The sequence below is a fragment of the Physella acuta genome, unplaced genomic scaffold, assembly GCF_028476545.2.
Source record: "Physella acuta isolate Inbredline_101_S28 unplaced genomic scaffold, ASM2847654v3 ptg000052l, whole genome shotgun sequence".
Classification (NCBI taxonomy): domain Eukaryota; kingdom Metazoa; phylum Mollusca; class Gastropoda; family Physidae; genus Physella; species Physella acuta.
The window spans coordinates 41,127-185,305 of NW_026731572.1; the positions used below are offsets into that span (position 1 = coordinate 41,127).

General features: G+C 35.4%; 8 protein-coding genes across 13 annotated transcripts in view; 5 read left to right on the forward strand and 3 right to left on the reverse strand.

Annotated features, from left to right (window-relative positions):
* LOC131946581 (uncharacterized) overlaps positions 1–2,854 on the forward strand; it is a 4,303-nt gene extending 1,449 nt beyond the window's left edge. The window contains exons 2-4 of the mRNA XM_059307449.1: positions 1,099–1,210; positions 1,530–1,678; positions 2,453–2,854. Coding sequence (XP_059163432.1) covers positions 1,099–1,210; positions 1,530–1,678; positions 2,453–2,658 — 467 coding nt within the window. The 3' untranslated portion in view covers positions 2,659–2,854. The remainder of the gene's footprint in view (positions 1–1,098; positions 1,211–1,529; positions 1,679–2,452) is intronic.
* A 9,316-nt stretch (positions 2,855–12,170) lies between these two features.
* Positions 12,171–21,808, forward strand: LOC131946447 (AKT-interacting protein-like). Of its 2 annotated transcripts, XM_059307221.1 has the most exons (11): positions 12,171–12,243; positions 14,688–14,827; positions 15,551–15,750; positions 15,977–16,041; positions 16,233–16,333; positions 16,465–16,553; positions 17,648–17,746; positions 18,020–18,127; positions 18,411–18,474; positions 19,316–19,336; positions 21,187–21,808. In XM_059307221.1, the coding sequence occupies exons 2-11, from the start codon at positions 14,798–14,800 to the stop codon at positions 21,292–21,294; spliced, it is 885 nt and encodes a 294-aa protein (XP_059163204.1). In that variant the 5' UTR covers positions 12,171–12,243; positions 14,688–14,797; the 3' UTR covers positions 21,295–21,808. The 2 variants fall into 2 exon arrangements, with proteins under 2 accessions (XP_059163204.1, XP_059163211.1); XM_059307228.1 differs by lacking the exon at positions 19,316–19,336.
* Positions 21,809–28,956: 7,148 nt separating this feature from the next.
* On the reverse strand, positions 28,957–73,318 carry LOC131946588 (core-binding factor subunit beta). Its single transcript, XM_059307462.1, has 7 exons — positions 73,181–73,318; positions 72,860–72,946; positions 66,931–67,050; positions 62,289–62,405; positions 59,858–59,977; positions 50,549–50,757; positions 28,957–29,672 (listed from the first exon to the last, which is right to left on the reverse strand). Exons 1-7 carry the CDS (start codon positions 73,316–73,318, stop codon positions 29,498–29,500), a joined length of 966 nt encoding a protein of 321 aa, XP_059163445.1. The 3' UTR covers positions 28,957–29,497.
* Positions 73,319–75,399: 2,081 nt separating this feature from the next.
* On the forward strand, positions 75,400–107,219 carry LOC131946480 (phagosome assembly factor 1). The gene is made up of 15 exons (XM_059307262.1): positions 75,400–75,594; positions 78,689–78,771; positions 79,996–80,079; positions 96,241–96,284; positions 96,523–96,602; positions 96,819–96,898; positions 97,600–97,703; positions 97,797–97,909; positions 98,542–98,618; positions 99,129–99,269; positions 99,897–99,979; positions 100,859–100,970; positions 102,713–102,844; positions 103,191–103,303; positions 104,100–107,219. The coding sequence occupies exons 1-14, from the start codon at positions 75,531–75,533 to the stop codon at positions 103,266–103,268; spliced, it is 1,275 nt and encodes a 424-aa protein (XP_059163245.1). The 5' UTR covers positions 75,400–75,530; the 3' UTR covers positions 103,269–103,303; positions 104,100–107,219.
* On the forward strand, positions 85,839–89,066 carry LOC131946461 (uncharacterized). The gene is made up of 2 exons (XM_059307236.1): positions 85,839–86,982; positions 87,105–89,066. Exons 1-2 carry the CDS (start codon positions 86,278–86,280, stop codon positions 88,806–88,808), a joined length of 2,409 nt encoding a protein of 802 aa, XP_059163219.1. The 5' UTR covers positions 85,839–86,277; the 3' UTR covers positions 88,809–89,066.
* A 1,440-nt stretch (positions 107,220–108,659) lies between the features above and the next one.
* Positions 108,660–121,573, reverse strand: LOC131946473 (katanin p80 WD40 repeat-containing subunit B1). Its single transcript, XM_059307248.1, has 20 exons — positions 121,357–121,573; positions 120,715–120,845; positions 119,456–119,573; positions 119,172–119,272; positions 118,935–118,976; positions 118,654–118,737; positions 118,050–118,165; positions 117,849–117,920; positions 117,530–117,680; positions 116,891–116,944; positions 116,246–116,307; positions 116,075–116,137; positions 115,598–115,752; positions 114,703–114,753; positions 113,641–113,774; positions 113,083–113,226; positions 112,822–112,898; positions 112,121–112,195; positions 111,479–111,595; positions 108,660–111,104 (listed from the first exon to the last, which is right to left on the reverse strand). The coding sequence occupies exons 1-20, from the start codon at positions 121,385–121,387 to the stop codon at positions 110,966–110,968; spliced, it is 1,917 nt and encodes a 638-aa protein (XP_059163231.1). The 5' UTR covers positions 121,388–121,573; the 3' UTR covers positions 108,660–110,965.
* Positions 121,574–121,689: 116 nt separating this feature from the next.
* LOC131946552 (UPF0598 protein CG30010) lies at positions 121,690–123,305 on the forward strand. The gene is made up of 3 exons (XM_059307405.1): positions 121,690–121,920; positions 122,464–122,512; positions 122,638–123,305. The coding sequence occupies exons 1-3, from the start codon at positions 121,807–121,809 to the stop codon at positions 123,096–123,098; spliced, it is 624 nt and encodes a 207-aa protein (XP_059163388.1). The 5' UTR covers positions 121,690–121,806; the 3' UTR covers positions 123,099–123,305.
* Positions 123,306–134,478: 11,173 nt separating this feature from the next.
* The window catches only part of LOC131946482 (GDP-D-glycero-alpha-D-manno-heptose dehydrogenase), an 18,421-nt gene continuing 8,720 nt past the window's right edge, over positions 134,479–144,179 (reverse strand). The window contains exons 1-3 of one of the 5 annotated variants that reach the window (XM_059307295.1): positions 138,971–138,994; positions 138,323–138,507; positions 134,479–138,071 (exon numbers count right to left, since the gene is read on the reverse strand). In XM_059307295.1, the coding sequence (XP_059163278.1) occupies positions 137,217–138,071; positions 138,323–138,463 (996 nt within the window). In that variant the 5' untranslated portion in view covers positions 138,464–138,507; positions 138,971–138,994 and the 3' untranslated portion in view covers positions 134,479–137,216. Of the gene's footprint in view, positions 138,072–138,322; positions 138,508–138,661; positions 138,716–138,862; positions 138,921–138,943; positions 138,995–144,179 lie in introns of those variants that run through there. The other 4 variants (XM_059307277.1, XM_059307304.1, XM_059307313.1 and 1 more) reach the window with 4 other exon arrangements.

Here is a 144,179-nt window from a genome sequence, read left to right on the forward strand (position 1 = left end):
AAAACTCGACTCACTCTCAAACTGTCCGTGACTTGCAACCGATCAGCTCACTTGTCATTGGTTCCTACCTTAACCTATTTCAACAACTTGACCAATCAGATTTCACATTCCTCCTTTCATTAACCTATTTATAAATTTGCCTAAACGTGCGTCAACACAAACGCATTTTTTTTTTTTGCATATACGGTGATCGAGGTTGTCACTTCCTTTGTGTATACAGTAAAAAATACTGACCGTCTCATGTTTACCATCATGCAAGGCTTTCTATAATAAACCGGGAGGGATCTCCTCTAAACTTTCTCGAATATTCTTATATATATAAAAAAAGGGGATAAGAACTCGGGCTAAAGACATGATTTTTAATCCATTTTAATTCTTAGTTTTTAAAATAGAATAAAATCTCGAAGAAAAAAGAATTGCACACCAAGTGAACGCCAAATAAAATGTGCATTATAGTGCGCAATATTATTAGTACTTTATAAATTTACATTAGTTTTTTGAGAAATCGGAAACAGCGTAAATTACTACTTCCGGTCAACGGAAATTACTCAAAATTTGATAGAAGGTAAAGAATTATATCTTTTACTTACATGTGAAATTTCATTTATCTATCTGAAATAGTAATCAAGTTATAGGCTTTTGAAAAATTCAAAGTAGAATAAGTACAACTTCCGGTTATCGGAAATCGCTCAAAAGTTGATACGGATCTACGATTTTGATAAAATACTTCTATATGAAATTTCCTCAACCTAGCTATAACGGTACTCAAGTTATCTTGTTTACACACACACACACACATACATACATACATACATACATACATACATACATACAGACATACATACATACATACATACATACATACATACATACATACATACATACATACATACATATATACATACATACATACATACATACATACAGACATACGGACAAGATTGCAAAATTATGTTTTTCCGACTCAGGGAGGTGTAACACGTCGAGATTTGCAAAAATCTCGATTTTTTTTTTTTTTTTTTTTTTTTGCACGATTACAAGACTTTCTCTATTCTTCGTTTATACGAGGAAGTAAAAACAATACGTTTTCTTCTGCAGCTGTATCTGGTGAGTACTGCACCTACCACCCCACCTTCAGCACGAGTATCACTGAGTACTGCTACTGGGGCTGTTGTTATTCATACATCTACCCGTGCTGTGACACGCCTTAGTAAGTTGTTTTGTTGTTTGTTTTATTTCATCATTAAAAAGTTATTCACATGCAGGGGCGGAGCTACCTAAGCGCCAGATCCTGTGTTGCGGGGGAGGCCCAAGCCGTCTAGAGGCCCAAATTCGACTAAAAAAATGTATTTAATTTTTGTATTTTTTTTTCTTTTGTATAAGTTATTCGTATGAACAAATTTTATGAAGAAAAAAATGTATGAAAAAATAAACTAGGTTTCCTCACCGTTCCGTTATTTTAAATGTGTGATTGTTGTGACGCTACAGTTAGGGTTTAGAGTTTAAGATTCTTACATTGTTTCCCTCAGCTATGCCGACACGCCCTTTATAGCCGGCATGACGGTGGGCGCCGTATGTCTATTGGTGGGGATAATCGGAGCATGCGTCAGGAGCCGGAGACGTGTTCAGACGACCGTTCAGTACACGGCACCTGGCAACCAGCAAGTCTTCTCAACCAGTAAGTTGAGTGCCACAATAGTCCCCCAGCAGGACCACGACACTCCCTCAGCAGCGCCCCAACAGTCCCCCAGCAGCACCCCAACAGTCCCCCTGCAGCGCCCCAACAGTCCCCCTGCAGCGCCCCAACAGTCCCCCTGCAGCGCCCTAACAGTCCCCCAGCAGCGCCCCAACAGTCCCCCAGCAGCGCCCCAACAGTCCCCCAGCAGCGCCCCAACAGTCCCCCAGCAGCGCCCCAACAGTCCTCCAGCAAGGCCCCACAATGTTTCTCATCAGCACCCCAATATTCCACCAACAGCATCCCCAATGTTCCCCAACTTCGCCCTAACTGTCCGATGAATACAACTAGCCGATCTCTAGAATTTTCACCAAGCAATGTAGTTCTGCATCCAGGTGCTTTAAAAATGTTTGTTAATACTGAATGATGTAGCGCCCCTAGAAACTATAGATGTAAAATATTCCACATTTAAGTTTTTTAAAAAATAATTATAATATTTATTTGAGTTACAACAACCTTGCTAGTATTACTTCAATCCTGACTAACACATTGACTGCATATTTTTAACGAAATTCCTTTTTTAAGTCTCAGTTTTTATTTTATCTTGCAATCCAGTCTGTTTGTTTATTTTTATGCATTGATACTAAAAAGCATTTGTTTGTATAACTTCTACGACAACAATTTGTTTTAAAATCTGGGTAAAGAATTTAAGGAACCAGATAAATTTTTCGAATTGTTGTTGAAATTGAAAAAAAATATATATATTTAATTTTTCAGCCATGGCATCGCAGGTGAATTCAGGTGTTGCTAACACAGGCTACGTGAACCCATCCGCTGTCAACACAGGCTACGGGAACACATCCGCTGTCAACACAGGCTACGGGAACACATCCGCTGTCAACACAGGCTACATGGGCCCACCCGCCTACAGCACAAACTACTCTACTGCTTTCTCCAACAGTGGCTACACCCACACAGCCTAACAGCCCCAGCATAAGAGCCTACACGCTCAATTCAAGACAACATATAAGAATGTACACAATCTTGTAAAGACAACATTTACCAGTTTTAAATACTAAAGAACAAAACGAATAAATAAAATATTACATAAATGTGACAAAACATTAAATACTCCGTAATTTTGTTTTCTTTTTTCTTTTATTTTTATTTTCTTTTTTATTCTAATTTTTTTTGTGTTTTGTATTTATTTATTTTTATTTTTTATTTTTTCATTTTTTTTTTTTAAATTTAATTTTTTTCTTTTTGAGCAAGTAAATGTTACTACAACATGCCTACTTCAATTTTTTTTTCGGTGTTTGCCTCTATGATTTTTTAAAAAATCAGAACATATAATTTTATATTTATTCTTTTATTTGGTGATATATCAAACATTCCCATATAACATCTGTATTATCTAGTAAACTGTAGAGGTAAGTAGGCAACTTGATAAGCGTCCATGTTTTTACTGAATTCAGCAAGTGTTATTTTTAAAAAATAACAAATAAAATGTAACATATAAACGCTTTTTGCATTTATTTATTTATTTTAATTATGCTTTATTTTCAAGTTTGAAACTTTGTTTTATTAATTTGATCTATTCCCCAATTTCTGCAAAGTCATGCTGGAACAAAACGAATATTTTACAAATTAACATTTTGTGAGCAGTAACGCTAGTAAATTATTTAATAACAATGGTATTGTAGTTCCTTAAAGATTTCTTTTTAAAAATTCGCATCTGCATTCCAAGAAAAGTAGCTGTTTGCATATATATATATATATATATATATATATATATATATATATATATATATATATATATATTATGTGTATGAAAAACGTAAGATGGGATAGGGTTGTAGGACCGAAATTTCCCATGTTTGTACACATAATAATTGTGAAGTAGTCCAAGTTCAAAACTTTATTTCGTGTCTTTTAGGCCTCATACGATTCAACTTGTATCTTAAATCAACAAAACTCTTCCTGGACCAGTTATTAAAACCCACATCTGTTGCACAGTGAACTTGGTATTTGCCCACCCCTGAACTGTTTTAAATGGGGCTCTTTTAGACTAGACCCACTGAACGTAGGAACCTACCAGTGGCGTAGCCAGGATCGTCTCAATGGGGGGTTCCAATTTTTACCCGGGGACAAACTTTCGATTTGCACCCCCCCCCACCCCCCTCAGACTTTTGATTTGCACCCCCCCCCCCTCTCAAACTTTCGATTTGCACCCCCCCTCAAACTTTATATATATACCGAGGGGTCTATGGGAGGGTATGACCCCCGCTAACCCCCCCCCCCTGCCTACGCCACTGGAACCTACACTCGCATTTTTGACAGCAATGACAAGTTATTTGTAAGGTTTTTTTATGATAAGCACAAAAATTGCTATAGATACTCGTTATACTTAAATCACACGACAAATTTAAATGATAGGGGTGGGCTTGTTTTAGAAGTAAAATACGTAAATGTGATGACAAAAATAACTATATTTAAAAGTAAAAAAGTAAAGATTCCTTTTTAGACCTAACGATTTGTTGGGCAGATGAAGTAGAGTTCGTGTTTCTTGGCCTCGACTTCTGAATGGATAAAGTGGTCATTACTATGCCAATCGCCTTTACATTCCCTAACATGAGTTGGATACCCTTCAGAGCTCGGTGGTCTCAGGGACGTTCAACTGACTTCAGCCCCGATTTGAACTCTAGATTTGGTTAGCAGTCTAGAGTTCTACCTCTAGACCACTCAGTCCCCATAACTGTATTTAGAAGCTAGGAAATAGCCATGGGTCAAGCATTTGAGAGCAGAAACAAGAAGTAATAACCTATCAAATATCGTGGCCAATCAGAAACTACAACACATCTAGTCTAGACTCCAACCCTGCCAATACGCTCCAACTCAACTGACCCCTACCAATACACTCCAGAACAACTAACCCCTACTAATACACTCCAACTAAACTGACCCCTACCAATACACTCCACCTCAACTGACCCCTACCAATAGCTCCCACTCAACTAACCCCTAGCAATATCTATCTCCACCTACTCGCTACACGTTCGAATGACCAACCGCCTTAACGCTTCACTGATCAGGTAAATGTGTGCTGAATAGTAAGAGAATTCAACAAACAAATAAAATAAGGATTCAACATTACAACACTATCAGGCTATAATGCACACAACCACGCCACGATGAAACTGAAACAAAACTTGCTCTGAAAATATTTCAAACAGAAGAGGAGCAGTACCAGACAGAGGCGTGAATTGTAAAAAGTACTAAAAAATATAAATTAATGCTAAGTTTATGCTGACATGGAAGGACATATATGTTGACATATAGATGAAGTCGAATGTAAATTGTTATTGCAACAGTTTCTGCAACTCCAACAGACAAATAATTGTGATTTTTTCATACATATTTGAAGTTCGATATGTCTTACCAACTGTCACCCCTCAATCCTTTAATGTGACATGGCTTCAAAATGTACACACAAACAATAATAGTGATCGGGGGTGGATTGGCCCGCCGGTCTACCGGAAAAAATTCCGGAAAAAATTCCGGTAGACCCCAAGAAAATTTTTTCGATGGGCTTTAGGAAAGGTGCAGTAATAATCCTATTCGTGTTTTGGCTTTTAAATAATAATTTGATTATTTCTCCATATTAAAATTTCCATTACTTCTTACCATTGCGTAAAATTCAGGTTTTGGTGGAGAAAAATAATGCACATAGAAAATTTTAATCTGGGGTTGCGGTCCTTTGAAAATGTCCCTGGCCTATTGGACACCACGAGTCCACCATTGTTAGAGATAGAACCCGGCTGGATGTGCTTTGTGTTTAACTTATCGTTCTTGGTACCACGTCTCCGCCCCTCCGGAGTTATTAAGTTGTACTTAAAAATGTATCTGTTCTAATTAGTTGCTAATTGTAATGAAAAAAAGCAGTGTCTTGACAGCATATTTTGCAGCTTTTCGCCTTGGTGTCGTTACAATTGGTGTCATTCTCACTTAATGGTGTCACCTCACTAAATGGAGTCACCCCCATTAAATGTCACCTCACAAAATGGTGTCATTGTACTAAATAGTGTTGCCTCACAAAATGGCGTCACCCTTCTTATGATGCCACTCCCACCACGTAATGTCACCCCAACCACTAAATGGTAACATCCGGTACGGCCCAAATCCCCCCCCCCCCCCGGGTGATGTGACGCAACTGGAAAAGCCAGCTTCTGTGTGTCTCCTGTATATATTGGAGGTACCAAAGACGTGTCTACCGCGGTTCCAAGCAAACAAAAATTGCAAACTTCCCTCTTCCGTCTGTTTACTAGTGTACATAATACGAGACAAGTAAACTTTATGTAGGATTTAGGCTAGATTTTTTTTTTCTTTTAATAAATTGTGGGAATTTTAGTTGAACGTTTGCATAAGATTTTTTTATGTTGTATCTAAAAATAGCATTTGAAAGGATGGAAAATGAGCATATATATTTGAGAGCTAACGCAACTAACCTTGATCGGGGTCTTAGTGCTTGTTGTGTAAGGATTTGGTTTGACAACATAATCACCCCGACAGTGTTACTGGTACTCTATCTTTATTGTTTTTCAATCAATTAAATTTATTAAATTAAACCAAAAAAATAACAAAAATATCATTTTCAAGATAAACACATAGTATTAACTTGTTTTAAATTGTAGACAATATAGTACAGCTTGTAGAAATTGGATTACATTGAATATACAAATGTGTAAATATGTTTGTGCTTGTCATCAAAAGCCAGCTTTAAAAAAAAACTCTTTTGAAATACTATCAGCTAAAATGATTTATTAGACTAAGTAAATTTCTTTTATTTTTCAATATGTGGTTGCGGCGGTCTTTAATTTTAGCATTAATATTTTTTAAAATATTAATCTTCAATAGTTGTTTTTTTAAAACCCGTTTTTCCTATCTTATTTTTTTAAATCACGCATTTATCTTTTTTTTCAGATCTGCAACAAAATGGCAGCGTTCAATGAAATGTGTTGGAACACTTTTCTCTTGATCATGTTCGCTGGGGTATCTACACGTACGTAGAAAACAACAAACGTTCTAGTAGAAACTATAAGACATTAAATCGTTGGAACATGAATGAGACGTGTTGACCACCGCGGGATGTAAAGTAAAATTCCCATATTGGACCTGGCGGCCCACGGGGCAGGTGAAGTAGAGTTTACCTGTTTCTGTGACCCCGGCCATTGAAGCCATAATGTGGTCAATGTGGATTATACAGTCAAATGCTTGATCTAGATCTTACAGTTGTTGTGACTATACGTCTCTTACATAATTTAATAACATGGTCTCTTACATCAAGCATAACACTCTCTTACATCAAGTATATAAATGCCTCTTAGATCGTGTATAACACTGTCTCTTACAGCTGTATATAGTAAGGTGTGTGAATACTACCCCAGGTACTACTTTACGGTCGAGACTGAGACTGAGGACTGCTACTGGGGCTGTTGCTACTCGTACAGTTACCCTTGCTGTAGTGAACCATAGTAAGTTCATAGGTCAACTTCGTAGGTCAACTTCATAGGTCAACTTATGCATTTTATTTTTACTTTTTCAGAAAAAAAAAGAAAACAAACACACACACACACACACACACATATATATATATATATATATATATATATATATATATATATATATATATATATATATATATATATATATATATATATATATATATATATCACAAAACATGACATCTCAAAGCGTCCTGTTATATAACATTTTCCATAAACCAACACCTCTGATATAGCTCTCTAACCCAATGATGAACCACCCTTTTCCACCTTCGTGTTATTCAATGCGTGCATGATCTCTTTCTCTTTATATTAGATTTTAATTTATATATTGTTGGGACACGGTGGTCGAGTGATAGAGTATAAGATAAAACAAAAGTCTCGAGTTCAATTCCTGGCCTCGATAACCTCTCATTCCCATAGTGGTATCCCATAGGACTGTGTTACTCCATAGGATAGTGCTATCCCATTAGACAGTCTTATCCCATAGGATAGTGCTATCCCATTAGACAGTCTTATCCCATAGGATAGTGCTATCTCATTAGACAGTGTTATCCCATAGAATAGTGTTATCCCATAGGATAGTGTTACTACATAGAGAAGTCAATATATATATATATATATATATATATATATATATATATATATATATATATATATATATATATATATATATATATATATATATATATATATATGTTAGTGCAAAATACACATATATTAACCTAATTTTTAAAAAAATAACCATTTTGAAATGGAATTTTTTTACAAATGTGTTTATTTTATTCACACAGTTATGCCGGCACTGGATTTAAAGTAGGCATTGCCGTGGCTTGTGTGGTGATAGCTGTCGTTGTCATTGGTGTGTTGATCAGGTACAGGGGGCGTGTCCTAGCCACCATCCGGCAGGTAGCACCAGCCATGGCCCAACAGGTGGCCCAGCAGGTAGCACAGCAGGTGGTCGAGCAGGTGGTGGTCTCAACAGGTAGGTAGAGAGAGAGATGACATTTGAAGAAATACGTTCATGACGTTTGAAATAACACATTGATGACATTTGAAGAAATACCTGGGTGACATTTCAGTGAATACATTCATAACATTTGAATACGATGATGACATTTGAAAATATGAATTGATGACATTTAAAGAAATACATGGGTGCTATTTAGAAGCATAAATTGATGACATTTGAATATATACATTGATGAAATTTAAAGAAATACATTGATAATTTATGAACTCGAAAGTCTCAAGAGGGGGGAGGGCACTGGACACAGTGCTGACCACACTATCTCTACCAGTGGCGGATTAAGGGGGGTGCTGAGGGGGCTGCAGCCAGGGGCCCCCGATTTTTAGGGGCCCCCAAATTTCCTTTTTCAATTATAGTTAATTTCCCTTTAAAGTGATATTTTGGGGTTTTTTGTTTTTTGTTTTACTATAAAAGCCAATGTTTTAATAATTGAATCACAAGTTTATTTCACTTTTTTTTAATCAAAATATTAAACTCGAGCACACATTTAGTATAAATACCTGCCCAGACAGGGTTTGCTTATAACAATAAATTTGGTTGATTTTAGAGTTAAAAACACAAACAGCGGTCGAATTCTGACACATAAATGACATGTATCTGGTGTAAATACTGTATGATTTAAACTTTTAAAAACATTTATAGGCCTTTACTTTTAGTGAACGTTAATATCGGGTTTACAGGCCAGGGATGACGTTCTTTAAATGGACGCCAGTGGAAATTCAACTTTTTGTGGGCCTCATAAATGGATGACACCTAAGAGCTTATACCGTCCTTACTGTTTTTAGTTGGGCCTAGTGTAACCTCTGTATGTTATTAATAATTTCCTACATAGAGTGGATTGAAATTCTCTTTTTTCTCTTCGCGTCTGCAAGCAAATACGTGCCAACAGTCTTTATCGTCTGATCTATAACGACATAATATTCTCATGGACATTTATATTTGTTCAATGTTAGTCTGCATTTCCAGCTTTCTCATGCCCAATATAAATTCTTGAATGACAGTTCAATAACTATCGTGACACGGATATACCGGCTCAGGAGTTTGACTCCCATTAGCCTCTCACCAGGCTTTACTTCCCCCCAACAACAGATGCGGGACATCGTCCTACCGTCTGGTACCCGGCTAGTTGATGGTCAGAGGTCTAAAACTTCTACAGGCCTAAAGTAAACAGTCATATATTTAGTACTACTGACGTAGCGGATGGATCTCGCCTCTCTGTGTTTTGTTAGTATATGTGTCGTGGTAGTGGGTGGGGGCAACATATAATCATGCTAAAAATGAGTACATATTGGTTAGATGTTAGGGGATCGGCGTGGTCGAGTAGGTAAAGCTCGTGGATGCTTAACCGAAATGTCTGGAGTTCAAACCATCGGGCAGATGAGGCTCGTTAGCTGGGGATAGCCACTCTTTTAGGAGAGACAACTCCAAAATCAAACATCTGCTGTAGTTTGTTCTTGGTTGGACAAAGGCTATGGAAACAAATTAAAAAAGAAAAGCGGGCTAAAATCGGAGTCAATGGTCTCAATGGCGCCTAACCAGTTGACACGTATACCTAATTGTGATGGAGGGGATCCCTTCCAACACAACAATTAAGAGCGAAGAAGAAGAGAAGAAGAAGAAGGTTTGTATCCAATTTACCGCTCATTGAACACAATTGACAGCTTTTTTTTAAATTAGCAGTTTTCTAAATATATAAGTTATAAATAATCCATTAATATCTTGAATCGTATGCTGATTAGGATATATATATATATATATATATATATATATATATATATATATATATATATATATATATATATATATATATATATATATATATATATATCAGGGGCCCTCACAATGTTTCAGCCCGGGGCTCCGCCCAAGCTTAATCCGCCCCAGATCTCTACATATACCGAGGTCACAGAAACAGGTGAAGCTTCATTTACCCCATTGACTGCCTGGCTCGAATGGGTCCCATATGCCAAATTGGGCGGTATAAATTGTAAAAATAAAAATAATAAATAAAGCGTAGCATGAAAATAAAAATGGTTTGAAAATAATTATTTTCAGATTAGCCCTGACGCTGCTAACGCTGGCAACATGCTTAAACTACAGCCCAAAATACGTATACGTTGGTTTGAAACAGAAGATAGATCTGTATAATAATTGTTTTATAAATACTCGAGAGGGGGAAAATGGAATAAAATGTTGGATTAAACTGTATTTTTTTTATTTTTTAAATGTTTGCTATTGTTGTATCTTACTTTACAGCTTATAAATAAATGAATTATGTATTGTTTTTATGCCAATGTAATATTTTTAAAAATTAAACCAAAAAATATTGTTGTCATTTTTTGTCTTATTGGTAAATATTTGAACAGTGTACGCTATACTTTAAATGTTTGCTATTGATGTGCTTTACTTGACAGTTTATAAATATATAAAATATTTGTTGTTTTCATACCATTGTCAATTTTAATTGATTTAATTATTACTTTCATGTGTATAATTTTATTTATAAATATCCGTACAATGTACGTTTCTAATCGAGATGAATATGAATGAAAGAACTGGTGAAGGACGCCCGTCGAATTTTTAAGGGTTTTTGCTAGTAATTTGTTCAAAGCTTTGAAAAATTAATAAAATCTGTAATTATAAATGCTTTTTGTACTGTTTTAAATTTATTTTTAAGTATTTTAAGACCAGCTTCGTCTTCTGCTTTCTGTGACTTTTTTTTATCCGAAGAAACTAACTTAATTTCATCTTTAGAGGAATACTGGGATATATCATTTCCATTTCGGTTATCGCTTTTGTGTGTTATATTTCTACGATAGCCGCTTAGCTTTTTTATGCTACCACAAAACTGTTGTTGATTATATGTAGTCATATGAATAAAGTGAATAATTAAAGAGTACCTCATTAGGCTATATTTAAATATTTTAAGATATATATATATATATATATATATATATATATATATAAATATATATATATATATATATATATATATATATATATATATATATATATATATATATATATATATATATATATATATATATATATATATATATAGCCTATACTTTTTTATTTGGTGGTGGGGGGGGGGGTGTGACACCATGAGGCTCCGCACCGGGTGACACCCGACCTAGCGACACCACTGACCACTAGAGCACATCGTTCGTACTTTTTAGAAATTCAGTCAAAGCCAGTACGTACAATAAGCCCGAGCAGAGACAGTTTAAGAAGAATCGTCATTATAATTTAAGGGGTAGGCTCAAGAATAAATAAAAAAACTTCTTACTTAATTATGTGTGTATCTAAGTTAAAGTACTTAAAGGAAAATGTGTCCATGCACCAAGGACTCCTCTGAAAGTATGGTTGCTATGGTTGAAAAATACAGCCTTTTGTGGAGGTCCCAATTAGTGTTTCTTACAGACTTTTTCCTTGGGGGTGGGGGGGGGGCGGCACTGATTATTTGGGGAGGGGGGCGGCCAACATTTTCGGGGGGGGGGGTAAAAATATGTTTTCTATTTTACTAACTCTAATAGAGTCCGCTGGCTCTAGAAATATTTTTTTTTCATATTTTCAAAATTTGGTATGGTGAAATTCCATTAAATAAATAACTCCTGATTAGATTGATCAATAGCGACCTTTCGCCTTTAAATTTAAAAAAATAACGTAGTCCTCCTTGCCTGGGCTTCTTCTTTATGACCATCATTTGACATATTTAAAAAAATATACTCTAGATCTATATCCGTTTATAAATTTACAAAGTTTGAAAATATTTTAGAAAAATAAATATTGTCAGGAAATATTTGCCAAAATAAAAAAAAATTAAAAATAATTTCATTCTTCGGTCTCTGAGCTCAAGGTAGTCCCCCTTTGTAAAGTGTGTAAAAGGGATTTTAATTATCTCCCCAGAGCAAGAGGTATTAAAGATGGCAGCTTTGATGATTGTTTACAAAATGATGTATTCGTTCATTTGTTAAGTAATGATGATTTCTGTCATTTTTATTGTATTCATTAAAAAGGCTGCAACTTAAGGAGCAGTGCCTAAGGTGTAATAGGTTGACCGCTATCATCACACCCGACTCCTGCATTCAAGCTTGTGTCATGGGAAAACTAGATCTCTAGATCTAGTCTAGATCTAGATTAGATCTAGAATTCTAGATCTAGAATTCTAGATCTAGATCTAGAATCTAGACTAGATCTAGATTCCTAGATCTAGATCTAGAAATCTAGATCTCTAGAATCTAGGTCTATATCTAGATTTCTAGACTAGATCTAGATCTAGCTAGAGATCTAGGAGATCTAGATTCTAGATCTAGACTTCTTCAGTCGGTAATCTATCGTTTTGGGTACGTAACATCGCCCGCGATTTGTAATGTGAAAAACAGGTGACTCCTTAAATTTTAATAATTATTTCACATTTTGAGGAGGATTTATGTATTAAAAAATTCAAAAATGTTTCCTTGATTCATTTATGTACCTGTTTTTAAACAATTGAATTAAAACTTTTCCGTAATAAATGAAGACTAGCGATGTTTCCAACAGATGCAACCATGCTCATTTACTATAGCAGCCATCTTGTCTAAGTTTAATTTTTATAAGCTTTTAGCGCCAGATTCAGGGGGAAGCCACTCTATTTTACAAATGGCTGCTGTTTATATAGCAAATCTTGCTCTCAGACACTGCTGTTTAAAGTTAATTTCTGGCCTATATCGATATATTTAGCCATTGATTTAGGTTTATTATTCATTTATCTATAATATTTGACACAAAAGTATGACAATATACTTCTATTAAAGCCTTGAAAATGAGGTAACGTTTTCGTACATAAATAGCCACGGGCGATTTTACGTACCCAAAACGATAGATTACCCTTCAGTCTTGTCTTAGAACTTCTCAGTTTCTCGCTTTAGTTAGTTTTTACTTTACTAGCCGAGACTAGTAATGTGAAAAAAAGGTGACTCATTAAATTTTAGTAATTATTTCACATTTTTAGGAGGATTTATGTTTTGAAAGTTACAAAAATGTTTCAAAGTTTCATTAATGTAGATGTTTTTATACAATTGTATTCGGCTAAAACTTTTCAGTAATAAATAAAGAAGCGATGTTTTCATCAGATGCAAACAAACACATTTACTTTAGCAGCCATCTTGTTTAAGTTTCTATTTGGTAAAATTATAGTTAGAGATTAAGGGGAAGCCACTCTATTTTACAGATGGACGCTGTTTATATAGCAAATCTTGCTAGCAAACACTGCTGTTTAAAGTTAATTTCTCATCTAAATTGATATGGCTGCGGCTATTCGTACTTAACTACAAATAGCCCTATGAAGGCTATTCGTACTCTGACCAATCAGCGTGAGGCATTTTTTCTGTGATTCTTGAATTCCCTTTTTCATCATTCACATGCAGTATAGATCTAGAACTAATTATTTTTTAGATTTCCCTAACCCTCACCATTTAAAAAAAAAAAGAAAAAAATAGAAATAAAAACTCTGAGCCTAAGGGAATTGAACCCACGCCTCGAAAACAAACTAGCAAATGCACAACCACTTCGACCACCAGAACAGTTACGATGAGACCCAAAATCTGAATGTCATACACAAACTAATAAAAATAATCATGCACGCATGCGCAGGACAATGAATTTAAAAATAAATTTGATTGGTCGGCTAAAAATAGCGAAGTACGAATAGCCTTCTAAGGGCTATTTGTAGTAAAGTACCAATAGACACTCTCATTGATATATTTAGCCATTGATTTTGGTTTATTATTTAGTTATCTGTAATATTTGACACAAATATATCGCAATATACCTCTATTAAAGCCTTAACAATAATGAAACTTTTGCGCATATTACTAGCCTCGAACGATTTTACGCACCTAAAACAATAGATTACCAGATCTACTTCTACTTACTTACATTACTTACCTAATACTTACTTCTTAGATTTCAGTTTTTAGTTGGTTAAAGTTTTAGAATATTTTTTGTAAAGCTTTAAAAAAAATTGTTTGGTAAAACTGATGTTTTACCAGGGCTTCCAGAATGGGTCACAACACCTCTAAGAGGCCCAATCTGTGTAATAACATTGTAGACTATAGAGATTTTCTTAAATTTTGTGAAAGTTGACCTGGACAAATCATTAGAATAGATTTGATCAGGGAAATCTTTGCTGACCATGTTAAATATTGCAACAGCAAAAATTTGACATAATGGTAGAGGGTTTTATTATATATATATAATTCTAGTAAGCCTTTTTAAAAAATAAAACTGTAGATTGTATTATTATAAAATTATTATATTAAATATACATAACATCCAAATATTCAATATATATGGGGTTCTTTTTTACTATGATACTTATGAACTTTTATGTCTCTCTTTATATATAATCTATCTTAATTTTTTTTTAACTTTGTTGAAGAAATATGCCAGGATCCACTGAATCAGCTACCAGTTGTTTATTTTTCTTGTTACGGAAAACTTTTCTTGATTTTCACAACCAGTCTTATCTCAATCCTTGCGACTTGGAGAATGTCAGCAGTGTCTGATCCATTAACGCAGGTAAGATTGAGAATTGTTGCGTTATTTGTCAACATGGGTAAGTTTTAGTCTTCTTGTATAGCCCTACAGTTACAAACCACTTTTACATCATGATGGGTATGTGATGTACTGTACTTGATTGCTAACAACTGGAAAGTTGTGTTATAGCTTAGGTTAGTAGGATGTACCTAGATTCACTTAATCGCCATGGTCACCCAACTTGAGTTGAATAAAAGTACTTGTCACATTCTTATTTTACTGCAGAAACAAATAAATTTTACTTTATATGCAATGTTAGAGACCAGGTTTTATTAAGGTATTTACTACAGCGCTGCCATGCTCATCTATATATAATTCTCTTCTGGGAGACGCTAGAAAACAAGCTGTAAACGCGCTCCCTACCATCCCCACCCCTACATGGTCTTAGTGAGCTGTGGTTCACGCTATGTTTACCTTCGTGGAGTCGGGTTTAGTGACGGCTATTAGGGTCAGATAATTTAGTTTGAAACTATTTTAAACGTTGGGGAAGGGGGGGGGGTTATGGTCCTTAACGAGCTACTTATAGTGTTTTAAAGAAATATTTTCAGTGTCAGCGTTGCTACTGTCGAATTCACAAATTATGAATTACTGAAAAGTAGAAAAAACAACAACTAAATAGCTGCGTATGTTATGTCGCGGGCCGGCTCGTAAAAATTAACATGTCAATTTAGCATGTTTTGATTGAAGATGTTATGTCTCTAACAGAGCCCAGAAAATGTGTCTGTCTCCCCTGCTATCCCCTCCCGTTTAAGTGGTGACGGCAGGCAACTCCCCAGCATTCCAAACTCAGTGCCATTCACAGCAGGCTCACAAAGTGCCAACAGGAACAGCAATCACGTGTTGAACAACAGGGGGAGCAATGGTTATGGGCCTTTTTTACAGGAGTATTCACTCATGGCTGAATAGTAAGAGTTGTGTGTTTGTAGTGAAAGAATCTTCTACAACCTATATATTACAAGTTATTTCATATTGACACATTAATTTTTTTTCTATAATAGCTGCTCAGTCTTATTTATTCATGTCATTTTAACTATTAATTTATATTTGAAATTCTAATATTTTTTCAAGTGGAACTGATCAGTTTTTTCAATGGATAAAATAGCACTTTAATTGTATTATGTTTTTCTGCAGCAATCTGTTACAACAGAAAAAGATTCAAGGTGTCTATGTAATGCCATGTGCAAAAACTCCCTTAAGTAAGTTCAAGATGTTGGTGATGCTAAATTATCAGTTGTGTTATTTAGGAAACATTTTAATGTATTTTTTTAAAAGTCAAACCCAGATAATTTTCTCAACATGTAGAAAATGCATTATTGATTATCAAGCTCACTGAATAAATTGTTATCATTATTAAGCATACTAAATTTGTTCAACTTTTTTTTTTCAGTTTGGAGTGGCTTAATATTCATACGACAAGGTTTATATCTTGGAGGCGCGTTTAGGTTTTCTCTCACCATTCCAGATAATTACCCTGATGGAGACTGTCCTGTAAGAATTTCTTGGTCATATCATAGTCAAGTTACTTTTGAAATTTTTTTCAATACATGTTTACAATTTGAATTTTAGATGGTTAAAATGTGGGATTTTATTGTATTCATTGTTTATTTTTCCCTTTGCAGACATTTGTCTTTGAGTTCCCTATATTCCATCCATTGGTTGATCCAGCCACAGGAGAGCTGGATATTAAAAGAGCTTTCCCAAGATGGAGGTAATTTCATCATTTTTTGTTATTTACAACAACGAACGATGCTTCATTTTAATCCACTTTTCCTTATTCAAGTCCAAGTCATGAACGGGTTTGTAGGGCACCTGTCAAAAGTAAAAGATGTTGAGCATTTTGCCAACTAAATCTTTTTTAAATACTAGTCACATAAGTCAGGACAGGATTTTGATTATCGATTTATAACTAAACTTAGAGTTGGCTGTAAATCTTTCAATTCTCGTCTAATGTTTTTTCAACATAAGTTGTCTGCCTTTCTACCTTGGAACTAAATAGATTAAAAAGTAAATAAACCGGGAGTGATCTCCCCTAAACTTTCTCGAATATTCTTATATAAAATAACAGGGGATGGAAACTCGGGCTATAGACATGATTTTTAATCCATTTTAAATACTTAAAGTTTTAAAAATAGAATAAAATCTCGTAGACAAATTAATTGCACACCAAGTGAACGCAAATAAAAAAAGCGCATAATAGTGCGCAATATTATTAGTACTTTTAAAATTTACATTAGTTTTTTGAGAAATCGGAAGTAGCGTAAATTACTACTTCCAGTCAACGGAAATTACTCAAAATTTAACAGAAGGTAGAGAATTAGATCTTTTACTTACATGTGAAATTTCATTTATCTATCTGAAATAGTACTCAAGTTATAGGCTTTTAAAAAATTCAAAGTAGGAAAAGTACCACTTCCGGTTATCGGAAATCGCTCAAAAGTTGATACGGATCTACGATTTTGATAAAATACTTATATATGAAATTTCATCAACCTAGCTGTAACGGTACTCAAGTTATCGTGTTTACACACGGACAGACACACACACAGACACACACACACACAGACATACGGACAAGATTGCAAAATTATGTTTTTCCGTATCAGTGAGGTGTAAAACGTCGAGATTTGTAAAAATCTCGATTTTTTTTTTTTTGCACGATTACAATACTTTCTCTATACTACGTATATACGAGAAAGTAAAAAGGTGCAGTTACCACAATTAGTTTGTTTATAGTGTTCAGTGATATAATTACCTAGATGATTGTCTTGTTAAACTAACACCACCTGTCCCTTCTGTCCGTAGAAGAAATATAAATCACCTCTGGGAAATTGTGCAGTATGCCAAGAAAGTTTTCTACAAAATAGAGACCAAATCAGCATCAAATCTTGATGCAGCTGTTTTGTAAGTAATTATTAAAATTGAATGGGACTGGGTTGTTATTCAGCAATGATGTATTTTTTACCATTGTAAACTTGTGGTTATATCACATATTAAATTCAGAAAAAATAAAATTACTATTATCCTTGTGGAGGAAACTTAAGTTTTAAAAAAATAGAAATTTAAATTATACAATCATCCAGTTGAAATGGACAAATAATGTAAGAGCTTTAAATAATCTTATTTTAATTAAAGTAGATTAAATGAAATAATGTAAAAAAAAAAATTTCCCCACAGATATGAACAAGATAGAGATGTGTTCAACAGTCGAGTGGCCGAATCCTTAAAGCTGTCTAAAGACAGGCTGTATCAGCCTCCTAACCTAGATGACCCCTATGCACTCAGGTAGTATTACTGGCTGTTTCTTTTATTAGCAATGTGCAGGTTTAGCAAGTTTACAATAATATTTAGGGATGTGGTTGTGTTTAATGAGTCCATCCAGATCTGGTGGGTGCCTAACTCATGTTAGGGGAAGTAAAGGTGGCTGGGAAAAGTGCTGACCACACCTACCCTTCATATCCCGAGATCAAGAAACATACCAGCTCTGTTTCATCTGCCCAAGGGATCTAACAAGGAGACTTTACATTCAGCACAGAATGCCTTCAACATTTTGTTTTATTTTCCGCAGGTTCAGTCCGTGGAATGAAGCCATCCACCCAGATACCAAGAGACAGATGATTCAGTCATCACAGGTGAGAAAAAATACATTTTCAATTTTTTTTTTATCTGTTATTTTTTTTTAGTTTAGTTCAAAACACTTGAAGAAATTTTTTTTATCTCATTTTTATTTTATTTTGGGACAAGTGTTTTTTTGGCTTATTATTTAGTCCTGTGTACAAAGTTAGAACAGAAATCCCTTGTTGTTTTTAGTTATGTTTTTTGTCAGTTATTATCAGCACGGTGTAATCTGATATTTCTCATTGTGAATGTGTTGTGGGGTTTTTTTTAGATTATTTTGATTGGTGAAGTAGTTTTAATCAGCTAGTGCATACTTTGCTGCATGATGTGTGTCTATGTTCTGATTTATATTTTGTAATATGTTAGATTAATTACAAGCATGGAAATGTGAAGTGGAATATTTATTTAACCTTGGCAGAAGAGGGGTAGTGTTTTTTTCCTGTTTATTTTACTAAACCATATGCATTAGAAAGAATGCTATATTTATCTATAACTGAGTGTAATAAGTAGAAATTTCAATATGCCAAAACTCATTTCCAGTTATTGTATTTCTTAATTTGGTATGAGTTGTAATTCAGGTTTCAGTTTTTATTTTTTAATTGTTATTCTTTTTTTCTTTGCACAAATTAAAAAAATACCTCTAGAGCTTTATTTCTGATCTTTATTTTTATTACTTAGCCTTTCCCAATAGTAATATTTAGGCAACAAAAAAATTAACAAGGGGAAGCAATCCGGTAAACGTAATTTACATGTTTAAAGTCTATTGCCTCCCTTAGACCAATAAAATTGATATTGGTTAGAAACATTATTTTAAAGGTTTTTTCCATAATCTTTGCATTTTCATTTTAACCATAGAAACATATACATGGTCTAAAGGTAAGTAATGGTATAGATTTTTTTCAGACTTAAAAGTCCTTCTATTGGACTTAATACCCACCTATCCCCAGTGTTGCTGTATGTAGTTTCAAAGCATGGCATGTGCTGTTAATATTTGCTTGTTTTTAATCACTGCTTTGCTTTCATTCAGTTTGCTAGTGTATAATAAATAGCTTATCGCATGTCTGCTTTTAACATTTTATACTCTACTCAATGTTGTTTTAGTTCTATTTGAACATGACTACTTAAATTATGAAAATGTGTCAGTGTTGCCCCTTAAGTTTACCATAAAATTATTATGGCTATGGTTCACAGCCAATTAGCTAGCATGTCTTAATTGCATATAAATTTAGAATTCTAATCAATTCAGAAATTATAAACCACTGACCCCACTTGTTAGTTATAGAATGAGTAAATCGGAGGCACCATTAGTAATATGATGCTGTCAGTATGGTATTGTAAATCTAGAACAGTTGAATGGATCAAATAACACAACAATATATCATTATGAGAGGTAGTAAAAAAAACATAGTTACCCTTTTTAACCTTACAGCCCATTGGGCAGGTGAAGTTGAGTTCACCTGTTTCAGCGACCATGAAGTGAAATTGTGGTCAGCACTATGTCATCAGTTTTATGCTTTACCACCTAACCACGCCATGCCTAAATTATGTAAAGTGCTTGTGAAATAAAGTGTTTCAACAAAAACAGAATTGTCTCTACCTAGTCTATTCTGTCCCCATGTAAAGTTTTCTTTCAGCTCTGTTGGCATACATAGAGGTTGAACCCTTTTGGTTTATGTGTTCAGTGCAACAGCTTTTATTTCCCCCAAATCAGGCTAGGTACTCACACTGAAGCTGGGTGGACTCTGACTTAAGACAGAGAAACTAAAGCCTTTGATAGATTGCAGTGTTAGGATGTTATTCTAAAATTAAGCAACAACACATCAGTGATGGGTGGATAACACCAGCTTTACAGTCACAGCAGTACTTGATTTATGCCCTGGTGTAAGGCAGCTGAGCTAGTCTGCCCTGTTACAGATTGGAACTATTTATAATCACAGCCGGACTTGATGACAATGATATAAACTTAAAATATTTATCATGAAAATGACAATGAGTTGTAATTTACTAACAAGAGATGTATAGAGATATACTAACATCACTAGAATATTTAGAACTCATTGAGGGCTGATGTTTTACACTCTAGTCAATGCTCATATTTTACACTGCAATGACATAAGATCTTTACATTTTCAAGGCCATTTTAAAATAAGGCTGTTTAATTAACTTGAAAAGTTCATTGAAAAATCAACTACTGCAATATTTTTGCATCTTATCCCAATAATGGCTTTTGTTTAAAATGCTTAAATTTGTGACAAACTTTTCAAGAGCCAAGTTAATTTCTTTTATTATAACATAATTATATATTTTAGTCCTTTACACTACTTTCTAAATCTGCCAGCATTAAATTAATTCATACTCTTCTAATAACTGTTGAAAGTGGGTCCTCATATTGATATTGAATACATATATTTTTTGCTGTAGGTTTCAAAAAATAAAAATTAAATTACAATTAGATGGTCATTTTGGGACTAAATTAGTTTTTAAAAAAAAATTTCAGTTAGTGGAATCACTTAAATTCAACTTAAATCGTTATCTACTTCTACTTGTTTACAAACTTTGATTTTTGCACATAGTATTTCTGATAGTTAAAAATACTATAAACTGAGTACTGTCCCTTGTATCAGTAAAGATGAATTGAAGGCTGTGTATGAACAGAATTGGAATTGATCCAACAAAATTTTAAATCTTTTAATAGACATTCATCCATTCTTTGTTATTATTTCCAGAAGCAGTCCAACGATGCCGGATCAGCCAATCCATCGGATCTTGGATTAACATGGATAGAGTCTGGACAAACCAAAGTTTTTACCCGTGACGAGTCAGGCAATGCATAGCGTTGTTGTAGGTGTGGTTAATTATTTCTTGCCGTCAGTTGTGAACTATTTTACCTACTAGATACATCATTCTCAGTGTAAAAATATCCTCCTTTAAACAGCAGGTTAATTTATCTACTACCTACAGGGATTGTCAGTTGTTAGTTTATATCTGGGGCATTTTTTTACCTACTAGCTACATCATTGTCAGTGGAAAAAAATCCTCTTTTAAACTGGGGGTGAATTTGTTTATGTACTACCTACAGGGATTGTCATCAGTTGTTAGTTAATATCTGTGGCCTACAACTGTTTGAGAGGCTTTTGTCCATCAATTGCTACCCATTCTGTTTTAATTAGTATTTGAGAAGTTTAAAATATCATTAAGACAAAAGAGTTATTTCTTAAGCAAATTACTCAGGTAATAATTCTGATGTATTCATCTCTTATATGGTCATTAGAGCTCTGTTAAAACTCTGTAACATAGTTGATCTGGGTGTGTTTAGATGAGGGCTGGTCATTTGAGTGCTGTTACAACTTTAGTAATGTAACATTAGGTGATCTGGGTGCATATAGACAGGGCTATTTGAGTGCTGTTACAACTCTGATAATGTAACATAGTTGATCTGGGTGTGTTTAGATGAGGGCCAGTCATTTGAGTGCTGTTACAACTCTGGTACTTTAACATTAGGTTATCTGGGTGCATTTAGACAGGGCTAGTCATGCAGGCTGTGATCAAACATAATTAGCAGTCAGCCAGGTGTCACCTGAGTTCAAAGGAGAACCAATGTTTTATAAACAAATGGCCATGTGGCTCCACGCATGTTTGCTAGTAAATACATTAGTCACATTTTTTTAAGTTAGAAAATTAATGATGCTGTCATCAGAACTAATTAGGTCGCTGAACTTAACATGATTCCACCTTAATTAATGGTTGTTCACGTACGTAACCCCGGTCCCTGTGTCATGTGAGTCGTCCACATTCAGATCCTGATTTTGTTTTGTCCATCTTATGTCTGTATGTAGGTATACAAATTGGTGGGTCTGTATGTAGGTATACAAATTGGTGGGTCTGTATGTAGGTATACAAATTGGTGGGTCTGTATGTAGGTATACAAATTGGTGGGTCTGTATGTAGGTATACAAATAGGTGGGTCTGTATGTAGGTATACAAATTGGTGGGTCTGTATGTAGGTATACAAATAGGTGGGTCTGTATGTAGGTATACAAATTGGTGGGTCTGTATGTAGGTATACAAATTGGTGGGTCTGTATGTAGGTATACAAATAGGTGGGTCTGTATGTAGGTATACAAATAGGTGGGTCTGTATGTAGGTATACAAATTGGTGGGTCTGTATGTAGGTATACAAATTGGTGGGTCTGTAGGTATACAAATTGGTGGGTCTGTATGTAGGTATACAAATTGGTGGGTCTGTATGTAGGTATACAAATTGGTGGGTCTGTATGTAGGTATACAAATTGGTGGGTCTGTATGTAGGTATACAAATAGGTGGGTCTGTATGTAGGTATACAAATAGGTGGGTCTGTATGTAGGTATACAAATTGGTGGGTCTGTATGTAGGTATACAAATTGGTGGGTCTGTAGGTATACAAATTGGTGGGTCTGTATGTAGGTATACAAATAGGTGGGTCTGTATGTAGGTATACAAATTGGTGGGTCTGTATGTAGGTATACAAATTGGTGGGTCTGTATGTAGGTATACAAATTGGTAGGTCTGTATGTAGGTATACAAATTGGTGGGTCTGTATGTAGGTATACAAATTGGTGGGTCTGTATGTAGGTATACAAATTGGTGGGTCTGTATGTAGGTATACAAATTGGTGGGTCTGTATGTAGGTATACAAATTGGTGGGTCTGTATGTAGGTATACAAATTGGTGGGTCTGTATGTAGGTATACAAATTGGTGGGTCTGTATGTAGGTATACAAATTGGTGGGTCTGTATGTAGGTATACAAATTGGTGGGTCTGTATGTAGGTATACAAATTGGTGGGTCTGTATGTAGGTATACAAATTGGTGGGTTCATGACCAGGGCTAAAAGGCTATCTGGTTAGCCATGTTGTGACTTTAATTAAATTCATAATAAATTACCAACTGTCTTATGAAATATAGATTAATTTTAGTCCTGTAGTTTTAACTCTTACTTGATTATCAACTTTTTAATAATAGTGATCTCCCTTGCAAAGCACCTTTTGGTTTCTATGCCAGTAGCTAGAGTGATGTATTTATTATATTAAGGAGCTACAGTGTACAATTGAAAGCTATTTTGGTGTACAGATATATATCAAGTTTGACACAACATGCAAATTGATTCAGTACCCACACAAAAATACACTGGTTCCAGATTTTAATGCTATAGTTATATTTTCTTGTGTTATTAACAAAAGAAAACAAAGTATGTTATGGATTTTTCTTCTGTTTACAATATACTTTAATGGTGTATACATACTTTAGTAATTTGGCATGGTGAATAGAGTTTGATATAAATAATTTTTTTGTCATTTTAGTCATATATAAGGCCTGGTGTGTGTTTTTGCTTAGTGCACAATCACCCTGATGCTAGCACTGCTATAAGCCAATGACCATTTCTGTATGTTTTCTTGTTCAGCACAGGTAGCAAACCTCCTAAGTGGCTTCTTTGTATTTTCTACTATCTTTGGCAAGTAACACTGACCAATTACCTGGCCTGTAGTTATATATTCTGACCTCTGACAGCACATGTGATTGACATTAAATATTTTACTAAGACAAGTGACACACAGTTACATGTCACAATGCATAATTTGATGTTGTGGGGTATAAATGGTGGGTCTATCAGCTTTGAGATCAATTGAAATTCTGAATGAATCTGCTGTACTTTCAGTTTTGTACCTATAAACTTTGGCGACCTAAGGTGGTCAGTTATTTTTCATAATCTATTTACATTTATCTATGGGCAGACTCACTTACCTTCGCCCCTCAGAATTAAATAACATATACATATTTATCTGTATGCAGGTACAGATATTTAAGTATATACAAGGTCATTGTGCCACTTGGGCAAATCACCTTCCCAGTGTTATATATAATACATTTGTGACCCTCGCCTTTAAGATGGAATGAAATGCTTTGCATCTTGAAATGTTTTGTTCTATAGCAGAAAATTATTATAAATAAATTAAATCCCAACGTATATATGCATACATTTGCGATGCAAGTTTTTAAAACAAATCTAACTTATAAGTCTCCTAATTTTCCTTTAAAAGTTATTATTTAATCTGCTTAGTGTAAAGAGGCCAGATTATAATATCAGAACTTTTCAGTTGCACGTATTCTAAGCTATTATTCTTAAAATCAGCGTTAAAGTTGTTTGAGACCAGCAGAAGAAAAATCAAATAAACAATTTTTGAGGGTCACTATGTATAGTAGATCAGTGGAGACCGCTATGTACAGTATATCCGTGGAGACCGCTATGTACAGTATGTATGTGAATGCCACTGTGTATGGTGTATGTGTGGTGATGGGACATGGTACCATGTTATTTTGTTCATTGACCCCTCAAAAGTGCCTTGATTCTTATATGCATATGTAACCTCAGCTAGACTTGACAGATTCCAACAACACTTATGCAACTATTTGTCCCCGCTATCATTGATTCAAAAATGAATTAAACTTTCTTTATGCATTGAATTATGAACTATTTATAGTTTGTATCTATTAAATGACATCATTTGATGTTTAGTTCAATTATTTTTTTTCCAGTTGTTCATGCTTGTTTAAAATTATTTCACTGGTTTAAATTTTGTTTTATAATTTTATAATGATGTTGTGTTTTTGCTGTACTTGTGAATTCATTTCTTGGTTTGCTTTTTAAGCTGTGTTGTGGGTTGTCCACACAACTTTCATTTTAGCAGTCGATATAACTTTCCTTGAAACTGGCAGTCAAAGCCTAACCTTACAACTGTACAACTGTATGTTCTAACAGTTTTTGGCTGTATGAAGATATAAATATCCCTTTTTAAAAATTTTGACTAATTTTTAAAATTATGGTGTATACTTTCTAAATCTATTTCCATTACATTTTTATAGCAGTTCAACTCCATTAGCGGATATGGCTCAAAAGTGAAATTACTAATCTAAATTGTATGATGCAAGTAGGAGGGGATTGAGAATAAATAGAAACTGAGCCTTTCTGTACATATTTTTCTATAAATTTTTCTGCTCATCAAAGATTAAACATAAATAAAACTATTTGATACATTTAAACTTTTTAAAATTATCTATGTATATGTTTATACAGAAGCTATATTGTATACATTCAGCTTTGTTGAAGGGAAACTACTCTAGTCTTGCAAGCAGCTTACTGAGTTTTTGCACTGTGTAAACTTTAAAAAACTTTTCTATTGACTTGGTAAAAGATAGACAATTGATAATTTTAAATATGTTTAAACAGAAAATAAATATATTCAATTGTTATGTTTTAAGCACTGTTCCCAAAAAGTTTATTTGAATAAAACGAGGATATTTTGTCCTCTGTAATAATGCACTTAATTAGCCAATAGTTCTGCTCCCTGAAATTAAAACTTGTGACATGATTTTACATTTAGCACATGTTTGTTTCTAGCATGTGGTTTGGATACCCAGTTTATTCAAATTTTGATTTTTAAAATTTTCCTGAATGATCTGCTATTTTATTTTTTTTTGTAGTGAAATTTTCTTGGTTGTGTACCTGTAAAATAAAAATGTGATAATCTTTAGAACAGCGCCTATCAATTGTTTCATGTAAGACTATGTACATGTACATTTTTTTTTTCTCCCACATGGCACAATTATTTATTCTTGTAAGTTCAATTAAATTTGACTAAAATAGATTTTAAATTTAAAATGATGATTATTAACTTGGTCAATAAATGTTCTTTTAGATTAAGTTTACCATACCTTTTATAGAAGATAAAGTCATTATATCTGTCTTGTTTATATTGTAATTTGACTTAGATAGTTTGGTTAATATTAGAGACACTGGTTTAATAAGCCTTGTGTAATCCCTCTCTCCATTTGAAGACATTTTTCTCAGTTAATGCTTGTCCCAATACACTGTGATTCTAGTTTGAATAAGATATTTTTGTACATTTTAACTTTGATCTAATAAAGGCATTGAAAATTCTTCTTGCTGTTTCTTTTCTTACTCAAGCTCTAATACAAAAACGTTTCAGAATGAGCAGTGATACTATAAAAATAAACCAAACACAAGTGGGAAATCATAAAACATTTATTTATATTATAAAGGTAGAACATATTATGATTAGGGGATTCAGCTTTCCTTGATGAAATTATTCTTGCTGTGATAAATACAAGAAGTTTTCATGTACACAAAAGATATAGAAATGCAACTGTCTCGTCAGACAGCTTATATACTCTTCAATTATATACATAGTTGTACATAGAGATTACATGAATTCATGACAGGACAAAAAAAAACAATGTATATATTAATTTAACAAGGAATCATTTTTATCCATCATAAACTTATACACACTTACAACCAGTATAGGTACAAGGAGTCAACATATATCAGAATAATCATACATGCAAGTAGTACATATGGTACAACCCATTTAATGTCATCATTCATACATGTAGTAATATACGTACACATGTCAACGCATAATTAAATATTAATACAAGCAGTTTTGTTACCAATAGCCAACACATAAACATATCACCCGCATTTTTTTTTCTTCTGAATTATTCTATTTATCATGGCACCTATAAAGAACAAATTTTAAATTAAACTGCTGTTAGCAAAAGTAACAAACATTTGGGCATAATACTTGAAAATGGTGTATCTAAACATCTAAGAGGTTATAGTGTTCTCATTCCTGCTTAAAATTTTCGCCTGTCTATCTTTGTGTTCTTTGTCCAGATGCTATAATCAAGGGAAACAACTAATGAGATATCGTTCAGATTTATCTTTTCTTGATCAGATAAAAAATTTTAAAAGGCGTGGTCGAATGTGGAGCAGCTCACCAGGATGTGAAGTTTGTGCATGTAGGTCAACAGCACAACCTCTGGCGACGCGCATCTGATGTGATTGGGTTTCGTTAGCTTTGGCGGATTTCAGTTTTTAAAAAAATTTAGCGCTAAACGAGGTTGATGATCACTCCAAAGTGACACTCTGAGAGTGAGATAAAAAGCTTTCACTAGCTCTGATACAAGAGGATCTAAGATATGACAAGGGTACAGAGATCTTATCTAACCTAAGGCGTCGGCTTGAGAGGTTGCAAGTAGCGGATTGTGAGTTTCTGCTCCACCCACCCTTCACTGCTAGACGATCATTTCCTGGATTACTTTGGCGCTCGGCTCTCAAGCGTGATGTACACTAACATACTCAAGACCAGTGCTTCTTAATCTGGGTTTGATCGAACCCCTGGAGTTTGGGGGGGGGGGGGGGGGTCAGTCTCGTGGGTTCGGTGGAGGTCAAGACAAATTACCGAATCATGAGATACGCGATCTGATTTTGTTACTGCGAAGGATAGGTCTATTAAGAAGAGTTGGTGAATGCGCATATGAAATTGGTGGGGTTAGGTACCCCCAAAAAGTTTGAGAACCACTGGTCTAGACAATCAAAACCTTTTAATGTCTAGTCATGGTAAAGGACAGCGTTTGTCGTCTAAAGATTTTAAAGCGGCAAAAATAGTTTGTATACTTGAATCCACCAGTGTAATTCAAGTGGGAAAAAAAAGGAAAATTATAATTTTCTAAACAAGCATGTTAAGTAACGGGTTAGTTTGAGTTGCGGAGAGGGGGTGGGGCAGGCGGCGAGCGTGCATTTTTTAAGCATTTTTATCACTCACTGTCCCAAAGTGTGGCTTATGTACACAACGACGCGTGGAACGGATTAGAGATTTTTACATTCATTATCGCACTAGATTATAATTATTTGTTAATGGAATGTAGCCTGGGACGAGGAGCCCTAATATCCCCACCCCTCCCGCCTCACACCCAAATCCTGATCGTTAAGTATATTCTATCTGTAAAATATACCGCTCCGATTAATAATGTTCTCACAGAAATGAAATATTTGAAAGTAAATAAAACTGGTTGCTAACGATACTGTTTAGGAAAATGAATAATGGTTAACTACTGTTAGTATATGGACATGAACGACCAATTGTAATTTTAAGTATCAACTACTTCGTAAAAGCTGAAAAAATACTTGAGAAAACTGTTCAACCCTAGTTGATACATGGCGCCACCCTTTTTAAGGAGGGGCGAAAATGTTTCAGATGGCGACTTGTTGTTTGTGTGTGACTAGTGTACATCATTTTATATTTCTGGTTTACAAAAATAAATTTAAAAATCAGCTTATTCGTTCAACTATAGTAGATTGTATCAAACGTATATCAGTACCGCTACGCTAGACTTTACCATAAGACAAGAATATCCTAAGCCCTAGGCCTAGCCCTGACCCCCAACAGTGATACCGGTGGGGGAAAAGATGCTACGTGTGTATATAAAACAATAATCAGAGCAATAACAAGTCAATAACAACCAAATGCCCGGGACATGATTCAAGACGACATGGACGGTGACTTAAGTGTCAGTGATGACAGTACAAAGACAGTTAAAAACATAAAAGGTTGGGGGGGGGGGGGGTAATTCAATAACTTATACAGCATGTTAAATACAAGCCTATGAAGGCCAATACAATTTTCTTTTTATTTGTACATGGACTAGAATAGGTTTGTTTATTTACATTATTCACACGTGTTTACAAGACACGATATGGCACACGCCATCAGTAGAAACATTGAGGAGAATGGCTGATATGGAATGCATGGTTGTCAAAAAGTATTTTTAAAAAATTACATCAAAACAATCTGGGGGATCAAATGGAGGGGTGGGGTGTAACATCTACTGTAGCAGACAGCGGGAATGATAAGAACACCAGTTGTGTGGCTGGTTTTAAAAAAACAAGATGACCTAGGTAAAGGTGTATCAGTCTATTAGGATGGCTTCAAGGCTACTTTAATGTAGTCTTGTGAGTTATGACAGAATGGATGATCTGGTTTGTCAGCCATTCACCACCAAGTCAGTAAGCCCGCCATTTAAATACGAGGAAGTCACTTGCTTGAATGACTAACCTAAGCCACGGGGCACAGCTCAGACCTAACACACGGGTCTGTGTATGTGATTCACACCTTGCACACCCAGTTTCAGCCATTGCTATTTCCATGGCGACCAGATGGTGTCGGATTTCCGGATTTTGTCACGTGGTGGGGCTTCCACTTCGGCTTCTATCGGAACTGGATCCTCGGCATCTACCTCCACCACATCCACCACATCCACCACCTCCACTTCTACTTCCTCTTCTTCGTCGACTTCTGTCTTCGGCGGCTCTCTGCAAATATAAAAAAAAAAGTAACTGTTAGAAACTTGGAAAGTACAGTGACTGTATATTTCTATTGTGTATGTTATTCTAGTATTATAAAAATGTACATTTTTAATCACGTTGTATGAATGCACGTTTCTTTTCAGCAGCTTTTCTAGTCGACGTATAAATCTGAAAAGTTAATTACTTAATTGAGATTTTTTTTTCTTTCCAGCTATATACTACAGGTTATAACGTCACGCTTCGGGTATTTTAACTGTGTCAGTTGAAGCTTCAACCTCGGCAGTTCCTTACACACATTTAAAAAATTTATTATTCGTGTGGCCTTGAGAAGTTAACATATAGAAGGAATGGAAGAACCGACAAATTAGACCGAACAAATCATAGGAGAGGCAACTAGGATAGGCTCTAGGCCGAGCACTCGGTAACCGCAGAATTAACCGCATCTGAAATCATCCATACAGCCGCTGTAAAACCCATGCTTTCGAGTGGAGCTACGTTTTTGTACTATTTTAAGAGCTATGTTGAATACATAGTTATCGCTTCAATCATAGACATCAGAAATGTACTTTTAAGTTTGAAAAGTTTGGGACAAATGCTTTCTCAACTGTAGCTAAGGGTCTCAAAACAAACTAATTTAATTATATAAACATAAATACAATGATATATATTAAGTATACCAGAAATAAACAAACTTTTGATTTTGGTAATGTGTTATGCATCTCTACTAAATAATAACATTGAAAAATTTAAAATAGATGAAAGAATATATTTAAATGCCTCTAATAAGTTACGGTCAATTTTTTAACTGATTGACGAATTTTTATAAATATTCAAAGGAGGCTCTCTTTGACTAAAAAAATATTTAAAATACCATCTTTCAGTCAAGTAGTATGTATGTCGATTCACTCTATCGTATTTGTTTATCTTACTCATAAGTTTGCAGAGAAAACCTTAAGACAGAAACAATCTCCAACATGAGGGCACCATAATAAAAAAAAAAAAGGGTGGGTTCTGATGGGGTAAAACATCTGGGGCTTGTGATCCGGTATGGGAAAAGTCAAGCTGGAACATATGAGAGCCAACGATAAGAGATAACCACCACGACGTAAACAGACACTTGGAGTTGATGATCTCCCCTCTGGACATTTCTCATCTGTCACAGAGCAAGAAAACAGCGGACCCTCATCACTTTCAACAAAAATCATTAGCACTTGGTCAACGACAGGAAGGAAAAAATGGGAGACTTCAATTGCCGTGCCCGTATCTATAAATCTAAATAAATGTCCGCTCGTCCACGGGACTGAGAAATCAGTGCACATTTAAATATGAACACATTCATTGCTGCCAGGGCAGTTTTATTAAACAAGGGTGAATTTCAATTTTAACATTGAAACTGCATTCGTTTAGTTAGCATGAAGTTAGATTACAATTTTTAAAATTAAGGAATGAATTTAAATTTACATATTTTTTTGTTTGTTTTAGGTATCAAGCGGCGATTGCAATTGGATAGCAGGCCTACTACCCTAAATGGTAATGCGGTATTTAATAACGGAAAAGTAAAGTAAAATGATTTTATATGTAAGCGCAACCGGCACGTTAAACTAAAAAACGGATGACGATGAAAGAAAATTTTGTGATATGGCTTTGTAAAGTGGCAGACAGGAGAAGCAGTGGATGAATGCAATGAATGAATGAAAATTTGAAATGATCCAACAGTTAAACCACTCTTCCGCGGGCAAGAATAGCCCACTTATTTATCTCTTTAAAACCGCTGACGTTGGAGAGATCTTGTAGACAAAGAAGACAGCTCTATGAGTTTAAATGTGGGTGCAGCCAGAGAGAATCTTTAGATGCTAACCACAAAAATGGTACGTAGCATTTGGAGGGAAAACGTTGAATAGAGCGATATAGAGTTGAGGGGGGGGGGCGCACTTTTTCAATAAGGTGGGGCACAGGAATTTCCTAACAGAGTCATTTTAAAACACACACACTTGTGCACATACACAAACACACACACAAGGAAAAATACCCTCGGGTCATAATAAACTTTCGTTGCACCAAGCCCAAAAAAAATATTCTTTTTTTTTTACATCGAGTCCTTTCAAAAATATTTTGGGAAAAAAATAATTAGATACAGCGATTTAAAAACAAGATGCAAATAAATATATTTGGCAAATGGCAAACATAACACGTTTTTTAAACAACAATCCGCACCTAATAACCTTTTTAAAAACTGGCGCGCTGAAGTTAAAGAATGGCTGTTAAAGATCACTAAACCAAACGGGGTCTGCTACTTAAGAAAAACTTTTGTCTTGGTTAGTCAGGCCGTACATATTTAAATCAGCAAATCTAATCCATTAATCTATCTAATCACTATTTTCATTGATCAGTGGGAATGGCTGTGTGACTAATGCATGTTAAGAATTAACAGGGGATAACAACTATAGCTTTAAAGTTATAAGATAATGTCTAAACTCTGCTTAATCGTGTAAGTCATTTTAAAAAATATGCAAATTATAACTAAATGAGTAACCAAATCAGGGATAATGATCTTAACACGTCCTACAATGTCTAATTTTATTTTTAATTTTAAACTAGTAGATTTGTTCTTCACACTTTTTTTCTCTCTCCCAATTTTTCCCCCCTCTAAAGTAAACACAGCCCCCCAAATCCTGCTGTTGTTAGCGACACGCTTGGGTGAACATTAAGCTTCAACACGTGCGCTCTCGCTCTGCCCTCGGTGTGAATCGTGCTGGTAGTTGGTCTCGCCCTTTAAAGATATCACGCCGCTAACGTTGGGGGATTAAACTTTTCAGAGTCTACACTACAAGCATTGCTTCAATGGCCAGAAATATTACACTAACGCTGCAGAGACTAATACCAAGTTAACGACCCAATTCTTTTTTGTTTTCATCTGTCACCTAATGACAAGACGATTTTTTTTTAAAAAAAGGATGATAATTAGAATCTCCTCCCTGCGCGCGAACAATGAGAAAATGTAGTAGCGCGCGGCCACCTTTAAAATTCGGGTTACTGGCGATAACCTTGACAAGCAGGCGAAGTAAGGGTTAAGCCCGAGGTGGCGCTGGCGACTAGACAGCGGCGCGCTGGCGTTGGGACGGGGCTTAACTTTGATGCACGGCTGTCACTGGTTCAAGTCCTAAACGGCCATCAGCCTCTACTTGTACATTCTGGCCGTGGAGGGACGAGCGCGAGGTGAAGAGATCCCCTTGTCAGGGCCGGGCTATATTAGAACGTATTGCCGGGAGAGGGCCAGCCGACGGTCGCTAATCAAGCTCGAGTGCATAAGGTCATGATGCCAGCGCCGGCCCTGCTCTGGGAGTCACTTCCGTCACTGCCGAGGTCGTTTGTCATTAGTTCGTGCTGCGATTGCATCAGTAGCCCCGTCATCGGGGCATGCTTCCACGCTGACAAATTGAGTGCTGTTAACTGTTTCAATGTGCTACACGTCATCCATGTACTTCTTTTTTAAAAAATATTTTTAACTATGTATTTAATAAAAATACACAAAATAATTTTAAAAATTGTAAAGGGAAGTCATGCTAAAAGAGAAATAATAAAGAAGAGCGATAAAGGCGAGTAGTGGGGGCTAACGTGGAGAACATAAGCCACGTGCCCCAGTACTGAAGAGTGGCCGGAACAAAAAAACGTGCCATGTCCGATTGTGGCAATCAGGGGACACCGGAGAAAACGTCGGGCAGGCTTCGAGTGAGAAGGTCATTAGTGGAAGTCAACTTTCACGGTTCGTTGTCCATTCAAATCATAACAGGTCACACTTGAGCCAAATGTTCTAGTCACTGCCACTGTTTTGTGTCGGGCTTAGCGTCCCGCCCTAACCCATGTAATCCCGTACTAACCACACAAAACTTGTGCTACACAAGGGGAATCCGGCTACTATAGCTACTTTAATCCTTGGTCCACTCGACCAGATGATTCTACAGTAAACTAATGGTATCATAATTTAAACTAAACAATAGCTTCTCATGTAATAACATCTTTACAAAGACACCCCTTTAAAATGTAAAACATTAAAATGTATGCCTACTAGAACACCGTCTATTAACTTAAGAGATATTTTGTAGAGACTTTGATTTAAGTTTTTCTATGAAGTAAAAAAAAAAATATTAAGAGGACTTTGAGGGAATAACAGTACTCTAGCGGCGCCAATTGTCTAATATCGCTTTTGATATTTCCACAGAGAAAACAAAACGTATTTGGCCAACAGTGGAAGTAAACGTGCTATAAAACCAGTCAATCAACCAGTCCATCATCGTTATTATCGAAGTCTGATGATCTGTGACCAGAGATTTTATTTGAACATTTGTCAACTGAAGCGGAAAAAAAAGCCATTGATCTGTAACAGCTTTGTTACGTCTCGCCACCAATTTACTACGTTTGCCGACGGGACCTTTTTTTTTTTTTTTTTGAGTTGCTTCGCCCTTGACAATGAATTCAAACTCAGCAGTGCACAGGTGTAAAATTAGGTCTTACTCTGCAAACATACACCACAAAAGACCAATTTCACGATTGCACAATATAGCTTTTCACCGCAGCCCAGGATGTATGCACGGAAATGGCAGCGTACTCGAGCGGATTGCTAGAATAGAAAGCTCGTGACCATTCTCCGGCGATGAAAAGCTAGCGGGAAGAAACTGCCAGTAGACCGCCAATGTTTAGAGCCCCAAAACGTTTTCATTGCCACACAAGTGTGCTCAGGGTTTGATGGACGCTGGCTCAAATCTAAATGAATTCTTGCCTCGTTTAACTTTACCTTAAGTGGTTCAGAAAGAAAAAAAACTTTCCAAAGCATTTCAATTTATTTTCTTCAGTTCATTTAATTGTGTACACAATGTGGTTTACAGCAAGTCCGTGTCTAGAAGTACCGCGCAAATCAATGAAACCCGATCAGTCAAGTACTCGCCGGTATATTAACTGTATCGTGGAATAATTTTTCATAGAGTTCCCATCGATATGTTCATTGTTTCAAAATAATTGTTGACAGTTTTACACTTTAAAAGTGTACAAGCTAAGGGCTATAATAAACAAGCATAGAAATAATAACTATTAAAGAAAGTTACATTTACTGACGTACTTAAAACCCCTACCCCTATTACTTTTTGTTCCACTAATAATAAAATCAGAATATAAATTTTAAATAAGTAGTTCAATCCCTTACCCCCTATTACTTTTTGTTCAACTAATAATAAAATCAGAATACAAATTTTAAATAAGTAGTTCAATCCCCTACCCCCTATTACTTTTTGTTCAACTAATAATAAAATCAGAACGTAGTTTAAATAAGTAGTTCAATCCCCTACTTTCCAGTAACCTACTTCCATTTCCCCCCACCTCAAATGATACAACTTGTATAGAAAGTCTGAAACAAAAAAAAAAGAAGTAGCAGCTCCTGGTCCCCAACCAGAGTGAATAACGCTTACATTTTTTTCTACTACCACCACCAACGCGTGTCAGCCTTACAAGCTGGTCTGGCGCTGCTTGAGTGAGTACTAATGCACGGTGGGAACCGATAAGAAACAATACAACAGTCACGCACCGGGGAGGGAGGTAGGCGGGCCTTGTTAGATCAGACACCGGGTCCCTCTCGGGTGGTACTACTTCTTTATGGCGTCCTGGCCTTTTCATCTAAATAAAAGCCTGTATAAAGCGGACGAAACGTTAAGAAAGACAGATCCTTAACCTGAAATCTCCGGGATGAGAGCATCTCAATGCTGACAATAAACTGTTTCACGGAGTAGGTTGATCGCTGTCCTTGGAGTACTTAATCTTCTACAGTAATAATGATGCGCGTGCTATGCATACCTAATACAGCATGAAGGGTGGGGCGGCTGACACAAAAAAAAAAAACCGACCACTGTGGTGCACTCCACGTGGCACTTGTCCCGAGTTTAGTACATTTAGTTTACAACAGGCCCGTGTCAACGTATTTGAAACGAGACTGTTAACCCATAATTTTCTGGCACTTTGTTCCATCTGGTGGAGGCTGTAAGACAACTCGCACCTTTCGCTGAAAGCGCCGTGTGCTCGGCTTCTGTACACCACCAACTTTCTACTGGCTCACATCTGGCTACGGTTCACTGACCCTGCTCATATTGTTCGCATAGTTTGTAGGACCATATATTTAAACACATGGGTACCTATGGGTGTGTACGTAAACACATCTTGTGGTGTATGATGGCACAACAGTAAAGTCATCTACTTGATGACTCCTAACAAGATAGATAGCATTCAGCCAGCTTAGATCACGGACAGCAATAACAAACTACAAGAAATTATTGGGTTTTTGACTGCTTGTTGATCTAGCAATTCTTACACATCAGAAAGAAATACGTTTAACTCATTGTTATTCCCATACATCTATCTGTTTGCATTTTGTATCTTTATAATAAATTATAATCCAAAATTAACTCACGGTGTCTCTTAAAACTTAGTCTAGATACGGTAAAATTTCACAAAGTAAAACAACATTTACAAAGAGCGTTCTTAGCGTTCGATCATTTGAACGGGCTATTTTTGTGTTTATGATTTTTTAAAATAATATTTCGGGCTGTTAAATTATGCATTTAAAATAATTTATTATAATGTGTAAAAATTAGGTAACTAATTTTTTTTTAAGTTTTCATTTGTAAGTTTTCAGCTCCAGTATGTATAACTTACGACTTATGCGCCGATATTCTCATTCTTAAAACATGTTCTTTTTTATAATTATGATCTACAATACTTTTTTAAATTATTCGATTTAAATTTAGCCAGCGATATACTGGGTTGTTTTTTTTTTTTTTTTGTTTTTTTTTTAAATTCAGTACGAAATGACAATGAAGTAAGACTTTTGTAACGGCCATAAATATAATAAAAGACTGCTGTGACTAGCATTGTGTGACTTTTCTCACGACTCGTAGTCAATCACAGAAAGTAATGAGGGAGTGAGAAAACTCAAATTTTCCCTAGAGCTGATGGGTTCTTTCATGGAAAACATTATTAAAACATGTTTTTACAAGCTTTTATTTAACTCACTTCCTCTGTCGTCAGTCTGTCGACAGTCTGTCTAGACGGAAACGCAGGAGTGAAAATTCGGACAGTTCTACTTGACCGACACGATTCACAGTTGGCACGTGGGTCAAGACATGAAGACAATGCAATCTGAAACTAAATTTGACTTAATTGGATGCCTAATTGATTTTTTATGAATTAATTAAAATTTGGACCGAATTAGTAGGCATGTCTAGCCAACCACACCACACGCGTCATCAATAGCTGCGCCATCACGACCACGTAATGGCTGCGTTCAAAAACCATTGCGCGCCTACTGAACGTGATGTTCAGTAGGCGAGCAATGGTTTTTAGTCATGTAACTCTATTGTAAATAAAACATGTAAAGTACTGAAAAAAAAATTCATAAAAAACGTTTTAATAACAAGCTTTTATGTAATGATGCACTAAAAAGTAGAAAATAAATTATAGACTACTATTTAAATAACTATAAAGAAAAGCGTGGGTCACTTTAGTATCTATTGGATACCTTTACTAATGTTAAGGAAGACACCCACGCTTTTCTTTATAGTTATTTAAATAGTAGTCTATAATTTATTTTCTACTTTTTAGTGCATCATTACATAAAAGCTTGTTATTAAAACGTTTTTTATGAATTTTTTTTTAGAATTGCTTCTAATGTAACGCGGATTATTTTCAGTAGGCCTAGGTAGTTTTATATTACTTATTTGTAGCACGGCTTTTGAGTTAAATGTGTTAATATAAATTACGCAAAATTTTATTCATATAATTTTTTTTATAATTTAAAAAAAATCTGAGTTAATAAACCAACTATCTTATAATAATAAAGTTTGAGTAAAGCTTGAAACACACAATTCCTCGCCAAATTTTGTTCATATGATTTTATCGCCAGATTTAAAAAAAAAAAAAGAAAGAAATTAGACGCCACATTTGAATTTGTTTTAAATTAAAATGTAATTGTCAAGGGCTAGATCGGAAATGACCTCGAAGCGACCTAATCACAGGTTTGCCGGTTCCAAGACGGACAAAAAAAAAACGGGATGCGTGATGTCAGTCGTCAACGGGCACAGAGTGGCCGTCCTTCTTGCGTTCGTAAAAAAATAATAAAAATCACCCATGGCGTCTTGTGAGCTCCCGGGACAGTCGTTGTAGAAATGAAGAATGAATAAAATACGACGTTGTACACAAATAAAAGATGAATACGGAAAAAAAATGCAACGAGGTGGCGATAGGGATGCGACCCGTGCCTAATCTTGTGCTAAGACTCTACCGGGGTCTGCTGGACATGCGCGAAGACAATAGATGTCACGTGACCCCCACGTGGCACAGTGGCCTCCCTTCTCGTGTTGTGAAAAGAAAAAAATAATGAGAAATGAGGGGTACAACGACGCCACTTTTTATTGGATGAATAGCTGGACTGCTTGCCTTATTTTACCCCCCACCCATCTTCTTAATAATTCGATCAACCCCCTCCCTCCCCCTCATCTCCCCCCAGCTCCCCTCTCTAATTCCCCACCCCCTTCCTAAAACATTACAAAATCTCTTCCTTAATCATACATCGTCACCTTGGGTCGTGCTTTAAACGTAGAAAGCACGCTATTAAAAAAAAGGAATCACCCCCTTTTTTGCCATGAGTTATCTCCGCCAATCATAAAGCTCTGACAATACTGGCGAATCCGCCTTGAGAAAACGAGCAGGCGATTGCACGGCTGTCAACCAGTTTCTCAATCAGTGATCTCTTTGAGCACGTCCCTCGACCAACTCCACCCACTTCCTTCCTCACTATCTCAGCCATCTCTCCATTTACTTCACATGTACACTACCCTACCGCGGCCCCCGCTCTCCATAACTCATCACTGATGATACTTTAGCCCGGACCTCTAATCGAATCCCTCCTCCCTCACCCCCCTTTTGTCACGGGAGCCCCTTGAGATCCCCCTACCGTCTTTAAATTCTCAAAAAACAATGAGTCGAAGGGAGAAAAAAAAAGAAAGCACAAATGAGCTCAAAGACAAGCCATCTCATAACGGTCCATCTGAACTTTGGTGCCATCTGGCCTGTAAGGTCGACCCTAGAGGACATCTTGTGTCTAATCTCGCGACAGCCGTATAAGGACATTGACGGCCCGCCAATTACTTGGACTCCACCCATTACATTTCGCATGTTCATTTGCGTAGTGGCCTGCTTTAATTTGCTCTCACCATTTGTTTACAAGCTCCAAGTTGTGTACGTTTATAGTTAGCTGGATCATACAAATGTTATTTGCAGTAAAAAATAATCTGTTATCATTTATGATCTTTTAGGAAGAAACACTTTAATTAAAACGCTATTTAATAAGAAATGGCCAGCCTGACGTGGATTTAATTATAATTAATTAATTTCTGAGGCGAAAAGACGTTTAGAATTGTCTCGTAAACTTCAGATATTATGAAGCGAAATTTTTATTTTAGTTTAAGAAAGACCTAGGCCTAGTACTCTCATTTTTCAATTAATAATCTATTTTCTAATTTAGTATGTGGATTTAAACGTATGAAAATTGTGTCTTTGTGGGGTTCACATAGGCCTTGTCTTTGTAGTTTGTAGCCTAATCCAATTTTAAATAAAAGCCTTTCCATTCTTTCGCACGGCCTATGAAACTCACTTTAAGAGATGAGATGAATAGCCCCTGTCTTGAGTACCTTTCATAGTCTTAACCTTTGAAGCAGCCATCAAAAAGTGCTCAAACGCATTGTACTTCAAGTCCGTATCACGTGCAAAGAAACCAGGTCACTGCTATGTGACCGACGAAGAAGTGCCGACGGCAAACGAGAAACTTGAGCTGTCACTATTTTCCTATATCAATTGTAAAGCTAATTTTAACAGAGAGAAAGTGGATATAGGCAATATAGAAATGTGTGTATGTATAAATTAATGTATTTAGTTCTTTTAAAAATGACAAACCGTGTTATTTAAGAACTCACTCCTGATCTGTATGTAGCAAAATGTGTTTGTCTATTTAGCTTTTATAATATTAAAATTAAATATTAACTAATTATCAAGATAAAATTCTCTTATCTTAGTGACTGTTAGAACAAATCTGAATATTTTACTAAAGTGTTTTTAAAAATGTGGAAAAAGAATCGTGTTTAATAGATATGTAGCTTATATCATTCATAAAATAATTTTAAAATATTTCCAATGAAACAACAATGTTAATCAGCTAAAACGGTAATTAAAACTGGGGATAATACTAGTTTTGCCTGCCTCTATTATTTCACAATATTAAATACCGTACTACATTTCTTTTAAATTTTGTCAACCAAAGTAACACGTTTATTATTAAATCATCGATAATAACTGGAATATATAACTAATCCAGTACTCTAATGACGCTAATCAATGTAAAATTTTGTCTAATATTGCTATCCACACTTGTATCAGATTCAGATTAATGTAATCTTTAAAAGAAAAGGGGAGGAGAGATTAAGAATTCATGTTCATATTAGAATCGTTAAAGAAAAAAATGGTTTCTATCATTTCCCCGTACTATACACTAGAACAAGATCAGTGTTAAAGAGTGCAACTAATTAACGTACTCAGGTGGGACCGAACAGTTGTGTTTATTCGTGCCATGATAACTTTTTTTTCCCCCGATGCCCCGTACCGAACACCTCCCTCATTCAATTTTACGTTTCGAAGCTGTCAAGTGAACTGTGTTCAATGCATCTTCTTGCCCCGGGCTTCTCAGGGCAGAAAAAAATGGACCGGGAAGGGGAGGGCAGCGAGGATGTGGATAAAGGGACTAAATTCTTTTATCATGGGTGTTAGTCTAATTTAGTGCTCCCGTGGCCCCGATTCTTCATCTGCAAACGTCACGTGCCCTGCTCTGTTAGTCTTGGTACTAATGTTTATTATAAGATTGAAAACTCTCAATGGCCGGCTCTAAAGATGTGTGTTTTTTCCTGGTCTTTTGCTCTTTACTAAGAAACTAGTACATTTGTTTACTGACTGTATGCCATAAAAAAAGAAAAAAAAAAGTATTTCTTTCTTTATTCTAGTATTTCATTTTATCTAAATCTCGGTCACGGTATTATCCGAACTGCCTTACGCATATTTTGAAAATAAATCAAACAGTTTAAGTTTGATCGCATAAATCAAGTTAAACATTTTCAAAAAATTGTGAAAGAATCTGGAACAAAGCCGGGCATTTTTCATAATTAATATTTCCCCGGAGGCCGTCAACAAGCAGTGCATGCGTTAACCAGGTCAAACATCATGACAGTCCGCCTAAAGGTTGTGCCATATTCATTATCTATTCAATTTGATAAATTTGCCCAGAAATATTAGCCATTTGAAAACCTTTTTAAGCCGGGGAACGCATGTCGAATAACAGCTTTCGGCGATTTTCTGGTAGTCTGGGGCCGTCCACGTTAACGGGAGACTTGTACAAAACCTAGCAAACCGGTAAATTTTACATGACACTTTCTTCATAGTTTGGAGGGTTTTTTTTACATTTAATTTTAAATAATAAAGTAATAATGAGTGGGTTGAAGTTTTGAAGATTAAGAATGTTGTGAAAAAAATACCTTCAACTAAATAAGGCAGAGGTTTAAAAGAATATATTAAATGCTTATAATGAGCATGAGAATGCGTAAGTTTAGAAATATGAAATCAACTCTTAAATCTATACAGATGCTAGGCGAAAACCATAAAAATTTACTATTTTTTCCAAAGATTTTAAAAGAAAGCACATTACAAATTATTTCGAAGACAGAGCATAACGTCGTATTATTTTAAATTTAAAACATAGGCAAAAACTTAATTTTTATGGCTCTTTCTTCTTAAATTTGTGAAGAAAAAATATATATGTATTGGTTATGTCTAAAGATGTGTATTTAAAAAAAAAGTTTACATGCTGTGGGAGTGAGGAAAAAAAACGGATACAACAATATAAATGATGAATGTTTCAGCCTCCTAAAATCCCTTCTGATTCCTGGGATAATTCGAGCCGACAACGTGGAGGCCACTACTCGCACCATTGTCTCCCCGCCCAAATCCCCTTCGAGTAAATGTTAAGTGGCGGGTTAAGCCGATGACAACCAATTGGTGTGAGCAGTAATGTATTGGCCACGGCCGGACGGATTAGGGGCTTCTCGTTGGACGCGAAAATTTGAGCATGTAATTATAGATATTGTTGACACAAAGGCGCACGTTCCTCCAATTGTGCGCTGTTGTCACCTTATGGTGTCCCGGGCATATTGTTTCCGACAAGGCACGGTCCGCGTTGTGCCCAGATAATAATATGACCTTAGAGTAGCCGTGACCGGTTCTTCATTTTTATCTGCTATTAAATTTTTTTTCCAACCCACTGGATTTTTTTTCTTTCTTTAAAAAAAAAAAAAAGAAAGCTCTGCCGTATTTATTAATTGTTTTTGAATCCCAGAACTTCTTAAACAAGAAAATTATATTTTTAACTTGGTACTTTAAAAAAAAAAAAGTTGTAAAATAAGACAGTTGCAGCATATCAATTAGCCTTATTAGTGAGTCGAAACCTGGACTTGAATTCTTGTATTGAAAGAGAGAAAGAAGAAAAAAAAAATCATCTGCGATAATGGTGAAACAAACGGGGAGTGAGCGAGTTAAAAGATTGTAATCTGGTGGCCCAGTCCTCTAGGGTGGAAACGGTAACTACTATTGTGCCGGCTAGCTACTGCCGTGTAAGTGCTGGTATTGGGGGATGAAATACTATGTACCCGGTGGTTGTGTGCCTGGAGCACGGGTTGAAGAAGAACATATTTTATTAGAGAGCAGGGTCGAGGAAGGGCGTAATTTGGCCTAATTTCACGGCAAGCGAGTCACATAATGAAAGGCTCGAGATCGCGTTCCGAGTGAGCGACCCGATGCAGTTACACGATTGTGGAAATCTGCTTTTTTTGTGTGGAGGTTCTAGGTTCAAGAGTCAATTAAAGGTGCTGGAGATGTGGAGATGAGCTGGAGAACTTGACGAACATCCGGTTAGTGAGCGCGCATTGTCTTGCCCCGATATGGGCAAGTGAGGATGAGCGAGGGGGCAATGATGTCATTATTTCGCGTCCCATCTTTTTTTTGCATGGTAGCCAACAGCGGAAAGAAGAAGAAAAAGACGGGGTTAAAAAAAAAAAAGTTTCTAGAGATGTTTCAATCCTGGCAGTTTCCGTCTCGCTAACTCCACTCAAAGCCCAGTCAAATTGTCAAGCAGAGGCATGTCCAATTTTTTCAACTTTTCATATCAACCGAGTAATCTTGGCTATCGAAAGGACTCTAAATCACATTTCATTAGAGTAGTCTTAATATCTTCACGGCTCTTTCTTCCTCAAATTCAATAAGCCTCGAAACATCTGCTTATAAAATGTTTAAAATTACACTTTAATTGTGTAATTAAAATGAGATATTACGTTCTCATTTTTATAAAGATTGCAATACAAAAGCTAAAGTAAATGTATATTAGTATTGTGAGTAAATGAGCGTTATATTTTAACCAACAGCAATTCAATTAGCTAACAAAATGCACATTTTCACAGAAGATAAAATAAATATTTCAGGGGGAAAAACTGTAACGCGGATGTGAACCTTTTGCACCAAACAATTTACCCGCCCCGCGTGGCCTTATTTGTTACATGTAAATACATAAACATCGAGTCTTGGTTGAAAAAATAAAACAAACTTTTTAAATTGACACTTGTAATTAGCACACACGTGACACTAACGTCACAACGTGAGCAGAAGTTTAAGAGTTAACCCCGAGTCACGCTGTCTGATGACACTTGAAAACATGCTAAAAAGTAACAATAACAGTAACGTTTTATCTGACGATATTTTTTTTTTAGGCCAACACTTATTTCTTCATTTAAATGGCTTCACGCTGCAAAAGAAATTAGAGCCACCATCAAACTGTCAAGATTATTGATCGCCAAGAATTTATGCCATTAGCATATGAGATGTTTAAACTCAACATACAACAAACAACGATTATGCCGATTAAAATGTTGATTAGCGTGATGATTTAAAATACAAAAATAAAAACTCAAACAAATCGCCCCCGATGTTTTGATAACCTCCATTCGTCATGAGATAGCATAAGAAGTAAGACGCGTTTACGAAATGTATCAGGACACTTATACGTTCGACTATGTGAGTTAATTGAATAATGCTTCCCATGTACATTAGGGCGGTGGAAGATCACATGGCTCATCTGACTGGTCTTTGACATATGTTAATCAAAGCTTCCGGTTTTCTTCTACAGGAGTTTGCCTGGGTGGATTCCACTGGGAGATGTGGGTGTAGCTGATACAGCTCTAGACTTCCTTCATGTTTACACTGAGTAAAGTACACAATTTTACTGATGGCATTAAAGTGCGTCATTTAATTCGTTTATATTTTCCAGCGGTCAAAACAAAATGTTGACCGACAAACAACCTGTAAAAGTCAAGCACGTGTAAGCATGCATGATCGTATTTTGTTTGTTACTTCACAGTCATCGGGATTTCAAAAGTTTTACAATGTGGTATGCATGTTGCGTCAACATACTATGTAAGAGTGCACGAAGGAGGAGATACGTAGGGGGAAAAAGGAAGGATTTGATCAAAAGGAGGGGAGGTGTAAAAAGGAGTGAGTTGGAGATGAAATGTAAGAAAAATAGGGAGAAAAAACTAAAATGGAAAATAAATTGTTGCAACAAAAAAAGTAATTGCCTACAGGATAGCTCATGAAATTTCCAATTACGCGGGGCACAAAAAATAACAGCATCGTTTACCACCTCAATTTTTTTTTTAAATATAAATGTTGTCACCAACTGTAAAGATAGCTAAAACAGGAAAATGTTTAAATTACAGTTACAAACGTTTTACAATCGCTGTTGGACAGAATGTCTGTTCAGCTATAGTCAATCGATTCCTCAACATGTCTATAATTAATGAAAATTACTTCGGCCATTGAAGGCGTCTTGCCAGGTATCTCGCCAGGCTGTATTTCACGCGAGAATAAAGAAAAACCAACTCCAAGGCCGCCGTGACCTGGGGGAGACCATTGTCAACACAAAGACTAACGCTTTCTAGACAGGTCACTTATTGCTAGAGACCTCTTAAGTGGGTTTTTTCAAACTTGCCAGTATTTCACTTGGTCATAAATACTGCATTGGAACATGGACTGTTTCACAACAACAGAATGTGTGTGCCGGAATCGGGAAAGCTGTTATTATAGTCGTAACCCAGCAAGACATTGTATTTGTATTTTTAGAATTTAGTCGAAGAATATAGTCATTGGCCGTGGGATTGTCTGGGAGATTTTTGTACCACTAAGGCACGGCTCCTCCAGCAACTTGACGTCGGTCTACCGCTGGGAGTCAAATTGGAGAGTTGGTCATGTCGCGGGCGTCAAGCACGTCAAGTGTTTTCATCAGGCTTGTTCACACTCTTCTCATATTGGGACATGGACACAGGGCGGCACGGGGGAGAAGAAAGATGCACATGCACATGTGGACCGGGGGAGGGCGGTGGGGGAAGAGCTGTCTCTTGGTCAAAAAATGAAATCCAAAGAAAAAATAAAAAAAATAAGAAGGAAATAAATTAAATAAATCAACGCGTCTTTTTCTACTATAAAAGAAAAGAGTCTCCGCGTACATTAAAATAAGCATACACATATTATAATTGAAGGTTTTTTAAATAGATTTTATTATGCATTACCCAATTACAACTAAATGAATCACATGCCATATATAACAGACAGCAGACAGTTAACTCTAGAGAGAAAACATTAAAAGATGGTATACAGTAGTAAACGTATCAACCATGTTCATCCCCATAAACTTGCCACCTTAATTTTACTTTAAAATATAAAAACCCTTATGTGTGGCTGGTACACCGTCTGCGTCCTAAAAAAAAAAAAATCTCACAACGCGATTGACCCTCATTTTAAGGGTGACTTTTTTCCCCCCAAGTGAGCAAGTCTTTGAATAACTATATTAAAACTAACAAAGTGAGTGGTCAGGGTTCATAATAGCCTACGGCGAAATGTCCAGCTAATTGTGTGCGCCTGGTGTATTAAAGCCCACGTTTCAGGGATCAGCCTCTAGTGGCGAATGTGTCGGACCCCAATTGTCCTCTCGTGTTTACGCGACCCTAACGTGACTTGTCCACTTTATAGCCCCCGGTCACTGGAGGGAGGCCCACAGCTTGTCCAATATTTCACAACAATAGTGCTCTGTCGAGGCAGATGGACGGTCCGGCAAAATTGACCAATGAAATGAATACGGAAAGCATGTTCGGCCAGTACCCCGCGATTTAAAAAAAAAAACCTGAGCACAACGTTCAACACAAATTACACTGGGATAATAATAAGATTAAAAAGAAACGGACAGCCAGTCGTGGTTGAGATGTGACCCTTGAATCAAGTCTACAAATTCACTGGTCCTTAGAGCAGATAATATCCTCTAGGAACAAAAAAATCTCATTCATGTTCAGATTCAATGCTCAAGTGATGTTTAAGTATAATGCGTTAGTGACCCGGTACTTATGACCCAAAGCAACGTTAAAAAGCTCTAAGTGTGAGCCACCAGATTGCTATTGCTTTCATTCGCTTCGATGGTTATCTGGCTCAAGCGATTGCTAAAGCGGTCCTAGGTCCCGAGTTACTTTTTTCAAAGAAAATGATAGGCCGACTATTGTTCACCCATGCAGAAAGATATAATTTTTCATCGCAAGAATGCAGAATAGGTCACGTGACTACAGGGGAGATAATTATAGCTCGGCACCAAAAATTTTGTGAATGTGGAGTGACGCTCCTTTCGGTTTCCAAATTATTAAAGTAAAAGGATGGATGCTTATCATTTGAAATTCTTTTAAACTTCTTCTTTCAACCAAATCCACGGTATAAAAATGATGTGTTGACAAAAACTATAGATGCTCTACAATAAAACATTCAGTCTACAGCTTGCGCAATCTACAGGGCAAAAAAAAAAACGAAAGTAAGACTTGTGGTCAATAAAACTTAAAAGAAACTATTGAAGCAATGATACCATAACAAGCGTGGCTGAAAAAAATTCTAGGTGATTTAAAAGAAAAGAAAAATCTACCATAGTAGGCCTGTATATATTTTTATTAACCTTGCGTGACTTGGATAAACTGGCTGCCGATGTCCAGAAGGCGACTTTCAAAGTGGGTCGGGCTTTGAAATTTGAACACGTGACAACGGTTGACCAGTAATGCTGACAGTCTATTTCATTAAATCTCCAAAAATGGTTAATGCTGTGCCGTGACAACCGATATTTAGGTGAGTGGCCAGCGTGGCCGTTGACAAGTGGACCGTACCGCCGCCAATGTTATTGAAACGTGCCAAGCATCGCGCCCACCGCCTCTGTGTTTTTGCTGCCTTCGCTTTTAATCGGTCTCATTCTTTCACGACAAGTCGCTCCACCCCATAATATTACTTTAGTTTATCTTTCAACCCTGGCTTTCTTCAATCTTATTTCGTGTTTTAAAACATCTTGCCACGCGACGGTGGCTCGTCCTCTGTTTCGTCAACAAAATTTAAGTTAATTTCGTTTCTTTGTTCCAGAATTTAGAACACTCTGGCTTATTACATTTTATAGTCCCTAACAACATCAACATAATAATTAGATCGATTTGTTTCATTTTTTTTAAAAAGACAAAGCACATTTTTAAAACATTTTTATTAGTATTGTATTTAGAAATGTTTTGTCTATTTATAAAAATGGTTACGAAAATGTAATGTAATTGAAAAAAGTATAATAATTTACTGTTCGCTAATTCTTTTTGAATAATATATTAGTTGTGAAAATTGGTTATCTTATTGAAAAGCAAGCAACTAATGTAAGCTACGTGTAAAACGAGAAGGATGTTTTCAAAATATAGAGCCACTTCCGGCCAAACGTTACCACACTTTACATGTTATAGGATAAACCTTTAAAATATTAGCCAGATTTTATTTTTATTTTGACTAACTGAACTTGTGGAATACTGTTCTCCTGTGTCTAATTTTAGTCTAATGAACACATTTGTTAACAGGAAACAATCAACTAAACTAATGGCTATTTTTTTTTTCAAGTACGGCTAGTTTCATAAATATCGACTGTCACACCTCAGTGACAGCAACTAACGTAATTGAGAGCCCATTCAAATACATTTTTAATATTTTTTTTTATTCTTTGAAGTTTTTATATTTTCATTGTTTTCTGGAGTTCCCCGTTACTTGTCTGTTGGGTTTGTTGTTAATCAGGGCACCGACGGGCACTTTTACCCGCGCACTCACGGGCTCAAAGCTGCACCTCATTAGAAGATTACGGCGTTTATTACAATAAGCTTTTACACTACCAATATCAGGTTGACTGAAAGCGGAATTTTCGCTTTGATTCACAACCCCTTACACGTGATTGGAGACTTCTATTCAAGGGGCGATTATTTCATGCGCAACAATTCCTTTCGACAAATAACACTGAGGCTGGCCTAGAGTCAATCCAAATTGAGGAGGAAAAAAAAATTTTATTGACATTTTCCTTTCGCGAAACTTTTTTAACCAATTAAATGCTGAACTTAAGACCTAGGCCAGAGCTTTTAAAATGGCCATTAAGCACTCACTTTTTTTTTATTGAACTTCATACAAATACAGATTACAATTACAGGTTCAAAACGGAACATTTTTAATAAACCGAAACGCCTGGTGTCATTTACTAAATGCTGTCCAAAAAAAATATTTAAAAACGAAGAAAAAAAAGCTTTAAAAATGCTGCCATCAATAAGTTTTCAATACATAAACTTGGCAATACATAAAATAGTTTACACGGTATAGATCTATGTGTTGGTTTATTAGGCTCGAAATTTTCAATATAATACTAATAATATAATACTAGTTATTGTGAAAGGAGTATAAGTTTATAACGCTTCTGTAAATGAAAAAATTAAAATACTATTTTACAAATATATTTTCAAACATAATAAATTAAGATAAAAGCATCGGTATAAATAATTCTTATATTGTTAGTATTTATTTTTACTAAGTATTTTTTTTAACTCGGTGTATTGCTTAAGTATTATGAAATGAATAAATAGCTACAAGCATTAGTGCAGGCTACGCTATACATCAGGCAACAAGCGAACGGCGTTAAATTGTAATCTCTCGCCAATCTTTGTGACTCAATGTTTATAAGGCAAAGGGGAATGAGAATTGCAAAGTAACTGCTATCTCATCTTCAGCAGCGATCAGCAACGGGGAAAGGAGACGGGCATTCGGAAGCACTTCAATCATCTTGGGGGCCCGAAAAAACAAAGACGGACAACTCTAAAGGTTAACAAAGGCAATGGGACGCGACTCTAAGGTTATCGGAGCAAACGTCAAACAAATCTCGAGCAGTGGAGACTAGCAGCGAGATCATCTGTGAATTGGAGGCGAAAACTCAATTTATTTCGGGGGGCCAGCTCGTTACTGTTAGCTCATTAAGAGGCCAATCAAATTAATGAACATCGCATGACCCTTTTCTCCCCTTGGATGGAAACTTAAATCTTTTTTTTTTTAATTTTAATCTTAAAAAGGGCGAGAAAAGGAAGATTATCTGATACTGTTACTAATTCACCTCGCCCACCCCTTCTTTCAAGTCAACAAAGCCGCTCTGCAGTTCAGAGGGGGGCGTGGGGGGTTGAAGCCTGTTTTATTATTTTATTTTTTAATGGAAAAGGAAACCGGTCAGGGAGCGTGAATGGACCTTGGCTGTTGTGGAGACTCGAGGACGGGGATAATAATTAAGTAAACTTTACAATGCATCTGCTGTGAGGAGGGAGTGGGGCTAGATTCGCCGAGGATCGCGAACAGGTTTGGCTGGGTGGTTTATAATTTATCTCCCCGGCCTCTACAATCTCCCAAATTGGAGAGGAGATCAAGTTATAGATGCGACTAGCTCTGGGTTGTTTCACCGCTCAGCCCTGCCTGGTCCCGGGGACCGTCTACTATTACAGAGTTTTATTTAGTCCCGGGGCTAACACTTGATTATACCGTGATACTGCCCTAATAGTCGCTTGGTTGTTTTTTTTCCACTATAGCAATGACTAAGACTAAGTCTATAGTTTGTACGACTTTTTTTATAAAGATACAGCTCGCATATTATACAAGACCTTCAGAATAAAGATTAAACACAAGATACGAGTATGTAAAATCACATGGGAAGATAAGTGAAGAATCTACTTCTCTTCCCTAATTTTTTTAAAAACAAGTTCAAGTGTGTGGAGGGGGAGGGGGGGGGGGGGGAATCGGATAATGCTAACTAAGCTTCAGCTTCGTCTAGAGATTGTAATCATTATTTTTTTAAAGCAATTTTATTTCTATTTACTCAGTGTAATCCCGTCCCATTGTCTAAATTTAAATATCTAAATTACATTGATAAAAATATAATGAATTAATATATTCACAAAAAAAAGTTAATAAAACGCAACATATCTTTGCACAGGGAAAAAAACTACATAAAGCAAAAACGGATTCAATTGTAATAATTTTACATCTGGAGTTAAAAGTTGTATTAAAGGTATAAAATATTTTCTTCATTATTTAATTTTTTATTTTTTTTAAATCAAGCCAGCTGTCTAACTGAGACAACCCAACAACGAATTAACATCCATAGTATATTTTATGATTTTTTTGTAAAAAAAAATAAAAATTAAGACGATGGTTTCTTGAATGCACCGTGAACATTGACGAAATACAAGTGTAGGGTAGTAGTAGTAGGCTACTTAAAACCGAAGATCCCCGCGTCGTGTTATCGCTAGTGGTAGCAAGAGAATGTAACAAGCATGCATGCCGGGCCGAAGACTTACTTGTGCTTAGATCTGTGGTGGTGGTGACCGTTGGCGTGAGACATGTCCGATATTTGAGTCGGCAGCTTCATCTCAGAAAACATGAACAGGGGCTGTGGGCATTTGCGTAGCGCGCACGTTAATCCGTTGCTGCTGATGTTGTTGCACTTGGTTGTCAAACCAATGCTGCAGACGTCTTTTCTGTGCCGACTTTTTCTCCGGGTCCTGGCCTGTAGATAGAAAAAGTCGGGGTATTGGAACGAGTTGAAGATCAGCCCAAAGTAGATAATACGCAGCATCGTAATTCTCGTCCGCATCGGTTACATCTATTTTAAATATAACGCACAAAAACAGGAGTCAGTACTGTCGATGGTAAATCCAAATTAAATTAAATCCAGTCTTTGGGGGCTGATGTGTGTAGAAATGTAGCCAAAAACTGACGTGGTGTATGCCAGTAATTGTATGTGATTAATAACATCATGTAAAAGTATTGCCAAATACGTTTCGAATATATATTTGTCAATTCTTTTGTTAACCTGGGATCGACATAATTATAGAACGCTTGCTTTCATTAATCATCGACGAGGGTAGAAAGCGCGCATACAAATAGCTGGTTATCCTCTGTAATGTCGCCCAAGTGTTTGAAGTTGTATAATAACCAGAGAGACTTCCTACTGCTGGGCGTTGTAATATAACTGGCGTGGGAAGATAATGGTACCAGGCAAAGGTGCAACATGCCACTACGACGATATCCGCTACCTAACACAAAGTAATTATATACCTTACAGAACAAGTAATACAACGTGTTATTCCTTCTATTAAAATACTGCATGACACAAGATTAATTTAAGGAGTGTTAAATGTGTACTGACAGAAAATATTAAACTTGTTTTCAAAAATAAAAACAATTGATCAACATAATCATTCTTTTAAAGAAAACATTTTAACCAAACTATTGTTTGTATTAGCCAAACCATACAATTATTGTTAGCTAGTATGATACACATTTTCGTACTTTTCTGCAATATGTTGTTGAGAAGGTCTCAACCTGTCTCAATGCGAACACAAGACGAGGTGGGTGTGGAATAGTTTGTGCTTAAAAACAACCACGTGTGGACCGGAGCTATTATTTTTAATTAACTTAATCATATAGAAATAATGCCATATTCGTATACTATTCATAATATAAAGAGAAAGTATTGAATTGTAATAAGCATTAATTAGTTAATCTATCAAAGATGCAACATAATATACCAATAGGTAAAGTACACATGCAAGCAAATGCAAATTGGAGTGATTAATGTATTAGTAGTTAAACAATATGCAGTTGTTAGAAAGCAATAATTATACAATGGCGTGTAGATAGTTTTAATATAAAAAAAACCAAAAAGATTTAACAAAAGATGTACACGAATAAAGTCATTTAGAGAGCAAGCCAATAATAAGAACAGGAAGGTTATATTAGTTATACACTTCATCCAAAACTAATGATCTGAGTCGAATATTGATTGACACTAGTGCTTTTACATAAGAGGGAAGTAAATATATCTTAGCCCATGTAAACGAAGCCATAGTATTTTAATTAAAGTGTTAAAGCTGTAACAGCAAAGAAGTAGGCTGTAGAATATTTATTACCTTCGAATTGTACTTGGTTAGTTATGACGTTTAGGTTACTGAAGCTATTTGTGACTATGCATACATAAAATATTACTCAACATGAAAAATGTTAGGAAAACTTGCTTGCATAACCCTAAGAGTTAATTCTAATCATTGGCTAATTGCACACTGAAGTCCAATCGTATTCTTTGCATGATTTTACAAACTTTTTTTTTAATTAATGCAAACTGATTTTTAAATCACACCCTGTGTTTTAACTTAGTTTAACAACTTCATTGTCAGACTAAAGTCTTTAGCATTGAAACAATGTAAATTCTGTTCAGGTTTAATCAGGCAAACAATGTCCCCCAAACACACTTGAACTAGCTCTAAGACACGGCAAACACCCACACGACAGCTTCAACAAGTCCGCTGTACGTCGACATGACCGTTTGATCTTGTGTAATCGAAATATAATGACATCAGACGGTTTGGTTTTTTTTTCTTCTTTCTTTCCCCTCACTAGTCCTTCTGCTTGTTATGATGTCACTTGCGCATTCTCAAAGCATCCGCCGTCTTGCTGGAGGCAAGTAACCCCACAAGACCTTAGTTAAAACCTCGTTACGACTTTTTCTTGGCCGCCGAAACCAAAGACGTGAGGACTACGTATTTCCTATTCACCGCGCGGAACTATCCCTTTCGGCCATCACAACAGTGCCAAACGCCGGGTTCCCGGACACAATTGAGCGGACGCTTCTACCCTAACCCTCTGACCCATAGCCCCTGAAAGCGACTCCCACGGACCAAATCTCAAGAAAACACCAAGCAGCCCAATTGTGTATGACGCCTGTCTTAGCACCCCGATGGCACGCGCCGCGGACAATGGGTGTAGGGAGACAGACACTTCCACCCTATCAGTTTTCAACACCATGAAAGTAGGGCGACTAACGAACGGCCCGTGACTATGACTATACAATCAAGTAGTTAAGTCGCCTTCGCTTTTTAACTCCGGACAATAGTAAAAAGTGAAATTGGTCATGAGAGAACCCCTTCAGATCGTCATAATAGCTTTAAGTGTTTTGCAAACAAGCCTCTGTCCGAGCTGTAGGCTTCTGCATCGAGGAGCTCACAACAATAGGGTGAATAGGGGATCTGGTCGAGCTGGGCACTGAGGTGTTAGGAATTAGTAACGATTACGTCGTAATCAGGAAACACTACACCACTCACGCTCGGGTGTTCGTGACCTCGGCTTTAACCCGTGACCTTAAGGCCAAAGTCAGGTGCGACTCGTCATCTGTGTATGACACGAGACGTGGCCAGTCATGGCCGAGACTCGGTTTGTTCTTTTAAAAATTAATTCTTCAACGTCACGGTTTTTTTTATTCTTAAAAAAAAACATTCTTTGAAATGCAAAACAAGAATTATAAAACATTAAAAAATTGAGATTTTTTTTTAAATAGTGACCATCGCTACCAATTGTAAAAAGGTGTTTTTGTTGATGATGATTAACAAGGATTTGGCTAGCGAAAATAGCCATCTGGAACTGACGTCTCAAGTTTTTTTTTAAATATCAGTTTGAACTAAAACATTCTAAACTTTACCCTTCAACTCAACTAAATGTTTTTTTAGTGTTTGCCTGTCATCTTAAAGAAAGACTGAAGTATAGTTGACCAGAAGAAACTAGAGAGTTAACAGTTGTAGTTCTAATTTTAAAGTTTACGGTTGAGGTATATTCTATTTGTTGTTATAAATACACATTCATTTTTAAATGCATAACTTAAAAGTGTTAAATTATTTTAAAAATACTTTTAAAATTATGAAAAAAACTTAATGAAATGATTAGTAGGAATAAACATAAGATAAAAATAAATAATACAAATATTTTAAACTGAAATATTAAATGAAACTTAAATTTGAATATTCTGATTTGAGTGCGATAAATTTAAATTCAATCTTACAAAAATATTAAAATTGTAGATTTTTTTTATGTATAAGCTATCAGAACAAACAGTAGGGGTTGTATTTTAAATATATTTTGTGATTATATAAATTGTGTAGGCCTAATGTATTCTCTTTTAGATACAACTATTTTCTGTCTTTAAGGAAAAAACATTGAATTAATACATGTTTAAACTAATAAATAAACTATTCCTTTTAATGTTTCTAATTATAAATATTCATGCAATATGTATTGTAAGGTGTGTTTAAAACCAAGTTAAATCGGAATGAGAAACTGAGATTATCCCAGCAATCTCACTGCTCAGTCATCTCAGCTTTAGTTAAACCCGGTTAGTCCATAGCCGAAGCAGACACGAGAGTGAAAGGCCAAACAGCCTGAGAGAAAATGTGTTCATTGATGGCTTCTGCTAAATGATTGAGGGAACAAATTTTCACTACGTGCGCTTGCATAAATCAGGCAACTGATTGTTTGTGTCAACACCGGGGTGTACCCTGAGCCACCGTAACCCAGGCGGTGTTTTCTTGGCCAGGCTAGTTTGCATGCATGACATGGCCCACTATTGTGTTTTCGGATAGTAGCAGACATTTTTTAATGACGTTGAAAGCGTGATAATTTTTGTATCAATATTTAAAGTTGAAAAGTACCTCGAGGAAGACTGTGAACGCGTCTTTTTAGTATTAGTCCGCCGCTTCACTTTTCCCCCTGAACTAAATATACATGTATTACTAAACAAGTAGCATTCGAGAACACACACATATTAATTCGTTTGTTATTAAGTGGTTGGGATTAATTTAATTTTGTTGACTAATTTTCGCAATAATCTTGTTGCTTTCAATTTTTATAAGATGTAGCCGATGACTACGCAGGTTACGCAGCCCAAATTTATTTTTTAACTATGCAGCTTAACAAATGAGAAATATATTTTTCTAAACCGTAAATTTTAACAATAATTGAACAATTTTTATTGTTGACTAGGCAAGTAGCCTAGTCGTAGGCCTGCATTTTCATGAATTCAAATATTTACGAGTGACAATGTCTTTCATTCAGACACACACAAAAAATCAGACAAAGAAGGAGGCGTTAAAGTGTTTTAACGTGGAGATGACGTAAGCCCTATTAGCAATTACAATGATGGCTTCACACTTAAACGCCAGGCCCTTAAAGCTAATAGTAAATCAAATACAACATCACTAATATAACTAGAACTAGATCCATAAGATAATTTAACTAGAATGCCAAGTCCAACCGTTAACCTTTCTAATGGTAACAGCTATCGCTTTTAAAATCAATGCGTAAGTAACAGTGGAAGTGTGCGAGGGGGAAAAAATGAGTGCTTCATTAGCAAAGTAGCCTCACTCCATCCGTTGACATTGCTTTTGAATTATATTTAAAGTCCCCATAAACCAAATTCAAATAGGGGTCCATTTGGGTATTCTAACGCTCTTATCGTAAGGACACGTGACCGGTGCAAGGCTTGGACATTAAAAAGCGGTCCAATTTTCACGGGCATTTTCCCGCCTCGTGCCTCCGTCATCACAGCACATCGAATTCTGTTCTAAGAAAGCAGAAGTGAGGTTCATCTTCTCTGCTAGATCGAAGTGATATTTTTTATGAGTTTGCCGAAGCACGATAGTCCTTTAGAAAAATCTGAATATCAAAACAGAAAGGACGTCGCGACCAAGCACAAACTACTTTGAACGCCGTAGGATTCTCCATTGAGGAGGCGGCGCTGGGATGGGAAAGTAAACATCGCAGACAGTGCAGCGCGACTATGGGCCAGATTTACGATCATCTTCTGCCCAAAACAACTGTTAAAATAACTTTGGGCTTTGTCGCGTTCATAAAAACGGCTTAAAAACGTCATAAATTTTGCAGCAATCTTTGGGCAGCTGGGGTCCCTGTCTTGGCCATTTTGTTTTTTAAGAAAAAAAGCGTTGGCTCTGATATCTTAGGATCTTTATTACGAACCAGCCTGGGCGGTGTTTGCTTGCAGATTGGTTGAAACAATAGGGGTCATCGTGTATGCGCAATTCTCTAAACACCGTCGACTCGCGAAGAGTCAGAAATGTTCAGTACTTTTATTGCCATGCAAATCATGACCCTCTCGATAGAATGATATAACACTGTTAACTAATCATTATAAATTATACCCTTCGCGTGGACATTTATAACAGTCAAACAAGTTTTAAGAAAAAATTAGAACATCGGTATACATTGGGCGGGACACACACACCGGCAATCATTGTGGGTGGTATTCGTTTCTAGAGAATGATTCATGTTTATTTCTGATTGTGTAATAAGCCTTTTCTCTTTTACCTCAAGAAAGCGGATGCAACAAAATATACATTGATTTATTTTCTTCCAAGAATTAAATTTCAATTATAGTGACAACGTATGATTAACATTTTATTTAGGCACTTAGTAAATACCAAATTAATCTATGTTGTAAAAGATGTATCATGTATTTACTAGATCTTTGAAGATTTAAATTGTCAGATGTAGTGTTAAACAACGATCCATCAAATGAATATGTATTACAAAGTACAAAGAAGTGATAAAGGAAGGAGCACAACAAATGTTTTGACCTTAGATTTAGATCTACGGCAGAATGAACAATGTACGCGTGTTTAGGCTCTTATTTTTCATTATTTAAAATTAAATTGAAATATCTGTTTTTAGAACATTGAAACGCTTAAATGTTGCTTTCATTATTCGACTGAACTTTCGGTTAAAATAATATAAAATCTTTATCGAAGAATATTCTTTTTACAAAAAAGATTTATTAAACTAAAATACCAAACGGTAGCAAAAAAAAATTTAATGGATATTGCACTCACCATGGAAGGAAGTTTTGTTAAGTGAGATTAGTAATTTCTTTGTCATAAACAATATGTTAAATTGTATTTATTTTAAACATGCGTCAGGCCTTAAATGGCTGCTTTTTACCAATACCTAAATTTATTTATAGATGTATCTTAGACGCAGGGCTCTATACAAATAGGCACACAAAAAGTGTTACATTATATTTTTAAATCTAAAGCTTCTAGTTCTAGTATTTCCATCTCCAAGCATTCTAAATTGGTGGCTTTAAGTATCCCATAACATTTTCAAGTTACTCTTACACCCGAAAGTGTTAGCCGGCAGAGAAGCGTGCAAGTGAATCACATCGGAGAGGTCGCGTAGAACGCCAACGTTAAACTTAAAAAGGCCTTAGAATGCGGGTGTTGATAAAAGATAACGCCACATTTCAAACTACGACATCCGTATTAAAAATATACCCCGTGTACTAAAATGCGTTGGTGTAATTGCTATTTTTTAAAGTTTGCCGTTTTGAATAGAACATTATTTCTGACATAGAACAATTTTAACAATCACCGCCTTCCTAAATAAGAGCCAGCCTAAGTGAAACGCATGAGTGGGTGTTACATCGTGCAGTATAATTGTAGCTTGGTAATGGGAAACATGCTGTTACTGGTGATTTCACCTTCGGGCTGTGCTCGGCTGGTTTTTTGGGTTGTACATTATGTCACACACCTGGAGGATTTGGAGGTGGGGGAGTGTGGGAGGGGAAGAAAGGTTCACACATTTCTGACTAGGTGTGTGGAGAGGAAAGAGTTCTAAAGATATGAGGACAAATAGAAAAGAACTTCCAAAAACACTAATTGTTACCACTACCGAGCCTAAAAAAAAACTTTATTAGAAATATTAAGGAAAAATAAAATTAAGTTGAGAAATGAATATTTGTCTTTATCAGTCAATAATTTTTGCATAAGTAGGCCCAAGGTCTACATTCGTAGAAATCGCGTACTTTTTAAGCGTCATATTTATTCGTTAGCCATTTTGTGTGGCAGTATGACCGTTTAATGAATAGGGAAAGGGAATGCGTGGAAGGAGAGGGGAGGGGGCGAAAATAATAAAGTTAATATTATTATTATGGTATGTTGTTTTTTTTTTAAATATTCTACTCTAAAGGTCTTTTCAACGTTCTTTGTGATTTTTTAAAAAGCTCTAAACGAAAGACAAGTACTCCCACACGTCACCGCGCAAGTTGGCATTCATTACATTTTAGCAAGGCGTGTAACTCTGGTTTTATTTTTGAAAGAGCTATTGATTTTCGCCATGCAGCACCGCTATGTTAGCTTGTTGCTTGGCTAACTGCTACTACGCATGTGCTAATTGCACATGCCCAGTCTCGTTTTCGCAGTGGCGGTAAATTTAAGCCATGCATTCAGACTGACTTCTTGTTTATAAGCTGTCTGGAATGGTGATAGTGATAAACAAGAGATGCACATATTTTTTTGGCCTAGAATTATTTTTGTCTTAGAGATAGGCTCTAAAAGACACCTAAATAAGAGAGGCTTTTAAAAAATAAAAATAAATAACAAAACGTTTAACGACAATGAAAGCTGAATGTGTTAGTCAATTGAACAAAGAAAAACAAAAAAAGAAGTGTAACTCGTGCTGAACTGAAGTTTTCAAATTTACTTACTATTTGTAAACATAATTCATGTATAATTTTATAAATAAAATCATTAAGTAACATAGCCAAAAGTGCTAAACAAGACATTAACATAAAAAAAAATTTAAAAAATAAAATCAACTGATATTGGACCACAGAACAACCGTAGAAGTTTTTAAAAAATTGAAATGTATAACATTTAAAAGCTTGTGGTGGATATTTATAATTAATGAAGGTGTAAAAATCATGCTTAGGAAGTAAAGTAAACAAGTCGTGGTTATGTTTTGTAGACTAGAAACACTCACTTTTCCCTGCCCACATTTGTAGAGATAAATATTTGTGTCCACAATACCATGCAGTCCATTACAGAATTCATTTTAACATCAAGCACATGACTATCAAAAGCAATTATCAAGTTATCACAAATTATTTTTAATTTCATTTATCGTTTGCTTAGAGTAAAAATAGGTACAAATTTATGAACAACAGAAACTTTAAATCTTTTTTTTAAGATTTAAAAAAAAATAATTTCAATGAATAAAATAAATTTTATACACAACCAATAACATAAGTATAAAATACGAACATGCTTAGCAAGCCGAATTTCTAACATAGCTGCATCAACTACGTCAGATACAAATCACAAACGAAATCAAAATAATAATTTTTTAAACTGAAACTTGAAGCAAACAAAAAGAAGTTTACAACAGTAAATAAGCAACACAGACAGACCACTCATGATATGAGTGAATAATTTCACTTTTATAAAAATCAGAGAGGTCTGGTGGTTTTTGTTTTCTAACTTAAAATCACTGGATAGAAAAATGTTAAAATTGTACAAATAAATAAAGTTTCTATAAAAGATAAATTTTATTCTGTTGTATATGTAAATAGATCACAGCTTTACCGGAGTTATCATATTAATACTTTAAATTCTGTGCAGGCTTTCATTATATTTACACAACCATTTTTTTTTAATAAAGCAGAAAATTTCAAGAATTATCAGGGTGTTCAGCATACATCACTTTAGTACTAATTGTTCATTATTAACATTGTAAGGACTATTATACAATAGTTCTCTCCCCTTCTGTGATAAGGACCAGATTTGACAAGATGGGCTGAAAAGACTTGACCCCTACAACAAGCAGGGCAAGTCCTTTGAAAATAAAGAGTGAGACCAATTCTAAAAAGTAGGGTTTGGTGCTATCAGTTACTGAGACAAAGGTAAAGAGCTTTTACTGGTGAATGAGGGTCATGAGTGGTCATGAGAAGAACTGTGAGGGTGTTCTGAGATACATAACAATGCTTCAACTACCTCAGCTTCAGATGCTGCTTGTCTTTCTTGCTCTTGCAGCCTCTGTCTCCGTCTCTCTTCAAACTCTTGCACTCGTCTGTTGTTTTGTTCTATTTGTTCTCGTAGTATTGCATCTTCAACCTGTAAGTTTAACAATGCACAAGAAACTGTTATCAAGACCATTTAAGATGAGAAGTGTGGCAACTGTCTGTCTTGAGTGAACAGTGCACACGTCCGTTCACAGATTACATCATCATGCATCTGCTCCCTTCGATGTTTTTTTGTTTCTGGTCCTAAATATGACCCTAAAAAATTAATTAAAGCTATAGGGGGCTCTCTACGTGGCATGTGCCGGCCCCTATCTGTTAAGACCAGGTGCTGTCTCGAGATGCACATCATGTTGCCTCCCCCATTTAGCATGCTAATCACCCAGTCAATGTAAGCGGAGATGTTAAGTCCAACAACAGGCCCTAGAAAGAATCTGCCCTGGTGAAGTGTGTAATCGAGTAAATCACCTGGTCTTTTGTCTGTAATTAAAATAAATGGCACACGTGATGAATATCGCACCCACTGCACCATTATATCCTATGGATGATGGCCAACAGCTGAGCAAGTCAGAAGGAGCCCTGGTACAATGTGCACTTTGTGAGTGCAACCCCACCCCTTAAAAACTGAAGAGAATGATTAAGGAAAAATGACATAATCAGCTGCTATTCTTAAAGAGTGTGAACAAAGCACATTTATAATTGGTTCCAGCTTTGTGAGGATCACAGAAAAGCAAAGAAAAGTGGCATCTTGAAAGAGCATGTGCCAGCTAGAAGGGGGGACATTTGCTCACAGCTAAATCTCAAAGCCTGTCTTATGAATGCTGGCAAATAATGTAAGACAGCTGAGCTTGAAGCATGTACCCCACTAAATATTGATTTTTTTCTTTGTCTTTTTCCACCTCATTGTCTGTTACAAGTGCAAGTTGCTTGTGAGGCCCAAACTCAGTTATGAATATAACGGAGCTCACAGGGGCTACGTAAGACAAGCACTTGCACAAGCAGTGTCTGGGCTCTAACTTCTTAGTGCTTTCTTGTGAGATTCTAAAGGCCATTCTTTGTTTGTATTTTTGTCTTCTTTAATGGCCATATTTGTTTTTAGAAAAAATAAATCTTGGCAGATGGATGGCTTGGAAAAAGGAGGTTTTTTTAGAGTCTGAAGAGGGCATGTCATTTAGGGACAATTGTACATTAATCCTCACTCCTAAATTGGCATGCTGCATGTTTAAAGTAGACTCATTCAGGGTTTTGAAATATTAACATATGGGTTGCAATTACATGGCTTTTTATGCAATTGTTGTGTTAATCAGATTGGTAGAGGCTAAAAAAACAGTTGCAGTGGAGAACAACTTAAGGTGGTTCCAAATGTCTTTTTAAAACTCTTTGTCCTAGGATTTATTTTCATCATCAAAGGTTCAGATTTCCTTGTTCCCTGCCAGTGTTAAGATTTTTAAATGTCTTTTAAAGAAAATACTAAGTTACACAAAGAAAATGTTTTTGATAAAGAAATATTTAGATGAGATAATTCAGTTTGGCTACTAAAATTAGTTCTCATTCAAAAGGAAAAAAGGGCAATAACTCTGCCTAACTGCTGCACATTTAAATTTTCACAAAGAATAAAATTTAAAATAAAATTCATTGAAAGAAATTTATTATTTAAAACCTACAGCTTTCAAGAAGGCTGGTCAAAACAAAATAGTCTACTTTCATACCTTGCACCTGCTTAAAATATTTGTATAGCAGACTTAAAATGTAACACAACAATGAATTTAACTGATATAGTATATTCTTATTCTTTCAAAGTATGTCTTGATACATGAGAATTAATTAAAAATTTTAACTAATCAAGTGGTATGTAATTGGAAAAAATCTTTTATGATTAAATAAAATTTAAAGATTGATGCAGCTTTACCTTTATTTACAAATGAAGTTTGAATCATTTGTTTTGTTTGAATCTTTTTACCTTTTTAGTAAGTAAAATAGCTTAACTTCTGACATTTTAATATTGTAATGTACACAAAATAACTATTAATAAGTAAAAACCATCAATAATTGTCACAACACCCTTACACACCCATGTCACACACCATCATTGTTTTACTAACAGCAATAAAACATGTTGTGAAGACCAGATGTTTTCATTTTTAAAAATTAAATATCAAAATAAATATATATTGTGTTTTTATGGGACAACATAGCAAATATTACACCTCTTTATAAAGTTATATTTTACATTTACTCAAATTTGAAAAGCACATTCAACTTAACATTTAAGCCCCTAGTTTACCAGGCAAAAGGAGCATAAAATGAAAGCTACAAAAGAAATCCTTTTTTAATTCTTGTTATACAAAATGATTGTGTTATTCAGATCATATTGAAATAACTGAGAGAAGAAAGAATGTACTTACTTCTGCTCTTTCCTCATCAAATTCAAGGTAGCCTATTCCATCTAACCGTATCAAGTCTACCCAACCTCTCCAAACAACACATACACCATTTAAAATAAATTGAGATTTTAGATGAACCTGAAAAAAACAAAATTTTCCAATATAAAAAAATTATGCTTTTTACAATGATGTATAACTTCAACACACAACATATGAAGCTTCAAATTTTTAACCAATGGTCAAAGCTATTTGCACATCCATTTGGTTAAAATAAATATGAGGTGTGTGTGCACCATGCACATTGCCTTTATTACATACTTATTGTTGTGAGAACATGCAAAACATTAAGAAATATCACAATTTTTAGTTTACTATTTTGACTCTACCAATTTATACTCTGATACAAAGATGAAAAACTGTTTTGAATAATATTAATGCATTATTTGTTCTTGACTGAAAAATGTAAGATTTTAATGTTCAAATGCTGTATGTCAATATATATATAAATTTAAAATATCAAGTTTGTTTTCTAAAATCATATTTTATATTCTATAAGTCAGTTTTTAAAAATTGCAGTAACTGTTCAAGTTCAAAGAATTTTAAAAGTGTATTTAATTAAATTAAAAGATATCTCAAAGTAATAATTTTTAATCAGCGTTTTAAAGTAATATAATTTTTAGACTTAATGCCTACAAATAAATGAGAGAACAATACATTTTTATTTAAGCAGTTTGTAGATTTAACTAACATGCACAGTTTTTATAGAAGAAAAATTATGGCTCTATATTGATATTTTTTAAAGATCATATTGATTGAATGACATGCAACTTAACGGATATTGAGATTATTGTGAATAAGCACTTGAAACCCTATGTCTAATAGTTTCCGTGTAGATAGTACAAGATATATTTTATTTTTTAACATCTAAACTAGATACTAGTAAATTAAAGCATGTTACTTTCCAGCATATACGTACACACACACATATATATATATATATATATATATATAGGCCTATATATATATATATATATATATATATATATATATATATATATATATATACCTATATAACTGAAATATTGCATAATATGTCAATTCAGAATTTAAAAATCAAAATTTCCACTGCAATGAAACCAGTGTCAGACTTTTTTCTCCGGGGGGGGGGGGGGGGACACACTATTAAAAGTATATATTTTCTATATTAATTACCTTTCGTTCGGGGGGGGGGGGGCGGAAGATTTTGCCTGGAAGAAACTCTGAATGAAACTGAACAACTGACGCATGGTAGACTTTATCAATAGTATTCTGTCTCCTTTTAAATTTTCAATTCAAGTCTATGCTTATTTAGGTCTATATCTAGATATAATCTGATGAATAACTTATTTCTAAAATAAAATTATTTAGGCTAGATAGTTAAGATAGCCTGCAATTAGTGTAGGGCAGTGTAGTAATGATTTTCATTCTACTTGATGAAAGTTTGAGCCCTGCTTGGTTCATTTCTTGGTTTGATCATAGGGTTTTTCATATTTGTTTTTAATTTACTTATTAGAATTCGCCATTATTATCTAGAGTAGAGTTCTAGCAAGTCTAAAAGTCTAGAATTTGATTTTCTCAGTAGATTCAGTAGATCTAGATTAATCTCAAACTAGATCTAGAAATATTCATTGTTTGTTGTTATTATTATTAAAATAATGTTATGATAAAATATAATTAGATCTTCTAGGTTCTAGATCTATATATTGATTAAAATTAAGATCGAGGTAGGGCCTTGTCTATTTTACTTCCTTCGTATAGATCTCTACCTCGCTTATGTAAACATCGTTAAATAGACCCCACTAATTTACAGGGGAGAAAGTCAACAGAGAAGTGAAGTCAATCAGTGCAGAAATCAGCAGACGACATGGTTGGCTTGCCGAGCTTGGCATCATTAGTGGGCGAAACGAAAAAGTTATGTTTAGTTAAAACTTATTTTTAATTGCTCTACTTTAAATATTTTACTTTGATGCTTTTAAATTTTCTTACCATGAGCCATCATTATTTTAAAGAATATAGATCTAGATCTATTAATTATTAAGAGTTAGATTCTAGATCTATAGTCTACACTTTGGATTTACTTCGGAGTTCTGCTAACATTTAACTTTGTTTAGTGGACTTATCAGTTTGCACAAACGCGGTAATGCGACTTCCGGTGCTTACCATCTAGGCATAACACATAGACGCGGGTAATGATGCGAGCAGGAGCATAGTGTGTGTTGGTTTTTTTTTTTTTTAGCCTAATTTAATTTTTAAAAATTACGTTAGCCAACAAGCGGTTCAATAACTGTGCTACGTAAACCTTAGATCTAGAAGCTGGCAAATACGTAGTTAGCCACTTTATCCAGAATCCACAATCAGATAAACGCATAGGAAACTTCACGCGGAATATGTTAGTCTCATACGAAATTTAAATCTTTTAACCTAGTCCTCCCTCTTACTATAACACTCCATATAACCCTTACTATAAGATCCATTGAAAAATGATGTTATTTTTGTGTTTATTGCCTTATTACCGGGTTGAGTTAAGATTACCGATAATAAAAAGCTACTTTTACCAGCAAAAAAAAGTTTTGGGGTACTCGCTTGCATTACAAGTTGGGAACCATTAACTTCAACCAAGGTCGTTTTTACGCGTGTTTGTAAAGCGTAGTAACCCAGCTACGCAGCTTGGAAAGGGGATTTCCTCTGCTAAACTAGGGCACGGCGCTCAGCTGACTCATAAGGCTTGGAATCATGTAGGTATAACTTCTAAACGGTGGGTTCGCGGTTTCATTTTTCGAGTGGGAGATATTTATATTTTTTTGAATATATATATATTCGGCCTATATTTTATTTCGGCTTTTCGGAAATCAGGATCTAAAGAACTAATACAACACACCTCATTTAAAGAGTGTTGATCCATTAAGTCTTTGTTGCGTAATGATTCCCTGTATTACTAATATCAAAACCTTGGTTCGTTTCCCCTGCCAAAAATTACCAAATAACAATTAAAAGGGTGGTTCCGTATAGGTTTTTAATCACAATGTTTTATGGCTTCGGAGGCAGTTCGTCGTCGGCATAATTAGTTTGGTCCGATCAATTTATACAGTGTCACTGCATAACGCCTTTTTATTCGAGTCCGTTACCGCTAGCGGATTAAATTGGCTCATTATATAATTATGTTTCATGTCTATTAGGAGAAGCGTGCCGGGGGAAGATGCGCCCGAGACAGGTAAATCTTCTGCCTTGAGAAATCAACAAAATACAAGCGCGTCCGTTGTGCGCGTTTAAATCTTACATTGTTGATAATCCCGACGTCGAGGGGGTGTGGCTAAACGCGGGGTGGGTCGCGTTCACCGGTTCAGGTTCATGTACTGCGACATCAAACCACGCGTGGGATAACGGCTTTATCCTAATCGCCTACTTAGTGTTTTTAACATCTACTTTGTTTGCGTAATCCCTTATGCTTTATAAAAAAAGGAAAGGAAGAAAGAAAGAAAATTCATTTACTCTGAATCCTCATCTCCCCCAATCCCCCCTCCTCCCTAGCAAACAGGACCACGCCCCAGAATGAGATACCGAATTAACACCATGTGTAATTGACTGGTTGAGTTTTAATCCTAACCGGTGTTTGTTATTTGAATTATTATGTTTCTTGTTAAACCGAAAGAAAAAAATTCTAAAATTAAATGCACATGTGGTACTAAAAAAACTTCCTTCCTACACCATAGAGTGCCTTAGACGTAAAGGCGTTTTTTATATGAATAAATGAGCAAACATGCCGTCTGCTAAAGGCCTACTATACCAGACAATTTGGATGAAAGATATTAGAAGACACTAAATTATCGATTTTTTTTTTTGGGTTTAAATATTTTGTTAAATAACAATGGTTTGATAGATATGGGCCTGTATTTTTTAAATATTTTAAAAATCCACCTGAATAAAGAATAGACCTAAAAAAAACTTCAGACTTTTAAAAACTTACACTCACTTTGTAAGTATATTATAACACAAAATAACTATGCCTGAATACGAAAATAAAATATTAGTTCATATGCCTAAAAAGTATAAATTATATTTTTTTTTCTTGTGTGGGTTTTTTTCTTGGCATCTTTTTTTTCAAACTACTTTTGTTGTAATAAATAGGCCTACAGCTTTTCTGTGCTTCACTCAGCGATTTTCATTTCAGTCTATCATCCTATAGACTATAGACTCTGACGTTTTTGATAAACCATTGATCTTATATTTTAAGTTTGAAAGGTATTTTAAGAGCCTATGAAGGTCTTTTTAGAAATGTAAACACGTCTACAGTATATTAAAACATGCAGTATTTTAAAAATCGATGTGCTTATTCTTTTAAGTGTTGACAGATATGTTAGAAAATATCATATGTAGGCTTAAAGAGCTTTGTTCTTCTCTAATGGAGATATATTTACTGCGTGCTATAAATAGTTATTTAAGGGTAAATGAATGTCGCAAGGTGGCCCAAACAGTGACTAAGGTATCAGAGTGCTCTCCCCTGTAAAGTTGAGGGGGTGCTCGCCCTTGAGGAGAAGGGAGTGCTATTCGATGCTTAGAATGCTAAAGCTGTTAGTTTGGGCTGGGGTTGTGTGGATTTTTTTTTAAATAAAGCGTGTTTAATTACCTTTCCTGGCTCCACGTCAAAGTTAACAAAGTCCCGGGTAGGAACCCGATCCTCGGCCCGCTCTGACCACGAGTTGGCGGCGAAGGAGAGCTGTAAATTCGTCCCCGTGCTGACAAACGCCTGTGAAAATTGAAGTATTTTTATCATCAATTTGTTGATAACATTATATAATTCGGAACTAAAAGAAAAAAAATATTCGATACAAGTCATACAAGGAGCTTGCTACCCTACACATCATGGTCTCTTGTCGGGCCTGTTGTATTACAACGGCTAAAGAGATTACCATATCTAGGGCTAAGAATACAATTTGGATCAGGATTAGTTTCTTTCAGACATCCCTCCGCACCTCCCTTCCCCCGATGAAAAATGTCCGAAAGAAACCCTAGATATGATAGTGATTATTAGCAATCAGTGTTTCTTCCAGACTTTTTTTCTCCAGGGAGGGGAGTAAATTCTATTTCGTTGGAGTGGGGTGGGGGGTAGACGTTCTTCGGGGGGGGGGGGGGGGCACCGAAGTGATGCCTGAAAGAAACTTTGTTAGTAATACCAACAAAATCAACTTTGGTACACACGGATAGCGTTCATGAGAGTGCCCCATAATTTAACACGCGACAAGGGCAAAATGTTTGAAATTATGTAAGAAACTCACTTCGAAATTAAATTTAGGGGGAAAAAACTTTTTTTTTTTCTTTCCACAAATAATTTTAAAAGAATATTGTGTTTTAATATGAGATGATATTCGATGTATGCTTTATAAAAATGCTTTTCGCGCTTGCTTTTTTTAAATTAAAAAGTATATTAGTGATAGACATAAATATGATATTAACTTCGAAATGTAATGCATGATAAAAATATGGGTTTTTGTTTGTATTTTTAAGAATCTTGTTGTATCGTGTTTAATATGCAGTTCAGTTCAATTTTTTTTTGAGATCTTCGAGTTTCTATTAGACTGGTAGTGGGCGAGGTTTAATTTTTTTTGGTAAAGTTTATGCATTATAGTTATAGTCAACGTGTTATTGCGCCTATGAAAACTTGACGTACAATACTCCACGAATAGGTTGCTATGTCGGCTGCGTGTTTACATAAGATAATCATTAAAGTAGACGTAGTAACCTTACAGGTGACAGAGTATAATCCTTGTCTCGTTTAAAGATGTAGGTCTATAATCTATAAGGCTCTGTCTCATGGCTTAATTAAACTTTGTGTTATTGGCCATTTTAAAATTCTAACTCCGCTTCAGAAAAATTGTATGTGTATTGAACATTATTCAACTTTTTAAAAAATTCTTAGATTATTATATTTTATCATTGAATTTATTTAAATAATTTTCCTCAATCTTTTTACAACCTGCATTATAGACCATTAAATAAGAAATACTATTTATTGGCCTATATTACTTTTATAAATGATTTAGATCTAGATTTATTTTTTATGTAACCTGCTTTGCTTAAAAAATTTTGAAAAATTAAAGAAGCAATTATTATTATCCAGATTTAGTTATGTTTGACCTTAATCAGATAAAAAATAGATTAATTTTTGAAGTAAGATAATTGTCTTACATATAAAATTTCCTTTTTTTTTCTTATTAATTTCTTGAAAATAAACTGATTGGCAATATTCTTGTACTATAACTTTCACTAAATGATTTCCCATTAGAATTTTTTTTTTAAACTATACTAATTCATATTTTTAATTAATGCTTAAATTCCCATCAAATAGGGAAACGTACGTTATATGAAAGCAAGCAATAATAATTAACTGATTCTATTCGAACAGTAGAGTTGTAATTAAAATTGAAAAGAGACCATCCGGCCAGTGGAACGGATACGATGTGTGGACACAGTGAAACGATAACTAGAAATCTAATTAGCTTTTTAACTGCCACTCTCGTTAAAAAGAATCTGTATCATTAGATGCGTAAATTGCTGTTTTATAGGGACCAAGAGACAACACAATACAGAATTACGGACGAAGTAACCTTCCTCGAGATAATAATAGAGTAAATTAAAAGGCTTTTAAGGTCAATTAATTTTTCGTCGAGTTTTGGAGAGAGAAAAAACATAAAATTTACGGTAAGTTCTGAGCCTACGGCCTGGGGGAAATTTTCTATTTTTACTGCGACTGTGTTTTACACCTCCTCAGAATGCCAGAGTCAATCCTGCCACGCCCACGACTAAGCTAATGTGTCAGTCAAGCTTGTGATCGCTTTGTTGATTTTAAGCCCTATAGCCTTTTTTTTTTCATCTTTTTTTTTTCCTTTATAAAGTTAGACTACAACGCTAATCGTTTGTAACTTGATTGACATAACTATTGTGTGTGTAAAATATTTCATTGCTTTGTAGAATTTTTATTAGTAGGATGTAAATTAAAGGATTGCCTATAATAAACGGCGGGGCGTGGTCATTGTGATACCACATTTGCATAAAACTTTTTATCAAGAATAGCATATTTATACAGCGATGACATGAAATCTTATGTCTGTAAAATAACTGATTTATTACTTTCTCGTATATACGAAGTATAGAGAAAGTCTTGTCGTAGCTTGCGACCGCCCCCCCCCCCCCCCCCCAACAAAAAAACACACACACACACAACTTAGTTTTAAAATATTACAGAAAATTGCGGGGTTTATTTTGTTTATTAATTTATTTATTTTTTGTCTCGGTGAAAATCTGGTATAATAAATTCTAAGCGTATAAATAACTATAAAATTAGTCGAAACATTTGGTTTCAATCTAATACGAATACGTTTTGACATATTTAGTTGTTTTTTTTCTTTATCATTTTTTTTTCAATCCGCAAAGCGGTGAACTTCAAAAGAAAAAGAAGCGGAGTTTTCAAGGGACGTAACCTTTAAATTATCTTTATCAGATTTTGTATAAAGAGTTGCATTCATCCGTCTATTGTAAAATACACGAACCAAGTTCGCGTAGTGATGAATATCGGTTAAAATAAGAATGTCTTTTGAATAAAGAATTGTTCAAACCGATTTAAAGAAGTTGTAAAATATAACTAAAAATTAGAAACATAGTAAGCCAAATGAAATACATTAAATTTTTTTCCAAATTTGTTTTTTAAAAAAAAAAAATAATTTTAAAAGAGACATATTTCTAAAAAAAAATTTAATTAAAAAAAAAGGGATTATAGATCTACATTATCACAGTAGATTAAAAAAATTCAATGACACTGCTATTTCAAACGATGTAATTCCAATACCTCTGTTATTTCAATCTCAGGTTATAATATTTATAATTTAATTACATATTTGGCATTATATTTCATCTACAAGCGAGGGTTCAAGTTTTCTACCCGATAACTTAGACACTTCTTTAAAAAAAAAAATTGGGTCTCCATACTTCTCCGTACAAGCAACGTATTTTATGTCAGGCTCATGTTACGGGTTGTCTAGCAGCATTTTTGCCCTTAGTATATCTCTGTACTAGTTAGTGTTGTGATGTTCCCTGTGCCCATAGCCGTTAGGGTAGATGATAAACTACACTGTTGTAACGGCTGTACAGGGTAGTCCTACATAGCTGTGCTGTTCGTACACACCCGTAGTAGTACGGCTTATAGTTAAGTGTTGAACCTAAACTTAGGGGTACGGTTTATAACTAAGTGTTGTACCTAAACTCTACGGCTTATAGCTGAATTGTATACCTAAACTTGAGGTACGGCAGATAGTTAATTGTCGAACCTAAACTCTAGAGCCTAAACTCTACAGCTGAGTGTTGTATCTAAACTTAGGGGTACGGCAATAAGTAAAGTGTGAAAACCTAAACTCTAGTTGCACGGCTTATAGCTAAGTATTGTACCTAAACTTAGGGGTACGGATTTAGCTTAGACTTAGAGTTGTACCCGAACTTAGGGCTACGGCATATAACTAAGTGTTGTACCTAAACTCTAGATGTACGGCTTATAGCTAAGTGTTGTAAGTTGTAACTAGACTAAGGGTACGTTATATAACTAAGTGTAGTACCTAAACTCTAGATGTAGGCCTACGGCTTAGTGAAGTACGGCTAAGTGAAGTACCAAAACGTAGGGCTACGGCATATAACTAATTGTTGTACCTAAACTCTAGATGTACAGCTTATAGCTAAGTGTTGTACCTAAACTAAGGGGTACGGTTTATAGATCTAGCTAAGTGGCAAAATTGCTGTGCTGTACTTGCACTTACTTTAACTTTAGATGTACGGCATATGGCTAAGTATTGTACCTACATCTGTAGGGGTGTGGCTTATAGCTAAGTGTTGTACCTGAATTCTAGAGGTACAGCATATAGCAAAGAGCTCTAATTACCACCGTGCTGGGACGGGATTAGCATATACGTGTTCTAAATTCAGCCGTACGGTAAGGATTACATAAGTGTTGTCCCACAGTCTTAGGGGTAGAGGACAAAACAGCCCAAAACGGAAAAAAAATTGAAAGTTATTACACACCAAAAAGTGTACAAAATAAAGACACGCTATTTGACGAGGGTTGAAATCCCCACATTTGTATAGTTTGCAGACAGATTTTCTGATACGTTTTTATAAAGTTTTTAATAACACTATTTTTTTTAAAAATATTTTGAAGTGTATAAATTAATTGGCCTAATTTTATGTAATAGTTTGATGTAGAAAGAAAGGAAAAAATGTATAAGCTAGAAAAAGAACAAGATCTTTATTTCACTTATTTGACGATTAGTGGGGCCGATGGATAGAGGATTGAGATAAATGTACCCGGTATTTATACACGCTGTTATGTAAGTGTGACCACTGCATATATATATTTGAACACATAATTCGGAGCCCAGGTTTGTACCTTGCGCTGATATCTGTGAATTTTTTAAAATTCTCATAAAGATGCGAAAATTAACATCTTTAAATTTTAGGTAAATGATCGCCGTGTTGGCGTTTTATATCTAAAATTGTTTTGAATCATTTGGGAATCGTGCGGGTCCCAACCATTTTCAAAAACGTTGCAGTTGATGTACAGTTTTCACAAAGGCAGCTGCACGTGGGCTGGGTATCGATATTTATTATCTATCACGGACGAATACGTAGATCTATGTCTCGCTGTAGAAAGCTGTCTTTTTTTTTTAATCGACAAAATTTATTTTACACAAAAAATGTAAAAACTATCATGATAGGTTAGAAACGCTTTTTTTTTAAAATTAGGTAACAATAATTTCGTTTTTAAATTTTCTTTGAAAATTATTTTCGTTGAAATTTTTCTATTTAAACTTGTAATTTTGCTGAAACTATGTTTATGCTGTTGGCACGTGACTTTCTGTTCTAACGGCGCTAATCTGTCATGTAAGTCAATGGGGCCTATCCTCTGTGTTGCTACGGTCCGTTAAACATTCCTTTGTTGCTGCGGATAGATCACAAGCTGCAGAGCAAGATATATCGCTCTATATCGGCGTTTTACTTTCTTCACTTTTAACACATTAGACATCATTTTAAAAAAAAATAAAGCAGAAGGTTTAATAATGTTAGATTAATATCGGTATTAACTGGGACACAATAAAGGCTAAAGTTGCCGGAAAGTTGTAGACTATTGTAGTAAAATCTAATCTAATAGACTTACTGATATTAATTTTTTTTTATGTTGTAAAAATCAAACTTTTAGTATGTCCAGAAAAAAAGTAGACACTTTAATCTATAAGCACATGCTATATTTAAATATATCTAAAAGCGCCCTAATAGGCCTAAGTAATATTAGTGCTAACTGCTGTTCAATCAGTTTTGTCTGAATTTGTAGCCGATTACTCAAAATAAAGCGCGTTACGGCATTCAAAAACACAAGCTTATATTACACGGACTGTATGTTTTAAGTCGAAACGTGTTTTGTTTTTGTATTTTAGTAGGCTTACAGTCCAACCCATATTTAATATTTAACTTTTCAAAAAGGTTAAAAATTCAGTTTTAAAAAATATACACCAACTTACCAAATCTGCGTGTCCTTCTCTACAGTCGGCTTGAAATCTAATTTGTCTTTCATCCATAGGTCTATCACGAAATCCAGTATATCTTACCTAAGATTTAGGAAGGAAAAACAATCATAACTTAAACCGTATCCATCGAATAGAATTTTAAAATATATTCACACGATCACATATTTAACATAACGGTGAAATCGAACCGCGGTTTGAAAACACTCCCTTGGAAATCCCACACACGTTTAAAAAAAAATCAAATTAAATAAAACATTTTATTAATAAGTACAAATCCAACAGCGCTTGAAAATTTACCGTCGAAAAATTTCTTACCTCACTTTCTCTACTTAATTTTCTAAAAAGTTCATCATTTTCAAAGGTAGGCCGCTGGTCGGGTACGACCCGTGGCATAGCGAAAGTAAACTTTTCCTTCAGTTCGCGGTACAATGTGTTCGCTACGAATGACAACATGCTGTCTGGAGAATCTTCATTCATTTTCTACTCCACAATAAAATTCGACTAATCTTAATTTTCATTGGTCGATATTTCGTGATTCTTTGATGTTAGTCGGGAATCTCGGTAGTACTCGGTAACGGAAATAACCTTATATGGGCTATTTACTTCCGAATAACTGGCAACGTCATGTACGAGATTTCGTTAGAAATCGTTCGAGTCGCTTAATATTCATGAGCTTTCCATATAAGGAATATTCCGCCCAGTTCTTAACCGAGGCTGACCTAGTTTCACACGTTGCTGAATCGGGAAAAAAAACGAATTCTCCCCCCTCCTCCACTTTAAAATGCTGCGACGGAAATCCTCATCGCCGCTTATTTTTTCCCCCTCTCCCCTCCGCTTTTTTTTTCTGCACTGCCAGTCTAGGAAACTCCAGTGTCTTGGGATTCCCGCATCGATCAGCTGTGCGGAAAACACCACGCGAGAAGTTCCAAACTTACAAATAAATAGTGAGTGAGAGAGAGTAACGAATAAAGACAACCATTTCAACATAGCTTGTGGATGACCCAAAATATTAAAACATTAGAATTATAAAATAAATTACATATCATCTAGATTCTATGACTTAAACTTTTGAAGAAGGAAAAAAAAACTAACATTGCCCTGTGGGATTTCTCCATGTATACCCGAAACAGTGATTGCTGTTTTTAGTAAATCTGCTCAATATTTTCTCTGTCTTGTCATCTTGAAGAGTATTGATTTTTCTGGCACTGAAAGATTTTCCCACGCATACCTGAAGATTTGTGTCAAATGTTTCCTGCATTGCGCAAATATATTTGTAATTGATTACAAAACGTGAGCAATTATTTTGAGAATGATTTACTCGTGTCAGCATTGTATTTATGAGTTGTTTTTTCTCTTATTCCGATTGACTACATGCAGTTGATTTTAGTTATTCAATTAGTAGAAATATGTTATTAAATAGTTTATGTTGTAGGCCTACATTATAAAGAATAAATCATGTTAATATCGCTCATTATCTTGATAGTATTGGTAGCATCTCATTGATAGCAGATAGGCTTAATCAAAAGGGTATGGCGAGACCTGTGTGGGAGGGTGGGGGCGGTGAGGTGAGTCAGTACTTTATCACAGAATGAATACGAATGGTGGTTTTTTTTTCTTGTTTTTTTAATGATAAATAATTTTGGAAATGCGATTTAAACTAAAACACCTACAGGGCAAATATGTAACACGTTAAATCATCGCTGAAACGATGTTTGCGCATATAAACGTATGTAACCTACATAATATGTGGACTTGCAACACCCTCACAGCATGACTTACCCTTGAAGATAATCACCAACCACCCATCCTACTTTTCTACCGCTATCACCCCACTCCCAAATTAGTTGGCCCAACTATGTGAGAAGTCATGTCTTCATATTGTGTGTATATATATATATATATATATATATATATATATATATATAATCAACTTCAACTGTTAATATTAGTCAATAACAATAGTTATCCATAATAAACATCATAATTCACATAAATCTATTTAGATACTGACAGCAATTAATTTCTATATTTATAAAAAATATAGGCCTATAATTTTCTAAGGCAACTAGGACTATATTCTAAAAGTAGAGCAATGTCTATTTTCTACCAAATGTAAAGAATTTTATTTAAAAATCTGTATTTTAGAATATTACAGCATTTATTTTCATGATTAGACATTTATTTAATTGAGCTAGATTGATATTGAGTGATAATTAACGTAACAATTAGGCCCTTAAGCCTTAATCATAATATTAGCTCTTTCGTTATTGATTAGCTCTATAATAGTAGAGTTAAGATTATTCACTTGTAATGATAAATAGGGCCGCATATTTATTTATTGAATGAAACTTTGAGTTATGGAGATTTGAATATAAATAGGCTCTACTTTCTATTATGGAGTGTCGAAATAGCAAGAAATTAAATGTAGATATGAAAAATTCTAGTATTCAACGTGTAATTGTTTCATTTAATTTTGGTTTTATTTTGAGTAATTCCTACTTCCGTTTTTTCTTTATACTTTTTTTCTTCACTGTCATAAGCAAAACAAAGATGGCGAAAGGATTTATTTGAGTATGTAAACAAAAGAAACCAACTGGATTATATGTATTAATTTTCATCTAAAACAAATTTCTCTCGACTCATGGTTTAACTTAACCAATTAGAAATGCTCGACCTAGAAGTTGTTCCAGAAAGGTCTCTGGGAAACGAGCAATGGGAATTTGTGCTAGGTAATTTAATAAATTTGACTTTTTCGTCATTTTCAAAAATGTAAATCTAACACTTAGCGTGCTTAGGCCTAATGAAATTTTGTTTTATTTATGTCTTAAATATGTTGGTCTATTTATATATAATGTATCAAATGCGGATGTAGATGTATCATGATGTTCAACATTAATTTTGCCTTCTATGATTGTGTAGATCTCTAGGCCTAAACGATTTTTTTAGATAAAAAGAACAAGAACTGTCAAACAAATTTACAAGTGTTTACTGTACTGTAGCTAAAATTTCGCCTCCCTTAGTAACTCACTATGTCTATTTATAATCATCACGTAATCTTATATATCCATACTTGAATTACTTGGATTTGTCAGCTGATTAGGCATTGCAGCAAGGTCAAGGATGAGCTTTAGTAATTTTTTAGTTGACTGGTAGTGGCAGTAGTATTAGTTTAGTTAGTAGGCCTATTATTAAAATTAAAAATAGTAGGCCTAGGCCTATAGGCCCTAACTATAATAGGCCTATTCAGCTTTCAATACTGCCTTATGCACTATACCTATACTATAATTATGACTATAGTTATAATATAGGCCTACTATTGAGTATTAATATTTGATAATCTAAATCTGCAAAGTCTACTGAATGTCTGCATCCTATAGGGCCTATATTATATCAACTGATATTTATCAAGACATTATTAATCTGTACTGAACCCTCTTGGTTCTGTAACCAAGTACTGAGCTTTTGTGATAGTTATCTTTTTACTAATTTTGCTGTAACACAGTGGGAGTATGAATTTAAATAAATTAGTAACATAGTTATTTGCGCTTTTAAAAAAGTAGTAATGCCTGAGGGCTCCCAGTCTTTTATTATCAATAGATCCCTGGCTATCTGTTACACTACTGATTGGGATGGCATTTTTTAGAAGCTGAAAGATTTTTTAAACAATTTATAACAGCTAAAAAGTAAAATTCATTTTGGGAGAAACTGAAAACCAAATGAAAAAGATCAGTAAGCATTTATTTTTAAAGATGCTGCAGATACCTGCTTGTAGCATTTCTTTTAAAATATAAGCTTATATTATTTTTTTTTTTAAATTTAGTTTCAGTTTTAATAGTTAAATTATTTGAATTTGTAATAATTTGTAGCACCCATCCCCTACTCTTTCATGCTATCCAACATTTTTACTGACACCCTCCTCCTCCATTCATCAAATTCAAATTTATCTAGCTCACCATTATCTAGCTCAACTTTTCCCACATAGCATTTATTTTTAAGAATGCTAGTACTAAGGGTGGTGATGCAGAAATGTATGAAAGGTGTGTATGTGGAACAAAATACCCTAAACTTTGTTTGTGTACCCTTAAAACTATTATTTTGTTAGACAGTGTCTAGTCTGGCTAGGTTTGTTGATGTGTATGTTGTTGAACAAGAGAAGCGATTTATTGAGTGACAGTGGGTGTTGTCAGCTGGGGCAAGGAGGTATGTAACGTTGGATCTGGGTGCCAGTCAAATGTTGCAATCAGAATGAGGAAGAGGTGTTGTATTGACATTGTCACTGAGAAATAGTTGATATCAAACCCATTTGATTAGCCTTAACCTCAACGACTTGCGTCTGAATGAAACAGGCTCTCACATGTGCAATGTTTACCAAATGTTTTTATTCAAATCAATTGGAACCAATGTTAGTCATACATTGTGTTTTATAGGTCACAATAGGTGATGAATAAAACTTAAGACATAGTATACTATTAGTCAGAAAATAATTTTTATTTATAACATAACAACTTAACAACACTTATTACAGTGTTGTTAAATTTGTGTAGTGTCTGTTGTTGGTAGTTAGTAAAAAAAATGTTATAGTTATGGCTAGGCTAGTATCTTGATTTTCATTACTAATATTAAGTTAATGTTTTCTAATAACCACCTATTTCTTGCAGCTTTTTACAAGCTTTTATTTAACTTGCTTCCTCTGTCTGCCTTTCGCCATGGATCAAAAGGGGGGGTGGGGTGGGGGGGGCAAAACTGTCATATTCATTTCAAATTTGGCACCATGTGGGTCAAGACTTGATGACAATGCAATCTCACATCAAATTTTACTTAATTGGATGACTAATTAATTTTTTATGGATTAATTAAAATTTCCTGAAATTAGTAGGTTGTCTCACTACTACTGCTCCGCACTATTATATGCGCATTGTCATGTTCATTTGGTGCACAATTGTTTTTTGTAATACAACTCTGTTTTATTAAAGATGTTAAAGTACTGAAAAAAGTGCATAAAAGGCGTTTTAATAACAAGCTTTTATATAATAATGCACTTAATAGGAGAAAATAAACGGGTCACTATATTATCTATTGGATACCTTTACTAATATTTAGGAAGGTACTCACGCTTTTCTGCATAGTTATTTAAATTTAAATAGTAGTATATTATCATATATTTAAAGAAAATCATTTACTTTCCCCTTTTTAGTGCATTATTACATAAAAGCTTGTTAATAAAATGTTTTTAATGCAATTTTTTGTTTGTTCAAGCTATGGCCATATTTTCTGAAAATAATAAAATAGTCAATTGTTGTGTAATAGATCTTTCCCCTGTATTGCATTTGTTCTGCTCTGTGTGTCTGTTCTTCTCTGCAAAGAAAGGTTACTTGTTATACACAATTGTAGTTTTACAGGTTTTCTATGATTTAACATAAAAACACATTCAAATGCTTTAATTAAAAACAATTTTGAGGAATTTCGTCCATGTGTGTATATTTACATAACAATTTTTAGTTATCCAAAACATCTTTTCAAGATGTATAGACTCAATCAATAGGTTGCAGAGGTTATAGAGGACATTGTTTCCACTGCCTTATTATATCATTATGATTCAATATAATTGTATGGCAAGTGTTAAGCCCAAAAACTGCCCCCAAAATATGCCAGGTACACATCAGATCTGGGTTGACCCTGGGATATCATATACAGTCAAGCTGAAGACAGTGTTAAAAATCAAATCCTTTGTGTTTTTTATTGTGTGCCACATGTCCACACCATTACACATTTTCTGATTGAACTGTATGAAATAAAAATTTCCTCTGTTGTTGTTTTTATCAGGGATGCCCTTTTACCAGGCAGTGAACATCCTTAGGAGACAGGATTCATCTATAAAAGGTGTTCAAGTATGGTACAGTGATCAGGTCAGTGAACTATCAAATTGTTTTGTTGCCAAAAATAAATAGTCTAGTGTGGAAGAGTTATTTTTTAAATCTGTATTGATTTATTTGGTACAGTTGCAAATGTTTAGATATATGAACCTTGTAGTCCTCACGAATTTTTTATTTTATTATTGAAATAGATGAAACTGTTCTTTATTTTAGAATAATTTTAGATATTTTGCATCTAGAAAATATGACAGATGCTACTAAGTTACTGCATAGTGTCGTTTATTATTTGTATAGAACAACTTTGCAACATTTCAATTGTCTCAAAATATTTCTTTTGGTTAAAAAAGTATGGTAAATAAACAAAAACTTCTGGCAAGCACTCACTGCTGCACTTTTAGCTGTATTAAACAAAAATCAATTCTAACACACCATATGTCACACAAAACGTCAACAACTACAATGGACATACTTGTGTTGAAATAATTAAACTACTTTTACAATTACTTGTGTTTAAAAATAAAAAATCAATTTGCTTTACTGAATTTGGAAAACTTGACAACTGTAAATTAAGAAATTTTTTATTTTATTTCTTAATTTACAGATGCCAATTTTTTATGTCAAATATGCAGTGTAAAAATAGTGGTATGATGATTGTTAGGGCAGACAGAACCTGTATATGTACAACAAAGTATCCTGTCAGATCAGAATGTTCATAGATGAAGTAGAGTTCATGTTTCTCTTATTTCTGCTGGCTATTGGAATGTCTGCTTCGCTGCATGTACTGTCCCCAGCATGTCAGGTGGTCTGGGATGACCCAATGACCCCACAGTTGCTAACACATTTAACTTAAGACTTTTCAGGAAGTAATCATGCATTTTAACTCTCATAAACATATGAGGCTCTTTTTATTTATATTATGTAAGAATGTATTGCTGTTAAAAGAGTGCTCTGAGTCTAGCCCACATCTGGTATTTGGTTTAGTTTCAAAATGTTTTTTTTTCTATGTACCTGCTTAACTTTTTTTAACAGAAGGAAACTTCAACAGTACTCTACTCTAATTGTAATATTCTGTCATTTAGTTTCTCAGGCAGGATTACAATTTAATCCATAACCCACTTCCAGTTCGGAAGAGATATTTTAAAATATGTTTTTAAAATAAATTTCTAACAGTTGCCATGTTAAACTCAAGTGTAACATCGAAGCATCACATGTGACAGTGTTAGATTGTACTATTAATAAAACCCACTTTCTCCACAGTGCCCCCTTCAAATGGATTTAGTGCTCAATTTATCTCAAGATGGGATTAAACTAATCTTTGATCCTGTTTCTCAGAGATTGAAAGTGAGTACCCTGTAGCATTCCTCTAAGCCTAGTTTTGCTCATAACTAAACCTCTGATCCTGTAATGTTTATTTTGGGTTAATCTTCTTACATGTATACCTAACTTGCAAGCTTACACATTCATTAAGCATGTTTGTATGTGGTGGCATAACTCACTGCCTAACCTGTTTACTCCCATTATGAGCCACAATGCTGAGTGTACACAATTTCTGGGGTTTCCCAATGTGAGAAGTCCAACTCTCCTAGTCACAAGGTTTTCTTACAACATTGTTTATTTCAAGCATAACATTGTTGATATGGCTACATTTCTTTAAACTCAAGACAGTGTGGCTATTTTGGGGCACAATATATATATATATATATATATATATATATATATATATATATATATATATATATATATATATATATATATATATATATATATATATATATATATATATATATATAAAAGTTTTATATATAACTTGAAAAGTTTTCATAAATAAATTATTACCTTGACCAAGGTAGATGTATAAAGTAACATTTACTACAGCTGCTATATCTTACAAATTAGTTTCTTTGCAAGTAATTTTATCATGGTGTTGGTGTACAGAAATAAAAGAAAGTTTGAAAATCTAGTTTTACAAAGTTCCACTAGCACATAAGATGCCCCGATGGTATCAATTAGCATCAACTATTTATACGAAGGAATTATTTAAAATGCACTGTAGGCAAGTTGCTGGGTGCCAAAAAAATATGTTTTGTCATTTTTCTAAGGCATCCCCCACTCCTAAAATAAAATATGCCGTATTTCTAATACTTACATAATTATTGTTTTATTACATTCTAAGTAAATTAATTTAATAGTTTATCACATTTCTTTATCAGCCCCCTTTCTCCCACAACACACATAACATCAATGACAGTCTATACCTTTTTCTGCTATCTTTACGTGTACTCACAAAAGACCACACCCACCAACCAGAAATTACCGTTAGTCTCACGCCCCTCCCCCCTACAACAACGTTAAGTCAAATAAATGTCAGTGTTTTTGTTCTCTGCTATTCAAAATGTATCCTCCCTCACCTCCAAGCCTTCCCACACCTTCATCAACGTCTATCCAGAACCCCTACCCAGCGTGATGGGACTGACGTCATTAATGGAGCACCGTAACGTAATGAACAATGCAACTCTGGTTCTATTGTGGCCTTTCTACCACCTTGCACGTGTCCTGTGTCCTTATTGTGTTCATGGCATCACTATCACCATTGAGTGCATGTCTTATCGTCTCAATCTCAGACCTTCTGACTTCTTTTTTTATCCGTGTTTTTAATTAACATAGATTTTGATTACGTGTTTCTGATATGATACATTTTGCGATGACGAGAAGTGTACATCGATGTTTAAAAAACGTGTTTTATGTTTGTAGTAGTATAAAATCTTAGGAATCAAGCTTTTGTGTGTGTGTTGGGGGGGGGGGGGTCTTAAGCTTGTTGTATCATTGTATCTATGCATAGGTTTGTTTAAATAGCAAGTCTGCAATGAGCGCCGGGATGTGTATCAACGGTGCCAAATATCTGGCACTAATTGTGTCAGGAATCAGGTGGTAAATAAAGCAGGGAAACTAGGCCGAACAGGTTCTAGACCGGCCTGAACGGTGAACGATCCGTCATTTGATCGGGGCACGATTCACGTCTGCCCGCCTCCCACTCTCCCCCCCCCCCCCCCCACTTGTACCCGGATCACGTGCCCTGGGTGCACGGGTCACGTGGCAAGGACGGGGTTAAAGTGCTGACCCGTCGTCTTAAGACGGCCGTGACTCGGGGCCCTGGCACCGTGCGAAGGAAGCGAAACGACATGGAGCTTTAATTCACTGATCAATTAGGCCGGGGCGTCAGTATGGTAGTGTGCTTGTTGACAGAGGGGCGGGGACCTCTGGTCACCCCAGTGGTACTAGGGAACCCCTGGTCACACCCCCCCCCCCCCCCTATTTTTTCGTTACAAGGGAATCCATGCCCCCCCCCCCCCCCACACACACACATACACATAACACCGTATGTTACCAAGAAACCTTTGGTCACCCCAGTTGTGCCAGTAAACCTATCCCCCCCCCCTCCCCTTTGGTAAGGGAACCTTTGGTCACTAAAATTTCCATCTAAGGAGCATAAGCTCTTGTGTAATTTGTATGTAAGCGTGGTGCACTTAAAAGAATATTTGCATTTTACAAAATGACTGCGCATCACCCCTCCCCAAAGTAACTAGGAAAGTTCGAGTCACCCCTCCCCAATGTTACCCGACAACTTCAAGTCACCCCTCCCCAATATTACTAGGGAACTTTGAGTCACCCCTCCAATGTTACCAGAGAACTTCGAGTCACCCCTCCCCAATGTTACTAGGGAACTTCGAGTCACCCCTCGAATGTTACCAGAGAACTTCGAGTCACCCATCCCCAATGTTACTAGGGAACTTCGAGTCACCCCTCCCCAATGTTACCAGAGAACTTCGAGTCACCCCGCCCCAATGTTACTAGGGAACTTCGAGTCACCCCTCCCCAATGTTACCAGAGAACTTCGAGTCACCCCTCCCCAATGTTACTAGGGAACTTCGAGTCACCCCTCCCCAATGTTACTAGGGAACTTCGAGTCACCCCTCCCCAATGTTACCAGAGAACTTCGAGTCACCCCTCCCCAATGTTACTAGGGAACTTCGAGTCACTCCTCCCCAATGTTACTAGGGAACTTCGAGTCAACCCTCCCCAATGTTACTAGGGAACTTCGGGTCACCCCTCCCCAATGTTACAAGAGAATATCGAGTCACCCCTCCCCAATGTTACTAGGGAACTTCGAGTCACCCCTCCCCAATGTTTCAAGAGAACATCGAGTCACCCCTCCCCAATGTTACTAGAGAACTTCGAGTCACCCCTCCCCAATATTACTAGGGAACTTCGAGTCATCCCCCCTCCCCGAATGTTACCAGAGAACTTCGAGTCACTCCTCCCCAATGTTACCCGAGAACTTTGAGTCACCCCTCCCCAATGTTACTAGGGAACTTCGAGTCACCCCTCCCAATGTTACTAGGGAACTTCGAGTCACCCTTTCCCCAATGTTACTAGGGAACTTCGGGTCACCCCGCCCCAATGTTATTAGGGAACTTCGAGCCACTCCTCCCCAATGTTACTAGGGAACTTCGAGTCACCCCTCCCCAATGTTACTAGGGAACTTCGAGTCACCCCTCCCCAATGTTACTAGGGAACTTCGAGTCACCCCTCCCCAATGTTACCAGAGAACCCCCGGCCACCTCCCCTCCCCCGTATATTACCAGAAAACATGTTAACACTCTTGACCACCCCTATATTACCTCTCACAATACAAATGTCCCAGAAAAACCTCTGTCCATCCCAGTAAGATTCCATGAGCCGTCCATATTTTAACCTTTAATCACAACACCTAGTTAAAATGTGACATGAAATAATACAATTGTCACTGTTCACCTTCCCGTGACTCCCGTCTTATACTCATTCCCTAATGAAAGCCCCGTTTTCCAGTTCTAAAAATGTTTCCACATAAATCACGTAAAATATCTGGGGTAGAAGAGGTCAGTATCTTTGTCTCTTTTTTTATCCCTTTTTTTTTAATACTGGCTCGTTCAGGCAAATGACGCCATGTTGTCTGGAATCTGATTGGCTGGCGTGGACGTGGAGCATGACTGATGCAAACCTGCTAGTCGGAGTTACATGGCTGATTAGCTGCAGGGGAGGCAGGGCTAGGCGGGGGATGATCAAATCAAACAAACTCGAATACAAATGTGACACTTAGCCACGGTCATCTAACTAGTGAAATATGATACCCATTCTTCCCAGTTCTCTTCACACTTTTTTTCGCCACTCCGCCCTCGTGCTTGCCTCCCCCTATTCGTCTCATGCTTTTGTTTACCGGCCCTGACACATCTTTCAAAAGGCGCCGAGAGCGGGGTAAAGTTGAAACAGATCATAGAAACGGAATACATCTTTTAGCTAGTGCTGTTGGGACTTGAAAATTAATGGGGAGAAGAAAAAAACTTAATTTGGAGTCTGAGAGTCATTAGAATCTGACTCCAATTTATTTTTTTCACGTTTAAATTTTTTTTTTTTTTTTTTTGAGAAATGTATATTAGTTATGGATAACAAACTATGGAAAATAAGTCACACACATTTAGACATCGATGAGTACTTGATTTTCTATTGACAATATAAAAGCATCAAGGTGTCAACGGAATCCGTGATTTAAATATCCCTTTCACCGAACAGTTAAAGCATGATTTAAAAATGGTTCCAAAATAAAGACGTCCACAAAATTTGTCGTTAAAAAGAAGTGGAGAATATGCAGCCAAGTTAACCCCGGCGCCTAAAACGTTGACCCAAAGGGCCGAAATGGTTTAATCATAAAGGGATCCAGGGTAGGCCTGTCTAATAACAATTTTATGGTCTAATATTTAAGACATTTTTACTTTGATGGAAACGGTGTCAGATGCAGTACTTGGTAATGGATGAAACTCGATTGCAAAACTTAGCAAAAGATATTGGATTGAAAACATTTTTTAAAATAGTTCACTTCTTGATACAATTCTTCTCCAATTACCATTTTCTTGTTCTTTTTTTTTCTTGTTTTTTTTTTGTTTTTTTTTTTTGAGACAATAAAATGGACACGTCAATTTTAACAGTCTTTTAAAAAAGTCAAAGAGCTTTTCTAAAAGATACGACCCGTGTCATTAAACTGTTCTCACCCTCATGGAAACCACTGCTCAACCCCGCTTCCAGTTTCTGCACATTTAGGTGAGCTGTCACCACCTTGATTCACTCACCGCACGGGCACCCACCCACCCGTGACGGCATTGGGGTCAGCGGGTGCCGTGTCCCGTATCCATTTGTTCACCCGACAAGTCAGAGATAGATGGCACTGCCGGAGGTCGCTGGTCTGGAAGCGTAGATACAATAGATCCAACGCTTAACGGTTACATGGTTTTAGTAGATCACTTTACAAAAGAAAAAAAAAAATTTCCCCAGCTCTGATGAAGACATGATGTCGCAGCCGATGAACTGTTTCGCATCTGTCCCGCATTTTGTCTGACCCGCAAACACGAATGTGTTTTAATTGATGGAGCGAGGATTAATTTTGTTTCCTCCCCAAGAGGGCGATTTATTGCGGGGGAGGGGTGTTGAGTACGGTTGTGTGATTAGACATGGCGGACCGTTTGACCAGTGTGGTAGTGTCAACACTAACTGCCGTTGTAGGTGGCGTTTGGTTCGTTCTGTCCACCCGGGGAAGGTTGATGCATTGGTTTGATCGCGAGGACGTGTCAGCCAGTTGGTTGGCCGCTAGCTTTGTCGTGGTGTAATTGTGTTGGTCGGTAACTTTTGTATGGTGTGTGGTGTTGTAACTTTGTTGGCCGCTAGCTTTGTGGTGTTGTAATTGTGTTGGTCATTAGTTTTTTGTATGGTGTGTGGTGTTGTAACTTTGTTGGCCGTTAGTTTTTGTATGGTGTTGTAATTGTGTTGGCCGATAACTTTTGTACGGTGTGTTGTGTGGTAATTATGTTGGCCGTTAGTTTTTGTATGGTGTTGTAATTGTGTTGGCCGATAACTTTTGTACGGTGTGTTGTGTGGTAATTATGTTGGCCGCTAGCTTTGTGGTGTTGTAATGTTGTTGGTCGATAACTTTTTATGGTGTGTGGTGTGGTAATTTTGTGGGCCATTAGTTTTTATATGGTATGTGGTGTTGTAACTTTGTTCAGGGTTCCCGCGGCCTCCTGAAATTCCAGGATGTCCTGGAATTCTCCTGGAATTTGAAAAAAAACCCAAAAGTCCTGGAATTCTCCTGGAAATTCAAAATTTCAGGAAATTTCTCCTGAAATTTTGAAAAATCTCCTGGAATTTTCGCGCGTAACAAATTTTTCGTGAATTTGCGTGCATTTTCGGTATTTTGTTTACGCCGCCGCTTAGAGTTTCCGTTTCCGTTTTTTTAATTCTGCGCACATCGGATGTTGGTTTAAAACTAGATTTAGCCTTGGTCTATATAACGGTCCGTCTGGCGGGATCTTCGATTATTCAAGTGTCAGCTCTTGAGTTTGATTCTTCGGATGTTCATTCATAGATCTATTTCATTTTTACTGCGTCACTGTGAGAAATTTCTCGATTTCAGTTGTGAACTATTGTGTTTTCATTTCAATTTAACATTTCATTATGCCGAAATATACCACTTCGTTCAAACCTGCATGGTTAGAGAACGATTTGTATAAATCATGGCTACAACAAACCTCAGCAACCAAGGCATATTGTCGGTTATGTGCCAAATCGATAGACGTTTGTAATATGGGAGAGGCAGCAATCAAATCGCATATGAAATCAAGCAAGCATGTACAGCTTGATAATAAGTCTTCTGGTTGCATGACTGTTGCCTCTCTGTTCAAGAAAGCTGTTGTGCCTACTGTAACCCCTTCACCATCGGCAGCCGCAGCATCCCAGCTTGAAGTTACAGCTGTAGCTGAAAAGTCATCATTACCCTGTCCTGGTCCATCAACTTCGAAGTTGCCACAGGCTCAAACCACAATGAAAACTCATGTCACCAGTGAGCAAACATTGTCGGCTGAGATTTTATGGGCCTTAAAAGCAGTATGTTCTCATTATTCATTTAACAGCTGTGCAGACATTTCTAGCCATTTTTATCGAATGTTTCCGGATAGTGAAATTGCTAAGAAGCTTTCCTGTGGGCCGGATAAAATGGCATACATGGTGTCTTTTGGACTTGGGCCATATTTTCATGAGTTGCTGAAGGCCAAACTTAAAAGTTTAGATGATGGTTTCATCCTTTTGTTTGACGAGGCCCTCAATCGGGAGCTCAGCAAGAAACATATGGACATACACGTTAGACATTGGGATGATGACAAGGTAAATAACTATTTTTAATAATTTTTTTATATCAATAGTTATACATAACATTGCAATGCAATTTAAAAATATAGATCTAATTTTAAAAATTGCATAACAAAATAGTGTATTTAACATTTTAGGTCATTACAAGGTATTATGGGTCTGCCTTCCAGGGACATGCAACAGCTCAAGATATGTTTCAAAAAATAACAAGTCTTTTTGACTTTGACCAGAGCAAAGTTGTTCAATTCTCCATGGATGGACCCAATGTCAACTGGGCTTTACTGAAACTGCTCTCGGCTGAGTTAAAACATGTTTCTGCAAGAGGTTTTATCGACATTGGTAGTTGTGGTCTGCACACCATACACAATGCCTTTCGTTCTGGGCTTGTGGCATCTAAATGGGAGTTAAGTCACTTCTTCTCCTCTCTCTCATGGTTGTTTAAAGATACTCCGGCACGCCGTGAAGACTACACAAGACTCACTGGTAGCAGCGATTTCCCCCTGGATCATTGCCCACATCGCTGGGTGGAGAATGTTATGGTAGCAGAGAGGGCATTAAAAGTTTGGCCACACGTCAAGCAATTTATAAAATCCCTTTTGGCAGAAAAAAAAGCACCAAACACCAAGTCTTTTGAATTTTTGCAGAATTGTTTGAATGACCATTTTTTAACTGCAAGGATTGAGTGTTTTATTTCAATTGCCAAGACTTTGCAGCCATTCCTTAAAAAATTTCAAAGCGATGCCCCCATGCTGCCATTCATGGCACATGAGCTTTTTAACCTTTTGCGATCCCTGCTTCAGAGGTTTGTTGCACCAGAAGTTTTCAAGAAAGAATGCTCATCAGTTGCAACACTGCTGTGTTTAGACGTGTCAACAACAAAAAATCTTTTACCACCGTCTGATGTTGACATTGGTTTCAAATCCAAAGCTGCAGTCAAAGAAATTAAAACTAAAGTGAGCCAAAGGGATATTTTCCAATTCCAGATGGAAAGCAGGGATTTTTTAAAAGCAGTTGTGACAAAGATTATAGACAAAACACCCATTAAGAACAAGATTGTTCAGAATTTGGATTGGCTGCAACCCAAATGTATTGTTAATGATTGTCAAGCTTGTGTCAAGCAGTTAGAAAATGTAATGTCCTGCTTGGTTTCAATTGGTAGGATCAACCCAGACCACTGCGACAATATTAAGATGCAGTTCCTGCAGTGGCAGTGCAGCATTAGTGCTTCCTATTCTAGCATATTTTCCTCCTTTTGTTGCAGCACCGATCGCCTTGACACCTTTTTTTCCCAATATATGGGGCACAACGAAGATTATTCTTTGCTCTGGTCATTAGCACGCACACTACTGATGCTGTCACATGGCCAGGCCACAGTGGAGCGAGGCTTCAGCGTGAATAAGGAAGTCATGCTGGTGAACATGCATGAAAAAACTGTGGTGGCCAAGAGACTGATTTGCGACCATGTTGCCAGTGTAGGGGGATTGTCAAATGTCAGCATCAGTAGTGGGCTGCTCATTGCAGCTGCAGGTGCCAGGACGAAATATCGTTTGTTTTTGGAAGAAAAGGCAGAGCTGGAGAAACAGAAGTCTAATAAACAAAAGAGGGATGACAGCCAACAGGAGCTGGATGGGTTGAAGACGAAAAAAGCCAGGTTGGAGAAAGACATTAGCAGCCTGACTGAATCTGCTGATAAATTGGCTGAAAAGGCTGAAAATACAAACAGCCACAAGTTTCTTATTGAGTCTAATGCCATGCGTCGGGCTGCCAAAAGCAAGAATGAGCAACTGGCAGCTATTACTTTAGAAATACAATCTAAAGTGATAGAAATTGGCAGCTTGTAATGTGCAAACATTCAGTCTGTATATATGTAAATAACTCTATAAATAAATGTATATAAATCAGTGCATAAAAGCTCTCAAGTATTTCCTGTCTTAATTTGGTGAGTACGCTGAATATTTTTAGTTTGTAATAAATTATTATTATTTTATAAAAAAAAATTTACATAGTTTTATGCATTATTATATGTCCTGGAATTTTTTGATTCCTCCTGGAAAACTCCTGGAATTCTCCTGGAATTTGAAATTGACTTTGGTGTAGGAACCCTGTTTGTTGGCCGCTAGCTTTGTGGTGTTGTAACTGTGTTGGCCGTTAGTTTTTGTATGGTGTGGGGTGTTGTAATGTGTGTTCGTCACTAGCTTTTGGGTAATTTCTGCGGACCGCTTGTTTTTATAAGTATTCATTTCGTTTACAATGTCTGCTTGATGGTGGGTTTAGGGCGAATCCTGTAACTCAATTTTGACCCCCTTCTAATGCAGCGATTTCGTTCAAACTTTCCAGATAGGTCAGTCTCCAATAACATTGCCAGAATATCTCATTTGTGTTTTTAATCTAATTAAACGTTAGATTAGTCTTAAAAATCTAATTAAAAGACTGCTAATTTAAAAAATAAAGGGAGATATAAATATATTACTTACTAGCGATTGAGTTTGCAAAATACGATTGCTTGGTGAGCAATCCGATGAGGGTGAACTGTTTTTTTTTCACGGCTGGTCCTTTTTTGTTTTTTTTACTTTCTCGTATACGAATTATAGAGGAAGTATTGTAATCGTGCAAAAAATCGAAATCGAAATTTTCACAAATCTCGACGTTTTACACCTCCATGAGTCGAAAAACATAGTTTTGCCATGTTGTTCGTATTTCTCTGTGTGTCTGTCTATTTGTCTGTGAACACGATAACTTGAGTACCGTTTCAGCTAGTTGAAAAAAATGTCATTTATAAGTATTATATAAAATGTGTAGTTCATATCAACTTTTCAGCAATTTCCGGTAACGGAAGTGGAACTTATTCTACTTATGGTTTTTCAAAAGCCTATAACATGAGTACTGTTTCAGATAGATAGACGAAATTTGACATGTATGTAAAAGATCTAATTTCTCTGCCTTCATCAAATTTTGAGTAATTTCCGTTTACTGGAAGTAGTACTTTACACTATTTCCGATTTCTCAAAAAACGCATATTAATTTATAAAGTACTAATATTCCGCACTATTATACACACATTGTTTGCTGTTCAGATAATAAAAAGTGGAAAATAAAACAAGCATATAAAAAAAATTAAACAATTTCTTTTTAAAAAAACCTTTATAATAATAACCATTAATGGACTAAAAATCTAATATATAAAGCTCAGTTTTGTATGTAACGCATATGTTTGTCGTTGGTCTTGGATGAATTTAAGTGTTAGAAAATTATCGTGCGCATTTGTCTAAATTTATGAGCTAAAAAATTACTATTGAAAGTGTTGGGAAATAATTTTCATTTTTCAAATTATAGTAATAATTGTCGCCATGTTCATTAAACACAAGTTTAAAAAAAATATCATCTTTTACAAAAATTCTAATTATGTCTTTATTTAGTCCTATAGCACTTACTTCCCTTTGATAAATTAGGAAAACAAAATTATTCCCTTTTATAAAACCATTGCATTTTGTGGAAAATAATTTACTTTTTAATTACTTTGTTTTGGTGTTGGGAAAAAAAAATAATTACATAATTAGCGGGGATTGATCAAGTGCAAATGTTGTAGGTATTTTACGGATAGGCTTGGAGTATTAAAATTGTTCATTAAATTGAAACAGGCGCGTTCGTTTAAGTGAGTGCAAAAGACTATGAATAAGTTGGGGTACTATAGTCGTTCATTAAGCTAAAACAGGTGATTCCGCCCCGGGCGTTTATGTTCGCGTTAGTGTTTTCTTTGTGTTTAGGTGGGTTTGCGTTAGTGGTTGCGTTTTGATTTGGTTCGTTTTTGTTCTTTCTTTTTTCGTTTTTGTTTGTGTTTTTTTGTTTGGGTTTGTATTTGTGTTTTTGGTTGGTTTTGCGTTTGGATTTGGTTTGTTTTCGTTTGCTTTTTCGTTGTTTTTTTTGTGTGTTGGTATTGGTGTTTGTGGTTGGGTTTGTTGTTAGGTTTTTGTTTTCGTTTGCTTTTTTGTTTGTTTTTTCTTTGTGTTTGTATTGGTGTTTGTGGTTGTGGTTGGGTTTGTTGTTAGGTTTTTGTTTTCGTTTGTATTTGTAATTGTGTTAGCGTTATGTTTGCGTTTTGTTGTTTTGGTTTTGGTTGGTTGTGGTTTGGGTGGGCAATGCCGGGTTTATGATGATTACTAAACACACAGGTGATGGTCTTTAACAGAAAGGTTTTTCACAGAAGCCAGAGCAGGGCCTGGCCGGGACGGCTAGTGAGAAAATAAAACTAATTTGCTTTATTTAATAAAACATTGATGGCTCATAAAATCTCTGACTCATTTTTTGCGACCATGTTTTTTTTCCATAGGTCAACTATGTAGGGTACATGACTTTTCTTAGGTCAACTATATAGGTTACACGACTTATATTTATTTTATAAAGCCACATCTGTTATTGCATACTGTCAAATTGGCTCTAAAAGCCAGTTGGTTAGCTAACCAGCCAGATGTGTGGGTTGGTGCGGTAGAGCGGCTGAGCAGGTAGCGTGGAATACGCCATCCAGATTGGGCAATGCGTCAGGTAATATGGGGGAGTACGTTGGCCATTTCGTATAATGGACCGGCAATGAAGGATGTCCATGTGCCGACGCACGTGCCGGGCGGCGCGCCCCCCTACTTGGCGCGCGTGCACAGACGGCCATATCGCCCTCTTGTAAACGAAATTCGTCGAAGGTGCAGCACAATTGTAATGTATTAGCATATCTCCAAGCTAACTGTTTTCTTTTACTTCCAACCCTCGTGTTCTTCGATGGCACTTTGTCGTTTTTTTATAAGGAGCGTTTCTTCAACCCTCACGTCTGTCGGCCGTCGGCCATGTCAAACTCTGGCCATCGTATTTTTTTTTATTCTTGATGTTCTCACTGCTAACGCGGCCCGCCCTGACAGCAATGTTGAACGGACCTATTGTCGATACTTCTCTATCAAGGGGATATCACTAGCATGAAGTGTCCTTGATCGTCTTGTACCGCCAGAGTAATCTCCCGTGTTGGAGAACTCGTTTTTTTTTCTCTCTCTCCTTCTTGATCACACCCCTCTGACAGATGGCATGAGAGTAGGCTCGAGCACCAAAAAAAGAATTGTACTAATCCGATTGTTGAGAAGTTTCATTGGCCGAGCCACGGGACGCCCATTGTTTCAGATGGTCATCTCGAGGGCTTAAAAAACGTCTTTTCGGCCGAAGGAAAGCGATACATACAGAGCTGTATTTGTTCTGGACACAAGGGGAGAAAATGGGGTTTGATGTGTGTTGCCTGACCCCGGCCGGACATGCTTTCTTGACCCGCGCACGCGAATGCAGATCCCGATAATTAGCAAAAATATGGAGGCGGCCGGGTCACGTCCTCGGGACCTCGTGACCTTGATTGACTGGAGCATGATCAATCGCGACGCTGATTTACTCCGATTATATTTTTTTCACAGACCTCGGCGGTGTTTTTGTGGATCTGACATTTCGAAACAAGTTGGGCCGGATTCCGTGTTATTTGCTACACGCAAACATTAACTTTTATTAAGTTTATTTAAGGTCTAGTTTTATTTGCTATACACAAACATTAGCTTTGTAAAGTTTATGTAATGTCTAGTTTTATTTGCTACACGCAAACATTAACTTTTGTAAAGTTTATTTAATGTCTAGTTTTATTTGCTACACGCGAACATTAACTTTTATAAAGTTTATTTAATGTCTAGTTTTATATGCTACACGCAAACATTAACTTTTATAAAGTTTATTTAATGTCTAGTTTTATTTGCTACACGCAAACATTAACTTTTATAAAGTTTATTTAATGTCTAGTTCCCCGAGTGACATTGTCTTTCTTTGTCATGGGCAGCCTGTGACGTCTATGCTATAAATAAATAATGAAATAACGCCGCCCATATTCACAATAGCCATACCAATTTTCTGCCCACTGACCAATTTAATAATACAAAAATCAGCGCTTAGCCACCCCCTCCATGCTACTTTTACATAAGGGCACATCTAGAACTAAAAGTATTACTCTTTGCGCAAGCGTTTTGATATATATGTATATATATATATATATATATATATATATATATATATATATATATATATATATATATATATATATATATATATATATGTATGTATATGTATGTATATATGTATATATGTATATATATATGTATATATGTATATATATGTGTGTATATGTGTGTATATATGTGTATATATGTGTGTATATATATGTATATATATGTATATATGTATATATATGTATATATATGTATATATATATATATGTATATATATATATATATATATATATATATATATATATATATATATATATATATATATATATATATTATTTATTTATTTAAATACTTATGAAACCTTCTCGATACAAACCAAATCCATCACTAAAATGTCAACCATTGTTTAAATGGAATTGTTTGACGTTGATGTATTGGATGGTTTACTGTCAACTATCCCACCCTCCCCCGCCCATGTCCTTATGTTTTCATCCCCCTCCCATATCGTTAAGCCGAATGTCGTGAGGTCCAGCTTGTTGTGTTCCATGTTTTTTATACCCCTTCGTCTTTCCTATGTTAATGAATGGGCCGGCATCAAAGGTCAGGCTCGCGCCGTCTTTAGCCTGGGCAGCGAGGCGTGCAGTGGGTGGGGACGTGGGGTGGGGGGGGGTGGCACATGTCAGCAATTAGCGCCATCAAACACTGTGCAAACACCGCCTCACGCCCCTCCTGTCACAGATGGTCACTTGTCGTGCTGGGGCCATAAGGGGGGGGGGGGGGCGGGCTGGACACTGGGGGAGAGGGGGGATATTTTTTTTTGTATTGTAGATCTATGTAGACAAGCCCCCGGCATCTGGGGGCACCCTGGTATACAGATGGCTTATGGTGTTTGGATATATATTTATCCCCACATTTGTGTCAGGGGTTGTTTTTTTGTTTTGTGTGTCGCCCTGTACCGCAGTGAAGGAAAATGTTGACAGGTATATTGATACACGACACTAATCGAATGATAGCCCGCCACCTTGGGCCTAACTATACAACAGTGGTTCTTAACCTGGGTTCGATCGAACCCCCCGGGGGTTCGGTAAGTCAGTCTCAGGGGTTCGGTGGAGGTCAAGACACACACCCGACTCATAAGATTCATGATTGGAGTTTTTAGTGCGGACGCTTTGAACTATTAAGAAGGGTTCGGTGAATCTGCATGTGAATCTGGCGGGGTTCGGTGCCTCCAAAAAGGTTAAGAACCACTGCTATACAACCTGAAAGTAAAAGTAGTTTCCCCTTTGGACCTGAGTTATCCACGGGGAAGATGAAGTAGAGTTCTTCTGTTTCTGTGAATCAGGGAAAAGATTGGGTTACTGTGATCAGCCGACTTTACTTTCCCAAACGTGAGGCAGGTACCCATCGGAGCTGGGTGGACTCAGGGACATCGTACAGACTCGAACCCTGGGTCCAACTTTCGGTTTAGGAGTCCAGCGCTCTACCATTCGATCATTATATAACCTCAGCCGTAAAATAAAGAACCGTTAGACTATACGATATTGTATGGGAGTTTCTGGTATGAAAACCTGAACAGGACGTATTCGATTATTTTTAAAAATACTAGTATCTCTACCCTAATCTGACCCCCTGGCCTTTCTCTTGACACTATCCCTGTTAATTCGATACCCACAAAAAGTAACCGATACTTTAATGTATGACCTACTGGCCTTTTTATGTCCGTATTGCTGTTGGGGGTGTGATCAGACCAGGGTTATGGGATTGGTTAGGTTAGCCAGCAATACAAACACGCTCAGAAAGGGTTTCGATACTTCTCTACTGACACCATTTGAAGATATTGACATGTTAAACGATAAAAGATGCATGTCAGACCAGCACTCCCAGCGGAATAGTAGTAGTACTCACCCCCACCCCCCACCCACCCCACCACACTGTAAACACATATCACTTCATTTTCTGAAGTGCACGTCATAACGACAGCACGGAAATATTTCAAGCTTATTTTAGTTGGCTATCGATTTCTTATTTCTACTTCCGGTTTCTTGACGTCATCAGTTAATGCGTATTCAAGCTTTTATTTATCGTCGCATTGTATACACACCGGCGCGTGGATTACCGCCCTTACTCTCCGCTGGTTTTTTTTATCTCCCCTTCTCACTGTCACGAACATTATCTTCCGGGGCGGAAAAAAAAATTACATTGAGACAGTTCGCGGACAAGTCTCGCGCCATACTGACCGTTGACCCCTCCACCCCCTCGTATACACACATGAACTATTATTTCTACGGGTGAGGCTGACCGTTATAATATGACTTGAGATTGACAATGTTTAAGTAATGTCAATAAACATTCCCCTGGTATAACGAGCGAGTTGGTCATAAAAAAACAGTTTTGTCCACATAAGACAAGTTAAAAGATTTAAGATATGAATTTGTTGTAATTCAGCTGGGAGTGAATGTAATATGAGGATTTAAAAGCGGTAGGGCGCACGAAACTGCTAACCTGAAAGTCTCGGGTTCGGATCCTGAGCTGAAGTCAGTAGAACGTCCCCGAGTCCATCCAGCTCTGATGGGTACCTGACTCAAGATGAGGAAAATAAAGGCGGCTGGTCACAGGGATGGCTACAGTTTCTTTATATGCCGTGGTCACAGAAATTTGGGGGGGGGGGGGGGGGGGGGCATGACTGTATTTCACTATCAGGTCCGAAAGTGTTTCTCTTCCTCTGATTTGTGTGTACCAGTTTTAGTAGTCTGTTAAATACAAAACAATGTCCATAACACCTACAATACCAGTTGTTCTAAATGTTAAGGTGAAGATATTAGGATCTTGCATAGCCAATTGTTTAGATATAGATTTTGTCTAACATTGCAAGGGCAATAACTGCTGAAAATATGGTTTTTATAATACAAGTTGATGTTTGGAACATAAGTTGCATTGTTGTTCTTTAATTTATTTAAACACAATACTAAGGCAACTTCATAATAACAAGCTTTTAATTGCATTAAAAATAAGAAAATGAAATTTTTAAAAATTTCTGTGGTAAAAGCATTTTTCCCAAAATGTGTGAAAGGTTTAATGAAGTAGGTCAGAATTGAGTGAAAAGACTAGAAACCTACATACAAACAAACATACATTGGGACCTAAGTAAAAGCTTATAAAAATTGAAGATTCAACACTGGAAAAAAAGAATTATCTATAAATCCATATATTTAAACTAAAGCATCTGACATTGTTCTGAAGTGTTGCTTCTTTTTTTCAGATTATTGAAGTCAACAGTATGAACAAAGTTAAGTTGAAATATTGGTAAGTCCTCCTGATGATATCTTCTTCTAACAGTTGATTTATCTTCAATTAGCTAATTAGCAATGATGCCTGTTGAGTACCCAAATGCTGTATACGATTAGTTCTATGGTGGAACTAATGTTCTTTAGCTCTGGCTTCTTCTTTTAAACCCAAATAATTTTAAAGTTATTGATACATTTGTATGTGATTCTAGTTCCATTCCTACAATTTTGTCATCAATTATTTATTTGTGATTTAGCGGAGTTCCATTCAACACACCACAGATTCGGCCAACCATTGAACAAATTGACCAGTCTTTTGGTGCAACTCACCCGGGCGGTGAGTGTTTATTAGAATCTGGTCAATTAGCGACCAGTCTGATGAATTTGTATGTATATACTTACACGTAATCATTAATCAGCATTAATCATTGTATCATAAACAGTCTACAGATACATAGATTACTGCAAAAAGATGACTTATACCTGATGTTTTATACAAGAATATTATGGTCCAACTTTTCAGGGTTTTCATTGTATCTATTTCTTTCCTCAGTGTACATTGCAGAAAAAAAACTTTTTGTTTTGAATTTCCGAGGTCTTTCATTTGATTTCCCCATCAATTCCAAGTATGAGGTTAGTTTCACTTTCTTAATAGTCTTCTCTGTTGCTTTCATTTACTACGGGGTTGTGTTACAAGTGTTAGTTTGTGTAACTTTGTACCATACTATGGAATGTTAATGTTGCTGTATTCAGTATGTGATTCTCTTGTATTTATTTCTTCTGTGTGTGATTCTCTTGTATTGATGTCCTCTGTGTGTGATACTTGTATTTATGTTGTATGTGTGTGATTCACTTGTATTTATGTCCTGTATGTGTGATACTTACTTGTATTGATGTTGTATGTGTGTGATTCACTTGTATTTATGTCCTGTATGTGTGATACTTACTTGTATTGATGTTGTATGTGTGTGATTCACTTGTATTTATGTCCTGTGTGTGATACTTGTATCGATGTCTTCCATGTATGATTCTCTAGTATTAATGTCTTCTATATGTAATTCTCTAGTATTGATGTCTTCTATATGTAATTCTCTAGTATTGATGTCTTCTGTGTGATTCACTTGTATTTATGTCTTCCGTATGTTATTCTCTAGTATTGATGTCTTCTGTATGTTATTCTCTAGTATTGTGTCTTCTGTGTGTAATTCTTTAGTATTGATGTCTTCTGTGTGATTCACTTGTATTTATGTCTTCCATATGTGATTCTCTAGTATTGATGTCTGTGTGCTAAACAGCACTGTGTTAACTTACTTGTACTTCATTCTCCCATCCAGCCAAAGTACGCCCATGGCCTGGGTTCCTTACAGTTTCCTAATGGCATGTCCCCTGTTGTGGCCAGGATGTGTATCTATGCTGGCAACAGCTTGACAGATGCCAGGTCAGCCTCCTCTCATCTATTTATATAAAATCATTTTAGTATTCTAATTGTTAAATGTGTTTCATACGGTTTGTTTACATTGCAATCTTCCAGGGCCCCTGCACTTCCTGTGACGTGTTTCTATGGCAACTGTTTCCTGGAGTGTCTAGAGGTTCTCAGAGATGTCAATGTTACCTCAGGGCTGAAGTTTATTCTGGTCACTGAAGGTAAGAACAAAGATGTGTTTCTATGGAAACTGTTTCCTGGAGTGTCTAGAGGTTCTCAGAGATGTCAATGTTACCTCAGGGCTGAAGTTTATTCTGGTCACTGAAGGTAAGAACAAAGATGTGTTTCTATGGCAACTGTTTCCTGGAGTGTCTAGAGGTTCTCAGAGATGTCAATGTTACCTCAGGGCTGAAGTTTATTCTGGTCACTGAAGGTAAGAACAAAAGACTACAACCTGCTAGGGGAGGTAACAAGATAAATTGGATCAGATCAATTGTTTTTGTGCATAGAAATTTCTAAGCCAAACTTTACCCTTTATATAATCATAAGTAGATGGATGTTGATTTTAGACTGGAATTATGCACTTGATTTTTATAGTATTTAGACTCTGTTAATATTCTTCTTCTTTGTTCTTAATTTTTAGTGTTGAAAGGGATTCCCTCCAACATAATTAAGTACACATGTCAACTGGCTATGCACCAATTAGGCCATTGACTCCTACTTCAGCCTGCTTTTCTTTTTGGATTTGCTTCCATAGCATTTGTCCAACCAAAAACAAACTACAAGGCAGCAGTTTTATTTTTGAGTTGTCTCTGTTAATATCAATTTAATTGTGTGTTTTTTTTCGTTTTAGGAAACATACAGGGTAAACTGGTGGATCCTAGCAAAAAATCTGTCGTTAGAGTTGTGAGATTTGGGGACTCTGTACAGGTAAGTTGTTAGATATTGGGACCTCCCTGTACAGGTAAGCTGTTACATATTGGGACCTCCCACAGGTAAAATTCTAGTTTAGGAACTTTTAAAAATGTTATTATTTTTAATTACTTCACTAGTTTCCACATAAATAGTGCTAATAAAGTTTTAAATATTGGGAATTTTTAAAAACCAATACTGTTGAGTACATTATTTTTAACAGAATAAATAAATAGGAAATACATATAGATTTCTTTTAAAAAAATGTTATGGTGGTGTGTTATATTACATATTGTTGTATCAGTGAGTTGGTGTATAGTCAGTTTCTAGCAGTTGGGTGTAATGGTGTGTAGGCAGTTTCTAGCAGTTGGGTGTAATGGTGTGTAGGCAGTTTCTAGCAGTTGGGTGTAATGGTGTGTAGGCAGTTTCTAGCAGTTGGGTGTAATGGTGTGTAGGCAGTTTCTAGCAGTTGGGTGTAATGGTGTGTAGGCAGTTTCTAGCAGTCTTTTATTTCTTCCCTTTCCCCAGGATGTTGTGAGTAGCCTAGGCTGCCCCAGCCGCAAGTTTTACAAGTCTGAGGACAAGATGAAGATCCACCTGCCAGATGCTCACAAGCATGTGCGATCTCGGAGTGCTGATTACTTCTTTAATTACTTCACCATGGGTGTGGTAGGTCGACCTTTTACATTGTTATACTGTGTTTAGGTGAGATAGGTCCACTTGTTAAATTTTTTAGCTGAGTTTGGGTGCGGTTGGTTATTAAGTTATACTTTTTAGCCCTGTTTGAATCGGGTAGGTCGACCTATCAACTTTTGAGCTGAGCTTTTATAAACCATTATGTACTGATTTTACATTAAAGCTTAAACTTTTTCAGTTGTTAAAAAAACCAGATTTCATAACTTGCCAAAAAAAAAAGTAATGTCATTAAAAATTCGTTTAGAATAATTAAACGATTTACCTAATTTCAACCCATTTAAACAATCCCAATATGTTCTAGAGCTGTTATTTTATTATATTGCTGTAAAAATATATTTTGTTTTTACATGTCTTCACTGTGAATTGCAAAACTGTGCAGTTTTTATATTTGAACCAAAAAAAAGTTTAGAAAAAAAATTCAATTTATCTTCAATTAAATACAACTTTCATTGCTGTCAGAAGCAAAACAACTTTAATTTTAAAATTATTTTAAAATGACGACCTGCATCAAATGTAGTGCAAGAAGTGTGTGGTAGGATTTTTTTATTTTTTAAAAATCTGCTGATTGTCTCCCCTTAAAATTTTTCCTTACATCTCCAGGATTTCCTGTTTGATGCTGTCACTCACAGGGTTAAAAAGTTTGTGCTCCACACAAATTATCCTGGGGATTACAACTTTAATATGTAAGTCATTGAAAACAGTGGGGATTACAACTTTAACATGTAAGTCATTGAAAACAGTGGGGATTATTATTTAATATGTAAGTCATTGAAAACAGTGGGGATTACAACTTTAATATGTAAGTTATTGAAAACAGTGGGGATTACACCTTTAAGATGTAAGTTATTGAAAACAGTGGGGATTACAACTTTAAGATGTAAGTTATTGAAAACAGTGGGGATTACAACTTTAATATGTAAGTCATTGAAAACATTGGGGATTACAACTTTAATATGTAAGTCATTGAAAACAGTGGGGATTACAACTTTAATATGTAAGTCATTGAAAACAGTGGGGATTACAACTTTAATATGTAAGTCATTGAAAACAGTGGAGATTACAACTTTAATATGTAAGTCATTGAAAACGGATTACACCTTTAATATGTAAGTCATTGAAAACAGTGGGGATTACACCTTTAATATGTAAGTCATTGAAAACGGATTACACCTTTAATATGTAAGTCAATGAAAACAGTGGGGATTATAACTTTAATATGTAAGTCATTGAAAACAATTAATAACAGTGTATAAAATGACATTGGAAAAAGACAGATTTTTGCCACTTCATCAAGTTTGGTGCAATTACTAAATGACATTAAGAATTTTTAGATTTTATTACAAAAATAGCTGAATCATGTGGGGGGGAAAAACAACTTTTCACTATAAAGCTAATTATTTTAAAAGCTTACCAGCATGCATGTTTTACAAGCAGTGTAACTGTATCTAAATGATTACTATCTTACCATTACATAACAACTGTAATAAATCACTAAAATGCTTTTTTAGTGACAGTATATCAAATGCTTTCTGTAATTGGTTCTTTTTTGTGTATGTTCCCAGTTACTGTCGCTGTGAATTCAAATTGCCAATCAACATAGAACCAACCAAAGCCACACAAAGCCAGTCTAGCATGCTTGAGGAGGATCTGCTGGTTGTCACAGCTTACTCCAAGGTAAGTCTAGACAGTGGTTGTCACAGCTTACTCTAAGGTAAGTCTAGACAGTGGTTGTCACAGCTTACTCTAAGGTAAGTCTAGACAGTGGTTGTCACAGCTTACTCTAAGGTAAGTCTAGACAGTGGTTGTCACAGCTTACTCCAAGGTAAGTCTAGACAGTGGTTGTCACAGCTTACTCTAAGGTAAGTCTAGACAGTGGTTGTCACAGCTTACTCCAAGGTAAGTCTAGACAGTGGTTGTCACAGCTTACTCCAAGGTAAGTCTAGACAGTGGTTGTCACAGCTTACTCTAAGGTAAGTCTAGACAGTGGTTGTCACAGCTTACTCCAAGGTAAGTCTAGACAGTGGTTGTCACAACTTACTCTGAGGTAAGTCTAGACAGTGGTTGTCACAGCTTACTCTAAGGTAAGTCTAGACAGTGGTTGTCACAGCTTACTCCAAGGTAAGTCTAGACAGTGGTTGTCACAACTTACTCTGAGGTAAGTCTAGACAGTGGTTGTCACAGCTTACTCTAAGGTAAGTCTAGACAGTGGTTGTCACAGCTTACTCTAAGGTAAGTCTAGACAGTGGTTGTCACAGCTTACTCTAAGGTAAGTCTAGACAGTGGTTGTCACAGCTTACTCTAAGGTAAGTCTAGGCAGTGGTTGTCACAGCTTACTCTAAGGTAAGTCTAGACAGTGGTTGTCACAGCTTAATCAAAGGTAAGTCTAGACAGTGGTTGTCACAGCTTACTCTAAGGTAAGTCTAGACAGTGGTTGTCACAGCTTACTCTAAGGTAAGTCTAGGCAGTGGTTGTCACAGCTTACTCTAAGGTAAGTCTAGACAGTGGTTGTCACAGCTTAATCAAAGGTAAGTCTAGACAGTGGTTGTCACAGCTTACTCCAAGGTAAGTCTAGACAGTGGTTGTCACAGCTTACTCTAAGGTAAGTCTAGACAGTGGTTGTCACAGCTTAATCAAAGGTAAGTCTAGACAGTGGTTGTCACAGCTTACTCCAAGGTAAGTCTAGACAGTGGTTGTCACAGCTTAATCAAAGGTAAGTCTAGACAGTGGTTGTCACAGCTTACTCCAAGGTAAGTCTAGACAGCTTTAGCTGGTTGTCACAGTTTACTCGAAAGTAAGTCTAGACAGTGTTATCTTGTTATAGAATATTCAAAGGTTATCATCCATGGTGTATATAAGGTATAATAAACATCAACAACCTATTACATAAAAAATTGTTTTTTAAAGTCATCAAAATAAATATTAAAACAGCATATATTTTTCCACCAGACTTTAAAAACTTTAAAAAAAAAAAAAAATTATTTTTTTACAGCATTAGCCAAGTTGTTTTAATGACATCATGTAGCTAGCTTAATTAACCCATTGAAGGAAATAGAAGTTTATTCTATGTTAATTGATATTTACTTTCACATTCAAGTAAAGGGATTTCATTTAAAAATCATTTTACTTCAATAAACAATAAAATAATTTCACCTACTTTTTCTTAACTTTCAATTTAATTGTGTTGAGTCTACTTTATTTTTAAAGCCTACTTAAATATTTTATTTTTTTAAAGCCTACTTAAATATTTTATTTTTTTAAAGCCTACTTAAATATTTTATTTTTTTAAAACCTACTTTAAATTGAAATTGCTTTTAAATCCCACTTTAAACTGATATTATTTAAAGCCTTCTTTTTAACTGATGTTTTTTAAAGCCTGCTTAAAACTAAAATTTAAAAAAAAAAATTTAATCCACCAGTGGGATGAGGTCCAAAAAATTCTGACCAGTCCGAAGCATCGACCTGTCATCCTCAACAGATCAGCCTCCACCAACACCAGTAACCCTTTTGGCTCAACATTCTGTTATGGCGTGCAAGATATGATTTTTGAGGTGGTTATATTTTTATTCATGCTTTTTTGCATTATGCCAGTTGTATTCTGCTAGAAGAAATATTGCAGATTCTAAGTAACCACTTTTTTCATTATTTTTTTTAAACTTATCTTATAAGGGATTGTGTTCATAACACTAATCTTGCTAGCTTTATTTCCCCAAACTCTAGTTTCATTGATGTAGTGTAAGTTTAATGTCAACTGATATTTGCTTTTAGATTCAGTTCACTTCAAGATTTTCAGGTTTGCTATTGTGTGCTGGGGACAGCGTGGTCAAATTTTACCCAGATTTAGTTGACATTTCAAAGTAAGACTCCTAAATTTTTATTTGCTGTCATTCCTTGCAGGTGATGTCCAACCAGCATATAGCATCAGTCACTTTATATCACTCTTCTGCTCAGAGGGACCCTGCAGCATCTTCTTGACCTCATCACACAAGATTTCCATTCTTCTTGTAAAAGTTAGTACACAACTACATTATATATAATGGGGTGTCGCCTTACATTTACTTACTTTTAATTTGATACCTAGTTCAGTTATCAACATAACTAAATTGATAGCCTAGAAATTTTTTTAAATAAAAGGTGTTTATGATCAAATAGCCACCTAGTTGGCTTTGTTTTTGTAATGTCATGTTCACCTTTCGCTGTAATTGTTTTTCTTTAAGTTGGATCGTTGTCCATAACACTCATGTCAAAATTTGATATGTTGAAATATTTGGGCAAATAATAGAAGCCTGGCTTGACTGTCACGTTGTCCAAGCTGATATTTTAAATTATATTTTTTTTAAATCTTGCTTATTTTATTATTGCTTGAAATTAATTTAGTACAAAGAAAAATATTTATCAAAGACTTAGAAACTTAAAATGAAATGTGTACAACAAACAATAAGCACCCATTTCTATAGTCAGGTAAGTATCGTTGAAGAATCTGCAAAATAACACAAATTAAAATATATTTTAAAAATAAAATTTGTAAGTATAAAAATGAGGCTTTGTCCTTTTTGGCGTATATATTTACCATAACGTCTATAAAACTAAATGTCAAGCGACACCCTATTTTTTAAGTCATAAAACTTAATAGGGAAATTCAGTTTCACCATTCTTTTCTATTGTTAGATATATACTTGTTAATAAAGAAAATAATGTTAAAACATTATTTGCAGAAATGTATTTGAGAATTTTAAAATGTGTAATTTAAATTCAATAATTTAAGTCTTATCTCCCCTACTTTATTTTTTTCTTCTATTTTTCCAGCCAACCAGACTCAGATGGATTCAGTTTATTCCAATAAAACTAAATATACTAGAATCAACTTGTTATTATTGTGCTATGTGGGTTTTTTTTTAATTTCCAATTTATAGAAAGAAATTGTTTTTTTTTTATACAGGTATTTGTCACAGGGCAATATTTTTCCATCTGACAGTGAGGATAAAAAAAAATTATTGAATTAAAGTTTTGAATAAGTTTGTGAATTCAAGTAGAATCATGGAAATTTTCAGAGATCTTAGATATGTAACTTCATATTTCATAAATGAAAGTGATCTATAACTGTGTCTTTTGTTGTCAAAAGATGGTCACCGTGTATCCTTATATGCTGTAAATACGTCTTTATTATGCTGTATATGTATCTTCATATGACAGCCATTGTGAAAACTGTGTCTCTTTACAACCTGGCAATAATCTTACTTAGGTTCACACTACCAAGTAATACCTGTAATATTTGTTAAAATACATTTTCTTACAAATTTCTTCCTAACTAAATTCTAGAAAATTTAGTGTTTCTAAATCAATAAAACAACATCTAAAAACAAGCAAAAATGCCAAAATGTTTATGTATAGAATGTATAGGTAAAGAGGTTGTTGAGCTAATCAATGACTTAATTTGATTTCAGCCAAGTATGTATTGTAATATATACATAGTACTACTATTAACATCATATTATCTAATCTAGGCTTATTCTTAGCATTATTAACATACTTAATAAATTTATCATACAGTTTTTAAAAACCTCAAGGCATTATATTTTTCTAGGAAAGTAAACAAATTATCAGCAAGGCATAATGATAAATGACAACAGACTTTCAAGGTTTTAAAATTAGGGCATCAATATTGTTGTAAATATTGAGTACCAGATTTGGTGATTAATTTATTTATACCTAGTCGATTATTATTGGTCAGAATAAATTAGAGAGCAGAGCGAGTGCTTTAACTATTGTTTCATGAATGATGTCAAAAAGAATTAGATTTGGCTCAAAATAAAAGGTTTAAAATCTTTGAAAGTGTCGGTAAGGATGCTATATTTAGGTTTACTTGTACCGCAGCAAATGAAGCATCTCAACAACAGTGCACCATTCTACAGGTTTGATTGTATTGTAGCAAATGACTTGTCTCTACAAAAGTGAAAACACATGATACAAAATCAAGTATCTGGGGCAGTTATATTTATAAATTACTTTCTTTTAAAGCCATCGGTAATACGAAAACATTAAAAATCTGGTAATCGTATTCTAACGATTAAAAACAACATATTTGTTTTACACAATTTTATCAAAGGTAATAATTACATTCTGATACTAATTCCAGTAACCATTTTTTTTTAATTCCTAAATGGCCAGAAGAAATCAGAATCTTATTTCAACACAGATATCTAAGTGTATTTCCCTTGTTGGTCAATTTTGTAATTAAAATAATACACAAAAGAAATTCTAAGTTGAATTATTTGTTGATCAAAAATATTTTTCAAGTCCAACTAGATGTATGTTTGCCTCTTGCAGAAAACTTAAGTGCCTATTTCTTTCTTTTTTTTTTTGAACAGTTACAATATTTTCATACAAATAATTTCTTTTTTTTACTCTGTGTTGTTATCACATACATCAAACATGTACTGTGCATGTCAGTAAAAATTGACTGAGTGCTAATTTTGAAAAGTAAACTTGTGTCCACAATAATTGTCAATCATTTGAATGTGATTTTGCTCTTTAACTATGTCATGTTATTTTATTACAATTTTAACCTTTTTCTCATTATTAATAGATTCCAACTTGGAAACATGTTTTACAGCACTTGTTAAAAATGTAACCTTTATATATTAACAAGTTATCTGTTATAAGTGAGAAAAGAAAATTTAAAAGGTTTTTGATAAACCCAAAAAACAAGATTGCAGTGGTACTTAGAATGGAGTAAGGCATAATTAATTTATTAGCATTTTTAGAAAGAGTTCTTTAATCAGCATAATTACATTTGGACAAATCGATTTCTGAAAAAAAAATCAGGTTCAGTAGTTTTCTTGTAAGAATTTTGGTGTAATTTTCTTCCCAAAAGTTTTCCCTTATTTCCTATCAAAAACCACATCATTTTAAATCCTTTTTAATTTAAAAATATTTTTTTGCTTTAGCATTTTAAAGGTTTAATCATTTCTAATACTTTTCATATTTGTGTGCAAACTGTAATTTCTAAAAAAAAATTTTTAATATTTTTCGTTACTCTTCTGGTAAATGTAACAAACAAAATCAAGGTTTCCATTTGTCATGGCAGCCTATATCTTCATGCCTGTATATATATTATGTTTATAAAAATGACTCACTTGGTACTTTGACTAAAAAAGAAAAATTGAAAATGTTCTTTCAACTTTGATATTTGTAAATATATGGGAATGTTTCCATGTCGAATTTTCTCTTTGACTTCAGTATGATAAAACATTCATTTTGGTTGTATTTTTTTTATAACATTTCTGCTAGTCCCAGGGTCATGACCTTTTTGTACCACCTGACATCATGTGACCTTGACCTCAGGTTCCAGCTTATAGGGGCATTCCATGGTGATGGCTGCTAGGTGTGAACCAGCCAAGTATTCTCTCATGATCTCTCAGATGTTTTATTTATTTGTTAACATACAGTTGGTCGAGAAATAATAAGTCTGTTTTTTAAATGCAGCTGAGAAGAATAACAGTGATAAAACAGTGTGCTGCTGCCTGTGGCTGCTTTCTATCATAGCACTCCATTTATCTGTCAGAGAAAACAGCATACCCATGAATTTACAGTATTTTTATAGCACATCAGATATGGTTTTTTTTTTTTTATTTCATTTTTTTTTAGTATTTTGTTTAGAGGGATAATATTTTGTTTCTCAAAATATCTGTTGCTTTAGGCCCATCTAAAACAAAAGTGCTACAGAATAAACCTAATTCACTTGTAATAAAGCAACTCTTTTTACCTCTATTTATAAAAACTAAAATGTGCTGTTGACATGTTCTATGATGTTGCACAGAAATGACTTGACATGCCATTTTAGTTGAATTTTTAAAAAAAACCTCTTCAATTAAATGTCTATGAAACTCTAAATGTTACCAGATCTAAATGTTACACCCCCCCCCCCCCCCCAAAGAGTACCACGTGATCTCAAACTATAAGAAAATTCAGACAAATTCTTTTCTCCACTAGCTGCAGAATTCACCCATAACCCTTTTCTGTCATGTGAGATACTTACCTTCAAAGTGAGTGGTCAGTTTGATTTTACAAAAAAAAAAATGTTCTGGTTCCACACACAATTTAATTTCTATTTCTGGGTAGCCATTTACAAAACCTAAATTTTCACACCATTTTATTTAATTTTATGTCCACTATTCCAAAGACATTATTTGGATTTTAAAAATTATATTTAATAGTTATCAAGTAATTAGCAATTAACACCATTTACCACATCATAATTATTAAGGCTTACTTTTTATTTTCATTAAGTAAAATTATAATATGGTTTTTAATTATCTTTTTTATTTATTTGTTAATTCATTGAAGTTTTACTCTATATACAATTGTATTTAAAGCATACATTTTTAAACGAGTTTGTTCTATGTACAATTGTATGTAAACATACATTATTAAAATATTGTTCTATATACAGTTGTATGTAAACATACTTGTTTAAATAATATGTAAACATTAAAATAAGTTGTTTTATATACAATTGTATGTTTAAAAAGAAAAATTTATTTCATCACATTTTTTTGACGAATATTGATGTCTATTGTAAATATTGATATCAATAAATGTTGACATTTATTCTGAAGTAGGTGTGTCCTACTTTCCTTCAATTTTCCAGATATTGTGAGAAGGTTGTTTTTTTTTTTAAATTGCTAGAAGCCCTAGCATTTTTTTTTCTTTGCTAACAGTAATGCAGTGTCTTTCATCTTTAAGTACTTGAAAGAAATTGGTTTATAGCATCTGTAACGTTAAGTTCAGTGGGTTTACACATGTATTTCTGGAATAGCCAGATAAATGTCATATCAAATGATTCTGTTAGGCACCAATTTCAGTTCAAGAAAGACTTGAATTTTTAAACGTTATCTTAATTAACTAGTACAATTTTTGCTGTGATATGTTCTTTTTCTGCATTACTTTTAAGTTTTTTAGCAATAAGGCAGATTGGTATGTTCATGGTAGAGCATCTAAAATCAGTTTTCTCAAAAAGAAGTTGAGTTAAAACTTGAAATGAATTAATAAAACAAATATGCTTAGCTAGGTACTATATTAAATTGTATGGACCAGTGTTGTTTTATTTATTAAAAGTTCTTTAGGAAAAAAAATTGAAAGATAAATGTGCTCAGTAGCTTCATGTTTGTCAGGATTTCTGCACAAAGCTTCAGTCAACATGCAGATCAATGTGCATGTCAGTTTTTATCCTAATTGTATATTTTTTCCATTAGATAATGTTATACATTTGAAGAGGATACAATAAACTATTTGAGATGTTTTTTTCTTGTTTATAGTATTCATTGATATAAAAAATAATGTAAATTGTCCACATCAACACAAATGTAAATTGTCAACATTTTATTTCTTTAAAAAATGATCAAAATTATGAGGGAAAGGGGGAGGTAACTTTTCAAGTATAAATTTCATTCAGATCAAAACTATGTACAGATAAAATAAGCTTACAAACATCCATAATATACAGTGCTCAAGCTTAAATACATGTTCACAACACACACCCACATGAATTTGTTCTAGTTCTAGCAGTCAAAAATTAATCAGAGTTTTAAATAAACCATAGCTATTATATTCAGTGAATTGAAACTACGAAACAAATCATAGATTTTTCTAAAATAAACTAAGCTGAATGTGAAAAATGACAACTAAAAAGGGAGATAATTTCTCATTTCCATACATTACAGAAATGCATCCAAGTAGGTGAAAATTTTAAATCTGTTGAATTCACAAACTTAAAATATTTCTAAAGATTTCTTTATAAGACTATGGTAAAAAAATAATGTGCATGTTTAAAATTTCACTTGCACTACTGAAATTAAAATGCCAAAGATGACAATTTTTTTTATCCCTGACACTGGACGGTAAATGCAAAGAAAAAAAAGGGTTCCAAAAGATGAAAACCAGACTTTTTGAAACAGACTTTTTTTAAAAATAGCCTCTTAATGATCTGAAATTGTGAGTGTTATTTTATTTTTTTTTAATTCAAACACTACAGCTGTACCCTGAAACTTGAACAACATTCAATTGTTTTTTTATTTTTAATTCGACCAATAAAATAAATTCTCATTTTATATATTTATTTTGAAAAAACATGGTAAATCTAAAAAAAAAAGTATGCATTCTATTGATCTATTAAATAATTATCTTGATGGTGTTATAAACAAATACTAGTAGTGCAGCAGTAAATGAGAATCTATTTCAACATTAAACATTCCTTTAGATATCACCAAAAAAATAAAATATTGGACGATGCAAATAACTAATAAAAAAAGGATGTGAAAAAACATAATCAAAATTTCCAGGGTAACAAGTCTTGGGGTTTGGAGTCTGGACACATCCAGCATTGTCTTATGATATTTTTTTTTCCTAGAATTCGTTACACAGATAAGTACACAACCACACGGAAATAACAGCCTTATTTAACAACCCTAGAATGACAAGGTCATAAAAAGCCTATTATAAAATGCATCATAAAATGCATCAAGTTGAGCCTTGTAGTTCTGAGTTGGGGATTTAACACGACTTGTTTATATTATGTTTTGATACATCTCATGATTGTTTTTTTTTTGTTTTAAATGTTACAAAATCTTGGATGTAAAATTAAAATTCTCAAAGGAAAAATATATGGTCAGGCTGAAAGACAAAGGTCATAAAAGATTGTAAGGACAGTTGTTTTCATGGTCAGACCTTTAAAGTTGTATGAATAGATTGATGGATCCTGTTCCCATATTAGTCAAGGCAAATGTTTGCAATAGTTTTTTTCTAGAATATATTACTGTTGTTTAAAGCACCAGTTTCAATACTCATGCAGTGAATTTAACAAAGGTTGATGAATACAAGCCTACTGCATGATCCTTAGAAAAATTGGACATAATCATGATAAAAAAATTATTTTGTGGATCCAACACCACAAGGAAAATCCTATAAAATGGCACAAGCCAAGACTATGTCTAAACACCTTTAAATGAACTTTTTTAAACCAAGGTATTGTTAAAAAGAACACTTGATCGTATAGAAATCAAATCAATTTGTTAAATGTAAAATTGCAGGAAGTCATTTTTTACTAATTAACTAGCATTAGATTCTACTTACAAATTTAATTGTAAAGTGTCATCATTATTTAACAGTACACCTATATTTGCAAAAAATAAATAGTGTTGAAGATTTTAAAGCATTTTATAAAACCTAGAAAATGTTGAGTCATGTGAATGCAAGTATGAGTCATCAAATAAATCATGGAAGTGCTGATAAACTTGTTACCATAGTTACTGCAATTTAGCTATCACTACACATGCTGCAGTGAAATATAATTAATACATTAGGTAATGTTTAAATATATAAGTATATATATATATAACATTTTATTTATATAAACAATTCACACTTGCATTGCAATAAAGGTTTTTAGAATCCTTTAAAGGGTGTAGGCATGAAATACATATTTATGGAAAATATTTCCTTTGCAGTACGAGTTAAGCTTGCATTATTTTCTAGTTTTCACACAATCCTCATTTTTCACAGCATTATTTCCCTTTCAGAAATTAAAGGGGATTAACTCTGGTAGATTGTTAGGCAATTACACTGTGAGTTACCACAAACAAAAACAACTTGGTCACATAGGAGCACAGTAAACATCAGTCAATCACCCCTGTCATTAATAGCATTATTTCTCTAAAGACACTAGAAACTTTGGCTGTGACGTTGGTGTGCGATGAATGAATTAAACTTTTGATGGAGCTTAGGATTGTATGGCAGGCCAAGCATTTCTTGTGTCTGTGAAGTTGAGTAAAATAAACATTACAATACTGCAACATTAGCTATGTCCACAGCAACATTAGCTAAGTCAACTACAACAATAGTTTAATCAGTCAACTAACATAATAGTTCAGTTTATAAAATTAGATATCAACAACATAATGGTTTAGTGAACTACAAAATTAGCCCAGTCAAGTACAACATTAGTTCAATATTATCTGCTCAACCTCATCAGTTGCTCAGTCAACAGGGTCTAACAATCAGTTATAAGTGTTGAAAGTGACAAACTTTAACTCAAGTATTGAAAGTGAGACTAACTTTAACCCAAAGGGTGAGACTAACTTTAACCCAAGTGATCAAAGTGAGACTAACTTTAACCCCAGCAACCTTACCTTTCCTCCCTTGAGATATCTACAAATGATGAAGGTGGCTCCTCCATATTGGTTTTTATAACTGGTCCAAAGTTTTTCAATATTAGCTTGACAGAAGTAGCAGCTGTGATGACATGGCTGTTGAGGTTAACAAAAATAATTTATAAACATCGAGCCCAAATTTTGTCACACACCTAAAAAATAAATTTAACTGGTAATAATTGTAATGATTATACCAGTTAATTTATATATACCACTTGGTTCCAAGAAAACTGTGCAACAGACAACTGTGCAAATACAAACTAATTATACTAATACACTTTAATTTCATCATAATTTGTGAAAAAGTATTTTATTATGCTACAAAGTACATGTATTCATTCTTTGTTTTTGTATATAAATGCTCAATTTAAGAAAACAAAAATACCCTTGCACACTTTTTATGTGTGCAGTTTTCTGTTGTGCATCTTTCCAATCAACATACCACTTAAATGATATTTATAAAATATCCTAAGATTTCTACAACCACACTAATCACAAGTCTTCCCTATAAATTTCTTTTTCTTCTAACAATAAAATACTGAGATATTAAACCCCTATATATTTATTATTTACAGCTAAAATACTGAAATGGAACAGCTCATAACAAAGATGTATCTTTACCTCTCATATTTACTACCCATGGTGTCTTTGAGTTCAGGCAACAACAAACAACACAGGTCTAGATTCCAAAGTGATCTGAAATTTGTTTAAAAACATTGGATACCTCTAGAACTTTATAGATATGTTTAAAATTAGATATAAAGCTCATGCTTTTTCTCCAAGTAATGTTCATTAATATAATGTTTTGTTGATATCCATAATATGGTAACACATTAAAGTTCCCTTTTCAATCCTGCCTTGCACACAGTTTTCAATGGAGTGAGTGAAGTGTAGCTAACCTGTTTCTGTGACCTCTGTATATTAAGGGATAATGTGCTCAGCACTATGCCCAGCTGCCTTTACTTTCCCTAACATGATTTAGGTACCCATCAGAGCTGGGTGGACTCGAGACATTCTACTGATTTTAACCCGGATTCAAACAGAGGTAAGCAGTCTAGCGCTCTAATGCTAGGCCACACCATCTGATGGTAACACCTTACTGCTAACATTAGGTTTTGAACTCAGTTCCCAGTGCTAGAGTCTACTATCAACATAACAATGAGGGGTACCTAACTCGAGTTGGCTTAAGTAACTCTAGCTTAGCCTAGATTTGAGCATACAATGCTTTTATTGGCTTAGGTCAGTAAAACCTTACTTGTCTACTCTGATGAAGGTCCAAATAGGGACATTTTATACAAGGGAAGAACACATCAGGTACTCACGCTCTTGAGTTAATGATGTTGAGCAGATCCACCATAACAGCAGGGTCTTTCATTGAGATGGCTGAATCTATGGCTGTCTGTAGAGAAAACATGTCACATTCACAATATACAAGGGGAAGTAATTTAAATAATCATATTTATTTAATTGATAAACAGTTTAGTCCTTTAAAGAAACTATTTTAAATATATTGTTAAAAGCAAGTTTAACAATAAGTATTTAGCTATTGAGCAATAGAACAAATAAATAAAATGTTGGACTACCTTTGTATTCCCTGAAGTCCACATAGCTCGAACCACCTGTAGATTTCGACTCCTCTGATGTAAAACTGTGACCATTGTGTTATGTCCCTTTGATAGCATATCGATAACATCTGTTTCCTTCTGTTCACTGGAAGCCTTCTGTTTCTATACAATAATGGATGCGGATTATAAGTTTCATTTAGTCTACCTCACAGGTATGAAGTTGTCTCATTAGCTACATAGATCATTGTACATTCTGTATTATAAACTAACTTCACAATAAATTACTAAAAATAATATATTTTAAAATAAACCCAATACATACTAACCATAACATTACCACCCCAAAATATATCCAACATTATACATAAACTTTTTTAAAAATTAAATTATTTTAAATGCAAATTTAAATAGGCAAAACCTTTATATTACTAATTTGTGTTTACATTAACATTATGTCAGGGGATTTTTTTTAACCACAGTGGTTTTTATTTAGGTGGAGGGGGGCTGTCTGTTGAGATATTCTAACCATAGGATTAAAATAAACAAACTCCTCCAGGTACTAATGCATAAACTTACAGGTAAGAAATCTGTAGCCTGCACAGAACTTTGAACCACCTCTCTAGCTGGGGGTTTATGTACAGCTGGTTTACTTCTGGGGGACACTTCCTTTCTGGCAGAGGATGCTGAGCTGACTTTAACAGGCTCTGGAACTTTAAAACCAAAATAGCATTCTTGATATTTTCTTAAAAATCAAAATAGCATTCTTGATATTTTATCAACAACGCAAAATACTTTTTAAAAACACACCAAGGGAACGCATTGACACACTATTGCTGATCAGGCTTAAAAATGTGTTAGGCTTAGAATTGACTTGACTGTCTGTGCTATCCGCTGAATGAATAAAGGTCTGTCCACACACATAAAAACAATAATCTTCCCAAAAACTAGACTTTCCCAAACAATCCTCACCACACTCTGTTATGCACTGTCAAAATACTAAACTTTGTTAAAAACTGACATTATACATTACATTATACTTTACTGTAGGAAAACACATACGGATGTACTGCCACACTCATGCATCTTCAGCACACATATGCATATTTATATGTATGAAAATTAAAATGATTTATTTAATTTACATTTTTCCTACACACAAACAATTTCTATGCTACAGGTACTACAGAGCTGCTGAAATGAAGCAATCCTTGTCAAGAAGTGTAAAGCACACTACACATTGCATATTAAATTCAAACATCAATCTTGAGATCTAACTGTAGTAGTTTATTTTATTGCTTAAATCTGGGTCAACTAAATATAACAAAACATAAAGTGTGTTCATTTAAAATAACTTGATAATTATTTTAATCAGAATAACATTTTAAAAACTTGACCCAAATAAAGATAATTTATTTTTGTTTTTAGAGATAAAAGATATTTAAAATAAATGCTATTTTTCACTCTAAATTGTTATAGAATATGAATAAATAATATAGCCTTTGCTAATCTGATGCTTAACCAAATCTATAGAAAAAAAAGGAATTTAAAATGTAAAAAAAATAACTTAAAACAATCAGCTTCTATTTTTGTTCATTAAGAATTAAACTGTAAACAAAAAATTAGCATAAATTTACTTACTGTCATCTTCTGGTGGGGGCTGAAAGGGTTCCACTCTTGCTCTCACATTGGCTGAAACATGCAACAATCACTTCATGCAGTTAAACACACAACAAAATGAAGCAACTCAAAACTGGTTTCTACTCTAATGTTTTAATTTCACTCAATGCAGTAACCTAAGTTTTTAGTTCATTTTTGGTTTGGGAAAAGCAAATCCATGCAATAACTAGGGTCCATCAATGTTATGGAGCATCTTGTGGGCATGTGTACACAAGATCACAGACACTCCAAAATTAACAGAAGGCAAGAAAATAAACAAGGGAGATAAGCCAACAGAGATAGGTCAAAATAGGAATTAAACCAAAGATACTAAACTAAAAGGAGAAACGAAGCAAAGAAAATGTAACAAGCACACAAAATTATATTTTCATATAATAGGGACTTTGATGATAGGTACTGAGTACATAAAGCTCTGATTTAAACCCTTATCTAAATAAGTTTTTATTCACTAGTACAGGTTGGTGAACATTTTTTTAAATTAAAATGGAATTAAATTCACATTGTAAATTTCACTTTTGTTAAACATTTCTCATAGCTTCAGCAGATGAAAAAGCAAGGCCCAAATATTCTAACCAGTTATTCTATTAATTTTTACATATTTCTGGTTAAATCTTTTATAGGAGATTTAAGGAGAAGGTAAAATAAAAAGGGAAGAGATAAATTACTTTGTAAACTAAAAGACAACAAATGCATTCAGCCAACCCAAATTTCAGGAAATTTCTTTCAAATTCCTCTGAAAACTCATACATACATAAAACAATAGTTTTAATTACCTATGGCAATAATTTTAAGCCAACTACAACCGAATTCAGATTTATTTGCTGAACAAAACAAAACAATCTGTATCTGTACTTACGATTTTTTGCATTTTCTTTAAACAGTCGCCAATAGTCATCTTGATTCTGAATGTCTGCGGCAGATGTGGAGTTGTCATCTTCTGTGTTATCATTTCTGTCAGGTGGGGTGTCTGGTCCTTTGTTATCTGGAGGTGTGTCTGATCGTTTGGGTTCACTAGACAGTCGTAAATTAAACAGTTCTTGTAAGCTACAGAATACACATTTCTTGTCAACCACACAAAACAGTGCTTGTAAACTATACAAAACATATTTCTTGTAAATTTCAGAAAACACATGTCTTGTAAATTACACAAAACACATTTCTTGTTAATTACACAAAACACATTTCTTGTTAACAACACAAAAAGTTGCTTGTAAACTACAGAAAACGTATTACTTGTAAGCAACACATACCAGTAATGCAAAACGGTTTACACCCATTCAAGCACATTAACACTTTAAAACTTAATTACAAACAGATTTAAATAAAGTTATACTTCTGTTCTCGTGAAGAAGATGTTGGCGGTCGCTCTGTTATAAAACTTCTTCTGCCACCCGAACTGTTTGGATGAAAAGAATATTTCAATGGCCAGCAAAAAAATTTCTTAATATACAATTGTAAAAGTGAATAAAAACAAACTTTGGTTTAAGAAGCCTAATGCTCTTGCCTGGTTATTCTTTGAGGTTTTGTTTCTTCAGATCTACTGGCTGTTCCTGTGGGGGATACTTTCTGTAGGGAAAAAAAATTCACAATATCAATTTAGTCACTGATTTATATTTTTAGACTTTATAAGTATTTTGTTTTTGTACAAGAAGTTATATGTTACAACAAATTTTGTCTGAACAAAATAATATATGTATTTAAGTAGTTGTTCACAGCTTGCGGTTTCTCATACCCTAACACAGTGGACTATAGACAGGTGTGTAAAAATAGAATTTGAAATGGATAAAATAATAAAAAAACATAAGTATTATCTTGGTTGACAATCTATCAAATTATTAACATGATAGAAAAAAGTAGTAAACATTACTGTTGTATTAGAAATAAAAGATTGCATCTTCATCTGGTGAACAATATCAGGTACTCTAAGCTTTCTTAGACAAATTATTAATTTAAATTTTATATTTAGGACTTACATTTATTTTACATCTATAGTGTAAGTACACAAATAATCTACAAAGTAAACAGAATGTGAATTATTTTTAACTCTAAAACACAAGTAAAGAAAGTGACTTACATTTAAATCTAAAACATGAACAGAGAATGTGAATTATATTTAACTCTTAAAACACAAGTAAAGAATGTGACTTACATTTAAATCTACAACATAAGTGGAGACGTTCGTCTTGCAATAAGAAGCAGCAATCTGGGGATGTGAGAGAAACCAAGTTAATTTAGAACCCATAACACACTGACTTAGAATATAGTTGCAGTCATATTTTAACGTGTTAGATTTATCTTAGCCAAAGTCTATCCTCATATAAACAGAGGGAATAAAATGGCATTTCTCTACTATAGCCAGGTCAAGAATTCCTGGAAGGAGGGGGAGGTCTGAGTAAAGAACAAGCAAAATAAAAAATTGCATCAGAAAAGCAAAGAAAGAAAAATGCCTCCAACATAGGATGGATGAATGTTACATTGGTGAATTGGAGACCTGGAGAAACTAGCTCAAATTGTTGGAAAATATTTGCTGCTGGTTCATAGCTTAGTTGACAGCGGGCTGTTACTTTTACTTCATAAACAGTTCAGTTTTAAAATGTTAAGTATGTTACACCAAGGTTTATATAAACAACATTTAATAAATTTGTAACTAAATATTCCAATGGTAAAATAAGAACATCCATGTACTGTTTATTTAGAATCTTTAAATAATCTTTTGAATCTAAAAAAAAAATTTTTTTTTTAAAAACAAAGTAAATTGAAGAAGGAGAAACTAGAGGACCCAACTCACCAGCTGTGAGTTAGCTATGGCCATGTCTGCTACATCTGACCAGGCTATGGGAACCACATCATGGCACACCAAAGGCTCCCAGCCGTAAACTTTCAAACTGTCACCGGAGGCACTGTACAAACAAGATCCTTCGGGGTGGAAACATACACTCCTGAAATTTTGAAAAATTATTTAGTATTGAAATTTATGTTAAATTATCTCATAAGGCATCTAAAGGCAATAGGTATAAATTCTCATTTTTATCTCTTTATTTTCATTTCTTAATTTCTCAGTCCGGTAATCATGGAAAACTGAGCTATGAAATTAGATTTACAATTACCGAATAGGTGATTTGTCAGCTTCAGATGTTGTTATACACTGGAATGTTTCAAGGTCCCAAAACTTAACAGTTCTGAAACAGAATTCAATTAATTGTATAATGTTTTAATAGTAAACAATGTTATTCTTTTAGCATAAATTCAAATAGTCAAGTCATAAGGCTAATAATAAAATTATGAAAATTTAAAAAAAAAATGTTTACTTATCACTGCTGCCTGAAGCCAGGAGGAGATCAGATGGATGGAACTCTACAATATTGACTGGCCCTCTGTGAAGTTTTAGCTCTGTTAGAAGTTTTCCTGCTGTTAAATCCCAGATCTGTATAGAAGGACAGTAGTGACAATATACAGCTAAATATACTAATAATTAACAGCTGGTTTTTCTTTGTTTCTCTTTTAACTAGTTTAAATAACACCAAAAAAAAAAAAAACAATGATCTGACCAATAAACAATATTGTATATTTGAGGAATCCTTTTGCAAATTGTGCAAAATCCACTTTTTGAATAAAAATTAGTTATCCTTTTAGCCTTTTTAAATGGGGGGCAATTAAAGCATACTAATTCTTGTTTTTTGGGTGTACACTTTTTAACAGTAAAGTATCAAAAATCCAAAAATCTTAAAACTTGATTTAATTAAAATAAATCAGAAGTGACTTGGAAGGTTTTGCAAGTGGACACCCTTTTTCTTTCAGTTTATTGCTACAAAACTAAAAATTTATATGAAGATTGTGACAAATTACAATAAAGCAGCTAACTCTGTTAATTTTTTGCAACAATGCAGTATAATTCTACAACAAAATTATGACCTTAATAGTGTGATCATCACTGGCTGATGCTATCCACTGCCCATCTGGAGTAAACCTTAAACAGTTCACAACATTTGTGTGGCTCTGAAAACATAAACAAATACTGTAAAAATACCCATTATAACACTGATATTTACATAGTCACTTATATAGTCTTATATAGTCTTCTTATATACAAAGAAAGCAAAGACGGCTACAATAAAAAAAAAATGTTCACCTTCTTATAATAATAATTATGTTGGACATTAGATTAATTAAGTAATACAAGTAAACAAAATTACCTTGTATGTATAAATGCAACCTTTTCTTCGAATATCCCATAACTGTTGAAGAAAAAAAATTTAAGTTCAAACATTATTGGCAATTTAATTGTTATATCAATGCTTAATATTTACGGTGACAACAAATTACATGAATTCTATCTTCAAAAACAAATTCAAGCGATGAGTTTTCAACAGCTATATTAAGTTAATTTTCTTTTTAAAATGTCCAGCATACTCTATTGATCTCTAGCTTACTTTCACATTGGTGTCCATGGATCCAGAGGCCACATAGTTTCCATAAGGATGAAAGTCTAATGACTTGATTCCAGATTTATGGCCTGTTAATGTTCGCAATACTGAAAAGACCAGCAAAAATTATTATATTATAGTCTGTAAAAGTAAAAGCACACCATTAAACATATAGGAACTTAAAACATAGGTTATCTAAGAACAAAATTTGTGGTATAAGTGTTTATATAATTCATATATTTTTTTTAGGTAAAAAAAAGGAATAAATATGTATGATAAGAGAAATTTACTTTTTGCCTGCTCCAAGTCCCAAACTTTTAAAGCTCCTGAAAGAGATCCAGCAACCACGAGTTCTTCGTCCTGACCAAATCTCACAGACTCAATACTGGTGGTGTGGCCTGTTAAACTCTGAACACAATCATCATTTCATAAGTTGTAATTATATTTGTTCAACAACAAACACTTAAAGATTTTGCTACTTTAATAACCAAGTTACACTTTTTAAACAAATGTAACAAAGAATTTAAACTGCTAAATCAATGTTCAACTGTTAAATTTCATGTAGCTCTTTCTTTCAAATTTAAAACAAAATAGGAACAAACTTTACCAATCAACTTTAGTACAGTTTGAGCTTTTTTCATACGGATTAAAACTAGGTAAAGATGTATAATCTATATCTTATTATGTAATTAAATTCATGCTTAAAAGTGGGTAGGCCTAATTGGCTAAAATGTAAATGTTTTTAAAAACAAATAAACCGGGAGTGATCTCCCCTAAACTTTCTCGAATATTCTTATATAAAACAACAGGGGATGGGAACTCGGGCTATAGACATGAATTTTAATCCATTTTAAATAAAGTTTTAAAAATAGAATAAAATCCTGTAGACGAAAGAATTGCACACCAAGTGAACGCCAAATAAAAAAAAGTGCACAATAGTGCGCAATATTATTAGTACTTTAAAAATTTACATTAGTTTTTTGAGAAATCGGAAGTAGCGTAAATTACTACTTCCGGTCAATGGAAATTACTCAAAATTTAACAGAAGGTAGAGAATTAGATCTTTTACTTACATGTGAAATTTTATTTATCTATCTGAAATAGTTCGCAAGTTATAGGCTTTTGAAAAATTCAAAGTAGAAAAAGTACCACTTCCGGTTATCGGAAATCGCTCAAAAGTTGATACGGATCTACGAATTTGATAAAATACTTATATATGAAATTTCATCGACCTAGCTGTAACGGTACTCAAGTTATCGTGTTTACACACGGACAGACACACAGACATACGGACAGAATTGCAAAGCCCAATTTTTCAGACTGGATTACGCATAAAACCTCTTAATTTTGATAAATCTGGATTCATAATTTTTGCCCGATTAAAATAAGTCCTCTATACTTCAGATGTGATGAAGGACTGAGGTGTAATACGGTGAAAATTGTTAAAATTTCAAGTGATTTTTGTGCACGATTACAATACTTTCTCTATACTTCGTATATACGAGAAAGTAAAAAGCTAGTGACTTACATAATTGACTACTGTACTTACCATTATGCAGTTTGGCTTTCCCACTGACCAAAGGTTGACCTTCCTATCCTCTCCACCACTCACCATGACACGTCCTGATTTGTGACCCAAACCAAGACTTTTGACATCTGCTACATGGGCAGTGAAGTCCTCTGCATTTAATAATGTTTGTTATTAATAACAGTAGCATTTAGGTACATTAATTAATTTTAAAATTATGTAGGCCCTAGGCCTAAACAAATTACATAAGATCAAGTCACAAAGTTAAAACAAGTACTATTCTACTTTTGAAGTAGTACTAGTAGATCTAATAATCTAGAACAAGAATCTTGGTATGTGATTCTGAATATGTCATCCAGTGCAGTGGTGAGTAGGCCCTACACTACACTTCTATACTCTATGTTGTAGATCTAGTGAATGTAGACTCTAGTGTAAAGTAAAGTGTAGCAGACTCAAGTCATGAGTACTGAGTAGTGAGTAGTCACACTGACACTAATAGTAATACTAATTACTCGTCTAGCTAGACCAATCTCTTGACTTAATCTAATCTAGCTACGCTATATCTAGATATTCAGATCTAGAATTCTATTCAAGAGTCTAACTAGTTTTAAGTAGATTTCTAATCTCAGAATCTGGAATTTAAAAAAGAAAACAAAAACTTACGAAGTTTCCATGCTTTTTTTGTTGTCGCCATAACTAACTGTTCAAATATAACCCACACAATTAATATTTGGCGTAGAAAAACATTAACCAAACATTGATAATCTACTAGGAAGATAAATATGTATAACCAGCCTTCATTTGTTTTGAATACAGTCAAGTATCTTGTCTGTCGATTTAACTTTTATTTTAATGTGAGTAATAACAGAGATATGGTAGAAGAAATATGGTGGCGTATGCTATTTAAAACAGTTTTTCATTGGCTTTACAAAAATATTAGATCCAATCACAGGGGAGAACACATTACGTTAAGGAAGTTCCTTGAGCGACGGTACATTTCCGATGTAAACATTTACTAAACCCCTTGTTGTTAAGGGTACACCCCTTTGCCTTTTTTGTTATGTTATCTAGTGATTTATTGCATTTATTTAAATTTATTTGTCATTGCTCAAAATGTTTCGCTTGATTAGAGTTGTATCGCACAAAAGATGTTTGCATTATGTGCAGGGTCAGACTCCAGACCCCAAAACACGAGAATATTTCTACTTCATTGATCACCAAGGACAGGTCTGTAAAACCAGTAAAAACTAAAAAAAAAAAAAGGTGCAGTCAAGCGGCAAAGGCTTAAACAAATAAAAATCAAGATTTTAATGTAATCTTACTAGATCTAATACTATCTCAGCTTGGCTTAATACATGTAGGCCTATTTTTTTAGAAAACAATTTAGTTTAGGGGGGGATTCATGCTGCTTGTGATACAACAAAGTGTCCACTCAAAATATGTGATTTACATTATATATATTGTCTCATTATCTAGCCTAGTTAATAATTAATTTCTGTGATCTACAATATATTTGTATTAGGCCTTTTTTTATAACATTATTATTATTATAAAGTATAAAGACCTACATACTAGTACTACATTACATCGGACAACCCCTGAGCATGGTAGATCTATCTCTTTATTTTATTTGCCAAGTTTACAAAAACAGGTGAACTCTACTTCATCTGCCCCTTTCATGGGGTCCAAAAGGGTTAATTATTTATGTTAATTAATATCCACACACAATGTTTTCAAGTTTATTTATCTTTTTCCCTTTTTATTCTAAAGCTCTTTTTGGATGATGCAAAAATGAAAAACTTCACTTCATGTTTTAAAGGTAAGAGTTTCACACAAAACACTGAGATGAAAATCTAGATGAAACTAGTAATTATGATTTAAAACAGTTGATGAAGTATAGTTTGTTTATTGTTTTTTAATTATTAAAATGTTTATTTTCAACAGAAAAAGACTTCCTAGTTTTCTTTTTCAAAAGACTTAAAAGAAACGTGGATGGAAAATACAAAGACGAGTTCCCCTACATTTCTCCATGTGGCAGAGAACATAATTATGTCCGCTGTGACGACACACCTCTAGTCTTCACCCATATCATTGACGGAAATTTATCTATCCCTGATCGTCTTTCATACAATGGCGCTGGTGACAGGTTAACACTACAGTTTGAGCCAGAAAAAGTCTGCATGTTGCCATCTTCTGGTCGTGTTTACCACCCAGCACCTGGCCAGTATGGCAGCATTGGCCTCATCAAATCCTCTCTGGCAATCGAAATGAGCAAACATTTTAGATTTGAAACTGGGGATGAAACCAAACCTCCCTCCCATTTTACTTGGAAAGGTGTGACTTACAAACTTACAAATGAATTGTTTGATGTGATAAAAGATAGAGATATCTTAGATTCTGGATGATGATAATGTTAAAAATAAATGTACACATATTACTAATTTGTCTTTATAATTTACTGGGAAAACTACATTTAGTGTAATTTATTCCTTACCCAATTTCCCAAAACGCTATAACTATAGGGAAGTGAAGTAAAGTCATGAATAATTTATTCTACAATGGAGTTTTACAAATTATTTTGAGTTGTTTTGTCATTAATTTTTATTTTTATAAGAAGTAAGGTCAACCCGACTTGTGAACAGTTCACCATCAAACGAGTTTACATGTAGATGTATATGAATAAACTGAGATGAACTACAACTGTCTATTAAACCTGTATATAGATAGATAGATAGATTTATAGATAGATATATCAATTGATAGATGGATCAATTTATAAATTTATAGATATATAGATGGATATAGATATACATATATAGATAGATTTACATATATAATAATATATATAAAAGATAGATAGATAGCTTCTAGTTTTAGGAGGAAGAAACACAAATTTCTTGTTTTTAAAACAAATAGTGCATTGTTGTCACAAACACGCTGAGATGCTACTCAGGGTATGATATAATACAAATAAAAATCTTCACTGTTTATTCAACTGTCTTGACATGCACTAGGTTTTACAGATCTTTCACATACACTCTGGGGTTGGCCCAGGAAAAATCTTAGTGGGCCCCTCCCTAGTGCTGTAATAGTCCTATTAGATTGTTATTCTAAATTTCCCTTCATGCCAAGTTGTAAAATTCAGGCTTTGATGTATACAAAAATTTACCATCTGGGGTTGGGGGCTCTTGGGCACAGCCAGTCCACCCCTGCATATTAATGAAGATGCAAATTAACAACAAAGTGTATTTATTTGAAAGGAGCGGTAACCATTTTTGCTGGCTGGATTAATTAAAAGTTGAATTACTTCCCTTTCTTCCTTGGACTTACCGGTTAAATGAAGTTATATAGTTATAAGTTATTTTAGGCGTCAACAATGAATGACGTCAGGCTTGTCTTTCTATTTTACCCCTTTCCCATTGTCACAAAAATACAGATTCCCACCCAAAATGTTGTCAAACCTCAACATATACTTCCCTCCCTCAAAAATTGCAGTTTTGTATTTTAAATATTGATTTAATTTCTGAAATATTTACTGAGCTCGGTCTACATCGAGTAAATTTATATTAATATATTACAATTTTAAAAAAAAACAGAATGACAGCAGACATACATTGTGAAGTAAATATAAAGCTTATAAAATGTGACGTGCGTTCATGATACGCATAATTAATTCATTGTAATTTAATCAGTGAAATTGTGAGTTTTTTATTTTTTTGTCAATGGTAGTTAATCATTTAATGTTCTTTAGTCGAATTGAGAGGAGAAATAAGTACTTGATATCACTCATTACAATCATTATAATTTATCATCCTGATTTATAATAATTAACTACACTAAACATAAGGGGAGACTATTTTTAGCTCTAACAGTGAAAGTTAAAGTATGTTAATTACCCCCCCCCCACCCCCCGGGCTATAACACCCCTTACCCGCCTTGTGTATACAGTAATAGTATAGGCCTACATAATACACTTATCCCTATCCATCACAATATCAAACTCTTTTCCTATCCGGTATACGGTCAATTAGTAATCGACTGGGGGGGGGGGGGGGGGTGATAACCTCGGTGGGGGAATAGTCAAGGAGGGAGTATTATCCTTCCTCTCAGTTACGTATGTACACAATCATGATCATATAGGCCTCCATTTGATATAAATATGTATAAATATAGCTTATACATAAGTGTATGTATAGGATATATATATATATATATATATATATATATATATATATATATATATATATATATATACGTATCCGGTTGCATTAAGCCATTTGAAATCCCGATTTGATTCTTGTGGGAATTAAATAATCGATAGATCTACTGACAGTTTAAAATTACTTAATTTCGTCCGTTATAATGGTTCCCAGTTGGTTAAGTTATATGTGTTGTGTTTGTTTTGAGTTTCTTTCCAATTGCAAATCAATACGCCAACCTCTGGTGCATTCTTTTGATCCTCTGTTTTCAGCGAGTGCGATAATGGTCAGATGTGGTGGCGTTAGGTGAGTTACTTGCACGTCATGCGCTCATCTGAGGCTGTCACTGTAAGGTAACTCACGCGTGAATGATGGGGATTGTGTGAGGGGGGATGGGTGGCAAGTCCAGCGGGGGGTGGGTTACGTCAGCCGGGACACGTATCGAATCATTGACCATTCTTTTTCTTAGGTCACAATGTCTGTCTAGTTGACTAGTCCGCCTGTCTGTATGTTTGTCTGTTCGTCCATACGTCCGTCTTTCTGACTGTCTGTTTATCCGTCTATCGATCAGTCTGTCTGTTCTTCTGTCCGTCCGTCATTCTGTCTGTGCCCGTCCGTCTGTCCGCCTACCTGTCTGTCATTCTATGAGTGGGCCTGTGTCAAATTAAATTTTGATCAATTTGTATACCTACGATTTCGTCCAAACCTTCCAGATAACACGATTGGATAATAACGGGGGGGGGGGGGGGTTCAGTAGATTTAATAGTGTTAAATAGGAGTAGGCTATTGATGTTTGCACACCTTAGAGCCGACCACGGACGTTAATAACCGACAGGTAAATCTATTTGTCTCAAGCTTTTGATCCGGTTTGAAGGCAAATAGTTTAGTCGTGAGGGCTGTTAGCTTCATTAAGAATTGACAGAATGTAAAGAATAACAATGATATTCCCATTTATCATTTTTAAAATATCATTGTCATGTCTGTGTGTTGATATGGTCTGGGATAAATAAGGATAGGGATAGGCTAGCGATACAAACCAATACCAAAGTATCAATACGATCAGCTTAAGTCTTATAGCAACTCTTTCTTTCTATAATTAAAACAAAAATGCACCTAAGCACATTTTTTTTTGCCTTGAGACAGCATCAATAATCTTTGAACTGGGTTGATAATCAATAAGCTCCGGGCCGTTTCAGTCGCGTCGCTTTGACATTTTCGTCGTTCATATTGTAATTCTCATCGGCTGATCAATTCAAATCAAACGATGGTCCAGTGGCGTCACGCAGGGGTGCGGGACATTTCGGATGGCACAAAACTATGGAGAATGAGGGGGCGGGAGTCAAATTTAAATTGTAAATTGAACATGCCGGCTAAAACTTTATTTAGTAACTGAATAATGTAGAATAGACGTGATTCCACAATGGTAGCCTCAGTAGATCACAGGGGACTTCGTATGCTCTAGTGGTCGCTGACAGTGTTTTTTGAAGACTTTTTCTCCTGGGGAGGAGGGGGGTGGACGCTGGTAATATTATATATTTCTAAAAAAATTCTATTTCGTTCGAGGGAGGGGAGGGGTGTCCTGAAAGAAAAACGGGTCGCCGAATAACCAGAAAATCTAGACGGAATTTCATTAGGTTTTTAATTAAAATATATATTGAACATGGAATGCTTCATTCAAGTGGCGCAACTTATCTGGCAGCAATAGAAAAAAAACAACTGATTCCTTAATTGTTTTTTCTCCAAAAAACTTACATAAGTTGGTATTGTGAAAACGTCGGTAGGGCATAACTTATATATATATATATATATATATATATATATATATATATATATATATATATATATATATATATATATATATATATATTACTAGTACCGCTTCCCTAACTAACTAAACTTCAAGCCCGAACATTGATCTACGCCCCCGACTCCAACCCTGAGCCTGATGTTGATACCGGCGGGTTGAAAACGATACGATGTTGACATTGTTGTATTCCCTGATTCAAGTTTGACACCAGCAGCCTAATAGCCACGCCTCCATACCATGAGGCTAAAGGGTCCTCCATTTTTGACGTCCACGCGGGGGGGGGGGGGGAGAGGACAAAAATTATAATAACAAATATACAAACTTTTTTGCCTTTAGTAGTATATAGATTATCGAAAATATTACAGCCGTATATCAGTACATGTTATTGAAATAGTAAACTGGTAGTAGGTTTTGAGTGCTCTACTTAATTTTTGTGGACGTCCACATGGGGGAGTGGGTTTCGTCTAAAGTGGACGTGTGTAGACGGGGGGGGGGGGGGAAGTGGGGAGTCTAAAATCCGAAATTTTTGTGGACGTCATAAATGGACAACCCTTAATGCTAGACATTCATAGCCTTCACCGAGCGTATCGATACTTTTAAAAGTGAAAATCGACTTCTTGACTTATGCTTGACATTCGTCGCTCTCACCTGGAATATCGATACTTTTAAAGGTGAAGGTATATCGCTTGACTTATGCTTGGCATTCATAGCCTTCACCGGGTTATCGATACCTTAAAATGTTAAGATCGATGCGCTTGACGACAAGCTGCCTAGTACCATGGATGTGAACCTGATCAGTACATCTTCCAGCCTATCCGACCCGTAGTAAATGGGCTACATACTATCCACGACACCAACTCCATTTCATGTGTTTAAATCTAGTGTCTAAGTTGAGCCGTTCATCAAAGGTGTTGCTATCTATAGAATGAGTATTTGAATTTTTGTTCTCACCCATCTCTGTTGTAATAGGCCTATAAACTGTCATAACTACCTAACGAACGAAAACCCTGTTGATTAATTAATCGCTGGAAATAAAGCTAATAAGGCTGAAAATAAGAACATACACATCTACATCAACTATGACACACAGTATATCAATTTGGCATACAATATGTATTGTGTATATCATACACATCTATCAGTAACGCATACATACACATCTACATCAACTTCGTCGCTGCGCATATCAATCTTGCATACAGAATAATGTGTCTTTCATAGACATTTAACAATGACACCTAGCATACACATCTAGCTATTGAATTCCCCAGCAAATCCAAAGAAACAACAAAATGGACCCGGACCGCCAACTTCACTCCAATGTTTTGTTTTCATGTTTGTTACCCAAGTGTCACTAAGCCTGTTAACACAAATAACACAATATCACAGCGTGGTGTTTCGAGGCAAAGCTGAAAAGAATGGCAAAAAGAAAAACATGACAGCTACTTAGAATTGTTAACTCTTTTATAAATAGATCTTGTCAATGCAACACATGCACGTCTGAAATATCAAAGTGTACTGCAATGTAAGACTTCGACGCCTCACAGATTTACTTTAAAAAAACTAGTGACGACATCTTTAAACTAATCTTCCAAGGTAGACAATCGCTGATAGGATTAGGTGCATGTCGGGGAAAATTGTAATTACATAGAGTAATGTATGTAGGGGGGTATTGTAATAAATTGCGTGTAATCTCACATTGAGATATCTAGTGTGTGTGTGTATCTGTGGGTGTGTGTGCGTGTGTGGGGGTAGTGTACTGCCCCCCCCCCCACCCCCGGAGGACGTCCACCGCCCTTAGGACAAAATGGCTAATGTAACGTTATCCCAAATCCTGCACATCGATTAGCAAGTTATGTTTGCAGTTTATAGCCCACATCAGATCGTTAGGGGTTGACTTTTAAAGCTTTAAAAATTGTTTTGAAGTATGAGGTTGGGGGTATGGTGAGATACATCTAAGATAGGAGGGTTGTAGGGAGATGGGGTTTAGTTTAGGTCGATTTAGGTATATATATATATATATATATATATATATATATATATATATATATATATATGTGTGTGTGTGTGTGTGTGTGTGTATGTTTGTGTGTGTGTGTGTATTTGTCTTTATATATATAATCTGTTTCAATTACCTCGGTATATGAAGGGATAGTGAAGTCAGCACTATGCCCAGCCATCTTAGTTTCCCTTTCGAGATTCAGGTACCCACCAGAGCTGGGTAGACTCAATGACGTCATACAAACACACGTCACATAATTTGAAAAACTGTGACCAGCTGGAGAACCCCGATACAAGCTAAACCCACCCTGGCACATGTGTAAACCCAACCCCCAACAATCACGTGACTGCTTTTATGGACGACCTTTACCTTTTTAAAGGATCGTGTCTTTCTATATTGCGTTTAATTTATTCACCTGTTTAGCGCCACACCATCGACTCAATTGATCCGCCCCAACAACTGACGACAGGATAAAAAAAACTAATTTATTATGCAAATGAATTTCATTAGCTTGTTATTCCAGATAGTGTACCTCAAGTGTTTGGTGGCGGCTATAAATAGATTGTTATCCGTTACCATAGGGCACGGGTGCGGGGGTGAGAAGCAGGAGATGGGCGGGGGGGGGGGGGGTATGAGGAGCAGGATGGGGGAAAAGGGTAATTGTAGGGCAAGCACATGATGTTTTGAAAGATTTTGTTGGCATTTCCAGTCGACAAGTTCAGATGATGACTCCACCAATCAATATGTAATTATCGTCGTATACATGCGTGGATTGTGTGTTGTTATTGTTTTTTCGATTGAACATGCGGGTTGGATATGTTAAAATTAAATCATTAAAAAAACAGAGATCTATAAAGCTGTAAAAATAACAACAACAGCTGTATGTTTGGGACGGGGTAGGGGGTGGGGGGAGGTTGTCATAGAATATAATGTTGCCCTATTGTGTTAGCCTATATATGACGTCAGCTTTTTAAGCCAGCGTGTAAGCTTATTTAACGACTGGATAAAGACACCACCCGACAACTGGGGGATACTGAAGGGGTGGGATGGGGTAATGTATATATATACATATATAAATGCATTATATATATATATATAATTTATGTGTGTATATATACATATATATATACATATATATATATGCATTATATATATATATATAATATATATATATATATTATTTATGTGTGTGTATATATATACATATATATATATATACATATATATATATATATATATATATATATATATATATATATATATATATATATATATATATATATATATATATATATATATATATATAATGCAGAGCAATCGTATTTTCTTCGTGCCAGATAAATAAAAATAAAAACAAATAATTCATGTGCTAGGGTGCGCTTTAAACAGCTCTATTTATTTATTAGAAAAATAAAGAATGGTGACAATGATGGTATACAGCACACAATAAGATATCACATGATGAGCAAATGTCACATGACCTACTACACAATGCAAGCTGTACACACACACACAGAACAATGCACTGAAAATCTCACTGACCAGTGCTGTGAATGCCCGCATTGAAACATTTTCCATTGAAAAATACAACAGAAACTGTTGTTATGTATTCAGAAAACAAAATGGTATAAAAATGGTCAGACAATGTCAGGACTTTCAGAGGGAATAAAATAGGGCTAAACAATGTCAGGATTTTAATGCCCAATTCCTTGGCACATGAAGTTAATTCTGTATCAAATTAGTTTGCTATAATGCATAATCAGCTTGTTGTACATATACACAGTATTGTCAACCTGTTTACTGGATTACAAAGTATGGTCAAAAAGTAAGTCCATTTCGTTTTAGCCACAACAAAGTATGGTCCAAAACAAAATAGGTAAAGATTTCTGACTACAAAAACAATTTACAAAGCTTCGTCACCCTGAGCTCAGGCTTAGAGAATGTGTTCACACTGGAGGATACGATTTGTCTAATGTTTGTTTATTTTGAGAGACAAAACGATGCAATCAAGTGTTCATCACACAATAGACAAAACCTTGCAATCAAGAGTTCTTCACACCATTGACAAAACCATATTAAGGGTTCATCACACAATAGACAAAACCTTGCAATCAAGAGTTCATCACACCATTGACAAAACCATATTAAGGGTTCATCACACAAGAGATAAAACCTTGCAATCAAGTGTTCATCACACAACATACAATTAAAACAGTTATCACACAAGAGATAAGTTCAAGAAACACTGGTGAAAGAGAAGTTGTGGCACATAGTAAGAATAAAAAACAACATTCCAAGGTTAGCAAACATTCAACATTTGTCTCAAATTGTAGTGGCAATATAACTCTACATGTCCAATTTACATGACTGCCTAGTATAAATCTTAAGCACAGTATGTACTAAATCTGTCAAAATCTTGTCTAGTTTGCTTTAGATCAGTCCAAATCTTCAGCCCAGTATGCTTTAAATCAATCTAAATCATACATCTAGATTACATTTAATCTGCATCAAAATTCAATACAATTTTCACTGGACTATAGTCCAAATCTTCCAATATAATTACAACCATCTGCAAACAGATGAGATAAGATTGTGTGACTAGACATGTTTCACTTAAAGCTACTTTTCAAAAACTTGACTCGGCAACAAAACGGGACATTCTATTTTGACAGACATGACATGGGACTGTAGTAACACAAGGTATGGACTGTAGTAACACAAGGTACGGACTGTAGTAACACAAGGTATTTGACTGTAGTAACACAAGGTATGGACTGTAGTAACACAAGGTATTTGACTGTAGTAACACAAGGTATTTGACTGTAGTAACACAAGGTATTTGACTGTAGTAACACAAGGTATGGACTGTAGTAACACAAGGTATGGACTGTAGTAACACAAGGTATGGACTGTAGTAACACAAGGTATGGACTGTAGTAACACAAGGTATGGACTGTAGTAACACAAGGTATTGGACTGTAGTAACACAAGGTATTGGACTGTAGTAACACAAGGTATGGACTGTAGTAACACAAGGTATTGGACTGTAGTAACACAAGGTATGGACTGTAGTAACACAAGGTATGGACTGTAGTAACACAAGGTATGGACTGTAGTAACACAAGGTATTTGACTGTAGTAACACAAGGTATTGGACTGTAGTAACACAAGGTATTGGACTGTAGTAACACAAGGTATGGACTGTAGTAACACAAGGTATTGGACTGTAGTAACACAAGGTATTGGACTGTAGTAACACAAGGTATTGGACTGTAGTAACACAAGGTATTTGACTGTAGTAACACAAGGTATGGACTGTAGTAACACAAGGTATTGGACTGGGTACCTATTGCCAACTTGCTTACACAGTGAAGATCTGTATAATAAATACATAAACCAACTATAGGAAACTAAAAAAATGTGAATATTTTTTTTATGTAGTGAAGTTTTTTTTAATAAAAAAATAATTTCAAAATTTAGAACAACTTTTGATTTTGAGTATAAGTAAGCATTGTCTTTATGCTTTTCTGAAGAAAACAAGTTTCAAACATTTCTTGTGACTTTTACTTATAATTGTTAATGCATTTTTATCTCAGTATCCTTTTAACTTATCATCAATAAAACAATTTTTTTTTAAATTCAACTACAGGCAAGCTACTATGTACTTGTCAACTACTGAGCTCCATGTTGTATCCTGACCTTAGTTTACACTACACATTACTGGACTGGTTTATCTTAAACATAAACCCAATTGGAATAGTACTGACAGACTTCAATGTTTAACCCAAACCCAATTGGAATAGTATTGACAGACTTCTATGTTTAACCCAGACCCAATTGGAATAGTATTGACAGACTTACCCAGACCCAATTGGAATAGTATTGACAGACTTCTATGTTTAACCCAGACCCAATTGGAATAGTATTGACAGACTTACCCAGACCCAATTGGAATAGTATTGACAGACTTCTATGTTTAACCCAGACCCAATTGGAATAGTATTGACAGACTTCTATGTTTAACCCAGACCCAATTGGAATAGTATTGACAGACTTCTATGTTTAACCCAGACCCAATTGGAATAGTATTGACAGACTTCTGTTTAACCCAGACCCAATTGGAATAGTATTGACAGACTTCTATGTTTAACCCAGACCCAATTGGAATAGTATTGACAGACAACTGTTTAACACAATCAGAATAGTATGACAAACTTCTGTTTAACAAAGACCCAATCAGATTAATGTTGACAGACACATTATTAATGCCATAAAATTCAGGGCTCACTCAAGTCTTAAAAATAATTATAGTGCAGACACTGGGTGTACTGTAGTCAACAACAACAAACAAAAAAATCAATAGAAACAATAAAAGAGAAAAAAACAAAAAATTCAAAGCATAAACATCAAGTACTCAATAGAGAAACAAGGCGTAAAAGAGTTTTTGATTATAAATCGAGAGTTCTTTGAAATATTGGGTGAGATTAATATAAAGTCACAGTAATCTAACATGAATGGCTAAGTAAGATTGTCATAGACAGGCTGAGGTCTTTTGTTCTGGTCTTCACAATTTGAGTGTCACAATGTCAAGAGATGGTGCCTTGTGGAAGAGGGGATAAGTGGAAAGGTGCCAAGCTATTTATGTATTCTTAAGATTTCTGGGGTATCTTTAAGATGAGCTTTGGTCATGATGCTGGCATTAGTTGGGATATGGCAAATCTTTGGGTCAGTGTGAATGTGGCTATCTTTGGGTCAGTGTGAATGTGGCTATCTTTGGGTCAGTGTGAGTGTGGCTATCTTTGGGTCAGTGTGAGTGTGGCTATCTTTGGGTCAGTGTGAGTGTGGCTATCTTTGTGACAGTGTGAATGTGGCTATCTTTGGGTCAGTGTGAATGTGGCTATATTTGGGAGACAGTGTGAATGTGGCTATCTTTGGGTCAGTGTGAATGTGGCTATCTTTGTGACAGTGTGAATGTGGCTATATTTGGGACAGTGTGAATGTGGCTATCTTTGTGACAGTGTGAATGTGGCTATCTTTGGGTCAGTGTGAATGTGGCTATATTTGGGAGACAGTGTGAATGTGGCTATATTTGGGACAGTGTGAATGTGGCTATCTTTGTGACAGTGTGAATGTGGCTATCTTTGGGTCAGTGTGAATGTGGCTATCTTTGAGTCAGTGTGAATGTGGCTATCTTTGAGTCAGTGTGAATGTGGCTATCTTTGGGTCAGTGTGAATGTGGCTATCTTTGAGTCAGTGTGAATGTGGCTATCTTTGGGTCAGTGTGAGTGTGGCTATCTTTGGGTCAGTGTGAATGTGGCTATCTTTGTGACAGTGTGAATGTGGCTATCTTTGTGACAGTGTGAATGTGGTTATCTTTGGGTCTGTGTGAATGTGGTTATCTTTGTGACAGTGTGAATGTGGCTATTTTTGGGACAGTGTGAATGTGGCTATCTTTGGGTCAGTGTGAGTGTGGCTATCTTTGGGTCAGTGTGAATGTGGCTATCTTTGTGACAGTGTGAATGTGGCTATCTTTGTGACAGTGTGAATGTGGCTATCTTTGGGTCAGTGTAGGGTAGATGCATTTATCTATGTTACAAGGTAGATGGGGCTATTTGCCTTATTGCTGTGTATGATATCTATACGACGAGAATCTTACCCCATAGTAGGTGCTACATGCCTCCACACAAATGATATGTTCGTGATTAGTAACAACAAAAATGTTTACAACAAAAAATAAAAAGTAAACACTTGTACCAGTAATAAAATAAATCAAGCAGGATTGTATATTGCCTTTATAACGATGCCAGTCCATTACCCACGTGTTTAAAATAAGCCAGTTAATTTTTAATGAGCACACAGGTCATCACAGTTCACCTCGCTGACTGACGCGCTAGATCATACAATGAAATAATCAACCATTGGTTACAATTTTTAAAAATCAAACACGCTCAATCCTAAATAAAAATTATGAAATAAATTTTCATTTGTACATTAAATATCTCCATACAAAAAAAAATGAAGCAAACTTCCTGAGCACTTTACATACAAAATCATAAGGCCTTCTGACGTTCATAGATCATGATAAAATTATAATTTAAACTAATTAATATACAACATAAATTAAACTTGTTTTTTTTTTAAAGAAATTATAGGAATGTATCAAGTCTGTAAATTATTTCATATAAAAAAAGATATATTTTTTTCAGATAAATGTTTTTTAAATTAAAAAAAAACCTGTTATCAAATTTTTTAAATACTGATCAGCCTAGCATTCAAACCAAGATCTGGTTTCAAAGCCTCTGTACAGCATATCACTGCCTGTTGCATATAGCAAACATCCACTGAATGTTGCATCATTCAGTGAATGTTGGATCTACAATCACATATCTAAATCAGTATTCCATGTCTTAAAACATCAACTTGCTGTGTGGATTTGTGCCAAGACTATGTGCATATTACACATCACTCAATACAAATATTTTTTCATCACTACTTGTAAAACTTACAGTAAAAAGATATGCTTGACATATTCAAATACGGACACATCTAACATAAAATAAAATAAAAAATGTTATCAATAAAAACTTCAAAATATAAAAAGCTAAGAGTAAACAGATATGGTTGACACAATCAAGTATTGATACATTCAAAATAATGCAAGTTTTATCAAGAAAACAATACATAAGTACATATCAATGTAAAAAAAAAAATCAACACATTTATTGCTATTATTATTCCTTTCAGATTAGCTTAGAGAGTCAACACTTCTCTACAAAAGTTGGCATTTTTAATAGTTTTTATTTCCTCTACCTCATTATAAAATAATCTAAACCTTAAACATAAATCCCAACAATTAGGATATCAAAAAGTACCATTAAATACATGAGCATTGACATTCTAACGCAATTCCCTAAAAAAAAGCAAGCTAAAAATAAAAATAAACCAAGGTGACGTAGTTAAACATCCTTTTCCCCTGTTCTATTTATAACAGTATGAAGCTTAATTTTAAAAAATGACATTTTTGTAAATATATAATCACCAGATTGGTCGTACAATGAGCCCAAACTGGAAACCATGACTACTAAAATAATGTAAAGTAAATCTAAATCACTAACCACTTACAATACACCTGATGCATAGGAGAAGAGAAAAAAATGGCCGGGCCATACCAATGTATAAGCAATGAAAAAAGTTGTGAAACCAAATTAATTTTAAATTAAGAAAATTGACACTTGTTAAAAAAAAAAATTCAGAAAGTTTACGTTTAAAACTCTTGAATGTTTTTTACTCTAGAATAACTATTCACATAGTAGTAGTGAATGAATTTGGATCACAATGAACAAATAGAGAGACGCAGCCATGAGAACTTCAAGCCTTTACATTGCTGAGATATGTGCGGGGAAATAAAAACATCTGCTATTGGTTACATTCTAAGAATTCAATTCCAATGTCACATGTGCTGTTGAACAGAACAGAAAAATTGAAATCTAGGAGCACAGAACTAAAGATCCTACCTTACCCCCTCCCCCCTCCCTAAGTCCCAAGATCTATGTAGAAAACCTAAAAACAAGGCCATTAAGGGTTAAATTTGTCCAGCAAAAACAGATGGGAACATTTTTAGAAGTCAGCAAGAAAATTGTGAGTCTTGGAGGCATCAGAAAGGTAACATCAATTAATTAAACAGTACAGAACTGTGCAAATCAGAGAGATGAGTAAATGGCCTTATGTCTCATAGAAAACAGTAAAATAACATCCAGTATTATGCTATACAATAGCTGATTGGTTCAAAGCTTTGAGATTTATGTGTCAACATTTTTTCAAGTTCTAATGGTCATAATTACAATGACAAGTGGAATCAACCACAAAGTATACACATCAAGTTTCAAGGACAGCTTAAACCCCCATCAAGGGACACTCTTACACATTGGGTATTGAAGTTTATCACTTTTAACATCTGAACTTCAAATTTATCCCTAAATTTTGAACAGAAGTGTCAAAAGTGTTGCATTTAATCCTGAATATTGGAACGCGACAAACACAGGTTTCAAATTTTAGAAAACTAGACATTATTCGTAACAATTAATATTTACTTTTAGTTTTATTTGTTACAAAGCCCATTCTAAATTATGTATCCAAAAAAAAGGTGGCAAAGACAAATAACAGAACACAAAGCATGGGAGAACACTAAAGATGTCTATAAAGCAGGAATGTATTTAAGAAAAGGTTCAAATTCACATTTTAAAAAAAAAATGTCTACTGGTCACCAAATCACACTAGATCCCTGGCCATGTTTTTATTTTCATTTCAGAAACCTGAGACTCATAGCATCTTTTTTTAGTCATTTTGTCTCGATACCTCTGTATAAAATTGTACTTTTTAAAAAATATTTTTAGTTACATCTTCAAATTCCAACTTTTGGTGGTTTAAGCTGTCCCTGGTAAACAACTTGTCTCCAAGACAAATATAAATACCACCCCCCCACCCCCTTTAGACCCATGAGAGAAATGAGTAACTACTAGACATTTTTGCTTCTTTGTAACTCAATGTCCAGCATGTTGGGCAAGACTTTGAGTAAATGTACAACACCTTCGTCCACAGTGATCGTGGACCGGAAACCAAGCTTGCGAATCTTCTCATAGCTGACCTCGTAATCACGTTTGTCTTTGTCTTCTCCGTCTGTGGAGCAGACAATCTGGCAGTCAGGGATTTTGTTCTGTATGACCTGGGCCACCTCGTTCTTTGTCAAGTTCATCTTCTCATCCCCAACGTTGTACGCATGGCCTGACATGACTTTGGTGTTTTCTATGGCAAACAGGAAAGCGCGTGCAGCATCCCGAACATGAAGGAACGTGCGTCTGAAATGGCCTTCGTACAGGTCAAATCTCTTGATGGTGAGCGCCCTGTATGTCAGGTCGTTGACCAGGAGGTCCAGTCTCATGCGGGGGGAGATACCAAACACAGTTGCCAGTCTTAAGGCGGTGCCGTTGCTGTTCAAGACAAGCTCCTCCCCCCCAGCTTTACTGCTGCCGTACAAGGACAGGGGGCTGATCTTTGTCTCCTCTGTGCAGACCCCGTCCACGGCGCCGTAGCAGGAACCGGTGCTGGCGTAGACCAGGGCCTGGTGGGGTTTCTTCAGGTCCGTGATGTTCCTGGTGCCTTCCACGTTCACCTGCTGGGCCTTGTCCTTGTCCTTGTCGCAGGCGGGGTAGCCTACAATGGCTGCCAGGTGGATGATGCCTGTCTTACCTTCCATCACCTCCGCCAGCTTGTCCTTGTCCAGTATGTCACCTTTGATGATGTGAAGTCTGGGGTTCTCTGCCACTGGCAGCAATGGGCTGATGCCCCACAAAAAAAGGTCGTACACTGTGACCTACAAAAGAAAGCAATTAGTATTTTATCAATTAACTTTTTTAAAATCTAATTAGACATTCAACATGTGTGTAACCATGAACAATCCACTATCTCTCCCTACTGTAGGCTACTAAACCAGATTTCAGCTCCCACAATAGAGGCTAAAGTACATTTTATCTGTGTCTCTACTACCAGTCACATGGCTGTAAAACCTAGTTCAGCCAAGTCATCCATCTCCCCATACAAGCACAAGATCAAAGAGAGACTCACCTCATATCCCTTATCCAACAACATAGGCACTAAGGTAGACCCGATGTAGCCAGCTCCCCCTGTGACGAGAATATGACCGGCCACCGGCGTGCTGTCCTTTATACCGTTATAACCATTTATATGGGGACCGTTTGAAGACATGACTGCAAGTTTTTTTTTCCAAATATTTTTTAAGTTTCACCGACCTGAAAATAACAAGATCATTTCATCGTCTTATCTCACCAACACAACCACAGTGAATGTAGCACTATTTACAACAGTGAACAGCACTGTTCTCTACGACAATACAATCTTTTCACCGATACTTCTGGTAAATAATTAACATCGATACACCCCTACCTGAAAACGGAAATTCCCAGCTAATTAAAATCACAAGAAACCTTTAAAAACATAACCCTCTAGTAATAATCTGACCATACACCAGAGAAATAAATAATTAAAGCCTTGCCCGATCAGTTCAATCAGTCGTGTATACCACTATGTTAATAACCACGTGAGGACGACGCGAATTTTGAAAAAAATTAAATGCTAATTACGCACCAGCTGTTGGACTAATGATGCCTACACCATCAGCGCATTAGATCCCCAATGCCTATCCAATAAAAGCCCGACTTGACCTACCTGTAATGTTTTCACCGATCGACTTACCAGCTTGAGATAGCGCACCAAATCACACCGGCAAGCGGTTCAATGTTTTATATACCGATAACAAGCCGCGCGACCCGCCCCCAAACTATGCTCGTGTCTAATAGGCTAATGGCAATACGGCTTGCTGGGGGCCAACATACACATACGGTACAGCCGAAAGATTTTACTCAACCGACAACATAAACTAATGGCAATACGGCTTGCTGGGGGCCAACATACACATACGGTACAGCAAATATGGCCGAAAGATTTTACTCAACCGACAACATAAACTAATGGCAATACGGGTTGCTGGGGGCCAACATACACATACGGTACAGCAAATATGGCCGAAAGATTTTACTCAACCGACAACATAAGCTAATGGCAATACGGCTCGCTGGGGGCCAACATACACATACGGTACAGCAAATATGGCCGAAAGATTTTACTCAACCGACAACATAAGCTAATGGCAATACGGCTTGCTGGGGGCCAACATACACATACGGTCTAGCTGAAAGATTTTACTCAACCGACAACATAAGCTAATGGCAATACGGCTCGCTGGGGGCCAACATACACATACGGTACAGCAAATATGGCCGAAAGATTTTACTCAACCGACAACATAAACTAATGGCAAAACGGGTTGCTGGGGGCCAACATACACATACGGTCAAGCCAATATGGCCGAAAGATTTTATCCGACAACATAAGCTAATGGCAATACGGGTTGCTGGGGGCCAACATACACATACGGTCTAGCCAATATGGCCGAAAGATTTTATCCGACAACATAAGCTAATGGCAATACGGGTTGCTGGGGGCCAACATACACATACGGTCTAGCCTATATGGCCGAAAGATTTTACTCAACCGACAACATAAGCTAATGGCAATACGGCTTGCTGGGGGCCAACATACACATACGGTCTAGCCAATACGGCCGAAAGATTTCACTATGCCGACAACATATGCAGTCCGAGTTCATGAACTGATGTAGGAAGTTGAAAGTAAAATGTATACTAATAAAACAGCATGTGGTTTCTGTTGTCGACCATGGGGTTCAAGTGTTGGTACTCATCTTAAAGTGGACCTACGTAGGTGACTCTATATGACGTCACACGCCACGAAGGAAAGGGGGGGGGGGGGATTTTGTTACGTTCTATCACGATCTTTATCATTTGAGAAACGGATGAAATAAAAGTGAACTATCGTTAGAATTATGGCTATTGGACAACGATGATTGTCCGCGACGTATTTTATGGGGTGGGGGGTGGCTTTTTGAGCTGGGCGAATTGACTCTAATGCAGTGACATCGTTTATGCTTGGCTTCATATTCGTATTGCTAGTATCGATGACACCAATACACACCTAACCTAAACAAAAACCGGCCTATACAGTAAAGCATGCCAGAACATTAGCGCTCACGCTGACAAGTCTATGGATAGATACAACAATGGTTATGTGTTTGCACATTTTCAAATCGTATTACCACGACAGTGGGGCGATTATGAGGGCAGTAATCGGATTAGAAGGTGTGTGATTATCGTGTGTCTGTGGCCAAAACTGGCTGCTTTATCCAGTCGAACCTAAAGACATAGGGCCTGCAAGTCTAAACGTATCCCATTCAACAAGGAACAAATCAATTATAAACACTGGGGCTAATTGGCTGGTGATTCTTCGACAACATAGATTGATCAAATCACGCACTTTGCATTCAAAATGCATAAACCTGGCTGTGCCAACGCAAGACAAAGGTGCCACTTGAAGTAATGGCTAAAGACGGTGGCAATGGTGCAGAACTCAGGTCACGTCCGACCCCCCCCCCCCCCCCCCCCCACACCCCACTGGCTTTCTATAGATCCGTTAGCAACCTCCCCCAGTCTAAAGAAAACAAACACGTACTCAAACGTTTAAAATAATATACATTTCACGCTACTTCAAATGTACCGTTTATATGGCGCAACGCTTAGAAGACACCGTATACAATAAAGATTCGTGGCCTCGCCTATCAAAGGCTAGATAGCAAATATAGTGTATGTTAATATTTTTAAACAATCGTGTTGTGTCGTGTTATCTGATGTGTATGTGGTCACAACTTACTGTATGGTGTCAACGTGCACTCATGTCTTGCTATTACAAATTGTCTTATCTTACACGTTGACATGCTAGTCATGAGGCCCACTGTAAGACGTTTGTTCGAAAATACTACTGTATGGCAACCAAAGTTTTCTCTAGCCTCGAAGTTGCACTAGAACCACGTCTTCGTCCCAAAACACAGGTTACACCAGGATGAAACCACGTGTTTCTAAAATCAAAAATTTAAAAAGTTGGTCCCAGCGAGATATGCCATTTTGGTTTGGTCCGTGAAAACAGCGAACATGTTTTACAAGACAGCACCTTGTATCAAAATACACTGTATAGTCTCTCGTCCCAAAAACACCCCACTCAGAGAAAAATGGGCATTGGGAGTTCGCTGAGATGGAGACGACTCTACGGTTCGTCTGCCGTGTTGGTAGAATTGTATGATTCTCCAATTTAGACATTCATTGAGAGGAGTAAGAGAAAACTGCAAACACACACTGACAAAACCACTACTGCTGACAAAATCTGACAAAAACACTACTGCTGACAAACGCTGACAAAAAACACTACTGCTAACAAACGCTGACAAAAACACTACTGCTGACAAAATCTGACAAAAACACTACTGCTGACAAAAACACTACTGCTGACAAAAACACTACTGCTAACAAACGCTGACAAAAACACTACTGTTGACAAAATCTGACAAAAACACTACTGTTGACAAAAACACCACTGCTTACAAACGCTGACAAAAACACTACTGCTAACAAAAGCTGACAAAAACACTACTGCTGACAAAAGCTGACAAAAACACTACTGCTGACAAAAGCTGACAAAAACACTACTGCTGACAAAAACACTACTGCTGACAAAAACACTACTGCTAACAAACGCTGACAAAAACACTACTGCTAACAAAAGCTGACAAAAACACTACTGCTGACAAAAGCTGACAAAAACACTACTGCTGACAAAAACACTACTGCTGACAAAAACACTACGGCTGACAAAAACACTACTGCTGACAAATGCTGACAAAAACACTACGGCTAACAAAAGCTGACAAAAACACTACTGCTAACAAACGCTGACAAAAACACTACTGCTAACAAACGCTGACAAAAACACTACTGCTGACAAAAACACTACTGCTAACAAACGCTGACAAAAACACTACTGCTAACAAACGCTGACAAAACACTACTGCTGACAAAAACAGACAAAAACACTACTGCTGACAAAAACACTACTGCTGACAAAAACAGACAAAAACACGACTGCTGACAAAAACACTACTGCTGACAAAAACAGACAAAAACACTACTGCTGACAAAAACAGACAAAAACACTACTGCTGACAAAAACAGACAAAAACACGACTGTTGACAACTGCTGACAAAAACACGACTGCTGACAAACGCTGATAAAACCACTACTTGCTCAAACCACAAGCGTTTCTCAGTAGCACACTAAACCATACAGCACATACATTAGCGAAAACATTTGAAAAGAGCGGTGATGGACCGATGAAACGTGTGTATCAACATGAAAGGGATGTACCATGTGAAGATCAGCCAAACGTGTTTTATTTACCAGACATTTATTGGTGACATTAATTTATCGACTGTAGGGCACAAAAGAAGTTTTGTACGGCCCCATCTCCTCCTCCCCCCCCCCTTAACCCCCCCCCCCCACCCCTTTACAATACACACATCAGGTTTGTTACTTATTGACACATGTTTTACTTTTGGTATTCATCACCAGCTGACTGAGAAATATGACAACAAAACGGTGGTCAGATAGAGGCCTAACGCATATAAGCACGCTAAACAGCTATGTTTAGTCACTAAATAGCTATGTTTGTCAGGAAACAGCTATGTTTACGTCACAAAACAGCTATGTTTAGTCACAAAATAGCTATGTTTAAGTCACAAAACAGCTGTTCAGTCACAAAATAGCTATGTTTGTCAGGAAACAGCTGTTTAAGTCACAAAATAGCTGTGTTTGTCAGGAAACAGCTATGTTTAAGTCACAAAGCAGCTATGTTTCACAAAACAGCTATACTTAAGTCACAAAACAGCTTGTTTAAAGTCATAAAACAGCAATATTTTAGACACAAAACAGCTTGATTGAAGTCACAAAAGAACTTGCTTTAAGGCATAAGACAGCTTGATTTCAGTAAAAACACATCTTACTTCAATCATCCACAGTTTACTTTATTACTCGAAGTACCAAGACCGCGTATTATAAATATCACAAGAGTTTGGTATCAAGACAGTTTACTTCATTCACCAAGACAGCTCTATTCAAACATCAATCAGTGCAGGCTCTAGTGAGCCTGACACAAACCCCTGCACCAAGTGTGCTGATTCCTTAGATTAGGCGAGCATCCATCATCCAGGCTACAAAAGCTGGTATACCTGCCTACCCAATCTACCTGTACGCGCGCGCCAGGCCTGGTCGTACGCGCGTGAGTCTGGTCGATACACCTGGCTTCACCCTAAGCAAGAGAATAATTATCTTCCAAGCCGAGCTTCTTTAGCAGAAGGTGGCTGGTCAATAAAACAAAGACTATTAAAGTCATACCCAAGTTAAGACAACAAATATAAATGTGGGTGATGTGTTTTACTGCCCGCTTTGAGTGGTGAAAATAAAATAAAAATCTCGTATCTTCGCGAGGTAAAAATTTAATCAATACGAGGACTAAACACAACTGCAATATCTGCATAAATACTTAAGTATCAGCAATACAAGCTAAGCAATGTATACATGCAAACCAAGTGTATTATTAGGGCCGATACCTCCGTGGCGCCGTCGGAGTTACACTCAATAGAGTATTAAAGTCTTCAGAGGGGGTCTTCGTATGACTACTTTTCTATGAAACAATTTATAAACTACATTAAATACAAATTCTCTTGGAACAACCCGCTGCGGCAAAGCGCAAACTAAAGACCCGCGATAAAAGAGCTTCCGAGAAAAGGGACCCCCGACAATAAGGCCTACCAACAACAACGCCCGGCTCGTGCAGCGTAACCGCGCCGATTAAAACAGGTCTACGCAAGGTTTTGATTTGGACTGGATTAGTAACTTCTTTTGTCGGGAGCTATGTACACAACATGAACTACGCATTTCAATG

What these genes read in the sequence shown, in the direction of transcription:
- LOC131946447 (XM_059307221.1), top strand. Translation starts at nt 14,798, where the DNA reads ATGTCAGCAGTGTCTGATCCATTAACGCAG. An exon ending in TATTCACTCATGGCTGAATA is followed by an intron (nt 15,751 to 15,976) that starts GTAAGAGTTGTG and finishes GTTTTTCTGCAG; the next exon opens with CAATCTGTTACAACAGAAAA. An exon ending in GATGACCCCTATGCACTCAG is followed by an intron (nt 18,128 to 18,410) that starts GTAGTATTACTG and finishes TATTTTCCGCAG; the next exon opens with GTTCAGTCCGTGGAATGAAG.
- LOC131946588 (XM_059307462.1), bottom strand. Translation starts at nt 73,318, where the DNA reads ATGTTGTCATTCGTAGCGAACACATTGTACCGCGAACTGAAGGAAAAG. An exon ending in TTGACGTGGAGCCAGGAAAG is followed by an intron (nt 62,406 to 66,930) that starts GTAATTAAACAC and finishes TGTTTTTTTCAG; the next exon opens with GTTCATCTAAAATCTCAATT. An exon ending in CACCACAGATCTAAGCACAA is followed by an intron (nt 29,673 to 50,548) that starts GTAAGTCTTCGG and finishes TTATATTTGCAG; the next exon opens with AGAGCCGCCGAAGACAGAAG.
- LOC131946480 (XM_059307262.1), top strand. Translation starts at nt 75,531, where the DNA reads ATGCTCGACCTAGAAGTTGTTCCAGAAAGGTCTCTGGGAAACGAGCAA. An exon ending in GCAATGGGAATTTGTGCTAG is followed by an intron (nt 75,595 to 78,688) that starts GTAATTTAATAA and finishes TGTTTTTATCAG; the next exon opens with GGATGCCCTTTTACCAGGCA. An exon ending in CTGTTTCTCAGAGATTGAAA is followed by an intron (nt 80,080 to 96,240) that starts GTGAGTACCCTG and finishes TCTTTTTTTCAG; the next exon opens with ATTATTGAAGTCAACAGTAT.
- LOC131946461 (XM_059307236.1), top strand. Translation starts at nt 86,278, where the DNA reads ATGCCGAAATATACCACTTCGTTCAAACCTGCATGGTTAGAGAACGAT. An exon ending in GACATTGGGATGATGACAAG is followed by an intron (nt 86,983 to 87,104) that starts GTAAATAACTAT and finishes TTAACATTTTAG; the next exon opens with GTCATTACAAGGTATTATGG.
- LOC131946473 (XM_059307248.1), bottom strand. Translation starts at nt 121,387, where the DNA reads ATGGCGACAACAAAAAAAGCATGGAAACTTC. An exon ending in GTTGCATTTATACATACAAG is followed by an intron (nt 118,738 to 118,934) that starts GTAATTTTGTTT and finishes TTATGTTTTCAG; the next exon opens with AGCCACACAAATGTTGTGAA. An exon ending in GCTGACAAATCACCTATTCG is followed by an intron (nt 117,681 to 117,848) that starts GTAATTGTAAAT and finishes TCAAAATTTCAG; the next exon opens with GAGTGTATGTTTCCACCCCG.
- LOC131946552 (XM_059307405.1), top strand. Translation starts at nt 121,807, where the DNA reads ATGTTTCGCTTGATTAGAGTTGTATCGCACAAAAGATGTTTGCATTAT. An exon ending in TCATTGATCACCAAGGACAG is followed by an intron (nt 121,921 to 122,463) that starts GTCTGTAAAACC and finishes TTTATTCTAAAG; the next exon opens with CTCTTTTTGGATGATGCAAA. An exon ending in CTTCACTTCATGTTTTAAAG is followed by an intron (nt 122,513 to 122,637) that starts GTAAGAGTTTCA and finishes TATTTTCAACAG; the next exon opens with AAAAAGACTTCCTAGTTTTC.